General features: G+C 35.7%; 1 protein-coding gene across 1 annotated transcript; it reads left to right on the plus strand.

The window, feature by feature from the left end:
* Nucleotides 1-36165: 36165 nt before the first annotated feature.
* On the plus strand, nucleotides 36166-117889 carry Fgf10 (fibroblast growth factor 10). The gene is made up of 3 exons (XM_005392731.2): nucleotides 36166-37421; nucleotides 109411-109514; nucleotides 114988-117889. Exons 1-3 carry the CDS (start codon nucleotides 37073-37075, stop codon nucleotides 115183-115185), a joined length of 651 nt encoding a protein of 216 aa, XP_005392788.1. The 5' UTR covers nucleotides 36166-37072; the 3' UTR covers nucleotides 115186-117889.
* Nucleotides 117890-136775: the final 18886 nt, after the last annotated feature.

A 136775-nucleotide genomic window follows, 5' to 3' on the forward strand; every position in this document is an offset into this window, starting at 1 on the left:
CACTGAAAGGAATAGTTAGTGCTTATATTATTTGATCAATTTTGCATGCCTGTATCTGGTAATCTGAGCAACTACTTTGAAGATAACAGTATGCAATATAACAACTATTGTTAATTTCATATCATGTTGTTTTTAAATTCTGTATCATTTTTATTGGTTTTTTTCCCCTCTATTGAAAAAAACCTGACTTTTATTCTATAGCACCTTGAAGGAGAAAATGACTTTCTAGCTAGCATGGAAAAGAAAGCTAAACAAGAAATGGAAATGTGAGAGGTTTTGCGAATGAAAAAGGAAGTAAAATCATGTAAAGTGAAACGAAGGGAAGGAAGACTATTCCACAGACAGAAATGGGAAGGAGAAGGAAATTTGATCCTCTGGAGGAATCCTTTGGGCAGTGATACATGCAAGAAAGCAAGATGCCCCATTTCCTTGAAATTACAAGGATTTTCTCTGTAGTTAAGAAATGTGGAGAATTGTTTAGTGAATCTGCAAAAAAAAAAAAAAAAAAAACTAGAACAGAAAGAGCCACTTACAGAATTTACAGAGTCGGTAGTTTTCTCTTCCTAAAATGGCAGCCTTGATTTTGACAGAGAGTTGGCTGGGGGTTATTAATTCACAGGCTGGTACTGTATGTGTAGCAAAGAAGTTATCAACAAATGTAGCCTGATGATGAATAGGTTAATTAATATGTCCTCTGGCTCACCATCACTTACTTATCATGTTGAATGGGGGTCAATGATATAAATAGAAGAAATTTGGAAAACAACTCTAAAAATAAGTGCTACACAGGAAACTGAAGGATTTATTGTAACAAGGTATTATCTCGGTTCTTATTTTAGTTGGAGATTTTGTACATAGAGGATTAGAAAAATAATTGTTTGCTAAATAAACAGAAGTACAGAACAGGATTGAGCTGCTTTACGAGGATTATTCTGCAAGATTGATGAACACCTGGAGTAAATTGCACAAGAACCATCTGGAAGCTTGCCTGATGTATAGTGTACAATCAAAGTCTAGGAGAAAGGAGAACACTGTCAGATAAAATGATTAAACTGAAGATAATGACAGCCATCCCTTGTTATGATAGAAAAAGTTACATAAGCAGCACTGTGGGGGGGGGAGACAGAGAGAGAGAGAGAGAGAGAGAGAGAATTTTAAAAGACTAAAAGGAAGGTCAAGAATTTTGTAATCAAAAGGAACAGAACACCAGCAACATTTGAAATATAATTTAAAATAGTAAAACTAAGAATATAATTCAAGACAGTAAGATACTAAGATTTGTTATTTAAAATGCAAGTAGAAACAATGGAAATTTGATAATTGTTTAAGTCATGTCTTGGAAGACAGGATAAATGGATTCTACATGCCGCAGAGATAAAAGTTTATGTGGAACTCTTCAATTCTGCTTTTGCTAGCATGAAAGACACCAGGGAAAGAAGTGAGAGAATACAGTGGAATGACAGAATGTAAGATAATATGTAGCTTAGTCAACAGAAGAAGGTTTTGTTACAGTAAGCTTGCATCCTGGAATTATAGCCCCAGATGGACCCAACCAAGAGGTCCAGGGAGAGGTCATATTAGGAGAGGTGTTTATCTATGGAATTAAAAGCCACTGGAAGAAGAACCTAGATCTTCTAGGAAAACGTTACCGAATGGCAGATTTAACAGAAGAAGAGGGGCTGGGGATTTAGCTCAGCGACACAGCGCCTGCCTGGCAAGCGCAAGGTCGTGAATTTGATTCCCGGTACCAGAGAAAAACCAAACTAAAACAAAACAAAACAAACACAAAATAAACAAAAGAAGACAGAATGTAGGAGTGATCAGAAGCCTGGAGGATTAAGGGTGAGCTAGTATTTAGTGAAAAAGTCTCTGACGAGCAATTCATGATTAAAGCAGTGGACAGAGAGCAAGAGGATGCTTGGATGACCCTCCTAGCAGAGTTTAATGCACGTGAGGTGGGTGTGGGCAGGAATACTGACCCGTGCCAGTGGCAGCAGTGTACAGGAACGAGAGCGCCTAGGCCTGGAAGGGAAGACACAGATGATGATGTCAGAAGTTTTCAACTTCACTATGGTCCCTCAAAAGTCTCCTCTGTTGGGCTGGGGATTTAGCTCAGCAGCACAGTGCCTGCCTGGCAAGCGCGAGGTCGTGAGTTCGATTCCAGGTACTGGAAAAAAAAAATCTCATCTGTCATGGGATAAGGCAATTTAACATAATTATATAAAGCACAGATTTTAGATTCAAGTAGGTTTAGTATGAAACCTGGTTTTTCTGATCTCTGTGTCTTTGGGCAGAAATTAATCTTACAAATACTTCAAATTTCTCATCTGTAAAATTGGAATTTTAATAGTAGTAAGCACATTGTTGGGATATTTGGAAGACTAAATAAGATGACAAACTTAAAGACTGGAACCCGGCATTTTGTTATCCCTGTATAAATGTTAGCATACACTTATTATTATTCAGCTAAACATAGTTATTATGTTATAAGTTCACATGGGTACAATTACAGCTGGTACTCAAGAAATAGTGTTGCATAAGTGAATAAAATATGAGTAAAATGATGAGTGATAGTGAATGGAATGGGAAGAATATGCCTCAGAAAGCCTTGCTGTTTGTCAGATTTGTAAAATTTTAAAAGTTCATATAATTTGTAGAGTTTAAAAATTATTTATCTAACACTCAAATTTAACTGAGCATCCTGTATTTCATCTGACAACTTAGAAAAGAAAAGCAAAAGCCTAAGGGGAAAAAGTAGGGAAAGTTGTCAACATTTACCTCTGGCAAAGAAGAAACAAATTTTTTCCCAAGGCTATTAAAATAAATGTAAGAAAAATCACAATATGCATATTTAAAAAACAAAATAAAACAAAAACTTAAAAATAATCAAAGAGCAAAAGGCAAATCTTTTAGAAATACAGATTGTTTTTTAAAGATCTTACTAAACTCTGAGGTGTTATGACCTAGCCCACCATTGTGTACATGTCATGTGTTTTGGGATAAACCTTAAAGCAGCTTGTAAGTGTTTTCTATAACTTGTCCTTCTCTACTTGGAGGTCATGAGGGGTGAGTTACTATTGGTTATAGGCACTGCCTTATACCTTGGGTTTCATAGTAGTCTTGGCAGAATTAGCACAGTAAAAGTAAACTAAACCCCCACTGACAATGAAAACTAGATAGTTGAAAATTTTCTAATATGAAGGAAATCCCTCTGGACAAATCTCACTGATCCTTCAATACTCAATTTAGCAATCAGCAAAAGCATTATTCATGACATTGCATATCTCCTTAAAGATACCAGACACTCCAGGAATAGTATGTAAATTGTCTCTTTTTGTGCACCAGAAATTTAATCGGCATTCTTGTACACAAAATGTAATTAAAGATTTATTAAGTGAATCAAATTTACAAAGAAGACTGTCATTCTTTTCTCTTTTTTATTGGACTTTCAGTGGTATTTTTTTCTGTTCTTTCATTCTACCTTAATATGTATTAAATAAATTAATCAGTGAAACATTGGTGCCTCAATTTCTTCAGGTGCAATGACAATAATGATACACCTACTGCATACTGTTGTTATGAAGATTAGGTAACAGATAAAGTAAATGAACTAGTGTCTGACATGGAGTAAACATTTTCATATCATTTATTTATTTATTTATTTATTTATTTACTTTTCTTCTGGTACCGGGAATTGAACTCACGACCTTGTGCTTGCCAGGCAGGTGCTGTGCTGCTGAGCTAAATCCCCAGCCCCCTCCATATCATTATTATTAACAATGGCAGCATTATTTACAGTGGAACCTTTTTCCAGTCAGAGCTTCAGACTGGTTCTCTTTGATCCTTCCAGTCACTCCTATAGGTAGGAACATGGCCTTGGGTTGTATGGACACTGCCTTGGAGTTGTGTTCTGTTTTGTTTTTTGTTTCAGCCTTTTCATTGAGCTACCTTCCCAGCTTGCTTATTTGATTGATTGATTGATTGATTTATAAAATTTTGATAACAGGGCTTCCCTTAGTCCCTACGTGTTTCGAGCCTGGGCTGGAAGTTGCAAACCTCTTGCCTGAGTTCAGGAAATCATCCTTGCATCACCATGCTAGACTCTTTGGAGTTTTACAATAAGCAACCCCCTTCTGAAAGAGCCTTGTGTAATCAGTTTCCTTAAAAAAGTAAATTTCTCTCAAATTGCCCCATTTGTTTGACTGTATATATTTCCTCCTCTTCTTGCTTCATTAAAATCCTCCCCTAAATGTGGATTGCAACAGTTTAAATTGGTTTCACTGTGCTGTTGCCTTGCCAATGTTCCCTTTCATTCTAAAAGACATTTTGTGATATCATTGTCTCAGCTGGTTTTAATCAAGGCCACTCAATTGAAAATTAAGAATGATTCAAACTACCTTTTACAGGCCATATCTGTTCATCACAGAATAAGATGTTTTGTACTACGTTGACTACTTAACACTTATATTAAAACTCTCTATCAGCTATTGCTAAATAGAATTACGTTAACAGATGCAGATTAATGTTTATTATCTGTGATGAGTTGGAGGATCCAGTATACTAAGCTAGTTAATGCTCTTTTTAAAATTGCCATCCTGAATCATCTTGCATAATGGGTGAAGTTAGCAGGCTTTCCATTGGACTTTCTTCCTATGGCACTACTGCTTTCAGACATAATCATGTTCCAGACCTGTCAGAACTAGTGTCTCATTCCCTCATTGCTGCGTTGATGAACCCAGGCATAATAAGTCACCCTCCGTTCACCAATTTTACTTAATTTATTTACCCTTTTATTTATTTCACAAAATATTATCTATTGCAAAGAATATAGAAATATATATCATTAACCTTTTAAATACTTCTTAGAGCTAATAAAATAAATCCTCTTGGAAAAAATATGTAATTGAATGTAAATGAAATGAAAATATTACTTTGTTTTAATTATCTCAAACTAGATAATTTAACCCATTGGCTCTCAATCTTGGTTCTTCAGCATTTTATAAATACAGATGTCCCAACTTATTTCCTAAAAAGTGAGTGGAAATGTTTCTAGGTGGAAATGGGGAATTATATTGCATTTTAGTATAAGCTTTATAAAATATTCTGATGCTCATTTATGAGAATCTTCTCATTTCACCTTATAAAATAACTCACCAACTAGTAATGCAATTTCTCTTTCAATTATAGGCTGAAAACACTTATTGAAATGTGTCTTTATTCCACAATAAAAAAAAAAATACATCAAATGTCCAGAAATGAACAGAAGCATACACTTATCTTTTTCTTTATATACTGGCATATCATTTTACAATTTGGAATACCTCCTGAGAAAATCTTTGTCTCTTGTGAGGAATGATGGTAATAATGTTGGAAAATTGCCTGGGATACTTTTTAAAATATCGTTTACATTAGAGTTCTTTGCTTTTCAAATGCTTTTGTTGTTGTTGCTTTAGTTTTGTTGTTGTTTTTGTTGTGTTGCTTGGTTTTATTGTCTGTGAATTTTGCTTGTTGAAAGGAGTAACCAATGTATGGTCATGTTATGTAAATGAAGCTCTTTGAGTTAATTATTAGTAATAATTTACAATGTGATGAAAAGATGAATTCATTTGAATTTTAATGATCAGTTTTATTTATACACATTAAAAATAACTTGCAGCTTGAAGAAAACAGAATATTTAACTACATTTTAGAAACTTTTTCTTAATCCCAAACATATTGTATACATTTTAAACGTTAGACTGAAGATACCATATCATTATGCTTCAATTATCCATCTTAATCTTAATAAAAATCAGAGAATTTACTAATCAATATGCATCATGATTAAACAGATAAAAATCCCAAGTAGTTTTAGAGCCAAACTTTTAGAAGAATTTAGTCTTAGTAGGGGGGAAATATCTTTTCATGGAAAGGTTGTTCTCCTAAGTTTAAATAATTCTGAATTGGCCTGTGAGTCATATAATGTACATTAATATCTATATACCATGATGATACCCTGAAATGGAATGTAGTTTACTGATCCCTAACATCTATTCAAATGTAAGCTAATAACTCAATTATACGGAGGCCTACTTTCCAGTTTATGAATTATTTATTACTTCATTTTGTTGAGGTTATAATAGCTGTCAGGGCAAGGGAATAGTAAAGCTCCAGAACCTGATGATAGTGTTTATGAGATACTTAAATGTGGAAAGAAGGCACCAGTTGCAAAACGAAGTAACTTGTGTTTTAATGAAAAGCCAAGTCAAATGCTTCAGGAATTCTAAGACTCATTCTATACAAATTATCAAACAACAGAAAATCAATCTTGCTTAACAGCAAAATAGGTTACTGAAATGCAAAATACTGTTAATAACATTGAGAGTTATGACTAAACTTCTAAGCAGCCATCATTATCTCAAAATAAAATTTTATATATATATATATACATCTCATAGAGTTGTTGGTAGATGTTATTAATAAGTATTAGTCTGATTGAGATACAGTATATATGTTTAAGACTTATGTGAACAATATTCAGTTAAAAGCTATAATTAACTTAGATCTTGTGAATGTACAAAGGTTTTAAGGATAGATTTTCCTGCCAAATAATAACAAATGGTCCAGTAAAGAAGCTGTGACATTTTTAAGTACCCAAATTTTTAAATCTTTTTCATTAAGTTATTTTGTTTGTTTTCATTTTTGTTTTTCTTCCAGTACCAGGAATCGAACTCATGACCTTGCACTTGCCAGGCAGGCGCTATGCCACCGAGCTAAATCCCCAGCCCCAGTTATTTTATCAATGTCTCTCTGAGTCCTGTTCATCATTGAGAGGGATTTATAACTACATATGACTAAAAATGTATTGTCTATTAGGCAACAGAACTGGCATATTCTTTACTAAAATACAATTCCATTAGACTTAACTTTCATAACAAATGTAAACTAGTTGCTGACACAATCCTGTTTGGAAACATTCAACTTCATCAGAAACTAGGAGCGTTATTGCATAACTTTAAGTGTGCTAAAAAGTTACTTTAAACTATCTTTTCATTCATTATATTTTAATTAATCTTACCTGAGATATTTGCTGGCACTATAATGCTACTCAAATTCATGGAAAGCATTCCTCTATGGAAATAATAATAGAACAACAACAGACAACTCATGGGATGGAAGGAAGAACTCAAAAATAGGTCATTTACAAACCATCTATAGCAAATTTTATTCCCTGGACCAACTCAATCCTTGAAAATATCTGTGACAATTGTCTACTGCAGCCTGGACTACACATAAAGTGCTTAGTTTTTTAAAATCTTTATTTTGGCACCACTTCTTTTAAAGTCAGTGGACGGAATTTAGAGATGGGTTTTGCCTTTTTTATAGTTCTTTTATCTCAACAAATGTAATACTTAAAAGTCAAAAGTTGGCTATTATTTAAAAACTTTTGTAATAAAATGTCAATGACATCATTGCTCAAATTACCAGTTTCTGGACATTGTTAATAGAGTATTTTAAAAAATTGTGACTATAAAACTGAAAGTGTTCTTTCTTTCAAATTTCAAAAACAATGAACATAGGGGGCTGGGGATTTAGCTCAGCGGCAAAGCGCCTGCCTGGCAAGCGCAAGGTCGTGAGTTCGGTTCCTGGTACCGGAGGAAAAAAAAAAAAACAATGAACATAGACATTTTCAGGAGGAAATTATAAGGTCCTTATAACTGAGAAGCATCAAATAAAAAAACTAAGATAGTTAAGTATTAACAAGAAGAAGCCATATACATTTCAAGACACACAAATCATTCCAATTGCATCTCTCTGTTCCTCTAACCCTTGAAGAGAACAAATGTTTCCATCATTCGTACTCTTCTCAAATGGTTATGAAAAATGTTCTCCTAAGTGTTCTCCTACTTCAGTTGGGATGTTCTACTCATGAACTACCAAACAAATTTCAAAATATTCATGTCCTATTCTCAGTCCCTTTACCTTGAGTCGTGATGCATATTTGATGATAATAATTTATGGTCTAAAATTTAGAGATCATGAATTCAAACACCATCAGAGGCAAAGTAATGTTAATTTGTAAAACAATCAGGTGAAAGGTAGAAAGGAGCAGGACCTATGGTCAAATGCAAGTAGATATGCAAACTACATGTATACCTCAAGGTATTCCAATTCGCATTATTAAAAGTAAACAAAAAATGGCCAAGTTACTCCAACAAGACAGGTTATGCAATTAGTTTCAGTTCAGTGGCTGCCATATTGCAAGTACTAGGCTAGACCAGTGGTTCTCATCACTGCTTGCACATTATAGTCACTGGATGAAAAAAGTGAACCACAATGCTACATGCCTGGCTCCTTCTCGCATGAATGTGGGTTACATTGACTAAAATGAGCTTGGAGCTTTGGTAGCTTTTAACAAGCTCCCTAGGTAATGTTAATACCAAAGCTGAGAACCTCTGGTCTAAGGAAGTAGACTTAGCTATCACACTTGCGAAGTACTTATGTTTTTCTGCTTGGATGTTGATTTCTATGGGTCAGGAACAGGCTGGTAATTTGCATACTCATACTAAAGAAAACTTGGATGTTGTTTTAAAATGCCAATAAGAGATCTCCCTCCACACATTTATCTTTGACCACACATTTATTTGGTAGATATCTGAGATTAGAAATACAGTCATGTCAGAACTTACCCTCTGTCACTATGTGTGTTAGTCAGGATTCTCCAGAGAAACAGAACCAGTAGGGTATGTATATGTATCTGTGTGTGTATCTGTGGGTGAATTATTTTAATGAACTGAGTCATGTCATTATGGAGACTGACAAGTTAAAAATTTGCATGGTAGGTCAATAGGCTGGAAACCAAGAGCAAATCTGATTTTATAGATTTAGTCTGAAGAATGTTTAGGCACAGAATTCTGTCTTCCCCAAGGAATTGACTTCTTTCATCTCTTAAATTCAATTCATTGACTTAACCTACTCACATTTTGAAGGATTATTCACTTTACTTGGTGCCTACTGATTTAAAAGTTAATCTCTCCTAGAAAATATGAAAACATATATACAGGCATTTTGACCAAATATTTGGGTATAATCATCTAGCAAATTTGGCACACAAAATTAACATCATCAGATGTAAATTATTATACACATAATTTATAGAACCACTTGCTTTTTATGAAACAGGATTTCATCTTCTTATTTACCAAAACTCTCAGTTACCTCTATGTTCTAGGGAAGCCAAACTAAAGAGCTGAAAAACTATGATTTTCCCTATCTCCAGCTCCTGTTCTTTCCATTATATTTAACTATTTTTAGAAGCTGTTATCAAGAGAACATTTTTTATTTAAAATGTAAAGGTCTCTGGTACCAGACTTATAATGGGCTCGGAGGTCAAAAACAACTTAAAGAACTGCTGTATTCATAGGAATGAGAGTTTGAACTATGCTTATACTAATCTGCTTACAAAAGGGTTACAGTTTCTGTAAAACTGCTCCAACCCAGTGGTAAAGTTAAGGTTGACTTTGAATCTGGAAACCTTCTAACTGCCTTAGCTAAAAGAGTACAACAGAAGTTTTGTCATGTGACTTGTAAGATGAAGTCGTAAATGATCTTTCAGCTTCTTCCAAGTTTTTTTGAAATGATCACTCAGGAATAAGAGTCTTCAAATAAGAAGTCTGACTATTCTGAGACTGCCATACCAGAGGGGTCTCATGAAGACACTAAGGTAGACAGTCCTGGCTGAGCTTACCCAGCTATTCCTGCCAAGGTGACAAGTGTATGAAGTCATCTTAAACTCTGCAGACCAGCCTATGGGCTGAGTACCATTGAGAGACCTCATTTAACTTGATAGGGGAAAGATCATTTGAATTTTACCTGAGTTCCTCTCCCACAGAATCCGTGCAATATACTAACATGCAATATATCAAATACATTGTTACTTTTTTAAATCCCTCAGGTTTGGCACAGCTATTACATACAAACATGACTGGATCAGCTAGTAACAAGGACAAAGAACTAGATATTAAGAGCTGAAATATCTACCTTTCCTTGAGCAAACTTGAATGGAGCTAATACATATATAATATAGGTTTTCATAAAGCTAAATCTTTTCTGCAAAAAAACACAATGAGGGTGATTATAATATCATTGTTTTCTGATATGTACTTAATGGATCTGTGTTGATATAAGGGAAGTATTCAAAACATACGTATTTAAATTTCTTGGGGTTTTTTGTCCTGTTCCTGGTCCATGCCCACATATTCTATTTTTACCCATCCACTATGAAAGAAATCTATTGTAATCCTAGACTCTCTTCTTTGCTTTAGTCAACATAGTAAATCCTGCTGAGTCTATCTCCAAAATAATCCTCAAATCCATTTAATTCTCTGTGTGTCCATCACTGCTATCCCAGGTCACCATACTGTCTTTACCTGGTTTTTGGTGATCATCTTTTAACTAGTTACCCTCACTTCATAGTGATTATTTAAGTGCTACATTATTTAAGTGCTAGATTATTTAAGTGCTCTGTTTAAAGGCTTCCATTTCTCCCACTGTTTAGAAATAAAACCTCAGTATCTTCATCATGACCAGGGAAGTCTTAGTTTATATCTGCAACCTTATATCAAGCAGCCCCATGGCTTACACACCATGTTCTGGTTACAGGAGCCTCTTCTATGGGCCTTGAATTTCTTAAACTTGTCTCTGATATGGCATTTTTGCCCTCACTATGTTCATTGTTTAGAATATTCCTCACAGGTCTGGGTCCTCATTTTCACATTTCCTGATATTCGCTATTAAAGAATTGTATTTATAACCCCTCACAATACCAATTTCAGTATTTATCATCTCACTTATCAATTTTCACGTTATTTATTTTCCCTACTGGATAGGTGTGGAGAGAAACAGAACCCTTATCTGTCTTAATGCACCACTGCATTTCGATTGCCTAGCACCATGCCGTAGACATAACAGATGCTCAATGGGTATTTCTGAATGTTTGGGTAATCACATGAGTGATTCAAGATCTGACGCTTTGCTACATCTGTAAATAACAGAGTGATATGAATGCCTAGATTTAGCTAAAACATATAGAGTCCATTACAAACTACTGATTTACTTTATTAGAGCATTTTTAACAAATGTTTTCAGTTGTAATCAGCACGTATCTTGCTATTGATTTAGCCATTTGTTGAATGTTCACACTGTAGTCCATTACAGAATAATGTAATAAAGAGCACATGAGCCTCTCTCACCTGTGATATATCTTAGGTCACATTAATGTCATTACTTGGATATCGTTATTTCCAACTCTCTGGGTGCTCATTCAGAAACTCAGACGTCTTGACCTTCCCTACCTCTTCCACAACAAGAAGGGTCGCATGCACACTCCAGTATTAGTTGGAATTGCAGCCTTCCACTTTCTGCTGTTTAAACTTCTACACTCAATGTTATTGTTATCTGCTTACTTCACACAGGTCTCTGAAGTCAGTAGTTACATATTCCTACCTTCATATCTGCAACATTAATATTCTCCATCTTGACAGTGCCACAGTAGGTCAGTAGCCTTTGCTATGTTTAATCTCATCATATTGGAACAGAGTAAGATTCCAAAGCATGATGGCTTGGTCGTCTGAACTAATTAGAATAGATTCATTGTCTTACCAAGTAGACTCAAAAGGACATGAGGTGAAAAACAAGAAAAGGATATTTCTTGATTATGTGACAATACTAGGTAAGAGAATAGGTTGGTAAAGCAGCCATTTTTGATGTAGTTCTAGGACCTGGACTGATGCAGATTTTGCAGAATAAAGAACATGGATAATCATGTGGGAGTTTAAGGAGCCAGGTCTAGAAGAGCACTCTGTCTCCTATCATGTTCCAGTGAATAGAGCCCTCTTAATTGTTAACACCTAAAACACAAGACGTGCTAGGTAGTGCAATATGTACCTGGAAATTCAGTTTCTCTCAAAAAGTCATGAACCTTTGATGGATAATTGACTGTACCTGCCACAGCATATGAGCTTTTTGGGATATGGAGGCTGTCTTCTCTGCTTCACACATAGAGCCATTCATGTCTCCAGGATCTTCACATGTTTCTGGATGATGTATTAGGACTGGTTTGGGGAGTTAGCACCACACCTTATCTGGAACTCCCATCCCTCTCAGCATATCAGCTCATGTTGAAAAATCTGCAGTTTCTGCAAGAGTTCATAATTCTACCTGTAACTGGTTTTCAGAGCCATCTATGGAAAAATGAGTTACATCTGTAGCATTTTAGATAAAGTATAGTTTTCTGCCTCCAAAGAGACTGTTTTTAATTTTTACTTTTCATTAGTACAGTTTTTGCAGTACATAATGATTACATTCCTTCCACGGAAGCTAGACTGATACCTCATCTGCAACCTCCTGGGGATCTTTGTTAGGAATTTGAGATGAGCTTGGATATTGTTTGAAATGTATGTGGCCTTGGGGGCTAGGGAAAGAATGACAGATAACAGGTAAGACTTGGCAAAGTTCATCAGAAATTCATTCATTCATTTGTTAAATACTTAGACACATATAAATATAAATATATTTGTGATTATATATGTGAGATTATATATTAGATTTTTTTTTTTTTTTTTGGTTTTTTTTGGTTTTTCCCCGGTACTGGGAACCAAACTCATGACCTTGCGCTTGCCAGGCAGGCGCTTTTGCCGCTGAGCTAAATCCCCAGCCCCTATATATGAGATTATACATATGAGATTAGGTATATGTTTACATTTATAATTCAGAGAAAGAAAGTGACTTTTGAATTTAAACCAAATACAACATTCTTTACCTTGACTACAAACTGCCTATTTGTTATTTTTTTAGTGATCTTTATAGAATTGATCATAAATTTCATTTTACTAAAAATTTAGTCCCTTGATTTTTTTTTTTGTTTGTTTGTTTTTTTTTGTTTTTCTCCGGTACCGGGAACCGAACTCACGACCTTGCGCTTGCCAGGCAGGCGCTTTTGCCGCTGAGCTAAATCCCCAGCCCCTTTACTAAAAATTTAGGATAAAAATAAACAAAAATATTTAAGAGTGAATCTTAGGTTTTAAAAATGATATTTAGAGGCTTTATAGACTGATTTCATTGATGAAGATCTCCTAAAATCAGATCATAGATAAGGTTAGAACAAATGTAAGTAATTTGACTGTAGGCATTTTCAAGATGAAGTCAGAAAACAACAGAAAAGAAGTCCAAAAATAAGGATCATATTTTTAAGAATTAAAACTATAGGCAAGAATCCAGTGTTCGTGAAGTTTGATTTTCAGAATATGAGTGAAGTAATGACATTTGGGAAAATGAGCAGGCAGCAGCTCTCCAGTCCTCTCTAAAGGAAAGCTGGATGGTCTGTTCCCTCTGGCTCAAGTCTGAAGTCAGACTCAGAAGGTAGAAGAGCCTCTTGCTTGAATCTGTGATGTACGGTGCCAGAGTCTAAATACCAGATTATGTTCCAAGAAGAGATGCCAAAGGTCAACTTGCAGAACTAGGTCCAAATGTGCTGTCAAACCAAAGAAGCTTGAGAATCAAAGCCAACATAGCCAAGAATCGAGAGAAGACTATGCTAAGAAGCAATGGCTCAGAACCTGGAACTAGGTGAATGACCAGAATCTAATGCCTTGGGCTATCATTTGTCTAGGTGGGGTCTAAGGTGAGGCAAATCAGTACATTTGAACCTAGGACAGAGAAAAATAGCAAGCAAGTTGGCTTTTAAAAGTTAGCTAGAATAGAAGTTAATTCTACCACAGAAGATTTATAAGGATGTGAACTGAGTGGTAACTAATGTAGCTGGAGTCATTAAAGCTGACATATTTGGCTCTTCCTAAACATATTCTTTGTTGATTCAATTATCAAATAATATGGATTTTAAAATAAGAAAGTAGTTGAGATGAAATAAGGAAGTATTGCCAGATTTATGCAACATATTAGAATCCTAATCAGACACCGATTCATTAACCCCCCTTTAAACAGTGTAATTAGTTGACACTCAGGGAAAGAAAAGCAGAGAGCCTTAAACAGTGAAGAATTTGGAATTTAATTGTTTATATATACATATATAATATTTTATATATTACATTATTATATTATATTATGTTTGTTTGCTTGAAACAGAGTCTCGCCATGTAGTTCAGGTTGGCCTTGAACTCACTATGTAGCCCAGGCTGATCTCAAAATTGTGGCGATCCTCCTGCTTCAGCCTCCCAAGTTCTGGGATTATAGGTGTGTGCCACCACTTCTGGCAATAGCAGTATATCTTTTCAGTGTAATTTCTTAGACTGAGTTTTCCTGAAATAAATTCAGATATAAGAATCCATTTGCAAATGATTTATGCAGAAAGGACTGCTAAGAAAAATTAAAGGCATGGGAATATGTTTAGGGTTTTGTTGTTGAGTTTTTTATTTCTGTTTTTGTTTTTGTTTGGTACTGGAAATTGAACTCAGGCCTCACGCTTGCCTGGTAGATGTTGTGCCACTGAGCTACATCCCTGGCTCCCAGTATGTTTAATTTTTTAAGAAACTTCTAAAGTATCTTCACAAGTGGCTATACCATATTCTATTCCCATCAGTGTCATTTCTCCCTGTATTCCCTTTGCTCCTCTGGCCAAGTACCATTGACTGTACCTATGTGAGTATATTTCTGAATTCCTGTTTCTGTTCCATTTATATATCCATGTAACCTCTCACCAATACTGCTCTGCCTTCATTACTGCAACTTTATAGCAAATATTAAATAGAAACAGCATCAACCTTCTGATATTATTCTTCTCTTTTGATATTTCATTGACTGTCCTGGGGTTTTTGACTCTCCATATAAATATTAGCATCAAATTTGTGAATGTTTACAGAATGCCCCACTGGAAATTCATTGGAATTGCCATAAAAGTAAGCATCAAGTTGAGAAGAACTACTCTCTTTAAAGTATTGAAATTACCTTTCTATGAACATAAAGGGGGCTGGGGATTTAGCTCAGCGGCAAAGTGCCTGCCTGGCAAGCGCGAGGTCGTGAGTTCAGTTCCTGGTACTGGAGAAAAACCAAAAAAAAAAGGAAAAGAACATAAAGTCTCTTTCAATTTGAGTTATTTACTTCCTTTACTAGAGTTTTGCAATTTTCCTTATACAGATCTTATACATGGTTTGCTAATTTTATACCTGCTATTTCATTTTGACAGGTATTAAAACTGAAATTGTGTTTGCAACTTCTAGTTCTTCTTATTCATGGTTTGTAGGTAGGAAAATACGTGACTAGCATATATTAACCTTGTATCTACAACATTACTATAACCGCTTATTAGTTCCAAGCGTATTTTTATCATTTTACTTAGATTTTCTACATAGATAATAACATCATCTGAGAACAAAGATTTATTTTTTCTTTTTACTTTTCATTTTTATTTTTATTGTCTTATTGCACTAGTGTGAACTTCCAGTACAGAGTTCAAAATTAGTGGTGAGAAGAGACATCCTTGCTTAATTCAGATGGTGAGAAAGCCCCAGATTTTTCATCATAAAGTATGACATTAATTAAAAATTATGAAATTGACTAAGTTCTTCTTTATTACTATTTCCTGAGAAAATTTATCACGGGTCAGTGGTGAATTTCAACTAATGCTTTTTCTGTACTTACTGATTTGGTCATGTGATTTTTCTTTAACTTATTGATATGATGGATTAGATTAATCAGTTTAAAATATTTACTAAACTTGAATATCCAGCATAAAGCCTACTTGTTTGTGGTATATGATTTTACTTATATATCATTGGATTCAATTTGTTAAATATTTTATTGAGGATTTCTGTATCTGTTTTAATAAGAGATAGTGTTCTGTAGTTTTTTTTTTTGGAATTTCCTCAGTTGGTATTAGTACTCAGATTAAATAATGCTGGCCTCAGTATGAGTTAGGAAGGATCTCTATTGCTTCCATCATCTGCAAAGGATTGTAGAATATTAGTATAATTTCTTGCTTAAATGCTTAGTAGAATTTCCTAGTGAATTTATCTGATCTAAGTGCTTTCTGTTTTAGAAAGTTATTAGTTATTGCTTAAAATTACTTAATAGATGCAATCCTACTCAGATGGTCTGTTTTTTATTCCATGTCATGACAGTGTCTTTGAAGGAATTTGCTCATTTCATCTAGATTATTAAATTTGTGACCACAGAATTGTCTATAATTATCCTTTTAATATTCATGAGATATAGAGTGATATTTTTATTTCTGATACAAATGGTTTATATTTTCTATCTTCTCAGACTACCAGATATTTATTGATTTCATTGATCTTTTTAAAGACCTAGCTTTTGGGTTTTTTTCTGTATTGATTTTCTGCACTCAATTTTACTGATTTCTGACCTAAGTCTTTTTATATCTTTTTTTTTAATGCTTGTTTGGATTTAATATACTCTTATTTTTCCTAATATAGAAACTTAGATAGCTGATTTTAGATACTTCTTTTTCTCTAAAATAGGTGGATAGATGGATAGATAGATAGATAGATAGATGATAGATAGATAATAGATAAATAGATGAATTCAATAAATCTCTGGCAGTCTAAGAAGATAGAAAATATGAACCATTTATATCAGAAATGAATGTATATATATATTTATATATTTATATATGCCCAGTGACAAACATCATTATTCTCTGCACTACTTTCAATGTAGCCTACAAGTTTTTGTAAGTTGTGTTTTCATTTCTTAGCTGTAGATTTTTATTTATGTCTTTTATCAGATTAAGAAAAAAACCAAACCCTGTCAGATTAAGGGTATAGATTAATGGTAGCACACATTCTTCATGTAAATAAGGCCTTGGGTTCAATTCCCAGCACCAATAATCAAAACCAGGAGAGAGAGAGAGAGAGAGAGAGAGAGAGAGAGAGAAAGGGAGAGTGCTCTTCCAGTAACTGGGACAAAATACCCAACACCTACAACTTCAAGAAGGAGATGTATGGCTTGTGGTTTTGGCACATAGTCAGCAAGATCAAAAGGAGAAATGGCAGAGTGGAGGAAAACCTTTCACCTCATGGTAAGCAGGAGGCAGAGAAGGAAAGGAGCAGCCTCTGATATGAATATACTTTTCTAGGTCATGCTCCCTCCCAGTGACCTGTCTCCAACCAGGTCCTGCCTCCTAACAGCATGTTCAGCTTCTGAACTAATCAGTAGATGACTCCACTGATGAATACAGCACCCCATGACACAATCGCCTTTCAAACACGTGAAACTTTGGAAGGGCCATTTTAGATGTAAAGTGAAACAGAGAAAAAGAAGTAAGCAAAGGAAGGAAGGAAGGAAGAGAAAGAAAGAAAAAAGAAAGAAAGAAAGAAAGAAAGAAAGAAAGAAAGAAAGAAAGAAAGAAAAGGAAAGAAAAGAAAAGAAAAAAGAAAAGAAAAACGTGGAAAAGGAAAGAGAAAAAATCCCTTTCTGTTCTTAGTTGTGTAAGACTTTTATCATATAAAGATTTTTATCATAAACTGAATTTTCACAATACTTTCCCTGAAATTCTTAAAATTTACTTTTTCTCTTCATTTATTAATATGATGATTTACACAAATTTATTCTAAATGTTAGAAACGAAGGGGGACTGGGGATGTGGCTCAGTGTTAGACGGCTTGCTAAGTACAGAGGGGCAAGGGCTTGAGCTGGATCCTCAGGAACACTTATTACAAGAAAGAGAGAGAGAGGGCAGGCAGGAAAGAAGAAAAAATGGATCCCGTGGAGTGAAAATTTGCTTTGTTCACATTTAATATGATTTTTATATATTACTTGACTCTATGATAACTGTGAAAGTAATTTTGTGTCTATAATCAGAAAAGACGTTTCTGGAATGCCCTCATCAAACTTTCTCTTATTCCAGTAACGTAAGTTGGGAGGGCACAGGGCCCCTTTTTTTTTTTTTTTTTTAGTTTTTCTTCCGGTAGCAGGAATCCAACTCATGACCTTGCGCTTGCCAGGCAGGCGCTTTGCCACTGAGCTAAATCCCCAGGACCCCTTTTTAATGAGATATTTGCACAATATTAGAATTATTTTTTTTGTTAATGTTCCTTCAAATTCATCAGTGATATCATCTGGGCCTGTAGTTTTCTTTGTAGTAAAATTTCCTATAACAAGTTCAACTTCTTTAAGAGGTATGAATTGTTACTCATATAAACTTGGGAGTCACTGTGGTTATGTATATCTATGCATAATTCACTTCTTTGGGGAAATGTTAGTCACAATTTCCTGTTTTTGCCACAGGCTTTCTCTTTTCTTCTTTCAGACTTTATATTAGAATTTGTAATAGCATACTGCAGGTCTCTGGGTTTCTTTTTATTCTTTAAAGATATTTCTCTCTCTGCTTTTTAACATATAACTGCCATTGACCTATGTTCAGTTCACTGACTTTTTCTCTTGAAATCTCTATTTTATTAAGTAAAAATTTTATTGATGATGTTGCATTTTTCAGCTACAGAAATTTTTTGTTTTGAATTTTTATTTCTCTGCTGAGTTTCCTACCTGTGCAATCATCATGAGCATATTTTACTTTATCTTAATATAGTTTACTTCTAACTCCAATATTGGATTCATAACGGTATTGGTACCTGCTGATTGCCTTTGCTCTTGAGCAAAGGACACATTTTCTGATTATTTTTATGTTGAGTGAATTCCAGTTGTGTATTGGACACTATAAATGACATGCTATAACCGAAACCATAAACTGCAATAGCTTGAATCTCAAATCTGTTATTCAGTCATTAGCTGAGATCTGTTCCATCCACACACATGACCCCATGGCTAGTCACACAACCATACAGAATTTATAAAGACACACTAGGGACTCCATTCTCTGATTCTTTTCATTCTAAGACTGTCCCTTCACTCTCTGTTGGTCAAACTTGTTCACTCTATCTTTTCGTGTTTCAGGGCAAAAAAATCTGTTGTTTTCCATTGCTGATTTGTTGTTCTGCATAGTTACTATGGCCTGTTCTTAATCATTTTCTTTTCTATTTACAAAATCTCTACAGATACAGGAATGATGTGTGTCTGTGCCTATAGCTGACATAAAAAAAGATATCTTTTTTTATTTATCACTACATTTGCCAGAGACCTTCTCCTATGCCAGACTGTGTCATGTGTCCATTCTAAAACCAATCACCAGCAAAAGTTGTATGACATTTGGTGCTGTCAATGATTCAACTGAAGAGGAAAGCGGGTTCACCAAATAAATTAGAGACTCTGTCACAAAAGAAAAGGCTGTCATGTGTTTTGGGTAGACATCTAATTCTTCTGCATGAATTTCTGCATTGCAGAATTCCAAGAAGCACTTTTTTACATACATCAACTAACACAGTAACTGTGGCTTCTATGAGTACATAACATGATGCTGTTAAAATTCAGTGTCAGAAAATATAATGAAACTAGAATTGAGAGATTCATAAAATGAAAACATCATTTATGTGTTTTTTTAACTGTGGAGCCATTCAAGTGGGAATAATGTTAGTACTGGTTAAAAAATAAAGTTATGAATCCTCTAAGCATGGTTATATAAATAACAAGGAAACATCATAGGGGAAGAATATACATGGGTAGATAATCATTTTAGGAAAATATGGACAAAGAAAAATTACTAAATTGAGATTTTCTTTAAAAACCTACAGAAAGTTTTCTTTAAAAAAACTTGTATTTGTGTTTGCCAGAGAAATAAAAACAATATGATAAATAGATGAGAGAAACAGAAAGGGATTATCAGAAATTGGCTCACACTGTGTTGGAGGATGGGAAGTCCTAGAGTTATAGTCAGACATCTGGATAATCAAGAAAGCTGGCCATGTAGTGCTAGTTTAAACTCCAACCCACAAGTGTCAGTAGTGTAAGTTTCAATGTGAAAGCCACAGCTTTGACACCCAAGAAGATATGATTTTCCAGTTTGAGTCTGTACATTAAAAATTCTATTGAAAGCATGAGGTACAGAAGTGGTCAGTGTGAGGACAGTGTCAGACAAGTGTTATGTATATAGTTAAAGATACATTAAAAGCAACATGAAAAATGAATTCAACTGCTTCTAGATGATACAAATAAAACAAATCTGACATTAACTAAAAATCTTAGACACCTTAAATGGTTTGAAAAGCCTGTTTACAGAAACAACAACAGAAAACTTTCCAAATGTAGGAAAAGAATTCAACATACAGATAAGAGACACAGGATGATAATAGCCATGGTCAGAAAAGAAGTTCTCCACAACACATCGTAGTCAAAATTTCAGAAGTCCAACACAAGGACAAAATCTTAAAAGCTATTAGAAAAAACAACAAATAACTAACAAAGGTAAACCCATTAAAATTATGGCAGGCTTATCATCACAAACCTTAAAGGCCAGAAGAGCTTAAAGCCCTAAAAGGAAACAACTTCCAATCCAGACTGATATATCCTTCAAAACTATCAGTTCAGTTACTTTTCTCATTGCTGAAACAAAATATTCAACACCCAAAATTAGAGAAGGGAAGGCTTATTTTGGCTCACAATGTGTAGAAGTTTCAGTTGATAGTTAGCTGGATCCAAAGCAGTTTAGCATGGCAAAGGGGGCATCACAGAGGAGAAACAGTTCATGGTGGGCAGAAGGCAAGAAGGCAGCAAAGCAGTGAAATAGCAAGGAAGAAGCAAGCAAAAAGTAAGCCATGGCAGAAGCTTTCCTTTCATCTCTTATATTCTATCTAGGCTACACACTTTAGGACAGGGGCCTTTTCATTATGTACAACCAACACTATCCCAAAAGAATCAATGGACTATTTAGTAATCATGCACCCTTAGTCCCAGCATCATACACTCTAGATCTGAAAAGCCCCACTCTGACCACTTGAGATTTGCAGGGACATTGAGACACAAACCATAGCAGCTATCTTTCAAAATTGATGAATCAATTAGATTTTTCCATTGTGAAGAGGATCTTAAAATAACACCAAAGAATATTTTCAAAGCCAGATGTGGTAGCACACACCTGTAATTCTGGCACTTGGAGGCTGAAGTAGGAGGACTTCCATGAATTCAAGGTCAGCCTGGGCTACATAATCAAGTTTAAGGCCAGCTTGCACTACCTAGTGAGACTTTGTCTCCAAAAAAAAAAAAAAAAGTATTTTCAAAAGAAGCAATGAAGCCAACAATGCCAAAAAGTATAACAGGGTGAATTCACCAAGATGGGTGACCAGTAAAGTAGAGGGATGCAAGAAAAAGGAAGGCAGGAAGGAAGGAAGGATGGAAGGAAGGAAGGAAGGAAGGAAAGGAAGGAAGGAAGAAAGGAAGGAAGAAAGAGAGAGAGAAAGAAAGAAAGGAAGAAAGAAAGGAAGGAAGGAAGAAAGAAAGAAAGAAAGAGAGAGAGAGAGAGAGAGAGAAATCATAACAAGAAAAATAATACAATGACAGGAATAAGTCAATACTTTTCAGTAACAACCGTCAATGTGAGTGGTTTCAACTCTACGATCAAAGGATACAGATCGGCAGACACAATCTAAAAACAAAACCCAATGCTGCATTCAAGAAATATATTTAATCCAACAAGAAATTTATAGACTAGAACTCAAATGATAGAAAATGATATTCCATACAACATGAGCTAAAAAAATAAACAGAAGTACCTATACTATTTTCAGAAGTGGATTTCAAGCTAACGCTGATTAGAAGAGGTAAAGAAGGCCACTATATATTGATTAAAGGAACCATTCAACAGGAGAAGAAAACAATTATAAATATACATGCACCAACCTTGGCACACTCAGCTTTATAAATCAAATGCTACTGGATGTGGAAGAAAGATAAATATTAACATAATTATATTGGAAATAATTAATACCCCACTGTTACAAATAGATAAATCAATGAGACAAAAAGTCAACAAAGAAATATCAAAGTCAAACCATACATACAAAGAAATGGACTTAATAGATATCTACAGAGTTTCACCTAACAGCAACAGAAGACACATTTTCTCAGCAGCACATGGAACTGTGTCCAAAATAGACCACCTACTAGCCCTTCAAGTAGGCTTAAGTAAATCCTAAAGAAATACAATTATCCCATACTTATTATCAGATCACAGTGCAAAGAAGCTAGAAATAAACAACAAAAGAAAGCATAGATAATATGCAAACACATGGAAATTAAATAATGCATTCCTGGATAATCAATAGGTCACAGAAGAAATTGGACAATTCCTATAATCAAATGATAAATACCAGCATCACACACCAAAACCTAAGTAACACAATGAAAGCAGTCATAAAGTAGGTTTATATCAGTGAATGGCCACATCAGAAAAACAGAGTAAGCTCTAATAAACAACCTAATGTTGTACTTCCAGGTCATAGTAAAACAAGAACCAGCTAAAACAAAAGTTAGTACAAGGAAGAAAATTATAAATACCAGAGCAGAAATTAATGAAATTGAGATGAAAAAACCCAAAGAATCAATGAATTGAAGAGTAGGTTCTTTGAAAAAATAAACAAAATAGACATTTACCCAACCTTATGAAAAGAAAGGAAGAAAAGTCCTAACTCAATGCAATTACAAATGAAAAAGGCAAAATTACAATAGAAACTGCAAAAATCCAGAACTTTATTAGTAACTACTTTGTACACCCATACTCCAATAAAATGCTAATCCAGAATAAATGAATAGAATCCTAGATACATAAGAATTACCAAACTATACAAAGAAGATATTAAAACTTTGAATAAACAAATAATTGGGAATGAAATGGAAGCAATAAAAAAAAAAAAAAAAACCTACCAACTATGAAAAGCCCAGGATTCAAAGGATGCACCACTGAATTCCACAAGAACTTCAGGGGAGATCTAAGGCTCCTCAAATCTTTAATGAAATTGAAAGGGAAGGAATATTTCCAAAAGTTATTCCTAGAAGGTAGAAGTAACATGATACCCAAGCCAGACAAGTACCCAACTAGAGAAGAAAACTACAGGCCAATCCCTCTAATGAACATAGATGCAAACATCCTCAACAAGACACTGGAAATCAAATCACCAAAATCTTCAGCTAATGACTGAGGTTTCATCCCAGGGATGTAAGGATAGTTCAACATATGCAAACAAATAAATTTGATACACCATACAGATAGAAGCAAGGAAAAAATTCATATGATCATCTCAATAGATGCAAAAGCCTTTGAGGAAATCCAACATCTGTCCATGATAAAAAAAAAATCCTGAAAACTATATAGAGGAACTTTATCTCTATCTGATATAAGCCTTTATGACAAACTTACTGCCAACATATTATTAAATGTAGAAAACCTGAAAATCTGCTGGAAAGCATTCCCTCTAAAATCAGGAACAATACAAGAATGTCTACTGTCACCACTCCTGTTCAATGTATTTCTTGAAGCATTAGCCTAAGCAATCAAGCAAGAAGAATAAAAGGGAGAATATATATGTATGTGCATGTGTATGTATGAAAAAACTCAAATTGCCATTATTTATAGATGACATAATCATTTACATAGAAAGACCCAAAAATTCCACCAAAAAACTCCTCAAATTAATAGCTAAATTGAGCAATCTAACAGGATATAAAATCAACACACAAAATTCTATAACATTTCTGTATACCAACAGTCAACGCACTGAGAAAAAAATTAGGAAAATAATACTACTCTCAATAGCATCAGGAAAAATTAAGTACTTAAAAATTAACATAACCAAGGAGTTGAAGACCTCTACAACAAAAACTATAGTACTCTGAAAAAGGAAATCAAAGAGGACATCAGAAAATAAAATACCCCTTATTCCTAGACAGGCAGAACTAATATTGTCAAAATGACCATACTTTAAAAACTGACATATAGATTTAATGCACTCCCAATTAATATACCAACAACATTTCTCAAAGAACTAGGTAAAAAATATCCTAAAATGCATATAGAATCAGAATAGACTCAGAATTGCAAAGGCAATCCTGGACAATAAAAGCAAAGCATGAGTTACCCCAATCCTTTATTACAAAAGCAGCATGGTGATGGCACAAAAATAGATATGTATAATGTATAACAGAGGGCACAGAAAAAACCCTGAGCAATTCAGTCACTTGATCTTTGAAAAAGGGGCCAAAAGCATATGCTGGAGGAAAGATATCCTCTTTAGCAAATGGTGCTGTGAAAACTGGGTATACTCATGCAGAAAGGCCAATCTAGATTGATATCTCTCACCATATACTAAATTAAAATCAGAATGGGTCAAAAACTTAACTGTTAAAATGGAAATTCTTAATCTTCTGGAAAATGAAATACATAAAACCCTTGAAGACATAGGGGTAGGAAAGAACTTTCTGAAGAGAACCCTGATCGTATAAGAAATAGCATCAAGAATGAACAAATGAGATCGTATCAAATTTAAAAGCTTCTTCAGAGCAATAGAAACACCCAACACAATGAAGAGAACCTACAGGCTGAGAAAACATTTTTGCCAGCCACGTTTCAGACAGAGGACTAATATCTAGAATATATAAAGAATTCTAAAAATTAGATGTCCCAAAATAAAAGATCCAATCAAAAACTGGGCAACTGTAATGAAGACCTTTCTCAGAAGACTAATTACAAGTGCCCAGTAAATACATAAAAAATTTTCAAACTCTGTGGTCTTTATAGAAACGCAAATTAGTTTTTTTTTTTTTAATATCGGGAATTGAACTTAGGACGTTGCACTTCCCAGGTAGGTGCTTATGCCACTGAGCTATATCCCCAGCCCTAGAAATGCAAATGAAAACATTAAGTTTCCATCTTGCTCCAGAAAGAATGACCATCATCAAGAAATCAAGTATAACAAATGCTGGTGAGGCTGTAGATAAAAAGGAAGTTTTGTACATTTCTGGTGGTAAAGTAAATTAGTAAAACCATTACGGAAATCAGTATAAAGAGTCTTCATAAAACAAAAACTAGAATTTGCACTCAATCCAGCTATGCTCTTTCTAGATATTGCCCCCAAACATTTAAATATATCATGTTACAGTGTTGCCTGCATTCTCATGTTTATAGCAGCAATACTCATAATAGCTAAATCTTTGAAGGTGCCTATATGTCCATCAACAGATGAATAGGTAAGGAAATATAATATTTACACACAATGGTATAGTACTCTGTCATAAAGAAAAATAGATTTAAGTCATTTGTAGGAAAAATCAATGCACCTTGAGACCATAATCTTAAGTGAAATAATTGGGAAAACAAACTTAAATGTTCATGTTTTCTTTTATATGAGAAACTCAAGATATTAAAAGAATTAAGGCAAAAAATATAAAATAGATAATAGGAAATGAGGAGATAAAACTTTTGCAAAGGGGAAGGAGACCAAGAGATGGAGAAAAAAGAAGGGAGGGGTGGGAAGGAGATAAAAAGAATTAAGATGTGATATATACATATACCAACTTCCTACAGTGAATGTAATCATTATGTACTGCAAACATGTACTAATAAAATTAATTAACAAATGTGCTATTAGAAAAGAATATTTTAAAAGTTGGGTCACATGGTTCCTAAAAGTTCTGTCAGTAATTAAGAGGATAATTCTGGTTAAGCAGTCCTCCCTTTATGGTTCAGAGTTAACTCATGCGCTACTGTATGGAAAATGTGAAATACTTTGGAATTCCATCAATTTTTCAGTTCCATCATTCCATTATTTCAATTCCATCGTTCCATTATCATATAAGTGCAAATGATAAGGTCAGGCTTGGTATGTCCAGTACCATATATTTTTACTATTGCCATAGTACCGTGGTAATACAGTACATGATTCATTATTCTCAGCCTTATAGATGAAAGAATTTTACTGTCACAATTATCTAGCCTATCACCTAAACATTACTGCTATGCCACACAACAATTAGGGTCACAGATGGAAATCTAATCTATGTTTCCTAACTTCCAAGTGCTCTTCTTTCCTCCTATTCATCTGAAAAAGTACTAATTACAACAGACCAATAAACAGTGTGCATTATTCTCCCCTCTCCACATGAACACAGGAAATACTATTAGTGAAGTTAGTTAAAGCCATTATAAGCACTAGCCACCCGGGATAAGATTCAACACTTTAGCTTTAGTTTATAGAAGGCTCACAAGTGAGCCCAGAAAATTATATATTTTCCCAGAAACACTCCCAAGAAATTCATTTGTGTCAGAGAACAAATTAGAATAATATTCCACAGCACATAAGCACATGCAACAACTCCTGAGGCAAAAACTCATTTTCAAATGTCCACTTTTTAAAAATTACCTTCACTCTCTACACATTTAAATCATCTTATTAGGAAAAATCATAAAAAGTATTAAAGATTGTGTTCCTCTCAAATAAATTATGTTATTTTCATTAATGTTAATACTATACAATATCCCTGGGAGCAAAAGATTAGCAAAAATTAAATAATTGTTTAAGGAAAGGGTTTAAGATGCTGAGACTTTGGAAATTACACTCTTGAGAGGAGCAACCGCTCCTTTCAGTCATGTTTTTACCTCAGCCCTAACCTCCTCCTTTGGAGCCTGTCACACCCCAAAAATTTCTCCTCACACAAAAGGAAGGTACTGGGCTCAGGCTCTACATCTTGCAGTTCTTGGATGAAAGGGGAGGACCTGGAGACCTCCCACCTCTGTTTGAATGGCAGACTCCTGGCCCTCACCTGGAACACACCACCTTCCCTCAGCCTTGCTTAGGTTAATGTTTTTGTCTCCAGCTTCCGCTGTGTCCTAATGGAACCTGGGGCCACAGATATTTCTCTTTCTGCCAATGTAATACCACCTACAAATTTCCAATTTTCTCACAGTTGTTCATCCCCTGTTTAGTTCTATAGCCTGGAAAAATTCACTTTACAATAAAGATAATGCAACAAGGAGAATAAGAGAAAAAATTCAGTCCAAATGACAGAAGCAAATATTTCTGAGACCAAAACAATAATGTAAATGAAACTGGCTCCCAAAACTTTATACAACAATTAATTACTTTCTAAAACATTTATCTACTGTCATGTATATATAGCCCTGTGTATTTTCAGTAGGCTTAAAAGGGAAGTGTTTATCAATAAAATGTTCCTAAGTACAAAAACTAATTATACTTTCTATTGCTAAATCTGGAAATTGCTTTATTTAAAAAAATCTGAGGTTGCTGTCTTTACCAAATATGTGGCTTCCTCACTGTCTGTATTTCATTTCCCTTGCTTATTTGACAAAAGATAAACTACTCGCTCCTTCCCCAGCCTCCGGCTTTGCTTAGTTATAGTTTTTTCAACCTACGAACAATTTTCTTTGGGGCTTTAATAATTGAGAAATCCAGTTTGTAAGATACTATGTTTGCTTTACTTTAAGATTTTACTTATTTTAAAAATGAATTCACTGATATTTAACTAGCATTGAAAATACTGAAAGTAGCAGTATTTGCACGTAAAATCTAAGTTTCAAGACATGAGTAAATAGAGATTTCTTTCTCCACAAAGTCTCCTTTCCTCTTACAAAAAAAGTGAGCTGATATCACGCCTCTGATCTTTCATGTCAGACTGGGATCTTGTTTTAAGAATCGTCACTGAAGGAGGCTCCAGATGCTCACAGGAAAGGTCCTCACCAGCTTGGAGTTTGTTCTCTTTAGTCTGACTGTAGGATGTCAGTAATAGGAAGAGGTGTATATACACAACAAAAAACCCTGCATTTGGGGAGGGAACAGAGAAACAGGGGAACTGTTTTTATTTGAGTGTACATTCAGAAACCAAAACTTTCTGGAGTTAACAATAAAATCAGGCACATGTATAACAGAGAAGAATACAAAGACATCAATACTAAGTACCGTTGTCCTTAGGTCCTGTCTAGGACAGATACCTCCAAACTTTGCCATCTGGCATTTCTGAGGGTCAAATTACTAAATCCATATATCCACTGCTTTTGTATGCACAGGTTCATGTCAGAACACAGGAAATGTTCTGGTTATGCCAGTTGGGCAAATTACTTTACCTTCTACCCTATCTTTCTCTACCTTCCTTCAAAATATGTATCTAAAGTACGTGCTCCTACGACTCCTATGTAGACTAGAGTGCTATTCTAATAACACTTAAATTTCTTTGATAAATCAAATATTTATAGTTGCCTTCTAATTACAATGGACTTCTTTCTTTGTTTAAGTAATTTTTTGTTAGGGTTATTTCTACTTTTAACAGTCTGGAAGTGGATCTCTAAAACAGACTCAAGCATTAATTCACATAAACAGCATGTATGTGGTATAGGTAAATATTGAACAGTGCTCAAGTTGCTTATGTAAGTATTTGAATTTTCTTATTATTTTTCAATCAATTAGAAATGATCAAATGGGCTTTTCATGGTTCAAAGACTCAAAACAGGACTATATGTGTGTGTGTGTATGGGAGAGAAAGAGAGAGAGAGAGAGGACATCCAAGGTAATATGAATGAGTTGGAGCAATTTCCCACAATTACATTCCAAATTGCAGAAAATGTAAGAATAAAATATGTCTCATACATATTTTCCTGTTTTTACCCACAGCAAATATTGTATAGCTGATATAGAAAAAAAAATACAACTATACAAATAAATAAAGAAATCCAGGAAATCTTTCTTTTTAGTCCAATAAAGTAAGAAGAATATATCTTAGTCCACTTACAAATTAGAATGATTTCAGTAGTTAAGATAAAAAGTATTTCTCAAAAGTTGGCTGGAGAACTATTTCCAAGGTCTTCTTTTCTGCCAATAGAATTAATATATCAAATCAAAGTATCCTAATCTCTACTGATAATTGAAACAAAAATATGAAGGCCAGACTTTATACCTTTATACCTAAAGTATAGGTAAAAAGAAGTTATTATGGATTTCTCAAGCAGAAACGAATTGGAAAATGGCAGACTTTTGAATTGTTCGCCTTACCTAAACTTTATCAAGGATAAATCCCTTAGCAAAGATTATATCAAGATGCTCTTCTCAGTTAGAGATGGCGCAGTTTGTTCTCAGCCACAAGGACGTGATCTTCTAAAGACACTCTTTGGAATAAACCCGGAGACTTTTCCCAAACCACATGTGCTAAATGCCCCGGAGATTCTGAAATGTTCCCTTCCAATTCCACAGCCTCAGAATGGGCCACTGTTGTTCTTGGACATGGATTCCATCCCTGTGGCGTCCAAAGCCTGAAATCTCTGTCATACGCTGTCTAGTGTACACAGAGCAGCTTGTCATCGCCAGCCCTACCAGGTGAGCAGCTCACTTCACCTTCCCAGCCTGTTTTATTTTTTAAGTAAAGCTGTAAGACCAAGGAAATTAAAATTTTTTTCCAGCTACAAAGGTGTAAAATTCTCTCATTTTTCAGGGTAAGAAAGTGCAAAGACTAGTAAGAAAAATCGAGCCCATAGGTTTGTAACCTCTAGGCAACATGGAATTCTGCAAGAAGTCAATTGTCTATACAATTTGTGGAACTGTTGGGACAGTAACCAAGCCAAAATATTCTGTTTGCATATTTTATCTTGAGACTTTAGGTATTATACCCAGGTTTTATGCTTAATTGTACAATTCAGAGCCCCCTATTCTTTCAGTTTTAAAGAGTTGTCTTTAGATGATAAATAAATATGCAAACAGTTTTAAGTGGGCCAGAAAATATTACCATTAGTTTTCTACACCACCATAGAACTAAAGGCTGGTTGAATATACTTATTCATAAAAACAATGACTTTCATGATTAGAAAAATCATTTTTTAAATCATTTTCTAATTTGTAGTAGGGAACATTTAAATTTTTTATGCTAAACTGAAAAGAGGTAAGCTAACTTTAGAATTTACGTATATAATTTCTCCTATACAAATTCCTTTTCTGAAGGAGTTATTATTGATACCTATATTAAATTACTTTTTATTATATAAAAATATTTTATTGAACATGCAGCAATCAAAATTATTTACTCTTTAATTTTGGATCTCAAAATCATTAGCTAAATAAAAAGCTCTTAGAATAAGCAATCAAACTGCAATACTAGATAATATATTCCTTGAGGACAAATGCCATGTGTCATTATCTTTTATATGGTTCAAAGGATCCAGCAAATCACCAAGTGAGCATTAGATGCTTGACAATGTGCTTTGTATTAAGTTGCACTTCTCTGCTACCTTTTACATGCACCAAAACCACGTTATCATGCGCCAGTTCCTTACTGTGGAAGATGCACACTTCAGCCTGCAGTCAGTGTCCTTACTAGGAAAGTGGTCAGCCCGGCCAAGTCAGGCAGAGAGTCTTTAATGAGTTACTAGTTCCAGAGGTGTAAGCACAATGAAAAAAAAGCAAGGGAATGATAACGGCAGTCTAAAGAGGAACTGTTACCACTTCTTCAGTTTAAGAGGCAAAAAGAAGAAATGTAATTTTAGGGACTCCACTAATAGCTGGAGTCCCTGAGGAGGGCTCACCCAGTGAGAAGAGTGGATTCAGAGGGGAACAGCTAGTGTCAAAGAGTGACACTGGAACAAAGAGGAGAAGAAGAAATACCCTCAGTTCCCTTTCCTGTGTGCTGATCTGAAGAGCCCATCCTCCCACTGACAAAGCCAACTACAAGTCATCTGTCAAAGGAACATGAATGAGGCACAGAGCTGAGCAGAGACAGGGAAAGAGTGGATCTGAAGACATCCAAGGAAAACCAATACAGTGAACACTGCATTTACCCCAACACAACAGCGTATCTCTTATTATTAATTCATACCAAATACATCTCCTTTGTCAAAGCTTATTGAATAAGGTAAATTTTATCAAACACAATGGTTTGATAAGTTAAGGTAAAACTTATCAAGCGGTCAAATTATGTCTGATAATATGTGTTTTCATAACAGGTACCAAGGACAGCAGATGGGTTGGGGAAGTTTACTGGGAAGTCATTAAAACAGTCAGGTGGAGAGCATAAATATGCGTCCAGAGGTGCAGGAGCAAAAGGGAAGGAGAGCAGGTCAGCTGGATCTGAAGGAATGAACTTAACCAAACTCTCCAGACAGCAGGAGGAACCTAAAGCAAGAGAAGTGCCACGAGCATATAACAGGGAAAGATAGTGTCTTGATCCTTCATGAAGCCAATGAACAGAAATCACAGTTTTAGCTCCTTTTGAAGAGAAGAGTCAGAAAAAAGTTTAAGAACTCCTCTTTTTTCTTTCTAAACAACTCATCTTCTCTCTGAGTCTAACATAACCCTGTTTTGCTCATCACTAGTGACCAAGTGCCTGCAATCGTTCATTCATTCATTCACTCGTGCACATGTGTTCTTCACATGGTAAGTCATTGTTATGTTTATTGGAGAAACCTGGTACTACTCCCAATGTCCAGCTAGTGCATAGGAGGGACTCAAGAAGAATGGGTTTAACGAAAATCAAAGAAGAAACAAACACATTGCAAATGTCTATTGTGAGAAGATATTAGAACTTTAAGGAAAACGTAATCTGGTAATGAATTCACAAACCAAAAAATAACGAATATCAGGTTTAAAATTTTGCCATGTGTAACAGGACTAAGGACCCTACAAGGGTGGAAATAGGAGGAGGCACAATCTGCAAAAGGACAGCTTGGGAACATGGAGCACAAACCAAACTCTTCAGAGCTTCACAACTTTGTCAGAGGAAGGTTCCATTTACCATCAGCTGGGAGGGGACAAACAGACAGCAGCTTTGTGGAACTGCGCTTGCTGTGTTTGGTACCAAGATGCAAAGTTCAGGTTTCAGAAATTCTGCAGGTTTATTATGAATGTATTTTAAAGATTCTTATATAGCAATTTTCCCCTAAGATCCTTTTTGTCATCTTGGTCATATTTCACTCTCAGTGATAGATCACTAAGTCTGTTTGAAGGCAAGAAAACAGGAAATTTACTGTACGAACTTTAAAAAAAAATTTAAGCAAACACTTATGCTTTGAAATATTACACTGCTTTATGAAATTTAACATAGTTACAGAAAGGTTAATGAAATTATAGATCTACTTTTCCAGAAGATGCCATCAATTTGCTGGAGGAGAATTTCAAATTTATATGAAATTTTAAAAAATCCTTGTGAAAATATGTGGTATGCATTACTTCTTCAAACATGTTTATTTCACATAAAATAACTCTTTTTGATAAATGTATATCAATATGCATTCCATTTTGCCTAATCAATTGGTACTTAATAATTTAACACTAAATTATTTCATTATTTTTTTTCTGGCTGATCTATTACAGCAAAGATATGTTATTTTTCCATAACTAAAGCTTTCCAACCCTTCTTATCACTTCCGGTCTGGCATCTCAGACATAGTAGACTGATGAGTGATCAATAATAAGGAGATGAGCAAAGTAAGGGCCCAGGGGGAGAGGGAAAGTATTACAAAATATTAGAGTCACACCCTAAGGTGTATTCCAGGAGTTCCAAGCCCTAGTCTACCACTTAGTGGCATAGTATTCATTTATTCATCTATAATATGCATGAGTTGGATTCAATTATAGGTTAAACATCTATAAACCAAAAGTCCACAATCCAAAATGATCAAAAATCAAGTTTTTCAGTACCACCATAATGCCATACATGCAAAATTCTACACCTAACTTTATGAATAGGTTGCAGTCAAAAGGTATGTGCACTAAAATATTGAATAAAATTAACTTGAGGGTATGAGTATAAGATATATGTGATCATAAATAAACTCATACATATATTATATATAATGTATATGCAAACATTCCCACCTTCAGAAAATGTGAAATACAAAACACTTCTGGTCCCAAGTAGTTTAAGTATAATATTCAGCCTATATTGCTAAGATTGCTACTGGTTCTGAAATACTGCACTGCTGTCTGTGGTGTCTGAGATTTTCCTTTCACTTGAAACCCTTACTTTAAAAATAAGAATACGAAATGTCACTACTGTATCTTCTCCAAGTGTCATAGATTGTGACCATCATTTCTAGCTGCAGCTTAAGAAAACAAGCACTATGCACCCCTTAGCACTGTCATCTCCTATATCCAAAAGAAAAACAAATGGACCGGGCATATATAACTTTTAAGGGCTGCAGCACAGTCTTCACAAATAAGGCCTGCACATGTCTAAATTGTTGAATAGCCTGACTGACTTTTGACCTGACTTAGCATTATTTGAAGCAGCTTACTGACACTGCCAATAACATCACACATAATAGAACATGCATCTTGTAACTGAACCACAGATAATACTGAGCAGCATAAAGAATCCAGGAAATACATGCTTCAAATGTAAACCACTCAAACAGAATAGCTACTGAAGGATCTGGTGGAACCTACACAGATTGCTTCTTTCATGTTTAAAAGCCACAAATGAGGATTATTCAATGGCTGTTGTCATGGTCTTGTTTTAGAAGGCCTCCATAACTTCTTAAAACATCACATTAAAAAAAAAAAAAAGACCACATCTATTTCTCCCAATAAACATTGAAAGAAATAATAAATAATATCATTGAATATGTTTAAGGCATAGAAAGAAAGCATGCCTTCCAGAAATTGGATAAAAGAGAAAAGCAGCCTTTTAGAATTAGTAGGTACCGCTCTAATCTGAAGCTTGTACTGTCCTTTTCAATCGTAGCAGAGAAACAATTAATAAAGGAACCCATTAAGACCTGATTATTGCTGCTAAAAAAGGAAGGTAGAATTTCAGTCCTTTGAAGTAACTGAGAATGATTCAGGCCTCATTACAGAGATATAATCTACATTCATACATTTATGTTAGTGATTCAAATCTATTGGGAGAGATTGAATTCCGTTAAATAGTGCATCTTTCCTGTGGAACTTTTCTCAGGCTTTCTCGAGCTAACCTAAGAGGTGACCTAACAATACAAAGTAGTGGGGTATTTAGGGACTCGACTGTGCTATAAAAGAAAGGCTGTACAGAAAAGAAAAAAAAAAAAAAAGAATGAGATATAATCTAAAAAGCTATGTCAGCTTTTCCTTTGGGCTGTTTTGTAAATGCCCTTCCTGTCATCAGGCCATGCAGAAGAGCTGAGCGAGGATTCTAGAACTTTCAAACACTGCACCTGCTGTAGCCAGGTTTTAAGGTGGAAGTTTTGAAGGTGTCTTTTCCCCCATTTTAGACAAAAAGGAAATAAAACTTCTAGCTAAAAGATCTGGATAGCTTTTGCTGGAGCACAAAGCTGGTAAATGTGTGTGAGGGGAGGCTCACCAGTTTTGGTTTGGAGGGGTGTCTGGTGTGAGTTAAAAAAATTAAATCCCAAGCTGGCATCAATAGTGTCAGTTCCCAGTGTAGAGAAACCCCAAAATAATAACTTCCTGTGTTTTGTAATTTTTCACAGCAGAATGTTTATTGTATGGTTTCATCTAACATAATTTTTAAAAAACATGTAGTTTTAATTAGTTGTCAATTCAAACATTTAGATTCTCCTAAACTCTTGGGCTGAAACTCAAATCCTTTAGAAACAGCACTCTTTCAGGCATTTGTCCTCTCAGGTATAAAACTGTGAACTAGGAAATTGAAATTAGCACTGCGGTTTCAGTTTTCAATATCCATGCCATAATTAAAGAGCAAGAATAGTTTGACGTTTGTTCTTTATTTACTTAACTTTCCAATTAATAGCTACAGAAATCAGAGCTAATTCTATTAAGCTTAAAAATCTACTGTGATGTTCACCACATTATTGAAATCCTCTGAATAAGCATTGCAACGGGTTATAAATAATGCAATTAAAATCTTGATTCTGGCATTAAGTGGTTCTATTTCAAAGGCTCTGAATGCACAGGAAACTATAAGAGCGTGCATGTAAAGCCATTTTTCAAGTCACCAAGCAATATAGTTGGGCAATCGCTCCTAATGCCCATCTCTAACGCTCCATTTTTAATTTCTTTGTATTTTTTCCAGTTTACCATGAAGACTGAGGACAAACGCACATTACAGGATTCTGGCTTCTGTGTGAAAGCTCTTTTGATTAGTTCCTTCCGAATTACAGTTGCAGTTGTTAAACTCTCAAATCACCTTGAAATATTTCCGCCTTGGGCCGGCAGCCCATTAGACTAAACCATATGAAATTGCCGCTTTTGTAGGTAGAAAGCAGTAAAATATCGACAATTTCATATGCGACAAAAACCCCACACAAATGTCCAACTGCCTTACATAACAATACGTGTTCAAGCATTCTTTCCAGTCAAACATTCCCTCAGTTTAGAGTTTTCTAAAGTGGTCCTCTAGGAACTCTCATACTGGGATTGGACTGGATTCTCACAGTACTTTCCTCCGTCTGCCTTTTACTCGGGAAAGGCTTCCAAGATTTGAACTTCCTCTTCTGTACCTGGATTGTGAACTGGTTTCTGTGAGCAGCGAACGGATGGCGTGTGGAAGAGTGTGACCACCCGAGGACAACTGGTCACGCAATTACATTGTAAAATAGAGTCAGTAAGCACTGAATTTAAAGGTAGGAAAACACGCCCCTTTATGGCAAAGTGCAAAGGAAATTGCATATAGAAGAAAACAGACAGCAGGGTATTGGGCCAAATTGCTTGGTAAAATCTTTGCGATCTCAGTGAAGTATATTCGCTTTGAAGTGCACGCGTGATTCAGTAAAGGACTCATGTTAGCAATTAGAAAGCGCTCTTTGGGGTTCCTGATTTCATTTGCGCCGAGAGAGAGGAGACTTTTAACGATGACGATAAATCTCCCTGAGTTTAAAAGGCAGAGAGGGCCAAAGTGTGAACTTTTTACTTCAGCAACGGAAGCGAGAAATCAGTGATTCATTAAAGCGGAGACCTCCTTGGACGCTGGCAGAAGAGGAAAGGAAGCTAATTATGTCTCCCTCTTCCGCGTGCGCTCCGACTGGTTTATAATCTGCTCTTTCGGGGCTGGGGAGGGTCACCCTCAGCATCTTCTGCCCGCGCCCCAGTCCTTCCCCCTTGGGGGAGGGAGGGAGGCAGTCAGCCCAGCGCCAGGCTCCAGGTGGCTCCAGCGCTTCACTGCTGGGGCTGGGGGCACGCCTACGCTGAAAAACAAGTGAGAAAGGGGCTAGCCCGAGGGGACTGGTTCAGGCTGGAAGCAACAAAATTCGGAGAGCACGGGAGCGCGAGCCCCGGACGCGCTCGCAGCCGTCAGCCCGGCCAGGCGCACGCGCGAGGACCGACCGCAGCCCCCCGCTCGCCGGGCCGCGCTCCCGCTCCGCGCTCCCCCTCCCGGCCCCTTCCCCCTCCCTCTCCCCGGCGTTCCCAGCAGCCGCGGGTTTCAGATGTCCCACCGCCGTTTGACCCCCTCCCCCCGCCTCTCCACCCCTGCAAACGAGGTTTGACCGGCAGAGGCAGAGCCCACCTCTGGCTTACAATCACTGACATTTAGACTCCAGGCTTCAACCTGTTTACCAGCGCGCTTCCCAAAGGAACGGCAGTGGGGGAGAAGGCCAAACAAAACACCAGCCGCCGTCCCCCACCCCACCCCACCCCAAAAGAAAAGTGACTTTCTGGAGGCTTCAAATCAACAGGCACCACCAAAAAGAGAAAGGAAGAGGGGAAAGAAAACAGCAGCGACCGGGCAGCTGCCTCCAGTTCTGACAACTCCAAAGGGACACACTTTTAGAAGTGGCCAGCAGGCTGGGGCTCGGCAGAGAGGGACCAGAAGGTGCCAACCGCAGGGGGGTACAGACATCTCCTCCGACCCCCAACCCCAGCCCACTCCTTTTGGGTTTTGTTCACCGTGCTGTCATCTGTTTTTCAGACCTTTTTTTTTTTTTTTTTTTTTGCATCTAACATGGTGAAGAAAGGAGTGAAGAAGAGAACAAAGTAACTCCCAGGGGAGCCAAGAGTGCTGGTGATCAACACCACCGCCGCCCCAGCTCCTGCTGCTGCGGCCACCCACATCCACCATTCACCGGGAGACTCCAGAGGCGCAGGCAGTGGATCCCAGCGCAGCACGGAGAGGCACCGGCCCTTCCGAGGAGTTATGGATGTTGGCGCATTCACTTCTGGCCAGATCCGCGCCCAGAGGGAGCTAACCAGCAACCACCACCTCCAGCTGTCTCCTTGCGGTGCACCAGGTCTTACCCTTCCAGTATGTTCCTTCTGATGAGACAATTTCCAGTGCCGAGAGTTTCAGTACAATGTGGAAATGGATACTGACACATTGTGCCTCAGCCTTTCCCCACCTGCCCGGCTGCTGTTGCTGCTTCTTGTTGCTGTTTTTGGTGTCTTCCGTCCCTGTCACCTGCCAAGCTCTTGGTCAGGACATGGTGTCACCAGAGGCCACCAACTCTTCCTCCTCCTCTTCCTCCTCCTCTTCCTCTTCCTCCTCCTTCTCCTCTCCTTCCAGTGCGGGGAGGCACGTGCGGAGCTACAATCACCTCCAAGGAGATGTGCGCTGGAGAAAGCTATTCTCTTTCACCAAGTACTTTCTCAAGATTGAGAAGAACGGCAAGGTTAGCGGTACGAAGAAGGAGAACTGCCCGTACAGTAAGTAACAAACGCGCGCTCCCCTCTTTCCAATTATCCACCCCCACCCCACACGGGGGGAAAATCTGTTCCAGATGTGGCCAGCTAAATATTTACGTCCCCAAACCCTGTAAAATGATTAAGTGGAATACTTTCACACTAAATCACCCCCCCTCCCGCGTATACGTTGTGCTGCTGCATCCCCTCCCCTAGGCGCGCTTCCTCCACACCTCCCACCCTTTGCCACCCTATCCACCCCTCTCTCCGGGCGCTTGTCACTCGCCGGACCACGCAGGGCGCCCAGAGAGAGTTGTTGGGGCTCAGAGATGCCCTCCTCTGTCTCCAGCGCCTTCCCCACCCCATCTGAAGGTCCTCTCTCCCTCCCGTCTGCTAATGGCTCCAGTAAACACATTTTGTTTCCTTTCACTGGCAATCAGGGCTTTTGGGACAAGCTTCTCAAGCTGAAAATAATTACCCGCCGTCAATTATAGGGCCTTTATGGGAATTTTATTTAAGAAAGAAAACTCATTTCCACTCCCTTCCTACGCCCATCCCTTTGCCCTGGCACCTCTAGATAGCACAGACAAGCATTTTTCTGGTTTTGATTGTTTTTTTCCCATTGGATCCCCGATGAGGTTGGTTTGAGTGATTGCAGTCCATGAAGTTAGCTTTTCAGGCACCACCGCTGCTATTCGTCTTCTGCCTGCCTCCTCTCAGGGTAACATGATGCTCAAGTCTGCATTGTCAATAGCATATGCGGAGCTTTGTGGTGTGCTGTTGTACTATTTCTTATGAAGCCTCTCATATTGCAGAGCCATACTACTACAGCATTGTAAACATCTGGGACTCGATTCCCACAGACCTCACACAAATTTCATTGTCATTCTTTTATTTTCAAAGTAAAAGTCATAAGTCTGTTTCCATGGCTATAGTTTATCCCATAGGGTGAGGTTTTTCTCTTTCCTGCAAGTTCTTCCTGGGATCCTTGGGTTTCTTTCTTTATTTTTTCCATTCTCTTTCCTTGCAAGGGTGTGGGCTATACAGGGGGAGGGAGAACAGGACAGAAGGGGCGGATACTATGTCTCTTCTTGGAATTAATCCAGTCAAGCCAGATTATGCTGTTGGCTTCCTTTCCTAGTTACTTTCAAGTGGTGAGATTTATTCATCTTCTATTGATTGTTACTTGAAAGGATTTCAAGGCTAGGTAAGGGTATACTGAAGACAGTAGACAATAACATTTAAATATATTTAATGACCATTTAGCTCTATCTCAATGGTAATTTCAAGTCATCTTTCACGGGGACCTTTTATTGTCAGTTGTTTGGAAATTCCAAGGGTATATTTGAAAACTAATTTAAATGAATGGTTCATACATTTCAAGCTTCTTGGGCCCACAAAGTATCAGGTACTAATGAAAATAGCAGTTGACCAGAATTTAGCAATTTATTTTTAAATAAAGATGTGCAAGAATTAATATTTAATTTTCTTCAAGAATTCATGTATGTTCAATGTTAAGGTCTATTCCTCCTCAATTACTGCTCCTATTTAGGAAATTTAGCAATGTGTTTACAAGTAGTAAAACTATAGAAGTAAAGTCTTCCATTTTATACTTGGTGCTAGAGATAGTAAATATACAATTACATGTACATGTATATATACTCATTCAGATTCATAGAGTGTGACTGAAATGATGTCATTACTGATAATTACTTTTATTTGAAAATCATTTGTTATCTATATTGACTAGATACTTTGTACAGCCTTTATAATTGATGAATAAATTTTTATTTAGTTTTGAAACAAAATAGTGTGGCAATATCCAGTTAACAGGATGGGGAAGAAACTGCTCAAATACTGGACTGGAGAGAGTAAACTGGAGCTTTAAAAAAACTTCCTATGCATTGAATTTCTTTGTATTTTTAGTTAATGGGAAAAATCCAAGAGATACAATAAAGTTTCAGAGAGTCAACTTGAGGAAACTTTCATCTTTTTAAAAAATTTTGATAACAGTTTGATTTTGCCATTGGTATATTTTAAACGTCTCTATAATGCGATGCAAGGATCAACCTCCACTGTTTTAGTTTATGCAATTTAAACTACTATTTTGTAAAACAATGATCACTGTGTCATTTAGTAGAATGATTGATTGTCTGGGAACACACTGAACTTCTTTCTTTAACTATATGAACTATCTGAAAATAGAAAGGCTTGCAGTTTTTTATTGTATAAACAATGTGCCAAATTTGCATGCTAACTTGCAAAACATACTGATATCTCTGCTGCGCAATGAACTTGCAGTCTCAATGCACTTAGTTAAGGAATGCAGTGGTAATGTTTAAAAGGGAAGGGGGAGGAGCTTCCAGTGTTAAATGCTGTCAAATTGTAAATTTAGGCTTTCCAAGAACATCTGTGTTAAAAACTAGCAAGTGAAGAATACAGGTTGAAAGCCCTAATTTCACGTGTAGCACGATAATAAGAGTGCTACTACAATGTCCAGCTAGACTAATTCAGCTGAACTACATGGTATCACTAAGATACTGTCTAAATGTTGTATAATCACATCTGAACAAACTTTTGTCATGTCTACCAGGTAGCCAGGCAGTCAGTCCACCAACTGATAATCTGTTAAATATTAGGGTATCTAACCTCCGAAGAGTGTCAGTTCTTATGCAAAAGCCACATTTCAGTAACATTTTTCTAAACAAGTCATTAATTATTCTTAATATACAAAGCTGTTCTTTTGAGGTTTGCTTATTTGAAGATTAATTTTCTCTGTTACTTTTGACCCTGGTAGTATTGCTGCTGCAAAACAGTAACAGCTTATCTAAGAGGTTATGTATTTGTTATTTGCTTGGTAATTAAACAAGTCTTTTATTAGCATTTTGCAAGCAAAATGCTAGCAAGCCAAAGGGCAGTAAGGAAATCAGCCATTAGTGTTATAAAATCATTTTTAACTTTTAAAAATTTGTTCCCAGAAATTGGATAGTTCTGAAAATACGACATGTGCTAAGATAACTCTTCTCAATTTTGATAATTATTACTTCTCTTTTAGAGAAGGGTTTTTTGTTTTGTTTTGCTCTTTGCCATTATATGAGAGTAGAATAAAGAGAGTAGAAATGAATTATGTTTCTCCAGCTAGAAGTCTGAGAAAGCTTGAATAATTTAGAATAGCCTAGTGAGTCTGTCACTAGATATGTGCAGGCTCATTTAGGGTTTGTTTTATCATTCATTACATCTAGAGCTTTGCCCTTGAAACATTACCACTCAGCTCCATTTCTGGCCTCCTGGAAAGGCTGGATACAGCTGTTAGGTACCCTTGCAACTGGAACTGTTTGACTTATTTCTGCTTGTGAGCAAAACAGCTGTGAGCATCTACCATAGTTGTCACTTGAAGAAAAGAAGAATCTATTGAAAAGAAAATATATTTCCAAACTTGACAGCTAGAGTGGATATACCCAAAACAGAGTCCCAGATCTTATGGAGCTTTCTGAGAGAGAAGCATGGAAAACAGTGGAGAAATCGATATGTACCGGGCATATATTTTTTTAAATCCTATTATCCCTAAGATATAGATATAACAACCCAAGCTTTTTAAATATGAAACCAAATCTTGAGAAAGTAAATTGCCCAAGGTCACTTAACTAAAAATTGACTGAACTAAGATATAAGCCTAAGCCTATTTGGTTATCTTTCCTTATACTGTGTTTTACTACTCTCTGGTACTTTGATATTGATATGTTAGAATTACACACCAGAGATATTTTTTAAATTCTCTAAAATTTTACTTCCTTCTTTCTGTACACATCAATAGATGTTAGAATTAATCTGGAACTGAAGTCAAATGACAGTGGAACAGAAACAAAATATGCTAGAGAAAATCATTGCAGGTGACCACATGTTAATAGACAATGGCAGTGTACTGTGTAGGTGAAGTCTGTCTCTTGATATTATGTTTGGAAATATAATTGCTTATGGGCACACACAAAGTGCATATACATCAATCTCATGTTTGTTAACAGAGGTCATTAGGGATACATAACTATTTAAGAAAAACCCATGAATGGCATTGTGTTTAGTAATTGTTTACAGCTGACAGCCAAATGTTTAATTATTCCCATGTGTAATAAAATAATTTGATTGTAAATACCTATGGGGAAGTGGGTTTTGCAAAAGCTTCTACCACATAACTCTTAAAAAGGCAACATTTTAGCGGCTTAAAGCTATCTATATTAAGACTACTTTAAAATGAGCCTCCAAATCAAAAGGGAACTTCACCACATAAATATGACATTGTCTAGGATTAAAGGTTTGCATTATTATTCTTTAATCCTGAGTAGAATTCACTGTAGGATGTTAAGTAAATTGAGGCAAATAATTGTTGAGAAAAATAAAGATTCTGGTGTCATCCCCTAATAAGCAAACAAATTTCCTAAGAAAAAACTTGTAGACAATTTATGGTTCCTACTCATGTCTTATTTAAATTGTGGCTGTTTCTAGAATTTTGTTGCATAATTTATAACCGGCAGCATTTAATCATGAGCACAGAGGATTTATGAAGGTGGAAGGCACTGTAGTTAATGTTTACATGACACTGTCCTATTACCTTTACTGCATTCCTGGCAGATGGACCCTCCACTTTGATGGTTTTATCATAAATCCATTCCAGTGCACAATTTGAGTTTCCTCTTCATAAATCTGATTTATAACTACCTACTAGATGAAACCCAAGCAAACAATTGGCATGAATCACATGCCAGTATTGGCACAGGAAGTTCACACACTCCAATCTCTAAATCTGAGTGTTTCGGTAATCTATTTCCCAAAGGAATGGATCACTTTTAAAAAGCAGCTGTTTTCAAAATGATGATATTTAAGCAAAATTGAAGAAGAGCAAGTAGAATGAGGAGGATGATAATGAGGAGGAGGAGGAGCAGGTATGATAAGGAAGGAGGGGTGTCCTATAAAATCAAAGAAACTCCATTGCATTCATATTTTCTTCTATTTAGTTTAGAGCAAAAAGCCTTAACCCAATAAATTCCCTTAGAATTTAAAGAACTTACAATAGACATGAATGAGCACTTTAAATTCCTTTACAATTACCTTAATGTTCAGAGGCAAACTCCATTTATTATCCAAGTGTCTAACTTTCCACAAGCCAAAATGTTGGAAAAAAGTTGACAGCTCATTTGAACTAGAACTAATGTTCCTCACATTTATGAGCTGGCTATGAATATCTACATGTTTCCTAAGCTTTAAATGCCTGTATGCTTATCCAAAATTGTAGTGCAAATGATATTTTTATTATACTTCAGAAGAAAAAGTAATACATGTATATTAGTTCAAAGTGATTTTAATCTATTTAACATTATTTCTGTGAACTTTGCAATGAAAAGTAACTCAGATGACAGTTTTGTATTACTGCTCGAACATTTGTCAATGTGAATAGCTGATGTTTGCTTAATATAAAATATATTAGTATTTTGCTACTAGAAATTAAAGAGGTCTTTTAATTTTTCAGGAAGATAGTGTTAACATCTATGTTTATATAATTTTAACACAGCTTTATCACCCTGTAGAGATTTAATGAACTTTATTTTTCTCTAGTCATTTATGCCAAAGTATCTTAATCTTTCATGGTATGCTGCAAAAATTTAAGATCTTTCACATTTGCCACTTGACCAACAGTGTTACATGGTTTTAAACATTTTAAATATTTACTTTTGACAGCTGGCACTCTTTTTTTCTCAGTACATATTATTCCTACTTGTGTCAGTAACATAACAAAGAAAAACCTAGAAATAAAGTTAATGAAAAGAAATACACCTGCATCTTCAAATGCCACCAGTAACATTTTAAAAATGAATGAATATAACATTTTGATGATCAGTAGAATCAATTTTAAACTCTGTATTAATTTGTTCAGGTTTTTCACAAATAGAAAGTTTCAAAATATCTAAAAGGGAGCCAGGTCACTCACAAAATAATAACCCAAAGGCACCCTTTGCTTTTAAATCAGATCAATTGTGTTCTTTCTTTGAACACTGTGTTCTAATTGGAACAATAAATCAAAGAAGACACTCAGAGTAGGTTCCCATGTAAGGTGGACAACTGGACAGTGACTTTTTACTGCTGCCAACACGTGCATCCAATTACCATTTGATAGATTCATAGTGCTAGCAGTAAACCATTGCCTCATTTTATAGTTCACCTAATAATTCTTCAGTCCAAACCTGTCTACCTTTACCTATACCTAATCTGTCAGTATATGTGTTATCACTGATGAAGAATTTTCAAAAGTTTGGCATGCTTCTTACAATGAACGATGTCACTGAATCGTTACTGAATTATCTAACTAAACCTCACTGAAGATAAAATATTGATAAAGTTGTTGTACTTCAAACTTCAAATACTTGTCAGCTAAGCAAACCTAATAATTGCAGTATACCTGTACTGAATTTGTGATAGTATAGGAAAACTGTGAAATCAAGAACTTTTTAAAAAGCTATGTTTTGTATTTTTTTCTATAGTTGTTGCTTTCTTTCAGGGAACTTGTTAAGATGCTTTACTGATAAGCAAGCATGTTACTTTATCCTTAACCTTTTTTGAGGCCTTTTTGCTGTGATGAAGTTAATTTGGCATTTCCATAAAGTCTTTACAACTTGAGGCGTAACTAATTCTTACTAATAGTCCTCTTTTGAAGCAGTCTGTGACAAGCCAGCTCTGGAAGCACTGTGATTATCCCATAATTTTATAATTTGTTTACCACTCTATTGCTTTCTTCTCTATTTTTTTGTTTGCTTGTATTTCCTTTTCTTTAGTTCGAACCCCATCGAATACCTGAGGCCAAAGAAAGTAATTTGTTAGCATTACTTAGTACCCTGGTAATGTTCAGGGTCAGGGATCTAGATATTTTGGGGTATCTGCAATCCAAAAGGGATACTTTATATTTTGTGCATAAAAACCTCAATACCTTATATTGAATATGCTCTCCCAGAAGCCTTTTCTCATTTGAGTTTCTAACAAATTCTTCCTTATCCCATCATCAAGGCCAATTTCTTATAATTTCTGTCTATTGTGAAATGGGCAAACTTCAGGAAAGCACTGTGCCGTGAATGAATGCTGATTCTCGTGCTTGGAGATAATCATTCCACATTTTCCTTCTGGGTCAAACCCTCTCACAGTACCTCTTTCTGCATTTTCATTTGATATTTCTTTTAAAAAATTTCAGCATAAGTATCACTTATTACCTACTTAGTCATTTCCTTTACCTTTCTGCCTTATGTTTGGACTCCTATAAGAGAAAGTGAAAATAATTTAGGAAATCAAACAATGATTTTTCTTCTACTTCAGCAGAAGATGAATGATTTGGAGATCTTTGATATTTCTAAAGTTCAGAATGTCAGGAAGATTAGCAAGCTTCTCTATTTACCTCTGCTAAGTGTGCATAGTTTTTTTTTAAAAACAAAACAAAACAAAACAAAACAGAACCTCCGTTTGTATTAATACTGGTTATCAGTGGGGAAGCAATGCAAAATTTGTATGCAAATATACTTCAAGTTCAACAAATACAGTGTTGTACATGTCTTCATTAAGACTATTTTAAACACCAACAAGCATCAGAATTAATGCATTAGCATGTTTCCATGTTCCTTTAAGGAATAACATTTTAGGACTCATTAATGAATTAGAATTACTTTTATTATACATTCAGAATCTGCCTATTTACATATGTCTGTCTGTTAATATAGAAACTAATAAAACATGACTCATATTTACATACTTTGTTATTGAAAGTGAGACTTTTTATAAGTGGTATTAATAGCAGTAATTATTAGGTTTATTGGGCATTTTCTAGAATATCTCTGTAAAATAATATGATTCTATAAATTTGGGAGTAGAAACGCTAAGGGTATCAATCAGATTATAGTATGAAAGCTTGACGAACAAAATTGCAGAAGCATTTGAAAGCTCATCAAAATATTGACATTCAGGGAATAAAGAAAAATGGTTAAAAAAACATGAAATGAAAATGTTACAGCCAGCAGGAAAGTAGAGCAGGCGCAGCCCATTTAGACACGGTGCAAGCAGGAGGAGATGCTTTGCTGGAGTGATGAAGACAAGGGTTGTGAACTTCCAGGAAAGAGATCAGGCTAATGAGTAGCCCTGTGAAAGAGTCTGACACAACAAGGAAGGTGTGACGGGAACATAACCAAACCCTGGCATTTAACTGGATGTTAAATTAACAGAAATGAGAACCTGTTATCTAAGAAGAATGCCACAGAAGTCACTGCAACCAGGGCATCAAAGTAAGGAAGACGCAGGTCCTGCTAAAGAGACTGAGTAATAGAGTGATTAAAAGTGTGGGTTTTTATTCAAAGTGACTAAATGTGTGGGCCTGGAGAAAGGTGAGCTTTGAAGCCACAGACCCGGATGCAAAATGTAAGACAATAGTGTGTAGCTTTGGGGACGTCATCATGAGTAAAGCAAAGATGCTAACAATACCTACCTTTTTCCTGCAGGATAAAGATTAAATGAGGTCATTTATTCATTAACTCATTCAACAGAAGCAGGAGTGCCTGCTTTTTGTCAGCTACTGTGAGGCATTGGGAAGATACTGTGCTGAGAAAAAACAAAAAAGATTACTTTCCTTGCTTTCATAGAGCTTACACTCTACAGGGTTTGTCAAAGGTAAAATAAAATAAAAATTTAAAAAACATAAACAAATAAGTCAACTAAAAGGTACCATGAGATACTGAGGTGGGAGCTATGGCGGAAGCAAGTAGAAAATAGCTGAGCACTATTCCCATCAGAGCAGGTTTTGGAGATGTGGGAAGAAGGGAGAGCAAGGCACTTCTACCGGGCAGCAGAGAGAAGCTTCGCTGAGACAGGGCCTGTGGGAAGTGTGGAGAAATCAAAGTCGATGCATATAAACAGCTGCATGGTGCCTCACACATAATAAGCTTTCATCAAGTGTGCATGATATCAAAACAAGTAAAATTGATGTTTCCCCAGTGTTTTAAGGAAATAAAACTCTCATTTGATAAAGTGCAATTTATCAAAAATGGAATGGAAGAAAGAGGCAAAAATGAGGAATATATCCAGGTTTTCTTTTTACAACAGAAGGAAATACTTAGACTACCTGAAATTTGATTTGGAATTAGTGTATTCATAATGCTCAGATGTTTGGAGGAAAGAGAAGCAGTCTGGTCCTTTGAGAGATTTGTAGCAGGTATTTGAAAATTGAAAAATGCCTGGAGGAAAAAGCAAGAACAGAAATGATGAGTAATGAATAGAAGTTAACAGTGTCTTCAAGGACACAATTTATAAAAGAACAAAAGAAAAGAAACTACAGCAAAACAGGTAACCACAGAGAATCAAAGAAAGATATAGCATAAAGGCAAGCTGGGAAAAGAAATTCTTAATTATTTTATTAAATATTTCAAAGTACTTCTTATTATCAAGTTATGATAGAGTTTTGAACTAGGATTAACACAGATGCTCAGCTCTCAAACTCTACATATTTCTTGTCTTTTGGCCTATGACTATGACCACAGGGTTTATAGTCTGGAGCTGGAGACAGAGTATGACAGGAAGCTGGAAAATCGTATGGCAATTTATACTAAATGGCAAGAAGCAGGACAGAAGTAAACAGCAACCTCTAACTGAGGATAGGTGACACCAGGAGGTCCTCCTGAGAAGATAGACATAGATTGGAAGACAAGTGAGTAAGAATATGTTGATACCGAGCCCCAAACAAGAATATGTTGATACCGAGCCAGACATGAAGTTTTCAAGAAACCGTGGGCCAGCCAAGGAAATATAATGGTTTGCTTGAAGGTGGGCATACACAACAAACTATTTTTGAGTGTGTCAGCCTGTAAGAGGTAAATAGTCCTACCTTTGAAGACTTAAATATTCTAGCAAACGATTACATTAGCATGGTTTTCATTTAAAATGGAATTGCTCTGCTATTATTGTGTTCGTTTACTTTTTGAAGTATAGACACTGCAGAGTGAAAGCAGAACAGTATTTGAAAACAATCTATGTAATATAATCAACATGATACAGATAGATTGAATAGCGAAAATTGTAGCTTCATAAAAATAATGAATTTTATCATAAGCACATGAAGATATGATTTTGATCTTTACTAAATAGCACTACCCTTATCATTCCAAATTTATCAGATGATCATTACTTTAAAATTCTAGCAGATTCTCAAAGGGAACTACTGAAGCATTACTACCATTTGCTCTAGTTGTATATCTGTTCTTGTCATTGCTATTCTAAATTATCTTAGACTTATTTGATTTAGATGATCAGGAAAAGAAGGAAAAAGGTATACTTAAGTATTTTTAAGCAAGTTAGGAGCAGAGTACTGTTTCTACCTATACCTATATCTATCTATAATCTATATCTCTACACACACTTACAAGGTATAATTAGCAAAATAAGTCAGGATTCAAACATGGCCAAGTCCTGGCTAGGGTACTCTCTGTCTTGATTGCTAGTAATAGTCTCAGATTATGCCTGTTCTAGCATATTTATTAATAGGGCTCCATTCAGTCTCAAAGTATACTATTACAAAATCAGCCTAGTCTTTGTTAGTCTGGTCCGTGTAAGGCCCACATCTACGTAAGTCAGTACTCTAGTAGATATTTTAATTTTTTCCCAGTACCCTCAAAGTAATATCTGTACTCCTTTCCATGTCATGTGTAAGCTCCCTGTGATGTGCTCCCCCACTTACCCCTCAGGCACATAGCTTACTGTATGCTCATGGAGATTGAAGTTGATTTTAGCTCTAGAATGTACCTTTTCCCCTCATGTTCAACCTTTGTGGATACTGCAAGATCTCCCAGAATGGTGTCCCTGCCTCACCATCCCCAGCTCTTTTTCTTTTCAGATTTCAGTTGGATGGCACCTCCAAAAACCTCCCTGGCCATGCTGTTGTCCTTGCAAAACTTAGGCTCCACTCAGAAACCTCATGCCTACAGTCTTAACACAATTCTACATTAGATTAGTTGACTACACATCTGATTTTCTTATAAACTAAAAACTCATGGAGAGTAAAGACTTTGCATACAAGCACTTAATTCATATGTAGCACACATAATTACTATAGGTCAAATACTCTTTTTGATTGCATGACTTTGATCAGGACACTTAGACTTTCTTTGGGTTAGTCATTTGTTCTGGAAAATGTTATTAACATACTACCTACTTGAAAAGTAGTGTTTGAAGTAAATGATCACTTAATATAACATTCAGTTCTACATTTTACAGTTCTGAAAACTTGAAAACTAAGTTATCATGGCCATAATTACTTAACTAACTGTTTAACTTCATTCAGACTTCTGAATAAAACATTGCATAATCATGAAGTGAATTCTTTATATATGTCTCAATTTTTTAAGATGACTGTTGGATACATTCAGTAAATATTAATAATGACTTTACTCACCTTTAAAATCCTTGCTGGCTGTGAGATAGTTATTTCTGGTTTCAGACTTGTGTTTGGGTTCTTGAATAATATGATGATAATTCAGAAATGAACAATACTTAGTGATTCCTGCGGAGAGAAAGAATAATGTGCTGCAAAAAGTGGGAGGAAAGGGATATGGCTTGTAGACTTGGCCATGTCAAAACATTTACTGTGAGATCGTAAGCAGGTCATTTACTTTATCTTGGCTTCAGAGACTTAATCTATGAAATGAGTGCACTGTATCGAACTGATTTATTATGAAGATATTTTAGCTCAATATATTTATTTTATGGAGTAAGGACCGCATTCGAGGTGCATCCCTGTATTAGAAAATATAGCTGGACTATACTGAGTAATGATTACCTAACGACACCAGGCCTTAATGCCTATGTCCTGGGGATGTTATCTAAAAGTTCTTACAAAAGTAGTTAAGTTCAGGACCTTGATATGAGATTACCTTGCATTATTCAGGTGACCCTAACTGCCATGACAACTGTCATTATAAAACAGACGAGGGGCTGGGGATTTAGCTCAGCGGCAAAAGCGCCTGCCTGGCAAGCGCAAAGTCGTGAGTTCGGTTCCCAGTACCGCAGAAAAACCAAAAAATAAAAAAAATAAATAAATAAAATAAAATAAAAGAGACGAAAAAGATTAAGCATACTTAGAAAGCAGAATGGGATTTGTTGATAGTAACAGAAAGAAAAAGATTTAAAGGTACAATGCTGTTAGCTTTGCAGATGAGCAGAGGAACCATAGCTGAAGAATGCAGTTGTAGAAGCTGGAATGAAAAAAAGAACAGAATGTCTCTCTAGTACCTACAGAGGAGCTTGGCCCTGCTGACACCTTCATGTCAGCTCAGGAATTGATTTGGACATCTGGCACGCTAGCGTTGTGAAACAATATATTTCTGTAACACATATTTGTGGTAATTTATTACAGAAACATGAGAAGCAGATTTTAATGATGAACAAAGTAGGATGTTGCTGTAACAAATACCTCAAGTTGTGAAAGTGACTTCATAATTAGATAATGGCATGATGGGGAAAACAGCTTACATTTCTTTAAACAGATTTCTATAGGAATTAAAGACATACTGATGAGAACTTAGAAAATGATGAGGGACACGGTACGGAAAACTTACACCATCTAGAGAATATTTTCTTCATTAACAGAATGTTGGTAGAAATATGAATATTAAAAATGTTTTAGTGAGGACTCAGAAAAAAATGAGGGATGTGTTGTTATAAATAGAAGAAGGGCAATCCTTGCATGGAGAGAACTTATAAGTGGTAAATTTGAATATTTAGCTGAAAAAATTTCCAAGCCAAGTATTAAAGGATTAGCCTGGCTTCTTTTTTGCTACTTACAGTGAAAAAGAAGATAAAGTTTAGACTTTAGAAGACAAAGTTTATACTTACAGTGAAAAAGAAGATAAAGTTTAGAGAGAGCTAGCTGTTAAACAAAAAAGAGACAACACTAGATGATCTGGTAAATTCACAGCCTATCAAGACTTCAGAAGGTTCTAAGATTTGCTGTGAGACGAGCATCCTCTGTAGAGACCAAGCAAGTGGCTGGACATCCTTGTGCTAATGCCGAAGAAGGGAGACAGTGACTAATGGGCTTCCTTGGCCACCTCAACAGAAGCTAGCAATGGAAGTAAAATCATCCAGGAGGGATTTGTGATTTCCTTTCATGGCATGAAACCCCATAACATATACAGGAGGCCCACAAAGTTTTGGAGACTGTTACGTCAGTAGAAACACTGCCAGCTTGAACTAAAAAGGGGATAAAAATAGAGCAAAATGAAAGAGGGCTGCCAGATTACTCAAATTCTACAGACTGGAAGTAGATTAATAAAACTAGTAAGCTGCAAACACATGTGTTTAAAAAAAGGAAAATAACTTCTGTGCTTTTAAAAAAAAAGAAAAGAGAACTCCAGAGCCTTGCAGAGAAAGTTGTGTGCACAAAGACATACCTGAGTCCTGAGATGGGATTCTTCAACCAAAGAGGATTATTCCCAGCCCTTGAAGCTTAAGGAATTAACTCTGCTGAATTTTGAAATTGACTGGGACTGGTGGCCTTTTTCTTACGTTTTTCTATCTTTTGAATAGGAATATATATAAAATTTATAGTATGCCTATCCCACCATTGTATTTTGGGTACTGATAACTTATTTTCTAGTTCTACAGATTCAGTGCAAGAGAATAAATTTTCCCCAGGATGGAGTATGATCAGTTTCATCCATATATGACTTGGATAATGAGATTTGAAATTTCTTATCTAATCATATTTAAATGTGTTTTTTATTTTAATTCATGCAATGATGGGTAGGGATTGGGGTTGTTGAGGGGTGGAATGAATGTCTTTTGCATATGGAATGCATATAAATTTGGGGAGACCAGTAGACTGTAAAGGCTTGATTAGTCACTCAAAGATATTAGATTCCAATCCATGGAACCTGCACATATTACCTTATGTAGTCAAGTTTTGTCAGTATGATTAAATTAAAAACCTAGACATGAGATTATGTTGATTATCCAAGTGGTCCCTAAATGCTATTACAGATGTTCTTAAAAGAGAGAGACAGAAGAAAATCAGATATATATGTGGGAAACAGAAAGTGATTTGGTAATGGGAACAGAAGTTAGGATGCTACGTTCTTGACTTTGAACACAGGGCTTGGACCATGAGTCTGAACCAAGGAGGGTGGCACTATAAGCTGAAAGGAGCAAAGAATGGATACTCCACTGGAGTGCCTCAAAGAGGAAGGCAGTTCTGCTAGCACTTTGATTTTGCCCCAGTGCAACTGATACTGGACTTTTAACCTCCATATCTTTGAGATAATGAGTTTCTGTTATTATAAGCCACTAACTTTGTAGTGATACATTAGGGCAGACCCAGGAAATTAATACAGTAAAGTATTTTCAGCTTCTATGGACCCATTTAAGAATCATTAGAGCAAAAATGAAAAAGTGATATTTTATGGTAGAGAGTATACTCTTCCCCCTCTTGATTCTGTGACTGAGATGTCTGTATGTTGCTCTTTCCTCATTCTATCTACGAGGACTAACAAAATAATGTATGTAAAACTATCTGACAAAGTAACAGGCTCATAGTAGAACCTCAAATTTAGTTAGATCTAAATGAATAACAAATTTGAATGCAACATGTTTATAAAACTTTATTTAAAATGTTTTGCTTATTTGCTTATATTGTTTTCACTGTAGTTACTTCAGTAACAAAAAGCTTTGCTTGTTTGATGCAGAGCTTGGCTATATCAATGGTATTTTTTCCCACTGGGTTATAAACTCATTCCTGCTGGATTAAAGGGTTCCTCTTGAACTGATCCAAGAGTACCTCTGTAGTCTAGATATTTTCCCAGAAGACTTAGAAACATCATACCACAGCAATATATGTGCACTCATGTTTATAGCAGTATAATTTGTAATAGCTAAATCTTGGAAACAGCCCAACTGCCCATCAACCAAGGAATGGATAAAAAAGATGTGGTATTTTCATATAATGAAGTACTACTCAGTTATAAAGTAAGATAAACTCAAGGCTTTTATAGGTAAATGGATACAACTAGAGACCATAGTCACAAGTGAAATAAATCAGTCTCGCATGTGTAAACATCATCTTGTCTTTCTAGTGTAAGAAACTAAAAGAGTAAATAAGATACAAAATCTGCAGTAGGGAAAGAAATTGCTCAAAAGGAAAGAACAGCTGGGATGGGAGAAAGGAGAAAAGGAGGGGAAAATATGTACATACACAGGATAGCTAAGGTAATTGTACTACTAATTTCTATTAGTTTATTGAAAGAAACAGTTAATGCTTATATTGTTTGATCAGTTTTTATGACTGTATCTGGTAATCTGAGCAACTACTTTGAAGATAACAATATGCAATATAACAACCATTGTTAATTTCTTATCACCTTTTTTTTGAAAGTTTGTATCATTTTGATTGTTTTCTTAGTCTCTTTAAAATAAAAAAATAAAATAAAAGATACAAAAGAGGAAAAACAAAAGGGTACCTCTCTGGAAGATGCATGCTAATCCCTGGAGGACCTTCCCTATTTAAACAGTTACCTTTATAGTGAAGAGTGGTAGAAAACCAGTTTTTAAAAAATAATTAATGTGGTTAGAATGTCAGGAAGTAGTGCTTTCTGAAGAATGTTGTCTATATTGGGATAGTTTGTTGAAGAAACTATATACATATTTGTTCTTTTTGCAGCTAAGACCTTGTAACATACCATGTAACATCTGTTCTGTCCCACTGTTCACACTGTTTCACTCATTTGATGTACTATGTTTGGGCCACCAATCTCAAGGTGTTTTCACAATAGTATAACTTTTCTAAAACTTATTATTATGTTCATTTATACCACTTGAACCTTTAAGGCCTGAAAACACAGCATGATTCTATAGCTGGCATTTCCTCTCCACAGAAATTTTGTTTCTCTTGTTACAGTAGGGTTTATGAAGCTGTATACAGGCCATAAATGTTTTGTTGTCGAGTCTTAGGGTAATGCAGTTGTTACCAAGCTGAGGCTAATTGGAACAGCTCCTAGCTGAGAATGTATGGCACTTATTTCTTTTTCTCCTTAACATTCACTGTCAACTGACTGTTGAGGCTGTGGTAATTTGAGAAGAAAGATAATGGCGCTGATACTGGAAAAGACGGGCGCAATTAGGAATAGGGCTTTCAAGCAAAGGACCTGGATAAGAGATGTGACACAGGCTTACCGTAAGCACAGAATTTTACTTATGGTCTCTGAGCTTACGCAAATAGCATAGATCAATTCAAATCTTCAAGAAGTTTCTAAAACTTTCTTGGCAATAAAATGGCATTGAAAAGAACTGTGCATTCTCATTTCAGACCCAGCTCCTACCTGTTTCTCTTAATAAAGAGAAGATTCGTTGAATAAACACTTAGTAGAGCAATTTGGAAATGAAAGAATGGGAGCCCAGATTGCAGATAAGTAACAATAATAATGATAAGCAATAATAGGTCTTTCTCAGACTTGAGCTTAGGGACTACACAATAAAAATGCTCAAAATGTAAATTATGAGTCTTTCTCCAGAAATACTGCATGGAGCAGATGAGGGGAGAAAATTGTGTGCATATACAGTAATTTGAACTTTAGTAAACACCCCCAAATGATTCTTACGGCCAACAAGTCTCTAAGAAACAATAAAATTTAGAGTGACATCGAGTTAAGTGTGGAGGTGATGGGAGGAAAGGATACTCTGAAAGACTTTGCAGAGAGAATTTCATGCTCATATTCCCTGTTTGCACACTTTCTGATTTTGCACTTGCTCTGGAAAGGAGGACCTGCCACTATTTTCTATAAAAAAGAAGTACTTTCTAAGGTAAGTTAAAACATATGCTTAAGTTTCAGTGCTTTTTCGTTGATGGAAGAGATTTTCTGTTCTACCTGAGATTAGGTCAGTTTGCAGTTTACAGTTTTAAGGGTCTGTGTGCATGTGCTATAAAGCTGGCAGGAGGGCATAAAAGACTTGATACTCATCTCAAGCCGGCTGTTTTCTCACCATGTCAGAGTGCTCCGCCACTGCTATTTATGAGCAAGAGCTGGGGATGCTACACCAGATGACAATTGTGTAAACAAACTTTTAGAGATTCAGGGATCCTCCCTCCTCCTCCTCCTTTTCTTAAGCCACAGGAATTTGTGCATACGTGCCTCTAAGCCCAGAAGTGTTGGCAGCATCTTCGTCTCCAATGTGAGCATTTTAGTTTCCAGTGCAGCTTCAAATGCTGAAAAGATGCAGAAAGAATATTGATGAGATTCTATAGTTTCCTTGGGAACTATCTTAATAATTTCTTATGATTTCTTGGGAGGGATTCCTCTTTATCATGATGAATATTTCTTCCAGCTGGCTGTGGAAATTAGAGTATCTGAGTTTCAGTACCGTTATATGAGATGAGTGGGATTTGCACAATAGTAAAAGCTCTGACTATGTCCATTTGGGTGTTTTAGAGTATGCAAATTACAACTTACTTCCAATATAAGAACATTTCTTTATGCCTACACAGTACACTTAACATCAGGTTTACATCCCCTGTAACTCACAGAATTTTCTTGTAAAGTTACAGAGAACATGAATCTAAAGATACTAATAAAGAATTGACAACATGTCACAGATTTCTGAGGCATTTTCTTCCAAGTAATTTTTAAAAAAAAATTTCCTTTGTGCTGAAGGCTTCAGAGTCATTTCCTAAGCTTAATAAGACGATGTTCAGCTGAGCTTAACAGTATATAACCAGACAGTGGCCATAATTTATTAGTCTGAAATTGTTATTGTACTGACCCACCTAAAGTAATATTTAGATTTTTCACAGTCCCAAAAGACTTCATGAAGGGTTGAAATTATTTGCTATATCCTGCTGTGTTAAGGCTTATGAGGTACTTCACCTAAAGTATTTTTGCCATAATTTTTTGAGTACCAAAGAAGGCATAAAATTATTTCTCCTATTAAATGATCAGAAATGCACACTCTCAATTTTATTCTCTAGAAAAATATTACCCATCAATTGTTACAGTGTATGCTATTTCTCCTTTTCATGACAGTGATTACAAAATAAAAGCACTGTCTCTCTCCTAGACCATCCTATCCCCAATGTCCCTCTTATTCAGTGACTGACATTCTAATTGAACTAATAACTTTTAACACTTTTTAGCAATCATAACGTTAGGTGATGAAGGAGACCTAAGGATGAGAAAAAAAAAAAACTTGGAATAAGCTATGCTATTAAATTTATTCTTACTTTACATTAAAAATAAATGAAGATAATAGCCCTATAATTTCTTAGATAGACTATATAGAAAATTTTCATTTCCCTATGTTGGTCATAGCAAAATTCTCATTTTAATATGGGTTTTTAATGTACTTTGTTGTATTTTACAGTTCAAAGATTTTATGCATTCTATATGTATAATTTTATTAGATAGCATTGAGTGATTGATACAAACTGAGTGAATGGTCCTGACTACTGATATTAAATACTTGACTATTGATTTTAGATATTGTTGCAGCTTTGTTTTTAAATATGATAAAATAATAGTAATAACATAGTATTGAATACCCAGTCCTGTGTTCTTCACATGTGTCCTCATTTCATCTTTAAAACAACCACAGAGTGTGCATCAAGGTCATCCCATTTTACAGATGGAAAATTTGAGATCCATGAAGTCGTGCATTTAATTACTCACTGGTGACACTAGGACTTCAACTCAGCTAGTGTGGCTCTAATTCACATGCACTTAAATCACCATGCTTTTGTGCTCTTTGATAAGATATAACTAGTAAAATTTGAAATATTTCAGTAATGCAGATTCTTGCTGGCCACTATGGTACATTAGCAAATCAGCCTCTATTGCTGAAAATTATATAGTATTGTATGTTTTCTTGACTAGATTTTCCTACATAAAGACCAAAAATAATCTCTTCTTGACATCTACAGATTCTTACCTGCAGCTGCAAAACTCTGGCTCCTGACCACTTTTGTCTTAACACTCAGGATGGCTAAAAAAGAAACAGATTGGGAAAATACACAAATTCTTCCAGTAGTAACTTTTGAAAGGATAATAAACTGGAAGTGTTTTTAAAATAGTTTTATAGTATGAATTAATTTCTCTGTTCTTTTGGCTTCACATTTCTTGTGTCATTTACTAAATATCAAAGTATTTTTTACCTACTCACATATGAGGAAAATATATTTATTTTGCTATCGTGCAGTTGAGAAATACTTGTCTTGATGCCAAGTTGCCTGAAGACATACTCTTTTCACTAAGGAAGCAAATTTTAAAAGAAGTTGATTTAGGATTTCTGATATTTCCTCTTTTATTTAATTATCCCATAGTTCCCAAGTTCAAGTCTTGAAGTATTCTCTTTATTAAAGAAAAGCCATTCATATTAAATTCTTAAATCTACATGTAGCCATTTCACTGTATAAAATTAAAAATTTATTTCCTTATCTTAGCAAAAGCTTTTCCTAATGACTTGCAGTCAAACTAACCTAGAATCAGCATACTTCATGCTAATGTTAAATTTGCTTTTTGCTTTTGAAGGTGAATTGATATTCACAAATCATACGTCACAAGTCACTAAAAGTGTCAGAATCCCACAGCAGCCCTTGGTGGCTTGTTAATCTCTCCTGTTTAAAGGAAACAGACTAATTCACTTAAATATAATGAAAGCCATGCCTGCTCCAACCCAGTCCCTCAAAGATCATCAGCCCATGAAGTTCTGCCTTCTTTCTTCACCTCCTTCTTTCCTGGCTCTGACAATTAAACATGAAACTAAGGAGCAATGATTTCCTTAACATTGCCATGCCTGAGTTATTTCAGATGGCACATATGTAAAAATGTAGATTTTTTTCTGGCATCAAAAATATATACAAGGTGGTCTCCCTGCCCACCTTTCACCATTGTTTTCAACAAACCATAAAGATAAACCAGGATGTTAAATGCAGTGGCCCAGTGTGTTCAGTATAACCTTTTGCCTTCATTACTCTAATTAGCTTCCATTAGGAATGGGAGGAGACAATAAAATAACATCAAATACAAATTAACGGATACAAAATGAGAGAATAAACTTTCAATACTGGGTTGGCTAAAATCTAAGAATATTATAACGACAGTGATAGAAGAGCAGTTTCAGAAGATTAAATGAATGATTGATAAAGTACTAACAGGAGAGAGAAAAGGACTTTATCTTAATTCTGGATGGCCAGGAATTGTCCAAGTGTGACCTATTATGTGTTATTTTTAACATTTCTCATATTTACATTATTTTTGTAAGAGACAACTGCTCTTTCTTACTGTCCAGACACATGCAGTTATACTTCCAGCTAATGTCTGGAGTTGGTTCTCCCTCTTCTAATACTGCCTATTTTCCCCTTTCAGTACCATCAGCTATTTGTGGTTCTCCAGGCTGAAACCAACTGTAACATGTTGTAAGGTTAGACCTTCTTCTCAAGCGCTGTAGTCACAAAGAAGGAACCTAATACTGGGATGCAAACAGAGTCTTACTTTCAACGTACGTCTTAATCAAAGCTTGGAGCCATAAGAGTAAAAATCTGGAGTTGGGACATTGGTGGGGGACAGTTTTCATTGCAAGCATACTGTACGTGTTAGTCATGGCTCAGAGTGGAGTAGGAATTTTATGGAGCAAGAAGGGGGAGGTGCAAGGAGAAGGTTTTCAGTTTCCTTCCAAATGCATTTTTAAATAGCATTACAGAATCAGGATTTATGAAGAAACAGAAACAAAAATAGAACTTTGTTTTCAAAAAGCAAATTACTTGAGAATGGAATTGACCACCAGGTATGAGGCATGAAAAGACCAAAAGAAGACAGTTGATTAAAGTTCTCAAGAATGTGCCAACATCTGGAATCCTACAAGACAACCTGCTAAAGCCTGTTGACAGCTAATCTGGGGATATAAAGTCGGGGTGGAAGTCTTAGTTATGGAAGGAGCTCCAGAGTTCATTTAGGTCATGCCAATCTCTCCACAAGTCACACTCTTTGTCATTTTAGATGTCTCCCACTCTTCTGAGATTTGACAGTAATCATAATTGGAGGATCTATAGAATGCCAAAATGTCTGGACGGAGATATGTTATATAGATATAAAATTATATATAAATATAGATAGTATAAAATTATATATCTTGGTTTTTTCTCAGTGAGCATAATCATTTGGTCTAAGGAATCCATCTAAAATCTTTACCTGTTTTGTTTGTGTAAAAACTCTCTATACAGACTATTTTATCAAACTTCTACCTTGAACCAAAAGAATTCATACTGTGATTCATTTAACTCACTCAAATACTTTCTCTGATCTACAAGATTCTTTTACTGATGTCATCTCATTTATTTTTTTCATAATAGCTCCATCATTTAAACAGGTAGGTGGTTATATCTTCATTAAATGTGTGAGAAAACTAATAGTGCACTTAAATTAGAATTGTCTATATCTGATTTCTAATTAATAATATTGCAAGTGCACTTTGTATTTCTCCTAGATCATTTTTAGTACTATTGACAGTGCAAATGGACAGCTCTATTGTATGAGGCTGTCCTGCATATTGTAGAATGTTAGTTAGCAGCATCTCCGTTATACTCACTAGATGCCAATAACACAGTCTTCTAGTTGTGACTACCAAAAATTTTCATTGTCTTAGACCATGGGCTGAGAAACTGACAACCTGATAATTTATGGAGAATATCTGTGTTCAAGTACTGTTAAGTATATGAAATCTCCTCTAAATATAAGATGTGTACCTTCCTATTAATATGCATAGGGTTGCTGAGTTAAAAAAATGTTAGCAGTGATTATATCTGTCTGCTCAAAATGGATAAACCTAAGCAGTTTCTCTTAATACTTTTAAGGCCTTGAGTTTACTATCAAAATTAATTTCCTACCCTTCCTTTAAAAAAGGTAACAGCTATTATTTTCATGGTTTTTTTCCTTATAAGTTTAAATTGCAAAAGAAAAAAATACATGAGATTATTTTTGAGTCTTATAGTCACCTAAGCTTTGGTCTACAGCCAGAGTCTGAGCCCTGAAATTTTCTTTCATTTTTATTGTGCACTTTGAAGTTGGGAGGTTCTAAAATACATAGTGAACTATATACAATACCACCGAAATACTTACGTTTAGTATAGTTACAATTAGTTGCTTTATTGCCACATGGCCCGGGGCTATTTTATTTGCATAGCTAAGGCTGTCTGTGAGCTGAAGAGACACAAACTGGAAGGAAAATTTACTTGGGGTTTCTAGGAAAATAACTAATGAAAAAAAGAACAAGGATTTCTATAGACCAAAAGTGTATACAAAGTTATGAGTGATTCAAGTGGTTATACACTGTTAAACTTGTTAAAAATAAATTTTTTAATACATAAAACAAATACTAGGTTACTAAAAATTACTTTCTTTGTATTGTAAATGCTTCAATGAAAAAAGATATTGTCAGTGACTTTATTGAAAAGTTATATCTAAAGTAAATGATTCCTTTATTGTCTATTTTCACCTTTCAACAAATGTACCTTCTCTTGGGATCCTGAATATATAAAACAGTTCATGTGAAATTTGAAGTTCTGTGAAACTTACTTAGTCCAAAGTACTCACAGAAGACTTAGAGCAATTAAGTTTATTTTAAGTCTTTTAATCTAGATTTTAAAAATTACTGTTGATTTAAAGAGTGCCTAATGATTGAGTCTTTCTGGCTCATTTGTAAGTACAACTGTAATTTCTTATGAAGCACTAAAATTCCCATTTCATTAGTTCTATATCTGAATTTCCAGGTGACACTCACAATTAGCCATGAAAGGAAGCTATGTTTGATACTCCCAGTTGCTTTAGCCAGTTTTTCCCTGAAGAGCCATCATCTTTTGTGTGAAGCAAGTTGAAAACGGGTAAAATTTGGTAGATCAGAGCCAAATATAACAAAACTTTTTAAATAATGTAATTTTTAGGTCAATTACATTCATCTGTTGTTCGTCCCAAAAATAAACTCTGGGAAAGTTGAAACTGGTGTGGAATATTGGAAAAGTCTCACTGCACACTTACTTGGAAGTACATTTACTATTCAACAAACACCTATGGAGTACTTCCTACATTGCAGGCCTCTGAAATGCTTTGGTGACAAAATAGTAATTACTATTTCTTACATGCTTCTCACAACCTACAACCAGAGAAAAATATGAGCACATAAATGTATAGTACAATAAGTGCTTAAGTATTAAGACAGTAAAGACACAAATGAGGGAAAACTTTACCCCATGTAGGTCTGAATTTTGGGACAAGAACACCCAGATGAATGATAGCCATTCAGGTTTTTCCCGTCATTTTTTCTGATGAGAAATCTTTGTATGAGAGGATAAAGGACACAAAGAATATCTTAAGGCCTTAGGGATATTGTGTGACTAGAGGAAGAGTGACATGCATAAGGGCTTATAGCGTTACAACAGCTTGCTGCCTAGAAAAGCAGAAGAAACATTCGTCAGTACTTGTACTCTAACATGGATTATTCACTGACACTCTACATAGGATGCAGAATATGACAAAACTCGTAGGATCAGGTGCTGTCATATTAATATTGTCAAGTATGAGAAATATAAAAGGTACACAGTGCTGTGTGCTGAGCTACAAGAGCATTGCATAGTCCTGGTTAATTCTGTAGGAATAATATGGAGCGAGTTATGATATTTCCATATTTTAGAAGAAGGGATAAGTTATCCAAGCACAAGCACAGTAAATAATAGGTCAGTGATGTCAAGCTAGGTCCACTTGAATTCAGTCATTATAGAAAATCATTTCCCTCCGACGCGTTTTATCGGTTTGGGAAGGCTTCTTGCACAGTGCAACCTCTTTAAGGCATGTGCAGGAATGGATTAGAAGGCATAAATGCATGCTACTATTTGGGCAAAATGAATACAGAACACCTTTCTGCTAAAGGAGCAGTGTGACAGGAGGTGTCTTTGTATCTGTGCGTATTTGACGGAGTTTTTGCAAACGCAAACAAAAAAGAAAAAGAGTGGTATCTAGGTGCTTTAAACATGGGGAGTACAAAATCGCTGAGCAGACGAGCCAAAATCAGTGAAAAGTTTCAAGGCTACTTAGAGAAAATATCAAGTGCAGATTTATTAAGTGCAAAATAATAATGAGTTGGTAAGGCACAATGAATCTGTAAAAATGCAATGTTTCTGAATCTTGCCAGACTAGGCAAGTCAGACTTCTCTTGCCTCCCTGGCCCAGTTCCTAAGCAGAGTTATTATCTGGAGAGATAATTCCAGATGCTCTGACCTCTTCCAAATTCTTATTTGATGATCCGTCATCTGGAGTAGAACTCTTACTCCCAATTGAGTTTTCAGAGATGCACCAAGTTTTGCTCTCCTAATTAACACTGCCGGCATCTTCATGCGCCCAGTAGTTCTTTGATAGTAGACTGTCAAATTCCCAAATCTACGGCTTGCCCCTGGAGAGGAGGTGGATGAGTGTACCCCTCAGTGGCCCTCAGATGCCTCAGTATTAAAATAGAAGGCTTTCAAGAGTGTCTGAAATATTTCAGCTGTTATTTCTCCAACTTAAAATTTTTTGAACTCAGAAAGCAATAAACTACAAGCCAGAAAGACCCAAGGAGCTTCTGTGGAGCCACAGAAGCTACTTTTAGCTGAGCTGACAAACCTTCTGATTGTCATCATTCCAGTCAAGATTTCAACACTGAAAAATAATCTTAACACAGAGCTCCTGCTAGAAGGCAGCTCTTTCCATTTAAATATTTTTATTATTACTTGTATGGATACAGAGTTCCATACCCGTTTCTGAGCACTTTGTTTAGTGTTCTGTAGTGAGTGAATGAGATGAGTAGGAGGATATTCATTCAGAAAACTTAAAATTTAAAAGTTGAAGTTAGGAAAATTAGGGAATTTGCCCATGTTCTCAGCAGCAGCAGACCTTGGAAGGTCTAAATCCTGACATATCATTAAGACTATAGCCGCGCACCGTGGTGGCACATGCCTATAATCCCAGCACTCATGAGGCTGAGGCAGGAGGATCATTGTGAGTTCAAGGCCAGCCTGAACTGCATGACGAGACTGTGTCTCAAAAAGACAAAAAACAAAATAAAACAAGATAATATTTCATGCATAAAATGACCACATTAATATTCCTTAACAGCCATTCAACTGGCAATTGGCTTGCTAGAGATTCCTTGCTGTTTTCTCCTGGTGGTAATAATAGTGATTGTCACATGCACTGTAAATATTCATTAAGTACCTGCAGGCATAAGGCAAAGAGGCAGAAGACTCCAGCACTGCCGTTTAAGAGTCTTTCAATCTGATACATGAGTCAAGGTAGGTAGTATAGGGACCTATAAAATGTTTTAATGGGGAAGTACAATAGAATGTCATATGAAAGCAGGTCAGATAAAGCCATGCAGGCAGATACTCAAGAGATACTCTTTAGTTCTTTTTGTTTTTGTTGTTGTTTTTATTTTTTGGTACCAGGAATCAAACTCACAACCTTGCACTTAACCAGGCAAGTGCTGTGCCACTGAGCTATGTCCCCAGCCCTAAGAGATGCTCTTCAAAGGCAGCAAACAATCTAGAGGAGAGTTTGCAAAGAATCCAAAGTAGTGCCATTGGCCTAAGTTAAAAATGTGGCTTTTATGTTTAGGGATCAAGGACCAAGTACATGTGGCTGAATGAATGGTTGCCCCAGGAAGGCAGCGTTGGACAGTAGCAGGAAACATTCAATTGCTGTCTAAAAGCCGTCAGATGATCTTAAATACAAGTTAAATAGGAAATTTTAATTATCACTTTTCTTGATGGACTATAGGTTAAACAATTAAGTGATCATCTGTTATAATTACAGGTGGATGTAATGTTGTTTAAGATGTCGTTTCACAGTGGTACAATCAGTTGTAGCACTTGGACTTCAAAATTCTCCAAGCCAGTCTTGACAAAAAAAAACACAAAAAAACCCTGATATCGGCATGGTGGCACACACCTGTAATCAGCACTCAGGAGGCTGAAGCCTCCAGTTTGAGACCATCCTCAGCTGTATTGTGAGTTCAAGATGGGCTTGAACTACATACCAAAACACTGTCACAAAAACAGACAGACAAAAAAACCATTGTCTGAGGTCATGGTATGTCAGCTGGACTAAATGGTAAATGATTACTGATTAATATAAATTTTGTTTTGTGTTTTCTTGACTATGAAGATTGTCATGATTTCACAGACAACTGTTAAGAGTTCTTAAAATAATAAAGGTAGTCCACAAAGGTAACTCAGTTCTGCACACTGGCATATTCTAAACCATCATAATGTTAAATTTAGGTCAACAGTTTTCAAGAGGAAATTAAACTTCCCAGCCCAGTCAGATGATAAAACTGTTATCAGGTTATATAACTACCACCTGACTGACACAAACTGGCTGAGGGACAAAGTAACCAACCATTAAAGAACTTCTGCTCCATGCAGATGACTTACATGTGCTTTTACAGCCACCTTACAATGAGCCAGAGAAGAAAGAATCATTATCACCATTTCATAACTAAGAAAAACAAGATTTTTTGAGATACTACATCAATTTACTTAAATTATCCAGCTAATAAATTTAAAAGGCCTTATCCCAACCCTAGTCTCTTAAAATGTCCAATGCACAACACTCTTCCTTCAATTCAGTCTGCAGGACTGGACAGAAGAGATCTATCTAATCTACATTTCTCTTCTTGTAGGTAATGTATGAATGTTTTTGTGATGCATGGATTTCCCTAAGAACTGCACAATGACAAAAGCCAGGTGGAATAGCTAAGAATTATGTTCCCCCGTGAGACGTAGAATACATGTCAGTCTGTATCTTTGAATATACATCTGATCTTTGCAGTACTATCCACCCAATGTGTGCCAGTACAGTTTTTCCTTAGAAAAACCTGTATGCAAAAACAGTGTAAATTCAGAGCAAACCTGATAGCAGAAAGAAAACCCTCAAGACCTCATTAGCACATTAAGGGTTCCACAAGGTGCTACGGATGGTTCAAGTAAAGTACAAGATGGCGCCCTGCTCTATGGGATTGAAAGCCTTGTTAGGAGGCTCGCAGTGGGGAGGGTCTGAGGCTGCTCATCATCAACTGTTGAAAGGTTGAACCTTTGTACGCACGGAGGTTTCAGCTTGTGCGCATGTGCATTGCATCACACAGCAACAATGCAGTGCAATAGCAGAATCTTTCTTGGAGACTGTTATGCTACAATATTTTATTTTGAGAGGCTTGCACTATTAATTACTTAATTTTTATTTTTTTCTTGGCTTTAAAAATAGATATCTCAATTTAAGATACAATGTACTGACTTTTAGTGTTGTCGTGCATAGAGCTTGTACCATTAAAACTGATGTGTGGAGATAATATGCACCACATGGTTTCTTACTGTCTATATGTCTGGCTTTAATCACAGATTCTTCATGAAATGTTGCAATCCTGGGGAGTGCTAGCTGTTAGATTCTTCTAGGGTACAGGCTGGGCTGTGTATTATAGGTGAAACTGCATTAAGAGGCTACTGAGGTTAATTATGTCTGAAAGTTTCCAGTACAATCCACATCAGTTGACACTCTGTGCATGCTATATAAACAGTCTGGAGGAAGACCTTTATTAGCAGAGCAAGAAGGCAGCTAGCTGTCTGTGTTCTATAATACGCTTTTGTATTCAGAGCTTCTGATCAGCCTCTCTGCTTAATGTGTGGTTAATCAAACACGAGCTCTTAAAGCCAAATAATTAAGCACTAAGAGAACAAATTTTTGACTATAAATTTGCTTCATCTAGGAGTAGTTCTTAAGATTATGTGTCCCAAGACAGGTGTCCATTGCACCTCAGGCAAAGCATGGCGATGTTTATCCAAATTTTTAAAGTACATGGTACACCATTGGAAGTCATCCTAACCTCCAGAGTTTTATTAAAAAATCTAACAGTTTAAAGATATCGTCCCTTGAGTACATCTTATATATTAGAACTTTGCTGTAATGAACCATAATTTTATCCATAACACTTTTTTTTTCTGTTCTTAAATACAGAAAAGGCCAAAATATATCAGAGGCCAGTAGCCTTGGCTGATCTGGAAATCCCTTTTTCCCCTCTCCAGCCTCTTGATTTGATATTGCTTAGCCTCTAGGGTAGACCAGCTGTGTTCTTCCCCCCAAAAAGTTCCTTTTTATCTTTGTACGAATTGGTCCATTTGATAAAATCTAGAGGAGACATAAGCAGTGATCGATAAATATGATGAATGTCTGAATTGAAAAATTATTACACTAAAAAACACATTATCATTAGCCCCCCTGAAAATACTCTCCCCTCACTTCACATGCATTCATCTCATCATTCTTGCCACTTTCTGAAGTAACACTCTTTCATGAATGTCTTTAGTTGCACTCTCCTGTCTGCCTTGATGCCCTGTGTGGGCGGAAAATGTGTAACTTTCACTGTCATTTTGGCTTTGGAGTTAGAGCCAGAAGTTGGACAGTGCCATACTAGATGAGTAGGGTTAATAGGGACACACTGTGATGTTTTATAAGCCCATCTTTCTGTTCAGTGACACTCAGCACCAGCTTTCACCATATTTTTATCACACTTTGTAAAAGTATTTATGACAGAGGACTTCCAGAACTGCTTCAGAAAATAACACGAGTAATGGGATATATATGTGGTGTGTCGGGGGGAGTATTTTAAGGGGTATATATGGCATTGTTTCTTTTTTGTAATACATTTCTTTGATTTAAATATTCACTATATATTTTAACCACAATTCCTAGGGAAAATGGATAATTTTTACAGGTTGTCTAAGATTTCCATGGCCAAAAGCTTAGGCTTCTTTTGTGATCTTGATAATCTCGTAACTGAACGGGGATCCACCTGCTATACTGAAAACATATAGGTATAAAGAAAAATCTGTATTCACCCAAAGGTTGAGAAAACAGGAGACTGCTGCTCTAAACTGGCACCTGTATTGCTGAACTGCCCAAGCACTCACTAAAGGAGGCAAATAGCATAATGGTTGGAGGTGAAGATACTGGATCAATGCTTAGATCTGGGTCCCAGCTTCACTGCTTTTGAGTTGTGTGAGTTCAAGCAGTCACTGAAGTTTTGTGCCTATCATCTCCCAGTAAAGTGAGAATATTATTAGTAGTAAACTGCTCAGGGCTGTTACGACGGTCAAATGATTTTGTTCAGTGTCACCTGGTAAGTGTTAAACAACATTACAATGTGGAATTCTCAATTCTATCCATTCTTGATCGTAAGTTAATAGTCATTTATGTATAGAAAAACTATCATATCTGTGAATTGATGAGAAAAACCAGCACGTACTGACATATTTTTGCCCTAACCCCACCACTGGCTGAAAGTGCACTATTACCTAACTTTGGTCTCAAGTTTCCGCTGTCATAAAATGAGGAGCTTGAAGATTTACTTGTACGGCTCCTTTCAGGTCTTATACCCACTTACTCCATCTTTATTTTTGTTGTTGCTAAGCCAGAATAACTCATCATATTTCCAAACTGCATTAGAATGTGTTTTTCAAGGAAGCGTAGGAAATTACAGGTAGTGTCAGTGATCTAAATGGCATCTCTTACCTACACATACATATATTTTCTTTGTAGCAATCTTTTTTCCCTAACAGTTTTGGCAATTCATGCAGGGAGAAGGGAAACATTAGAGTTTTTTAAAGCAAAGTATATTGGGAGTAAAAGGGATGTAAGGTCACCCAGTTAGTCTAAAGTGTGTAATGCTTTTCTCTGTCACCTCATTCTTGCTTCTTCAGAATGGCAGTTGGGTAATACTACATCAGTGTGATAAGGCTCCCTTGCCCTTCCTAACAACTAAAACCATCCTAGACACCTTTTCATGGACGCTGCCTCGGCTACAGCATCAGAGAACTTTAGAACTTCTTTTTTAAATAGCAGATAAATTAATGGCTTTTTAAAGTAGTGTTTTTCATTAGGAAAGCCTGACTAGGAAAAACAATTGAGAATGGCCGTGTAAGATCCTGTACTGAATACAGACATGGAGTTTTCTCCCTCCAGAGACATGCTGAGAAAGGAGCCCTAGGACACTGATACTAGAAAAGGAACAGACACAAACTCCAATACATTTGGCTGCCAGTAAAGAGCTCATTTTGTTTATGTTATTACTTTCCAAAGAAGACAAGATGAGATTGTCATTATCCAAATGTTGTCCAGGGTTTTCCAAGTCAGTTCCTGAGCTACAGTAAGAGATTGCCAAAAAGCATGTTTACAACATTGAATGCGTTGTGTAATAAAGTGTTAGGTAGATCAGCTAATAAAATTACTTATTTTAGACTTAAATTAAGTTGAATTTGGGTTTAATTCTCTTCCCCAATGGGGACAAAGAGGGGTGATTTTCTGATAAACTGAAACATACCCAACTTTTTGTTGATAATAGCGGGTGAGATCCTTTATCTAGATTTTACCCATGGGAACCATTCGTTATTTAGTGGGAAAAGTTGGCCAACCTCAACTGAATCGCTATTGGTCATCTAATTGATTTTGATGCCCAAATTTGTTCAAATGTAGTTAGCAAAGAATTTTTTTTCTGTCCCAGTTGGCTGATTGTGAGCCAGAATGGAGTTGGTGAAAATTAGGAGTGGAACTGAAATTAAATCCTCAGATTCCCATCATTGATTTCCTAGGGGAAATTGTAACGACCTCACCTCCCTCCCTTTCCTGACACTGAGAGTTGTAAGATCAGCATTCTCTTGTTAAAATATTAGTGGATCAAGCCTATTGGGAAAAGCAGTGATGTGCTTTGACTCTTTGGCCCAAAGTACCACTTAAGATAATTTATCTCAGTTTATTCCAATTATAACATGCAGAGTAAGGAAACTGAATCATGTTGTTTCAAATATAAAAGTACCCTGCTCTCAAAATAGCCATATATTAAAATCTGCTATGCAGTGTTGTGCTTTATTCAGTTTTGCTAAAGTATTGCAGAAAAATATGGACCATTATATTCCCCTAGTTTCCAAGATATCTTCTGTGTAACACCTAGTCACCTTTTTTTGTGTGTGTGTGCTCAGGAATCTGAGTCTCCTTAGCAAATGGTGCCATTTTTAGCAAAATCGTACACACAGAGGATAGAGTATACTCAGAGTCCTCGACAAGCTTTCTGTTCCTCTGAGGGCTTTTCATACCAGAACCTTATAAGCTGCTTAGTCTCTCTGTTGAATCTTTTCTCATATCATATCCATGCTAGGAAGGGAGTACACCTTGACTTCACATACCCCCACTGCAAGGTCATTTTTAATACTGTGTGGAACCACATACATTAGAGTAGTTTTGTAAGATGAAATGTTACACACTTTGAAGGGTCCAGGAGACAATACTAATCTTGATGACTCAACTGTCTTTTTTCCTACCCCCTTTTTCTAATTCAAAACGTAAGTGATATAAATACTCTCAAAGGTTCGATTTCTCTTTCCTACCATTTAGAATATAGTTCTACACTATAGAGGCACACAATTTGGACACTAGGTACATGTGGAGATGGCAAAAGTCACTGCCTTCGTAGGGTCTGAATTTACACTGGCATTGCCTAGCCAGATAGAAAGCCTAGTGAATGGAAAGGGAGCTGGTCTTACAAAGGTAGTGAATCATGAAAGCTAATAAAACCAACATCTAACCAAAACTGCATCTGGGAGTGCGGTTTTAAGGAGCAGGCAGGAATGTGCACTAATTATCGGACTGTTAATATGGTACATGTGTTTTGAAGAAGAGATAGTGTGACTCAGGGCAAGCAGTAGCTAAACCAGTAGCCCTGTGTTTTATCCATCACAGATTTAGTATTAAAACTCCAGCTGCTTTATAACTTTTCTAACAGACCAAGTTCCCACACATACCCTGCTACCACAGCTAAATTTGACACCACGTTTAGAGATTTCATCATGTATATAAGGCCCGGTGTCTATTTGGACACTTTCTGTGCAGGACGGAAAGTTCAGATAAACCTTCTAGGTGATGTTTGCAGCTGTATTGTAACAGTGAACAAACAAAATTTGGAGGTTCTCAAGATGTTCAGATAAAAAAAGATGTTCAGATGTAATTAAAGAATTAATTATTTGACTTTTAAAAAGCAAACAATTTTTTGTCAGTATGAGGTAAGTGAACTTAGGGAAATGATAATATGAAATAGAATGGAATATGCATTGTTTTATACTTAATGACTTAAAAGCATTTTAATTTAAAAATGCACCTTCTCTTACCCAATATGAGAAATGACCTCAATTACTATATTAAGGAAACATATGTGCAATTACTATATTAAGGAAACATATGTGCTAGACCAAAGTACTTTAAGTAAGGACTAAGAACATGAAATTTAGCGTACCATCCCCTCTCTTAAGTGTTCCCTGAAATGCGGTTTTAACTGAAGAATCCACAGTGTTCTCTGTTAAGTGATCTGCTATTTGTATTCTTTCAAAAAAAGGGAACTATACACAAGAGTGAGGGAGAGCCAATATATTTTAATTCACATCTGAAGTAAGAAAGGCTCTCTGAGTTACAGCTTATTATTATTCATCGTCTTGCTACTGGGGAATCAACCTGGGCTCTTTGCACTGAGCTGCATGTCTAGTCCCCCTTTCTAACTTTAATTTTTTTAATTAGGGTCTTGCTAAGTCCTCAAGTTGTCTAGCCTGGTTTTGAACTTGCAGTCTTCCTGACTCCACCTTCCAGAGGACTGCACCATCAAGCTTGGCTATATGCTTTGCATCATATTCTGCGCATACTTAGTTTTATTGCCACCAATATGAGAAATAAAAATAGGGAGGAAATCCTCAAATTACTGACAGTCAATGCAGTTTTATTTGTTTTTTTTGGGGGGGGGGTTCTCCAGTACTGGGAATCGAACTCACTACCTCATGCTTGCCAGGCAGGCGCTGTGCCGCTGAGCTAAATCCCCAGCCCCCAATGCAGTTTTAATAATTTTATATTACTGAGAAGTGCCGCATATGCATTCACTGGATGGGCCAGGAGTATGTATTCATCCAGTCTAGCGGGAAGAATGAAAGCTTTTTTTATGATAACTTCTTGAATTTTCTGTCCCAATGATTACTTAGTAGACAATTCATTTAATCTTAAACCTAACAGGCAGAGATTGTAGAGTCTGAACCAGTTTCCCCTCTTACCAGCCCCTTTTGCTTAAGGAAAAGCTTCTGCATACATTGCAATTTTATTTAGAGAATCATTCCATTTAGAAGATATCTGAGAGGGTCTCTGTATGATATTTAGAAAGGATATCAGGATTTATTTATTATTTTAACTTATTTGTCAAAGGGTTTGTCACAATATAAAATATAAACACAAATGCAAAACAAAACTACTCCAAGGAGAAAATGAGACTAGATGTTAAATTACTGTTCACTTGAAATAGTTTGGAAACTGTTTTAGGGATTGCTGTTAAGCATAACATTTAGATCTAAGCTTATTGAAATAAGAAATAAAACCAGAATTCATATAGGTCTCAATAGGAAACAAAGAGAAACAGCTAACAATAATAACAACAAATGTAGACGCTAAAAGTGTATCCTGGCATTTAATTCTTATGTGGGTGCTGCAGAGTGAGTATAATCCAGTTGTTCTGCATTATAGTTATGGCGGCTATGATTGACTGAGAGGAAATTATTGACCAGACACCGTTTTTTTACTTTGTCTGAAAAGTCTAATTCATAAACATCACAAGATCATATGAAATGAGTAGCTTCTCCCTAATAATGGAGAACACTCAGATTATGTGATTTCTTTGCACCTATCCATGGACTCTGTCATATTAAGGAAATTTCATAAACTTACAAACCGTTGTTTTCTAAGAAAGAACCTACTAGCCATTTTGAGGCATCCCTAGTATAAAACACTAAGAAGTCTGAAAGTTGATTTTTAATAGTAATCAAAACAACTTGTTAGCAATTGTTGAGCACATGCTATAACTAATGCATTCAAACCTAAGAAGATTTCTTGTGTTAGGTACAATAGGTACCGATGGGGAAAAGAGCCACTCAGGGCAGTGGGGATACTTCCCATACACCATAAAGAAAACTTCTCAGCTGCCTCCTAAATTGGGAAATTCTCTTAGGAAATTAGGAATAATCCTATCTGGAAATTTTTTCTTCAGCAAAATGTCCTGTTCCTATAATTACAGAATCTACACACATCCCACAGTAGGTTACCCCTGCTGATGTGAGTTCATATAGAAACGGGTCTAAGAATACTTTAAAGGAAATGAATGGCATTTAAACTGCTTATCTTTTAGTTTTCTCAAAGTTCTAATAGGAGCTGGGTAGGAATCAAGTAGAGTTCTGGAAATGCACAGTTGCTAATTTATTCCCAAAATATAGGAACCCCAGGAGGGTCACAAGCATGTCCTGGCAAGGGAAGTGCCACTTCTCTACTGAGGCTGCCTTTTGAAAGCACAAAAGCCAGGCATGTGCTGTTCTGTGGTTTTTATGATGTACATACGCGGTTCTTTTTTTTAAAGAGATATGAGAAGGATCTATTAGAGGTAAATATTGGATGCAGTCAAGAGCAGAGTGTGAGTGCTTAGAGAAATGAAGCCCTATCAGCAGTTCTTTGACCGAACCCTTCTTGATTTGACTCTGACAGTAGATTCAGTGATCCCCAGATCTTGTTCTTGAAAAGCATCAGAAAGTCCTTTCAACCTCTCATCCTGCTAGCTGGGTGAATGGCATGATGGTATCTTTGCTGAACTGTACAAGCGTTGTAGATAGTGCTGAATGATACACACCCCCTTTTCAGTGTGCCTCCGAAGTACTCCTTTTTTGTGGACTATGCTTCTAATAAGTTTTTGGTTCTCACTCACTGGTAATGGCAAAAATGATGATTTTTATGGCTCTCCATTAGCTTCTATTTTACCATTAGCTTCTAATTTTTACCACTGGACCCAATTTAAGACACAGCTCCCAGTTGATAGAAAATCCAAAACTGAGAAACTTCAGTCGTAAAGTGGTAAATACTTTATTGTAGATTGCATGTGTGTATTCCTGTGTGTGTGTATGTGTGTCTAATTTGAGGAAAGGAGAATATTTGTTGTGCATTTGGGGGCACAAATTATTACAATGAATCATTACATCTTGCCTGTATTTTTTCAAATTTGTTTACAAAAATGGAAACCGACATAGTCTAATCTGGTATTTCCAAACACCAAGTGAGTAATAGTAACAAAAGAGACATAGAAATGTAAGTATAGGGGCTGGGGATTTAGCTCAGTGGCAAAAGCGCCTGCCTGGCAAGGTCATGAGTTCGGTTCCCAGTACCGGAGAAAAACAAAACAAAACAAAAAAAAAGAAATGTAAGTATAGAAGTTTGCCATAAGTTACCTGGGTATCTTCCTTCTCTAAATAGTTAAAAGTCCAGGAGTGAGGTTGCTTTGCAATGCTTGCACATCTTCTTTGATAAAGATAGTTCCCACTCTAGCACTTTTCTCTATTAAATATTATTTGTGATTCATCATCTAACTAAAGTCTCACTTATAGTTCTGAAATCCTCAGAGATTTTTCTGTTTTCAAATCCTGGGAAAACCACATAACTGTAAAAAAGAAGTTAGTTCACTTCAAATAGATAAATCAGAGAATGCGACCTGCTGCTTATCAAGCATAGGATATTTCAGTACTGCCACTACTTCTTAGGGATATGAAAATGAATCATTGACTACTTTTATGAATCATCTATCTGCATATCTGTCTGTCTGTCCATCTATTGTTGGATGGCAAATTCAGACAATCTTTTCTGTAAGAAATTTAATAGGCACCATCATGTCTTTAAAATCATGTCTTATTATAGCTTATTAATATATTCAAATGACATAAATAAAAAATTCATATGATAGACTGTCATCTTCTCCCCAAAAGAAGAGGGTAAGACTGTTTTAAATCCAAGAGAAATTCCATGTGGGCTAAACTGAGTTAGCTTATTTTATTTATTGATCACTGCAAGAATAAAGAATAACCTGAAAAGGTTAATTTCAAGTACTTTTAAAGTTCATGTGCAAGAGAGATACAGCCTAATATATAATGATTTTTGTTGGGCCTTATTTATTAAGCTACCTAATGATGCAAATAAAAGTAAGTTTTCTCAAGACAGAAAATCTCCACTTAGAAGTTACTAAACCAAGCCTGGTGTTGGCCTAGAGTTCCCCTGCTAGAGAGGCTGAGGTGGTAAAATGACTTTAGCCCATGAGTTCAAGACCAGCCTGAGCAAGGCAGAGAGACCTTGTCTCAAAACTTAATTCATTTTTTAAAACACAAACTGAACCATGGTTTTTTTTTTGTTTGTTTTGAAAAAAATCTGTAATACCATCTAGTGCATGGAACACAACCATGAATAACCATAGTAATTTGATTAGCTTTTGGCTAAAGGGAGATGATTTTTTTTTTCATGAAATAAAGCATGTATGGAATACAAAGCTTTTGTTTCTAAAAATTCTTACAAAACATTATAAACTGGGTATTTTTCTTACACTATACACATAAATAATACATTACATATAACTGACAAAGTACAAGTATTATGTATGTATGAGGGATGATCAAGAGGAGCTATGAATGTGTATATTTAAAAATTTATTAGCTCAGCGGCAAAGCGCTTGCCTGACAAGCGCAAGGTTGTGAGTTCGGTTCCCGGTACCGGAGAAAAACCAAAAAAAAAAAAAAAATTTATTACAGTTGGACACATTATCATCAGTCCCCCTCAAACCATGCCCCATTATTCAAAAACACTTATCCATCATTCTTGACAGTGTCTTTTACTGTAAGAAGCTTAAAACAGATTTTTAATATTCACTATGCTTCTTGATTACCCCTTGTACACCTTTACATGTATGTATGCTATGCATATATATTTACATATGTATGGATACATATAATTTTTATTGATAATACTATTATATACCCATTGTTAAAATGTGTAAGATAAAGAGGTATTTAAATAATAATTGTTTATACCTCTACTACTTAGAGATACCTGTTGTTCTATTTTTATGAATTTTCTTTCTCTTTATGATCATGCAATCATACATGAATTCGATATGGGGAGTTAAGATATATAGCACATTCTCTACTGGTTATACTTGTGTTTTCTCATTGGTACTTTTACATTGCATAAAGAATTCACATGTGCTAGTTTAAAATTTTTACAATATTCTGACATAGCTATATCACAGTTTAATCATGTTGTATATATTTTACATATACTCATTTAAATATTCACAATAATTTATCTTAATATTCTTATCCCAGTTTATTCTAATAAACAAATGATATTTGATTTTCCACAGCAAAAGATTTGTATCCAGTTCTGTATTATTCCAAAAACTGTGATTTTAACCACTCAACTTCACTGACTTCAAATGCTTTTCTAGAATTTAGGTTAAAAAAAGTAATCAAATTTTTAAACTCATAGGTTTTCTAGTTTTTTCCTAAAGATATTTAAGCACAGCAAATAGAATATCAATTTTCAAAATCAAATATGAGCTAAACTGCTATGACATATGTACCCAAATCAAAGTTACTTTGTAAATTTCAAAATAAACTAATTTCCACCAGGGGAAATAAGATGACTTAGATAAAGATAAGTAAATATATACCTTCTTAAAATGTTGATGTATATGTTATATAAATATTTTATATGTAAATATATTAACATTTTTACATTTATATCTCATTTCTGACAACAAAAGAGAAGTGCTTTTCCTTTTTCATGGGGTAAATTTCTGTTGTTAAAACATGGAGATCATAAAGTGATAGGAGGAAATGAAATAGCTAAATTGCTGCTATGTTGAGGAAAATTCTAAGTCAGAAGATTGAAGAAATGAAAGAGAAGGTGAAAGATAATAGTAGATCAAAAATGGAGACAACTGAACAGTGAGAAATTAGCTGGTAGTAGAAAGTGGAAAGGATCAGGGAGTGTGATGCAAGTATTTTGGAAAATAAGCACATTTTTTATTTACTCTTAAATTATTTCCATGGTACAACTTATATACTCCTCCCAGTTTTAAATGTTAAGCTAAGTCAGCTTCATACACAAGGCCTTAATTGAAATTTAAGAGAAAACATGACAGAAAAGAAGCCCTGCTTCACAATACAGCCCTCCCCTACCAGAGAATAAAGGATAGAAGATCTGAGTGTGAGGCACATTTATCTATAAGCCCAGCTACTAGGAGGCTAAGGTGGAAGCATAGTGACTTCCAGCCTAGCCTGAGCAATGTGGCAAGATCTCATAGCTCCTCAGAAAAATAAAAGAGAGTCATGGAAGATGAGATGTTAGTAGACACATAAGACAGAGCATTTAGGATAAGCAAGAATTTAGAACCAGGAGTAATAAAGGAGAACAAAAATGACCACTGCCCAGCACCTTCCTCAAGTAGGGTTGCCAGATTTTCATAGTTGTTTTTTCCTTAAAAAAAAGTGCAAGTCCAATAATGCTTTGTAGGACTTCCAATTAAATATGAATTCCAGACAAAGAAAAATACATTTTAGTATAAAAGTGTCCACAGTATTACATGGAGAATGCATATACCTAAATAAAAGTCATGCATTATTTATCTGCAGTCCAACTTTAATTGCACATTCTGCATTTTTATTCACTAAGTCTGCCAACCCGCTCCTGAGAACCCCCAAAGACAATGTGAAGAAGAGCAGGTTTCACCTTATCGGGGATGGAAGTGATAGAAACTTGCACTGAGCTTTCTTTGTAACTCAGAGGTCTGGTGAGTACAAATATGCACAATTAGTGTCAGAGTGATTATAAAATCCAGATCCCATGTTAAGTGCCCTTTATTCTGTCCCTAGCTCTACTTCCATTTATGGCAAAAGTAAATTTTATTACTGTTAACTTTGTTTAATATGTATAGATTATTTCATTCTACTGTTGCAATGGTTTCATAAAAGAAAATTACAATATTAATAACAGCGCACTTTTAAATGTACAACTCTTTAGAATAGATAGGTATTTCCTTAAAGAAATGTTATTCTTATTCCTAATAACTACCACATTCATAATATAATTAGAAGGCAGGTAGAGGCCTTGGGCTTCTGTTAACCATCCTTATATTTGTCAGATATCTTCTCTCAAGCAGGTTTTATTTATGTTTTATGCCAAATTATGATAGTCCTGGCAAAAATGATATACTGCAGAATGATTATATGGAAGACTCCTATACTTACCTTCTGAATTAAATAAAAATATATCCCACTTCCAACATAATTAAAATTATATCACCCACACAGTAAAAAATGATTATAAAAATGGAAGAATTATTTTTCTGTAGGAACAATAAAAACCTGTTAGAGCCACTGGTTCCTCACCACTAGGACAGGGAACTTCTGCTGCCAGAACATGAGCTGAGTTTACTCAGCAATTATTTCCTGGGCCTGTATTATGTGCTACCGTTAGACCTGTTCTACACTAAAGTTATAAAGGCAAGTCACAGGCCCTGCCATCAGATATGACTTATTCATGGTCAAGGCATAGCAGGTGTACACACATGTACATATATACATACACATACACATATAGACACACCTATGCAAAGTGATTTTCTGCAGGAGAGGAAAGATTTGCCAGGGAAGAATTATCACATAAAACAATCCTTTAGGTTTCTGAGGGATGAATCATCATTTAACAATCAAGAAAGGATTGTCCATGACAATTTAAGCAGACAAGTGTGCCTTGATTTCATATGTGTGTGAATAAGAATGTAACGGTGACAGTGACATAAAAGGAAGGTTTGAGTGAAGCCATAGTCCTAGGAAGTCTATGGTGGTTGTTATTACAATAGCCTGAACAAGATACAGGCCACAGCTTCAGTTGGAAGCAGAAGGACGTGTTTGTTCATCTGTGTGATACTCTTTTTTTCCACAAATATTTATTGAGTATCTGCTATATAGTAGGCCTTTTGCTACATACTGAGGGTACAGAGCCAACAGACAAAGACATCCCCACCCTCATGGAACTTGCACTGCAGATAAGAATAATATATTTTCTTAAAAATTAGGTTAATGGATTTTAAAAGGTAAATACATACGACTGTAAATTCCATTTTCAAATAGAAGTGCTGCCCTGGAACTGTGCTATTCAATACAGTAGCCATCAGCTACGTGTAGCTACTTTAAATTAACTCAATCAAAGAAAGTTAAATTATAAAACATTTCTATCATTATAAAAAGTTCAGGATGGAGTTAGTTTAAAACAGATTTATATCCAACTTTTTGGTTATGAGGAGGTGATATTTGCATTGAGACTCGACAACAGGCTAGAGAAAGCCATATGAACATCAAGGACAAAAAGCTCAGAGTACAGGAGTTATGGAAGCAAAAGAAAGAAAGCTATCTGGGCTGGAGAAAGTTGTGTGAAAAAGAATGTGGACAAAGTTTAAAAAGCAGATTATGGCCCTGTAGCCTATCATCAGGGGTCTGATATCTATTCTAACTTAATAAGAAGTCATTAAAAGTACTAATGTAGATGGAATTACAGAACATAACTTATGTGTTCTTTAAAAAGTCACTTTGACAACTTTGAAGACAAGAGATAGAGGAAAAATGAAAGCATTCTGCAACTGAGAAAAGAATGATGGCCCTGGATAGCACAGAGGAGCTGTAGAGCAATTAAGCTGCAGTTAAGACACCTTTTTGGAAGTTTCAGATTTGACTGTGAATGGGGGTAGTTGGTGCAGAGGCAAGAGGAGGAGGAGTAGATGGAAATACTTTTTCGCTGGAATGATGAGCTCAGGCTTCCAGAGGACAAATCAGTTACTTATGGAGATATTAAGATCACTACTAAACTTTTGCAGGCAGTTGTTAAGTATTTAGAGGTTTGTGGCTTTGGGAAGAGGTCATGGCTGGAGATACATGTTTGGGCAACATCAACATATGTTTAGAATTTAGCCTCACTCATGCAAAAGAGGTCCCTGTAGAAACAGCACAGAACGTTTGGGCCTGAGTTCAAAGTCAGAGCGGCGTTTCTGCGTGAGCAGAGCAGAGGAAGAAGATAGAAGAAAGACTAAGAAGGAGCGCCAGAGGGACAGGAGAGAGATCAGGTGTGACGTATCAGAAGAGTGGTGAGAACACTGTTGCCAGAAGTGTAGCGGGTCAGCTTATGGAATGCCACTGAGAGGACAAGCCAGGTGAGAAAAGACCTTAGCAGCTGAACAGCATGGGGATCATGGGTGCCTGATGAAAGGCAACTGGAAATCCAGTTTCACTGAGCTGATGAAGAGAATGAAAAGGGAGATAATGGAATTTGACATATAAAAAAGGTTTTATGTTTCTTTGAGGAGAAGGAAAAAAAAGAGAAAGTTAGAAAAAAAATTAAAGTCAAAGGAAAGTTATCTTTAGATGAAAGAGACCCCAAAACATCCAAAATATGAACAACAGTCGGTGATAGAAAGAAACATTCCTTTAAGCAAAAATGAATGAAGTTCAATAATAATGGGAAATTTTATTGCCTTGATGTTCTTAAAAACAGAAGAATAGGACCGGGGATATAGCTCAGTGGCATAAGTGCCTTCCTGGCAAGTGCAAGGCCCTGAGTTCGATTCCCAGTACAAAAAAAAAAGAATAAAATATTTTCTGAAATATAATATGCTTGGGGCTGGGGATTTAGCTCAGCGGCACACGGCCTGTCTGGCAAGTGCAAGGTCATGTGTTCAATTCCCAGTACCGGGAAAAAAATTTAAAAATAAAATAAAATAAAAAAATATAATATGCTGGGGAAATCTAGTTTCAATTTATTTTACTTATATTTTCTTCAAATCTTCCCTTTTCTTATTCTATAATTCACTTACTGCAATAAAATAGAAAATATATAGTCAATAATTCTCAACATATTTGAAGGCTTTGTAAGGTTAACCTATTTTCCAGATGGCCACATGGACTCATTTTATTTGCGTCATGATAAAAAGCTAGTAGGGATGCTTTAAAATAAATTTTATTATTTTATTATTAAAAAATGCACATCTTTGAAAAATAGTGTATATGCATAAGATATGCTTATGTAAGTTATAGAAAGTGTGTGAGGTGACTATTAATTCTGGTAATTGAAATCTTTGAAGCATCATACAAAACTATAGATTGATAGCACATATACAATAAGAGGGGAGCTAATGAATAATTGTGTGTATGATACATAGCTGGATTCAGAGAACTTCCTAAGAATATACAGGAGATTGTTATCCAAATTCAGAAAGTTACTTTTTCAAGTGAAATCCTTTGAAAGTCCAAAAACTTCCTTTCCTTTACTGACCCCTAGAAATCACTGACCCAGTACATACCATAAAATCAGAGCAATGCCGAAGCTTACTGTTATTCCTGGCAAATGTTCCACAGAAAAATCATCTTGAAGGAAAATTTGTATTTGCTCCATCCCAACTATTGAAAACACAGAATATTTGTCCTCCAGGCAGAAGTGGTTAGGGAGTTGGTAAAGAGAAAAAAATCCTAATTTTGGTAAAAAGAAAAAATGCTTAACTTTTGCTGTAATTGTTAGTTCAAAGCTGACATTTTTTACTGTTCTTTGAAATGTGGAAAGCAAAAACATTCCTGTAGCCTCATCCACAGTTTTCAAATGATGTATCTTATGGTTTTATAGTAACCTACTGACAATTGTTCCAAATTTCTAAAAGTGTATGTTCAAATTTAAGGCCATGATCTGCCTAAATTTATCCTTGTCCAAGTGTGAAGCCCAGTGGACCATGGCAATCCAGTGCATTACCAGAAAAAACAAACAAACAAACAAAAAATACTTGGATTGGGAAAGCAGCTTGCCTAGCTGCATATGTGAACTAACGAACCATAATATATTATTAGTCTTTTGTCTTACTTTGTAAATCAGATCCATGATCTAATACAGTGCAACTGACTGGTGTAGTCTTATTTTTTTAAATTCTTGCCCATTTCTATAATCCCTTAAAAACTAAATCTAGCCATTTTTTGTTACCTAATTGAACAGTTATTATATGCATCAAATTTCCAAGAAAGGACATGCTCAGTGCATCTGTATAACATAGGAAAGAAAGAAAACCCATTATAGAGCATTGCACTGTAGTAATTATTAGATTAACATACATTCTTGATTTCACCTAGAACTCATGTATAAACTTTTACTCTGGAATGTAGAAATTAGGTGGACGGATGTCAAAAAATAAGGAAAATTTGATTAGAATATCTTTTTATCTTATTATATAGGAATTATATTTCAAGTCATCATGTAAACCAATCCTTGACTCGAGATGCTTCTCTTGTTAATTTCTATGATTTACATAAGGAAGTTGATTTTTTCTCCCTTGGCTAATTCTACCTCTGATTAATACTTTTTTTTTTTTTTTTTTTGGCCTTTCAAGTAAAAAGAATAATAACCAATTCTGTCTTTTTTTTTTTTTTTCCTGTATCGTTCTATGTATTTCCAAAGTGGTAAATACTAGATTCTAGAGTTTCTCTGTGAATCAAAAACAAAGCAAAACTAGTCTATTAGAGCCTAAATCCTCAAAAGTTCTCTTTTTTTTTTTCCTCAGAATTTCATGGCTGGTAACATTCTCCAGTCTTAATGTAGAAGGTATAGGACATCTATAGGTTATCAAACATTTGGATGACTTTTGACAGAATAATAAAAACTAACAGTATCACAATGACAAAAAACAACACCTAAGGCCATCCTGATCAACAAATATTGTGTCCTGGCATTCACACATATTGCTTTAATGTGTTCATATACTATGTTCAGCAACTTTTGAACTTTTATTAGGCTCCACAGTATTTTACTATAACATTAGTACTGCGTGTTTTTTAAAGACTGAAAAGGAAGTACCAATAAGCTAAAAATTGTCACTGTAGGTATATAATAAGAAGAGATATAAGAGGTTTCTGGCTCACTTAGGTTTGCAACTCTTGGGAAATTTTTGAAGACACTAGGAAAGAAAACATATCAAACAATTCTTATCTTTAAGCCATTATCATTTAAATTTCCAAATTGTGCTGATGCAAAATTTCTCCTCCTTCCACTCACTATTTCGGTCATTTTCATGCACTCCTCTCTTCTGTGACATCATTCTCCCTTGTGAAATGGAAAATGCCCTGATGACTTTGTCATTAGCATCAATTGATACTTGAGGCAAAGATAAGACTACATTGTGACGTTCTCCCCTCCTGATCACCGTAGATCCTCCTTTTTGTTTTGTTTTGGTTTGGTTTTGGTTTGGTTTGGTTTTTACCATTTTCTGACTTACAAACCAAATCCAAATACTGGAGAAAGAAATTAAAAGTTAAGGGAAATGAGGAAGGCTGTACTTTATTCTAAAACAGTGAATAAGAACAGAGACCTGAGTCTTCAGCTGTGAGAGATGGGTGCTGATACGAGCCTGAAAAGAATGGGGACAGATGGCCTGAAGGGCTGTCCCTTTGTTTGAGACAATAAGCCTGAAAGAGAGGAAGAATTTAGCCCAAAGTGGCAAGGTGAGGAGCTGAAGAGCAAAGATCAGGAAGCGTGATGTTAAAGATAGGGGTCAAATGGACAGAGGAAACTTTTAAGATAAGAGGACACCATTCAAAGAATCTCAAAGAGCAAAAAGAAGTAAACCACAATTTCTCAGCATGAGCCTACTAGGCTACTCATTCACCACGTGCTGACAAGAGGATATCACTGTGCTTTAGATAATTTGCAAATACACAACAAGGAAAATGGTTTCAAACAAAGTTCACTTATCTGAAGAGAATAGTATTCCTAACAGAATGCCTTATTCTCAACATTTTTAATTTTTGTGTTTTACTTTTCTATTTTTCCTAACCCACAAATCTCTAAGATGAGAACAGTATCATCATTTGTACATTTAAATTTTAAAAACTAATGAAAATACAAAATAGGTAATATATTTTGAGTGATGAGTTAATCTAACTTGTATTAGTAAAATAGTGTAAGTGTTAATATTAAACTAACTTGAATTAAGAATTCTAAAGTAGTCTGATACTTTTGGGTATCTCTTCACAGCACTGAGAACCTAAACTGTACAGACTTGGTTTGAACAACAACAAAAAAAATCAGTTTTAAAATGTTCTTTGTGCTTAGATTTTTAATCTCTAGAGACATGTTAGGTATTTTGGACATTTTTATAAAATACCCTCATGAAATCATATTCATTGTGTGGAATGTTCACTTTTAGAAAGAAAATTCTTAAAAGACGTTTTTAAATTAAATATAATTTGTCCTAAATAAACAGGAAATTAAACTCATTGATTTAACTTTATGTAAACATTTTATTGCCTAATGTCTTGTTAACAGGCTTTAGATCCATTATTTAGTAGCTGGTTAGATAATCTCAGTATAGATACAGCTCCCTTTTCCTCCATCAGTTCTCTATATTATCTTCTTACACTTCTTGCTGAACAACAATTAAATGTCTTTACTGTTTTGTCTTGATAAATGAAACAACTATTAATCACAAACAGCTAAGGAAAATGAATGGAGCTCTCTACCTCAGTGGTGGGAGCATTTCTGGTAAGTTATAGACTTTACATTGAAATTCAAAGCTAGGGAGAGGCTTTTGTTACAATTTAGCCTGTTCTTAGTAAATGTTTCTTTGAACTTGTGCTGCCATGAGGGAAGACAAGGGTAAAGCTTTGCTGATCTTTTAAACACTTCAAAGCCTTAGGAAGCTGAACAGGCTCCACAGATGCTTTTGTCAACCTGAATGATAGCTGTGGCACATCTTTCAATGTAGATATGGCACTGATCCTCTTTAAAGGACAGAGAGCAGCTCCGGCCACTACATGGACTTTAAACCAGGAAGGCTACCCAGGCCTCATGATTTCTGTTTGTTTTGGTATCCCTCAGCTCTGGTTATTGTTATCTTCTTTGAGAATCAATTTTGTGCTCTGAAAAGAGTTCTCAACCTAGCTGTAGAAAATACAGAATAATACAAAAAAAGAAAAAATTAATAACGCAATCATTGATGCTGTAAATTACCTCCTTTCTAATATAAAAGAACTACATGTGCTACTTAAATTATAGGTTGAATTATAACTTTTATAGAATTGTGGCCGCATAACAATATCATACTTACAGCTTACATTACTAGCAATGCTTCAAATCATTAATATTATTTATAACAGTTTTTGAACACATTCTGTGACTTTTAGTAGAAACAGAATAATCATAAATTAGAATAATAAATTATTTCATACATACATTTAGTTAGACATGTAGATTATTTTCAGTCTGTCATTACCATATGTAATGATCCTAATTTACTTTTTCTTGGGACAAGGTCTCACTATGCAGTTCAGACTGGCCTTGAGCCTGTTTTGTTAGCCCAGGATGATCTCGAACTCGCAATGATCCTTCTGCCTCAGCCTTCCCAGTGCTGGAATTACGGGTGTGTGCCACCACACCCGGCCTAATATACTTTTAATACATAAATTATTTTGGTATCTCTGACCATTTCATTTCCTAATAGAAATAGAAAATAAGATTAGTACTAGAAAAACTATTGATTTAAAAAGACATATATTGAACCAACTTAAAGAAATTATTAAAGTTTTCAGTAGATTATGTTTTGTATTCTAGTTTAGATAGGTAATGGTATCCTCCAAAGGTAATAACAGTATGGGCTCCTCTTTTCAATAGGTTCCTGCTATTTTTTGTTAAATGTTACATTGCACATACCTGAACTTTTTTGTTAACATAATTACAAATTGTGTCTGTTTGTGTACTTTATTTAACTGTAAACTATATTTTAATTCTAGGTTTAAATGTCACCTTGTCGTAATGGCATTGTCTCCTACTATACTGTTCAATTAAATTGATTAGTCTTTTTTTTAGGATTCAATAGTGGCATTTTGGGGGATGTTTTCATCATATTTTGGTATCAGAGCAGATCTATGTGATCTCTGCATAATAAATTGGGATCACTAATACATCAAGGATTTAACAGTTTTAGAAATTTTAATATTCAGATGCACAAGCTTAAATAACACATCGTTTATCTTATATAAAAAATTCTCTCTATATAGACAGATAACATATATAAATATATATCTACATAAAGATATATGTAGATATATACTACATATGTATAGTGTATAGATGCATACTATAAATACATATCTACATAAAGATATAGTTATAACAGGAATAAAAGGAAAGGAAAAAAGAGTGTTGCAGGTTTTTTTTGGATACCAGGAATCGAACTCAGGACCTTGCACTTGCCAGGCAGGTGCTTGTGCTGCCTAGCTATATCCCCTGCCCCAAAATGGGTGTTTCAATCCAGTACAGACAATGTATCTGAAAGTGTACTTTGACTTGGTACAATTGTCTTATATATTTTATATATTCTTTGGCCTATTAGTCCAGTATTCAGTCTACGTATATGATAATGAAGTTTACAAGGTCTTATAAGATAAGTCAATAAACCTGGGGGCTGGAAGAAGGGGGAAAAGGAAGGGAATTGAAATGTATTATGTACATGTACCAATTCTCTACAGTAAATGTAATCATTATGTACTGCAAACATATACCAATGTGTTAAATATTTTTTAATAAACAAAAAAACTTTTAATAACATTCACAAGTAAAATCATTAGATTCTAGAGTCCTGCCTTTCCACTGCCTCCCCTCTCCCCTGTTGGGTAATATATATTTGTTTTTTCTATATCACATCTATGTGGGCATCATTTTACATGGAAGATAGCTTAAATGAAAAATTTCTGAATTCTGAAATATGCAAAACAAAGAGATTAATAACTGGCATTTTACTGTACAACTATTATCATTAGTCTACATACTTTAAAGTTATCATCTTATTTAATTCTCACCACAGTGCTAAATTCTTTTATTATCTCATATTATTGATAAGAAAGAAAACTGGACTTATAGTAATATAAGATCACAAAGATAAATTCTAGAGTCAAAATTTGAACTCAAGCACTCTGAAATTTTCAAAATCAGAATTTATAAACATTATCTGGGCAGTCTCCACCTCATTTGTATTACTACAGAAATCTTTGTTGAGGACAATCCCATCTTTTCTCCCTCTAAAAGGGGAGCTTTGGGAAAAGAAGTGCTATGACTGAGACAAAACAAAGAATGTGAAAATCAGTAATTTTGGTCATGTCAAGCATTTCGGACTAATTGTCTTTCAACATTATGAAACTATAGCACAAAAAAACACAGGCTAAGCTTCCTTAATCTGAAAATCTGAAACCCAATATTCTCCAAAATCAGAAATTCTTTGAGTGCCAACATAACACCACCAGTGGAAAATTCCACACATATGTCAGGTTGCTGTAAGAACAGAGTAGCATTAGAAATGTTGTACAAAATTACTTTCCATCTATGTATAAAATGTGTATGTGAAACATAAATGAATTTTATTTTTAAGCTTGGGTTCAATTCACAAGATATCTCCTTGTGCATCTACAGATACTCAAAAAACCAAAATCTGAACACAAAATTTCAGAGAACTTACAGTCTTGTGTTCAATCTGTAACATAAATGTGCACATAAAATATACATATATTATATCTGTATGTTATATACACATGTATATGTTATGTACAGACATATGTATGTAAAAATGTATGTACATATTATATGTATATGTATATATGCATGCTCTCAAATGCCATTAAAGCAATTTTGAGAGGCATCAGTCTTAGACTATTTAAATAACTTTTCAGATAGAAAAATACTTAAGGCATCATTACCAAAAAGATTAAATAAATTAGAAATGAAAATGATAGTATGATACTCAAATTCATATAGAAATGACATAATAATTAGCAACAGCTACAGCTTTGCAAGAATATTAATGAAATGTAGATGAAAGCTTGTTTACAAAATATGTTCACTAATATGAAATGATAAGAATGAAGAAATTCCATATTATTATTCTACAAGTGTGGTCTAATATCTACATAAACTATGTTCCATTTTTATTATGCTTAAATTTTCTTCTATTTTATTTTCTAATCTTTCAAAGATCTGAATCCATAAAATCATCTTTTCTTGGGGAGGATCTCTGATAAAGTCATATTAATTACTAACATTTGTAGCCAGGTGTGGTAGCTCGTATATATAATTCCAGCATTCTTGGAGGCAGAAGCAGAATGATTACAAATTTGAGTCCCACCTGGGCAATTAATTAAATAGTAATTAATTAATCAATCTATTTACTTAGCAGTGCTGAGGACTGAACCTAGGGCCTTTCACATACTAGGCAAGTGCTGTACTACTAAGCTACATTTCCAGACCCCAGCTGGGAAATTTAACAATTTAGTGAGATCTTGTCTCAAAATAAAAAATAAAAAGAGCTGAGGATGTAGATCGGTGTGAAGGCCCTGGTTTTAATCCTTATCACTGAAGTATATATATATAATTTGTGAATTATACTCTGATATTTTAAATGCTCTAGAATGTGAATGCTTATATGAATTATTAAAATCCATGTGAGACTGATATGGTGGCACATGCCTGTAATCCCAACATTCTGAGAAACTGAGGTAGGATTTTAATTTCAAGTCCAACCCCAGGCAGTTTAGCAATTGAATTTATATTTATATATATATATATATATATAAAATGGCTGTGACATGTAAAGTAGCATTTTAGGTAAATTGGTTCATAGAATTCTGGCACTATATAGAAAAGACTAAATTAAGCGAAATACAATATTATGCCTTTTAAAACGTCCTAAAACACTAATAGGAGAATATGTTCATATGTGAATGACTGAGAGAGTGAGAGATTGCGGTAAAGACCATCTATTCTGATTTTCTGTGGGGTGGTCTTTCACAGTCTGACACAAGCCATTATGACAAACCAATAGCCAACATTATACTAAATGGACAAAAACTGAAGGTTCTCCATCTAAAATGAGGAACAAGACAAGGATGTCCACTATCACCACCCCTATTCAATATAGTTCTGCAAACCGTAGTCAGAACAATTAGATAAGAGAGAGAAATGAAAAGACTAGGGATAGGAAAGGAAGAAGTTAAATTCTCATTATTCACACATGACATGATACTCTACATAGAAGATGCTAAAAACTCCACCAAAAGACTCTTAGATTTAATGACCAAATTTAGTAGCATATCTGGATACGAAGACAACACTCAGAAGTCAATAGTATTCCTGTGGACAAACATCAAACTCACTAAGAGAGAAATTAGGGAAACCACACTCTTCACAATAGCATCCCAAAATATGGAATACTTAAGAATCAAACTAACAGAGGAAGTAAAAGACCTATACATTGAAAATCACAGTACTCTGAAAATAGAGATCAAAGAGGATATCAGAAAATGAAAAGCTATTCCTTGCTCATGAATAGGAAGAGCCAACATTAGAAAAATGGCCACATTCCCAAAACTGTTACACAGATTTAATGCAATCCCAATCAAAATACCATTAGCATACCTCACAGATCTAGAGAAAACATTCCTAAAATTCATCTGGAACCAGAGGAGACCTAGAATAGCAAAGACAATCCTGGTCAACAAAGGCAAGGTAGGAGACATTATAATCCCCACTTGAAATTATACTACAAAGCTACTGTGAACAAATCAGTATGGTACTGGAAGGAAAAAATAAGACCTGAGGACCAGTGGAACAGATCAAGAGATTCAGACACAACTACAACACCCTCAGCCACCTTATCTTTCACAAAGGGGATAAAGATGTTCACTGGAAGAAAGATAACCTCTTTAATAAATGGTGCTGGAAAAACTGGATTTACACATGCCAAAGACTAAAACTAGAACCATGTCTATCACCATGCACTAAACTAAAGTCTAAATGGGTCAAAGATCTAAATATTAAAACAGAAACACTAAATCTACTGGAAGAGAAATTAGGTAGAAATCTTGAAGACATAGGAGTAGGCAGAGAGTTCTGAACAAAAACCAAACTGCACAGGAAGTGCTTCAAAGAATCAACAACTGAGGTCTCATCTTATTAAAAAGTTTGTTTTGTTTTTTGGTACAGGAATTGAACTCAGGACTTTGTGCTTGCCAGACAAGCACTTGTGCCACTGATCTATATCCCTCGCCCACTGAAAACTTTTTGCACATCAAAAGAAATCACCAACAGAGTGAAAAGAAAACCTACAGAGTGGGAAAAATTTTAGCAACTGTCCCTCAGACATGGGACTTCTATCTAGAACATACAAAGAACTGAAAAGAATCATCCCCCCCAAATGCAAAGACCCGATCCAAAATGGGCATCTGAGATGAATACACACTTCTCAGATGAAGAAATACAAATAGCAAATAAATATATGAAAAAAATGTTCAACATCATTGGTCATTCAAGAAATGCAAATTAAAACAACACTGAGATTCCATCTCACCCCAGAAAGAATGGCTATCATCAAGAAATCAGATAACAACAAATACTGGTGGGCCTGTGGGGAAAAAGGAATCCTTCTCCACTGTTGGTGGGAGTATAGACTGGTACAACCACTGTGGAAATCAGTGTAGGGATTCCTCAGAAAACTAGGATTAGGATTAGAGGTCCCATTTGACCTAGCTATTCCCCTTCTATGTATTTTTCCAGAAGAATTAAAAACATAGCTATATATGTGCACCTACATTTATAGCAGCACAATGTGTAATAGCTAAATCTTGGAAATAACCCCAATGTCCATCAACCTAGGAGTGGATAAAAAAGGCATGGTCTTTTTATACAATGGAGTACTACTCAGCTATGAAGAAGGATAAATTTAAGCCTTTTATAGGTAAATGGATACAACTAGAGACCATACTCAGAACTGAACTAAATCAGACTCACATGTGTAAGCATCATATTGTATCCCTACTGTAAGAAACTGAAATAGTAAATAAGATCCAAAATCTACAATAGATACTGTGAAAGGGGAAGAAACTGCTCAATAAGAAAGAACAACTAGGTTGGAGGAAAGGAGAAAAGAAAGAAGGGAAAAGGAAAAAGTACATATATATGCAAGATAGTCAAGATAACTATACTACTAATTTCTCTTAGTTCATTGAAAAGAATAGTTTGTGTTTATATTGTTTGATCAATTTTGCATGCCTATATTTTGGAATCTGAGCAACTCCTTAGAAGATAACAATATGTAATATATTAACCATTGTTAATTTCCTATTATCTTGTTTTAAAATTCGGTATCTTTGTTTTTATTTTTTTTCTCCTTAAAATAATAAAAAATGAGAGGAAGAGAAAAGTTCTAACATACAGGTATTTCTCTTATTCTCAGCTATAATTTCCTCCTAGCATTTATGGTCTTTATCTATGGAGCCTGTTCTGGATTTGTTTCTGATTAGTGCCTTTACTCTCTAGCAGGCTCAACAATGCAGGAACTAGCCCTCTTGTTCCCCTGGCATTACCATCTCAGGTGATAGCTAGTTTTCAGTACTATCATTTTTCTAAAGGTAATAGAACATTAGGCTGAGGTTGAAAAAAACCCTGAATTTCAGCTGGGTTAACCCCAAGTTGTATAAATCTAGGTAATGCATTTAATCATTGGGGCATTCATAGTGTCCAGTGTGAATTATGGACATTATTTTATATGACTAAACTATAAAGATTATTCCACTTATGAGTTTCAGAGGCATTTTGGAGTTTACTTTTTCATTCACTTGGAGTTTAACAGTGACCAATTGCCCTATGTGATTGAGATGAGGATGTGATATACATTTATTTACTTGTTTATTTATTTATCTTAATGAAATGGGAGAGAGCTTATATGGGTATTGGATCTCAGGAGATCTCTGTAAAAGAGACCTAAAAAAATTGCAGAAGCAAAACTATAATGTTCTAAGAATAAACAAGAAGAATCAGTGTTTTCAAATGGATTTTCACCCTAGAATTCACAGATAATATGGCAAAGTGGAGATGAAAGGCCTAAAGTTATAGACATATGAATAAGGCATTATGTCCTTACCCAAAAATGAGATAATTGGGATAGCACGAAGTTTCAGGAGGACTAAGTCTTTCATGGAAGCAGAAAAAGCAAAGGTAAATTCAGAGTAACATTTTTCAGTTTAGTAAAGAAATCCTGTCCTGCCTAGTTGTAGCCCAAAAAAGATGACAATTGCTTTTAGTCTCATGTGACCTTTTGTTTCTGAAAAGAGAGAGTGTGAGCCTCAGAAAAGGTCATGGGACAGAAGGGAAGCTCAGTGAAGGGTCAGAATAGACAACCAGTCCTGAAACTCAGACAACTTATACGTTAGTATCAGGCTCCTCCCCACCTCTTCCTGTCCTCTCCGCATTCTTCTGGAGTCACACTCCTCTCATTTGAAGATGGATGACAGTATGCTGAGGTCCAGAACCATATCGTTTATTATTCAAACTGGGAGCTTAGGTATTATCAACTGTCATTACACTAGGGGGAAAGCTGCTGTGAATAGGTAAGTCAGATGACAGGGAAGTAGTGAAGGACCCAAATGTTTGACATCATACATGAGTTTGGACTTAACTCTAAACTCTTTCAGTTTCAACTTCCTTGTGTATATAACATTGTAAACGATGGGCCATCTAAGTAACAGCTACAGTGTGCTTAGCATAGGGTTTAGTACATAGCAACAGCCCATAAGTAAACACTATTATTAATCTCCCTATAAGCATAGTTAAGGTTTTAGCATAAGGACATCCCACTTGTCTAGCATGTGTAACGTTGTGTTAATCAGCAGCCTCTATGACAAATTACCTGGGAAGCTTATTTTGCCTCGTAGTTTTAGAGGTCTTAGTTTATGGTCAGCCAACTACATCGCTTTTAGCAGTACAGCGAGGCAGGAACATCAGTTATTCAGGAAGGCAGGAAGGACATGTCAGAAGAAAACTTTTTACCTCATAGTGGCAGAAAGAAGAGAAAAAGGTAAAGAGGAAGGGGCTAGAAACAAGACATAGTCTCTAAAATCATGTCTTCAAGACCAGCTCCCTTCAACACAGTCCTACTTTCCAACTTTCTATCACCTCTCAATAAGTCCATCAAATTATGATTCCATTAATGAAGTTAAAGCTCTCATATTCCAATCACCTTCTGCCTTGGTTACTTTTCTCTCATAGCTGAGACAAAACACCTCACACCCAATATTAAGGAAGGAAAGGTTTATTTAGCTCACAATTCATGGAGGTTTCAGTCTATACTTGGCTGGCTCCAAGGCAGAGTGGCACATGGCAGAGAACAACATTTCATGGTGGCGGAAAATAGCAAAAACAACAAGAACAAAATGGAGGAGCAGGCAGGAAGAGCAAGCCTCTTTCCCTCCCTTATATTGTATGCAAGCTGCCCGCCCCAGGGCGTGTGTATCACTCACACCCATAATTCCAGCACTGGATCACGGATCCCACACCCATGACTGCATGAGGCTGTGAGGGGACATCCAGACATAAATCATAACACCTTCCAAGAGCCAGACCTTGTCATCATCCATGTGATGCTGGTTTTATGGGCATACAAAATGCAAGAGTTATGAGGTCATGAGAGCTTCCACCCACATTTCAAAAAAATGTGTGGAAGGCAGTCAGTGTGTCCCTGAGAAGGTAGTGCATAAAGTTGTGTGTGAAGCCAAAAAAGAGTCCAGGATGTTGGAGATGCCAAAACATGAAATGTCTGCAAAGAAAAGCTGCAGGCAGTGAGTAGAGCCAGCTCAGAAGGGACCATCTGGCTACAACCAGCAGTGCTGTAAGGGCTGGGGAGGGTTGGACAGCACAAGCTCTTTGGAACTCACAGCCCACTATAACCTGCCATAGGTCCTGAACTCCCTCCTGCATTTGCATTGCTGGGTTACAGTCTTGTCTTGGTCCCATTCTTTCCCATCCCCCTATACATCCCTTTTGGAATTGGAATGTTCACTAAGGTGTTTAACTTTGTTTCCAATTTTGGGAAGAGGGGGCTCACAGCTAAGAGTTTGTCTTGAGTCAAAGACTTTGGACTTAGATTTTTTTTGTCAAAGCTAAAACTGTTAAAACTTTGGAGACTCTTAGAGAGGACTAAATGCTTTTTGCATACTGAGGTGGACATGAGTCTTTTGGAGTCCAATGGGTAAATCTTATGGTTTAGTTCTAAACCGTTCTCCAAATGTGTGGTGTGTTTAAAAAGTGATTGGATTGTGGTATAAATCAGATCCTGGGGCCTGGTTGGAGATAGGTCACTAGGGTCATGACTGGGAAGGGTATATTCTTATCCCCATCTCCTTCTTATTCTCTTTGCTTCCTGGTTGCCATGGGTTAAGCAGCTTTCCTCCAAGCCCTTTCACCATGTCATGTTTGCCTCTGTTAAATTGTGGATGTTTGACATTATGTCACATAATGAAAAAGTAACTAAGATATAGACTTATTTTTATTTACAATTTACTAAAATGTATTAAAGTTAAAAAGGATGCAATCTAAGTCCTAATGCATATCCTGCCATATTAGGCCTAGACTGAGAAACTTTCCACAGATTGGCAATGATCAAACATAATGTGGTTTTGCCACCTGAGTCCTTTAGTCTGGTGAATGTAATTCTACCTCTCCACCTTCTTCTTTTTCTCCTTTTCCTTGCTGCTGCTTTTCTTTCTTTCTTTCTCCTTCCTCTTTCTTGTCCTCCTTGATTTGAGTTCTTCTTTTTTTTTTTCCTTTTTCCTGCTAACTAGAAATTTGTATCACAGGCTGAATATGCTTCCTTCCTTATTTGAGCTAATTATATAGCAAAGAACATTAATCACTTAAAATTACGAAACTCAAAGTGTGTTTCTGGAACCCACAGCACTGAAATCACTTGTGAGTGTGGCACACAGAAATTGAGACCTCACTCCAGGTGATTTGTACAGAGTTTGAGAAGCATGTCTTAACCAATTCTGTGGGTAAGCTATACAAGATACGGTGTCACCCACTAGAGGGCAGTAAGACATGTGTACTACTGGGCATTGCATTAATTTCCCATGTGTGATTAAAAGTTCTTGCAAGAATCACCTGCAGTTCCAATAGGATAGTGTGCTTAGTTCCTTTAAAGGAGAAGGAACAAAGCCAAACCAGGTCACAAAGAAAAATTCAACATGTGAGATTAATGAATTAAGCAGTTCCATCCATGGCACTAACATAGTATAATAATAAGTGCCAATTTTTAAATTGTAATTTTGGCTCTTGTTCATAGATTATAGAATTGTAAAGCTGGAAAAGGTTTTGCTACTCACCTCTGGGGCAACCTTATTTTACAGATGAGGAAGGAGGTTCTAAGAGGTTAACTAGTTTTTCCAAAGCCATACAGTATACAGTTTGCCAAGCCGAAGCTGCAACTACTATCAACCAAGTCCCTACCAAAAGACAAGATTTTTTAACAAGATTTTAAACTCCTTTTAGTATTATTCCATTGATAAAATGGGTTTCATACTTACAATGTGCATATCTCATGGATGTAATGCTTTTAGTAGTTGTTTCTGAAGAGGAGAGAAAATAGAGAAGAATTTGTAGGGCTTTCTTTTCTTTTCCATCCAGTTTTTTATATTCAGCAAAACACTGCTTGGATGTCTCCAACTCAAGCCCAAAAGTGTGCACATGTAAATATCACCCAATCACTAAGTATTGAGTAACCATAACATTCATGGCACTGGTTCACATTCCTTTTAGCATGACGCTAGCATGATTCCTGCTCTTGGTGGTCTTTGATTATGTGTGTTATAACCGCTTGGCTAGTAACTGCTTTCAATACTCAATTCCACATGTTTTTTTGCATGGGTCAACAGCGTGGTGTCAGGCCCCAAAATATAAAAAGGTGTTGAAAATGTAACTGGTGGATCCTCATTCATCTAAAAACCTGGCAAGGGTTTACAGAGAAAAGAACCCTAATTGCATACACAACACCCTCAGTACAATTAACTCACATGCCTTCAAAGCGAATGAGCTTTTCAAAGAATGTTGTAAATGTCAATGCTTTTTAGAAAACATTGAGCCAAACAGAGAAATTGCTTGAGAAAAATTCTGAATGCCCAATCAGAGGTATAAACAGCCTCGTTTTCAATGTCTTCCTCTTCTCATACTTATCAATACAATTATTTAAGAAACACTAAAATTACATCAAGTTTATAGTGCAAACAACTGGAAGTTAATTGTATTTTGCAAGCAGTTTCTAAGTATCAGAACTGGTGACCAAGCCTGTAAAGTAAAACATATAATGGGGAAAGTCATGGTAGAGTGACCCCAGCAATTGAAGCGCTCCTCAGACAAATGCGGAAAGACTTGAAGGACTGTCTAGTCTAGCTTAATTTCTACTTTGACAAAAGGAAGGGGCTTATTAGAAATGTAAGTTTAGCTCCCAGACAACTCTCCAAACCATAGAGAACTCTTCACAGCACAAAGAAACGCTTCTCATTTATCTATCTCTCCTTTTATCCCTAACGCCAGTTTGTTAGTGAAGTCAAAACCAACTGTTATAATTTGACCTTGGACACTTCCCCATAAATTCACTTTTAATGATCAAGAATATGAATGTAAAGCATACACACTATGACTGAGTTATAGCCCAAAAGAAACTTCTACTTAATTTTTCTATATTAAACTAAAAAGTAAAAAAGCTTGCCAAAATTATATATCTCATCTGTTGAGCTAATTATCCCTAATCTATAATTTTAATAGTTTAAATTCTAACTTGATATTTTCTAGGGCATAGACAAAATATCATACTGTTTAGGTGGTATATGTATTTTCTTTATCATAATAGTAATATACAATAATCAGGAATAAAAAAGTAGTGTTTAATACAGTTTATTTTCAGGATTTATAAAAATATATGTACAAGTATTTTAGGAGAATATTACCACTTAGACTTACTTTGCACCTTTCATTCGATACTACCCTCCCCTCATTATAATAAAGGAAGATCTCTCAATCATTGAAAGAAATACTACTGTCACATTCATGGTTATATTTCAAATATGCTTTTAATTTTCTGAAACAGAGACAAATTTCTAGTGATATCTTAATGCTTTAAGGTAGTTAATGCTTGGACTTGATCTTAAACTGAATATTTCCCAGATGTGTGGTAGGGTGAAAGGTGGGACAGCTAACAAAAACCAACTTCCTATACATGTTGGAATTACTTAGGTGAACTTAAAGTAAGGATTAATTAGACATTGAGACCTTATGAGCAGTTAACTTCACAACTTCCAGAGATAAAAGCTGGAGGCTTGTGCAGTTATAACATAAGCCATATGTGAAGAAAAAAAATGTATCAACTGCCACTGTCTCCTTGTACCTTGTTAATAATGCCCCTTTAACCATCCTTTGAAGTTGCAATACTTTTGGATATCTTGCACAATTGCTTATTAAGTAATTACACAACTTACAGCTTTATACAAGTATCATGGTGATATGATGAAATAGCAAAAATATATCCAAAATATTTAACTCACATACAGATGAGTTGATAAATATAAAAGGACAGCTTAAGAATGACAAGAGGAAATTGCTGTTCATGTGGTTTATCCGAGACCAGGTTTATAGTGGTAGATACTCTTAATAAATTCCTATGTCTCCATGAGAAGCCAGCCTGCCTATTACAGAAAGAACATTTGGTGGATGGGCAAGTTGTTTGCCCAGATTCAGAGACTAAAGATGAATTGGAACAAATTCTTCCCATTTATTCATTCCTAAGGGTGCTTTATTTTGGCTTAACAAAATTTTGCCATCTAAAATATCTCCTTTAGGGCTGGGGATGTGGCTCAGTGGTACAGTGCTTGCCTAGCATGCACAAGGCCTTGAGTTCAATCCCCAGTACTACAAACACACAAAAATAGCTGCTTTGTGTTGGCAACTAGATGGTAATATGACTGAACTCCTTAGAAAAATCTAAGCTATAAATTTAAAAGCAAATGTTTCAGATATTGGGTGCATGCTTATTTGTGGTATTTTTTCATTTAAACTATTGTGTGTATATGGGGTCTGGTGCAAGTTGGAGGTATTGAAGAAGTAGAAGACGGTTCTAAATGAAAAGATTATGATCAAAATAAATCTGCCAAATTAGGGGTAAATCTGCTTTGATAAATACGGGGAGAAAACTAGAATTGGTAATTCCAAAACAGATCAGTGAATTGTACCTCTTTGCAAAGAGGTGAATACAGAATACATTCATAATTCTTCAAATATATCAACCATTTATTCTAAGTAAGAATCTACTTGAAATAAATTTCTTTATGTGGTCTTTACCTTCTTAGACTTTTAAAAATAATTTATAAACATAAATGAAACTACCAGTAAGGCTTAATATCTCAAAGGTAAGAATGCAGTAAGGTTTATGGACAATGTACGTAAACCTAAATAATCTGCCTAAATATATCCTGTAAAGAAAATAAGTAATTATCTATTTTTCTGTGGATAATAAATTTACCAGCAAAATTGATGATGAAAAAATTGTGTGAATCAATATTTTGCTTCAGTTTCAAAGTAAAAATGTCTCTGGTTTCCAGTGTGATCTCACACAGTAGCTAGCAAGGGCAATTGAACAAAAATAAAACTATCAGCTTCCATTCAGTAGGACCCTCTTGACATGTATTCTAGTTTTTGGAGAGGTTAATTGAATGTAAAAGATTACCAAAAAGAGAAAACAAATTTCAAATATAGCCATATAACATTATTCTGTGAACATCTCCTAAAGTTTATGAGTGGGAAAATAGCTAAGGAAATGTCTCCGAAACTTTCCTTTTTGGTAATCAAGTTTATGTAACTGGACAAGACATGTGGCACAAGCCTGTGCAATTAGATCACAAGCCCAGGACCGCAAACATAATTATTAGCGGCTGTCTTTGTGAACAAGCACGTCAGAGAAACAAATAAAAAAAAGAACTGATGATGATGAAAGAGGAAGGGTGTGAAACGGTTGTTCTCATCCTAGTGGTCTGTAAGTCTCAACCTAAGGAAAGACTTTGTCATCCCTTCCCGAATTAAGTGTTGAATGACTCAGGGGGCAGAGGGATGAGAAGAAAGCCCTTTGTTGGCTACAGGAAGAAAGATAGGATCTCCTACCATGTCAGAAAGCTGTGAAGCCCTCGAGATGAAAACACTCATCAGGGTTTAGAGCCAATAAGCAACTGTTTATATTTAGAAATTTGCAGCAGACCTCATTACCTTCACATCCTTGACTAAATTCCTGGGGCAAAGAACATCCAGAGTGAGGTCTGAGTTACTGCACTTTGTGCTTAGAGATTTAAATAAACAAAACAAATAAAACAAAAAAAAAACTTTTGAAAAGGTTCACATGACTGCACACTTGTGTAAGGAAAAGGAATAGAGTGGTCCTTGGTTTTTGGCTTTTGTTGTGGTGGAAGTAAGTGGATTTAGTGGGGTAGGATGAGGCTGGAGGGTGGAGGTTACATGCTGCTCTATTCTTCCGCTCCCCTGGAAAAGTTTCTGGTTGTACCCCGTGAGTGGAGTAGCATGAATAGCTGCCAAAAGAGACAGCTTCCCTGTTCCTATAGTTCCCCTTTCAACTTGCGTTTTGAGCTATGGTGAACAGAAAGAGAAAACTATAGCCCTTCTTTGTAGAGGAAAATTAGTTTTACAAGGTTTATGTGGGTACTTTGTGTTGCACAGGAGTTTCTTCAGGTAAATTAATTTGTTTTATGACTATTTAATGGCACCTGCTGTAGGCCAGGTGTTAGCAGTAGAGCTAAAGCAGATGAGCCCGTGGGGAGATGTAGAAAAGCCATGCTTTCAGTACACTTGTGAGTAAGTTGGATTTCTTCCTGCCTCTGGCCAAATTCACTCTCCTGTTTCTGTACTGCAATTCTCATTTTTGCCATGTGATCAAAGATCAGAGTTTTGAAACAACTTGGAATATGCATACCAAACATTCCTCCTTGAAAGGAAAATACGCTTAGTTTTATATTAGTGTACTAAAATGTAACTGGCTGTACAGTAACTGCTTATGTTTATTGTTAGATTTTACTACTAATCATATTTTACTATTTACTAGTCCAATTTGCTTAATAGAGTTCTATTCCTGAGTTCATTTCATGGCCTGTCATAGTTTTTCAAGCTTCTTAAGGCTATCTCTAGTTTTATTTATATTTTGCTTGGGTTGTTTTTAATTTTAATTTTTAAATTGTTTTCTCTAACTTGTTATTTTGTATAATATGGATATGCATATATCCATTCGTCTATTATTCATCCATTTACCTACCTATCTACTGACTAACAGTGACTGTGGAATCTACGCCATGTTATGAGTCCTGACCTTGTATCTGTTTTGGTAGAACATAAATACTTCAAATATATCTTCTTTTAAAAATTAGACTATGACATTGAATCTGACATCCATTTGGACATCTTTTGTAAAAGCCTTATTTAAAAACAAAGTTTTTTTTGGATTTTATCCAAGAATAATCCTCACTGAAATATTTCCATGTTTGTACTAAATTTGATTATGTTGCAGTTTTTTTCTAATCTTTTATTAGCAGGAAAGCAGGAAACATTTATAATAGAAATTGTGAAACTTCCCAGGCATAATGGGTACTCCTGTAATCTCAGCATTGGGGAGGCTGAGGCAGGACAATCACTGCAAGTTTGCAGCCAGCTGGACCACATAGTGACTTCAAGGCTAGCCTGAACTACATAGGCAGAAAATCCCCAAAAAAGTGAAATAAAATAATAAGAAATTGTGATAGTATTGGATGTTCTTTATAGATGTTACCAATAATGTATTAACCTAATGTGATAAAAAATCAATTACTTTACCTAAAACTGTGTTTTTTCATTTTGATGCAATGTTTTGAGTAAAATTTGAACTGAAGAAAATCAAACATTTACAAATACCAGTTTAGATATTTCATAATGCAAGACATAAAATCGTCAACTCAGCAATTTTATTTAAGTGGTTTTTTTCTATCTCAGTGTTCAGTTTCTGACTTTTCATCTCTTTTGTCCTGTACTCTGGATCTCAGAAATATATATATATGAGAACTCAAGCATGTAGCAGTTCTAATCTATCTTTTCTTCTTAAATGCTGAAGTTTCAACACATTTTATTTAGAAGTTTACTAACACTTGCTCCAAGACAAGTATTTATGTCTCACTGGATATACAGATTTTTCTCCATTTACTTAATCTCTACAAATTTTTAAAGCTTCTCAAGTGTCCCTATTGATTCTTTGTAGACAACATCTATGTGACATAGTCCTGTTAGCTAATGGTTTGCACTTTGGAATCTAGAACTAGTAGGTAGTTTTTTTTCTTAAAAGATGGATGAATTTTCTTAAGAACATATTGTTTTAAACTAATGTAAGCATTGGTTTTTACATAAACTGTAACTCTAAATTACTTTCTTTTAGTCTTCCATGGTAAGACAGACCATGTTATGTCAAGTAGCATTCACCCCAACTAGAAATCTCTTTAAAACTTGTTAACTCAAGACTTAATGAAACAACAAAAGTATTTGACAAATACTAAAAGAAACATACCTAAGTTCTATTTCTCATACCTTGTTTTTAAAATATCGTATTTATTAGATTCTGATATCAGTTCTCCATTGTATTTCACCAAAGTAGTGATACCCGCTTCTGTCATCTAGTTAAGATTACAGTGTCTGTTCTTAGCATATCTCCTGGCCCATGTCACTTTTCTCATGTAGGCTATACTAGAATGTCTGACTCATACTTTTGAGACTTTTGTTTTTATACTTTTTCAAAATACATCAACATACAAATCCTTTACATTAATCTCTAGGAAAGTACTCCCTCCAACATGCCCTGCAAGATACTGCGTGCTTTATTTTTTTGTTTGTTTGTTTTTGGTTTTGGTTTTTCTCTGGTACCAGGAACCGAACTCACAACCTTGCGCTTGCCAGGCAGGCGCTTTGCCGCTGAGCTAAATCCCCAGCCCGATACTGCGTGCTTTAACAGTGACCAGAAGTGAGTGTGTCTTCTAACTGCAACCTAAGAGTTCTGTCCTCTTTGATATCTGTGTGTTGCCCAATGAGAGGGCATTTTCATAGACTTTGGGGACACTTCCACTTTAGTGTCCAGCAAAAATTGGCAATCTCTAGTCAAGAGAACCATGACCTTCCTGAATTCTTGACTAAACATCCCCTTTACAGCAAAAACCAGAATATTTTCCTCCCAACAGTGTATATGGCTGGTAGACAGCAAGGAAATGAGTGCTCCAGTTTGCCACATGTGTGTAAATGGACAAATTGTCTCTTTACCACATAATAGTATTTATATTTCTTAACAAATGTTGTAATTACCTACTCTCTAAGTAACGCTGGCAAGAGCTGGAGGCTAATTATGTATTATTTCTTACATTATTCCATACCATGTGGAAAGCTTGTCAAATTTACAAGATGCATGTTCAAAGTGAGCAGTGAGCTTGAACCTCTCAAACTTGTTACACATTAAATATTTTACTGCTTAAACCTATTTGTGCTTAGCTAACTTAGGAACACTGCAGTGCATCAAGTCAGGCTTTTTCCTTGTGAGAAAGCCAACATCAAGATGTGCTACACTGAACCATTTTATTTTTCATTAAATTGAGAAAAAATACACTATATTATAGTAAGTTGCATTAAAGAAATTCATAAAAAACTTAGTCAATGGGGTAGACATTTTATAGTACTATATGTAGGGTAAATATCTATATTGAAATGGTGATTATTCATTGAAATATGGCAGGTAGCAATTTCTGCAACCATTTATGTTAGCTTTCACTTTTCTTTTCATTTTATAAATAACAAGCAGTTATCAGGCTGAAGTACACTAGGAAGAATTATTTTTGCTTAATGAACAAGATACATTAGTCTATAAAACACTTAGTACATATAAAATCTAGGCCTGGCTGCCAGTGATTCATAAATGTTTACAGAAGCCTCATGATGTGGTGAAGTGAACATGGGCTAAGTATTTATTTTGGGCTCCAAGTAACCTTTCTACAGATGCTTGGATAAGCTATCAGTCTCTCTGGATCTCACAATGTGTCATCTATTAGAAAGGATAAAGTCAGAACATAACAAAGAATAAAAATTTCATATAGCTAGGCAATTGAAAAGAAGGCACAAAAAGGGACCAGAAGCTATATGGAAATAGAAAGTTCTAAAAGGAAGTAAATGGAGAATTATTGAAAATGGTATGGCAGGATGAGTTTGGACAATGTGAATCTTACAGTGTGACAGCATTGTATTTTCTTAAGCAAAAACTCATCAGGGCCCTTGGAGAGTCACTTTTAGGGACAGAGACTATTACAGGTGAAAGCCAGGCTAAAGTCGAAACAAACCTCTCAACACAGTATTCAGGAAGGGTATTTGTGACACAAGAGTTGATAGATCTTGTAATCTTTTTAGGCTTCACCATTTCACATATAAGAAGAAGTGAGAATATTGTTAATTTCAATATTTATAGTTTTATGATGGAAATTATTTAGGTATTAAAAATTAAATATTTAAAAATGAATTATCACACAGAGGCTTAGAATCCATTTGACTCCTTGAAGGTAAAGGTGCAATTTATTTTCTAGAATCATAAGCAGAATTATGTTTTGAAAAAATTCAAAGATAAACTACCAGCTGAAATAGCAACTACTGTTATAATTTTTCCAAAACCAGTGCTTGTGAAGTAGATTATATACAATTAGATGTTAAGAAAATTATCCAATTATTGTAATTCTTACAACATAGGAAGAGTTACTACATTTGTTTTATCATAGACATGAAAGCAGATTTTTTATGTTTCCCGTAGAATTACAACATCACATTTGTGTAGATGCTCACTCTTTGGTATGCAACTGTAAACACTTGAGTTTCCAAACAAAAATCCATGTCCCGTGCTCTGAAAGGACTCCATCAGATCTCACTCTTAATTTTTGCTCAATTCTAACAGGCTTTCAGATTAATTTTCAACTTGTTTTAGTCTAGGTACTCAAGTACTCTGAGAGCTTTCTTCTTTCACAGCGACATAGTGAGCAAAGCTAATGCTGATAACCCTGATTCATCAAGAAAAACATTAAAGTTTGCTTAGTAATCTCTCTGGAAATAAGAAATGAGGAACCTTAAAGATTTAGGTGCCAAATTTCTTTTTCAATAGTAAAGTCTGAGTTCTAGAAAACTGTAAACCGATCTCTATGAATGTTATTCTCTTTGTGTTCAAAAACTGATATGCGTGCTAAAATGCCTTTGAGTCTAACAATCAAGTGTTTAATAGAACAGGCAGAAAAGTATGTAAAGCAGCTGTTGCTGTTGTCAGTTTTATTCAGTAAGGCCTCATGATGAGGAAAGAGAGGGTTCTTGGCATCAAATTAACCATGTCCAAACTGGTCATTTACCAGTTCACATATTTCTCCAAGGCTCATTTTCTTTTTTTTTTTTTTTTTTGTTTGTTTGTTTTTTTCCGGTATCAGGAATCAAACTCACGACCCTGCGCTTGCCAGGCAGGCGCTGTGCCGCTGAGCTAAACTTCCAGCCCCCGTTCATTTTCAATATTTATATTATGTAATGGTCACCTCTGATGTACTTTGTGAAGATTAATTGCAACATTAAGGACATTAAAAATATGTGACATGAAAGTCACTCTTTTAGTACTATTGTGCTCTCAACTTCCTTTAAATTCATTCTACACCAAATGATGTTTTTCTTAATGAAGGATGAATATCACTGTGACCGAGGACCTCAAGCCCTATGAGCAGCCTTTCCAGCCCAATGCATGTTGACGGTCCCCCTTCTCACAATCAAGATGAAAAATAGTTATGCAGCATGCAATATTTCGACATCCACTTTTACTTTATTTTCACTTTATTTGGACATGGAATAATTAATTCACTTCAAGTTTTGTGAATGTGACTGTCATCAAAAATCATCTACATTTAATAAATACTCATATTTGCCTTACTAAGTCAGCCACTGAGCTCACTATTCATTGATTCATTTTTTTCTCATTCAGTGAATATATAGAAGTATATGTTAATCACTGTGATTATTATGGTCCTGTGAGAAAAATACACAATGAAGAATGTCAAGCCCACAGTGAATCTTAACAGAAGGCCAAATCTGAAGCCACAGGATCTCACACTGCTGGGTATGGCCACATAATCCCTGGAGCATATAGTGTAAATGTGAAAACAACCTTGAGGGGTGTCCGTAGGTCTTTCTACATTAGGACATAATACATCAGTTTTGGACCCTGACAATAACTCATGAGGAAGAGATTTAGTTTGGGAGAGTTACGATTTATGTATTTCATTACACAAAGCATGATCTATTTCAGCCTATTGACTAAAACTACCAAACTCTATTGCATTACAACCTATTTTGAATTAAAACCTTTAAAGAAAAATAACAGACATAACTAATTCTAAATTCATGATCTGACATTTATTAAGCTGCTTCCAAGTTTAACAATAGTTTTGTTTTTTTGGTTTTCTTTCCTATGGAAACGACTGCCACTACTTAAAGAGAACCTTTCATGTCACCTGGAGTGACCACAGGTAGTGCCCTCAGGGAGAGGGGAAAGCTGGGGCCCAAACATGTATTGAAGTCTTCCTTACCTTCCTCCCCTTCATGGTTCCTCACCTTTCTCTGGCTGGAATGTTTCCCTCAACTTCACAAATCTCTGCCTATTAAAACAACACCTCTGAGAGGATCGCCTCAAACACCAGCTAGCTTCTTCAGGAAGACTCTTTCGTCTTTCAATTTGTATTTTCTCTTAGACCGTGTTTACAGTATGTAATGATCACAGTCCTCATGGGGAGTTGGTACAGGCATGTAACACAACTCGATTCTTTTCTCATCCTCTTCCCCTCTCGTACCTTCCCCCTTAGCTGCATCTCTTGTTCCCTTTCCCCTATGTGGAAGATCTAGATTTATTCACTATTTACAGCCATGACAACACACTTACCTCTTACAGAGCACTCAGCATGTTTTCTTTGTATTGTAATTAATTATTTGTGTCCTCATCTTATTCAGCTTTAAATTACTTGCTGGCAAAGATTATGTCATTTTGTTATTGTTGTTTTTGTTATTGACAAACAAGTATTTTTATTTGTGGTAAGTGATATGGATTTAAACATCATTGTAAAATCAACAGCAATAACCTTTCTTGGGCTTTAAATACAGAACATCTCTTTAGAAACTGTACATACAGACTGTGTCTTGTCTGGATTTCCATTCTTCACAGTGAAAGCTAACAGTTAACTTTGACACACTCACACTCTGAAATCCTAATATATCTTCATATTCTACCTTACAGAAAAGGATAATAGGGTTTTGCATTTATTTTTTGCATACCACTTTTTTCCTGTCTATATTGATTCTATTTTAAAAAGTTGTATTTGCTTTTTATTTTTTCCTTTTCTATCCATGAAAAAATACTGAAGAAGAAAGTGATCTTCAAGGTCAATGGTTGATTTGTCCTAATACCACCAAAAGCAGTAATCTTGGCCCATCGTGATTACTGGGGGCTAAACAGGTCAGAGGCTTCCCTTTTGGAGAAGGATGAATGAACAATCAAAAAGAATCTGGAAAAGATACTTGTAAATGGCCACCTCTTCCGTTTATTCCATAACTCCTCAAAACATAACAAATACTAACAATTATTTATTCATACTCTTCAAGTTTAAAAAAAATTGTGGCTTTCACTTATAGTTGTGTTTTTCACTTGTTGTTCAGAAGCTTGCAAAATTCTCCCCACTACTATGGGGATGATACCTTGTTAGGCAGCATGTGCTAATTCTATTGCTAGGAGCCAATTTTTGTCACTATCACTTTTGTAATGTAATGATTATCAATTTTTTTAAGTTTTAAAACTCAAACTTCATAGATTGCTATTATTTACTTAAATTCTCTGTTGCTTTTTTAAATGTATGCTTTATACATTTTATTATATACCTATGTGTATTTTAAATTATATATTTTTTTAAATACAATACTTCCTGCTTGTTAAAGTCTGTGGAATCTGCACAAGATTACTGACCTGAATCTGACTTAACTTCCAGTTCAATGTTGCACAACTTTCTCCCTTGTACCCTAACCTTGGTTAATAAACAAAATGTCCTGATTTTCTTTAAAATACCTTCCTGTATCACCTTAATGATTTTCTTCATGTCTTCCCTCCCTTTTCCTGGAGACTTTTGACTTGCCCTTCAAAATTCGTCTCGATACTGTCTCAGGAATAAGTTCCTTGGAGCCCCAGCCAGTGGGGAACCACCTTTCCTCTCTCCACGGCACCTCTGACCTCTTCCTGCTATCACACAGAATGCTTTATGGTGCTTCTCTCTGCATTTGTCTCTCTTCCCTGTGGATCACAGACTTTTCGAGAAAAGAATTACAACTTACCTGGCTTTGTATTTCCAGTTCTTAAAAGAATGCCCTCTTCCTACTACATCTCTCAAGTGTTTAAATTACACTGTCCAGATGCCCTTAAATAGATTTACAGTACCACCTGGCATATTCATCTTTTGAGGACTAACAAACCTGAAATGATTATAACTAAATATAAATCATAGAATTTCACTACAAGAATATGTCTTTTAATCTACAAAATATCTGAATTAGATGAATGAGAAATACGCTTTACATTTCCTTTTATTGATGCTATAATTTTCAGGTGTTACTTGCTTTTTAATAGCTTTTATTTCTGAGATAATTGTAGATGGAGTCATATAAATTACATGAAACACATGGCACTGTAGTATTTCCCTCACTCCCTTTGTGCTAGGCTGCTCTTTCAATTAGCATTGAACTTTCCATCACAGTACTCACGTACAGAAAAATAGGCTATTGATCTAACAGCTCCCAAACAAAGTAATGGCACTGTATTCCCAGATAAGTTTATAGACACACTTCATCATCCCCCTCAAAGATGAAGAGCAAGATGTGGAAGTTCCTCATGAAAATCCAAGAAATCTCCTACTATCATCCCCTGAGAAGGTCACTTTCACACTCACAGATTTTATAATGAATTCAGTCATTACCCATTACTTATAAGATTATCTCAATTTATGACTTAACTGACATGTAGAGCACAAAAAAGTTATTTTGGAGATTCAAAAGCATATTAAATTCTGCAGGTATTCCTACTTTCTATTTTGAATCAATATTAAACTTTTTCAAGTTTGAGAGGACATGTTTGCTCTTATTTGAACATAAACTATGTACACATATATCAAAATATCACATAGTACCTCATAAATATGTAAAAGTTTTATGTATCACTCTTACAATAAGGATTTTAGTAAATAAAAAATATTTTTGAGTTAACCTTAATTGCTTATAGAGTAGAAAAATAGCTGATTGATTCTTTGACTACTGAGTTCTTATTTTTGGAAAAATAAAGAAACCCGGTGTATCTAAACTAAACATGGTCTCTCTGCTTTGTACTCTGCGAACTAATCAAAGATTTGGGAATATTTATAGTGTGATGTTCTTTTTGCCAACTCAATATGTTACTATAACTTCATCTCACTGGTTTTCATTCATTTTCAGAAATCTTGGGTTATTCTTTCCCAAGATCATTCTTTATTCCTCTTCTTTTGTACAAATTTACAGTTTCAAAAGCATACCTAGGAGACATCTTGCAATTTACTGACAGTATGGTACTTGCTTCTCAGGAGGAGCTAAACAGCAGCCTATGTATTTTATCCCTTCCCTGCTGTATATCTCCAGCTTGTGACACAAAGGATATTTGATTTGTTTTGTCTCACACTTGGAAATTATCCTCTGTCAAAGTCATGTTATTAGATGGTTTTCCAACAGGATTTTCTTTCGGAATGGGAAAGAAGGGAAAGATGTGATGGAGAGAAAAATTAGTCAGCAGTGGAGAGCAAGATGATCTGAAAGTACAAGTCTGAGGTGTTGGGTCTGTCATCACTGATTTATGCCACTTCATTACCTGTGTGTGGGCTATATAATATCAGAGACTTCCATTTTTAAATTTATACTAAAGAATGATAATGGATCTTTAGAGGGCTATTGTGAGAATCAAATTACAAGAAAATACTTTCAAAATTTTGCAAATAAGTGTGTGTGTGTGTGTGTGTGTGTGTGTGTGTGTACACCTTGAGGGGAACAATACTCCACTTCAACCTTCACAATCTTTCCTTAGTTTGGGTTTGTAAATATAAGGAGATACTCTGAGTGAAGAGCTGTGATATTAGGTCAGAAGACTCCTACAGGACACAATAGTCTGTGGAATGTAGTTTTAGCACAAGGCTCTGGTTATATCAGTTTTGCAGTAGGAGGACTCTAGGATTTTTGTTACCCTCAAGAGTCCACTGTGAAGGAAGATGAAGAAAGAAGACATACATGTCAAGAATAAGCCACTATATCCCTAAACGAAGTATATGGACTACTTTATATGCTTTATAGGCTATATTTAGGGTAGTGTTTCTCATGATAAATATACATCAGAAATGACAGTGTGTTATGGTTTGTGCCTGAATGTCCCCCCCAAAGCCTCATGCAGTTATAGGGTGTGCTTTTCAGAGGCAGCTAACTCTGGAGTTTGTGGTTAATTCATTGTCTAGTGCTGGGATTATGGGTGTGAGTTCAAATTCACCCTAGAATGGGTAGCCTCCCTACAGCATAAGGGACAGGAAGGGTCTTCTCTCGCACACATCCCTTTTTGCTCTTGTTGCTTTTGCTGTCTTCTGCCAGCATGAACACTTGCCCTCTGCCTCCTGTGCCACTCTGCCTTGGAGCCAGCTGAGTATGGGCTGAAACTTCCACAAACTGGGAGCCAAATAAACCCTTTGTCCTTTAACTTTTGGTGTCAGGCATTTTGTCTCAGCAATGAGAAAAAAGTAACTAAGACACAGTCTATGAATGACTTTTAAATCCTCTGGGCTACGCTGGTAGAAATTTGTCTATGCTATTCAGGATTTACACAGCCTGCTGGGGAAGTCCCAAAATCTAGAAATATTAGGGGAAATTTTTCCTCTAACAGTAATTTAGAGGATACTAACTCTAGGCAAGTCAGTTGTGCAGCCTCATTTAGCTTCACAACAAGATGAAGAGGGAGATACAATTATGATGCAGCCCATTTTACAAATGAAATTGAAACATGGAGCAGTTCAGTGACTCTTGTGGTCATTCATCAATAAAGGTAGAGCCAGGAGTCAAAACCAGAGGCCCTAGATCCAGCGATCACATAGTAATTGCAGTGCTACTTTCTCTACCCTGGGCAAGCTTTCCTAAGAGTCATGAGAAAAGAAGTAGTTTTCATTCCTGAGATTTTAGCTAAAATGGGTGGGTTCTTCGAGTACAATAACAAATGCCTTCTTATAGCTACCTAAAAACTTTTTAGAGGAAATTAGCTTTAGATACACCAGTCTAAGCTTCTGTATTAGGAGGGAAAGACCTGCTCTCTCAGTTACTAACTCCCATAGTTTTCTATTCTTTCTAGAAAAAAATAATTATCCAACCCAGAGTATTGATTCCATTATTGCAAAGACATTGTGGAAGTTGGGATTAATCTTTTGGTATATCAGCATGTCAAAATATTTGCCAAAAATAAATTTATAAGCTAACTGTAGCCAAGAGATTTAGTTTATCTAAGTGTCCTACAAATAAAAAATAGTTTGCCATTGTTTTTACAGATTGAGGTAAATCTGACATTATTGACATATGCTATGGATTTAATTTAATACCATAGTACAGATGTGGGCTCTGATAAGTGTTTGTGAAATCTAGACTAAGATGAGTAGAGTTGTTTCAATATTTATGGGCTTGAAAATGCAGAGTTAGCAAAGGAAGCATTTTAATTAGAACAATATTTTTCTGTACATGCTCAAAGTAAAATGGAAAGGAATCCTTTTAAAGCCTTATTACTTGTTTCCATGTATTTACTGGAAATATCTGCTGGGTTTTTAAAAACCGGTCTGGTTAAGGCCCCCCAGTTTTTTAACCATTTGTTTTATAACCATCAACTTATACTTCATATTGTCTTTTGATTTTGCTTTCAACTAAATTTGTAAGCCTCTTTCCAGTTACCCGTTTTTATTCGTGTGTTTTAGGTATCCTGGAGATAACATCAGTGGAGATTGGAGTTGTTGCCGTCAAAGCCATTAACAGCAACTATTACTTAGCCATGAACAAGAAGGGCAAACTCTATGGCTCAGTAAGTATTCTGCTTTTGTTTTCTTTTTTTTTTTTTTTTTTTTTTTTCTGCTTTTGTTTTCAAAACCACTGCAGTCAATCACTGCTGCAACTTTGGGCTGTTTCCTCCTGACATTAAATAGCTTTGTTATCCTCTTACTAGTAAATAGAGCCACAGTGGGCTGCTCACCAGAGTCTCAAAGGCTGGCAAAGCAGCTCTTCCAAAAATGTAATCTCCTCTGTTGTCCGCCCATTAGTCTACCACACAGGCTGTCGCTGGCATTTGTCTGCGAACGTTCTGAACTGCAAACCAGTCTGTCTCTCACGGAAGCATCTGGTCGGATTGGCACAGGGGCTGCAGACAACTTGGAGAAGAATCATCAAAAACAAAGATCTCAAACTGAGTAGAAAAACATATTCTCTCTGTGTGTGTATATGTGTTACAGTTGAAGATAAAACAGGGGTTCTGATTGTTTGTATTTTTATGAAAATCTGAAATGGGAAAACATGAAGAAATTAATCAATTCACAGGTTGTTCAATGAACTTTAGAATTATATTTACCTAGACTGTAGATATTAATCCAAACTATGCCTGAACATCATAGATACACGTGAAAATGTTATTCTTTGAAGTAAGGTCTTTGTGGAGCTGGAATTCAATCAGTGTGCGTGTCTGTGTTCCACTAGTATTTAGTTATTGAATATCACCTCTGCCACCAGGGAGCAAACTCATTCAGATCAATTCTCTTAGACTAAGGTCCATTAAAATAATGAATAGTTATTTCAGAATAAAAATTGTAGTCATTATTATAATTAAATTATAAACAGTATAGCAGTTTATCCTGTCAGGGTTTTAGGAGAAATAGGTCAAGCATATGAACATCTACTATATGCCAGATATTGTTTGTCATAAGAAAGAAGTATACTGAATGAGGCTTGACTTCCAGTAATTGACAGTGCATCTGGAAAAGTTATTAATAAGTATATAATTATAATTACAGAACAATCAACTGTTAAATATAAGGAAGGCCGGGATGGAACCAAGGGCAACACACCTGCCAGGCAGGCATTCTAGTGATGAGTTATATTCCCAGCCCTTTTAATTTTCTTGTGACTCAGAGTCTCACTAACTTGTGCAGACTGCCCTTCACTCTGTGATGTGCCTGGAAGCCTCCTGAGTAGCTGGAATGAGCAGTATGTACTGTTATGCCCCATTTAAGTCCATTTCATCTTCAGTCTCTTAACTGCAATTTGAATGATGATCGCAGAGGAGCTTATGAATGTGGGTTCACTTCACTGTGTCAGACCCAGAACTAGATCAAGGGATGCTAAATGAATCTGAGGGTTCTATTTTCATAGATTCTGCTCTAGGAGAGTACACTGAAGAAGTTATATACATTTTTAATTGCATTTTTTGGAGGATTTGTGACATGGATGGCTGGTAATAAAACCTGAGACAGTACATTTAAATAACCTCATCTTTTCCTAACCACATCTTTCATTATTTTTAGACTTTTTACAGGATCAAAATTAGTTTCACTTTAAATGTATAAATAAACTTACTTTCTTGATTAACATAATGACTCCCTAGAGCTGCTAGCTCTCAAACTTACGTATGTATCAGAATCAATAAGCGAACTTATTAACATAATGGAAGGGCCCACACCCATTGTCTGATTCTGTGATTCTCTTGTAGGATCCAGGACATTGTATTTCCAACATGGCCCCAAGTAGTGCTGATGCCACTGACTTACTTGTCACAACCTGAGAATTAGTGGTCTGGGGATAAAGTAGCCCAACATTTTATTGATATCCACTTTTAATTGAGAGTTGGACATACCAGGATAAATACTCTTGCATAAGGGCCAGGGGAATTATAGGCAAATTCCTCAATTATGCATTGCTCCATTAAAGAATCTAAAAGAATAATAATCAATTTTAAAAACTGCTTCCACTTAAAAGTTCACATCATAATCACTTTTGAGGAACATTTTATTTTTCTTTTCATTAGACATGTCTACAGCCAGGTGCAGTGGTATGCACCTGAACTGAGTTATTCAGGAACTTGAGGCCAGGAGTTCAAGGCCAGCCTGGGGAATATAATGAAACCTCATTTCAAAAAAAAAAAAAAAAAATCCATTAAATATGCCCAACTCTTTCCCTGGCCTATTCTTATCAGAATTACTGGGTAAGAGGACCATGTGTATATTCTTTGAAGAGATATTGATAGTTAGTCAAATGGCATTGCTTATTTAAGATAAGACCAACTAATAGTAATTTACATTAATAAAGAAACTGCAAATAACTTTAATGAAATAAAATATTGAACTAATTTTAGCAATCAAATATACTTATTCAAAATTGTAATATCAAGGAGAAAGAGTTATTCATAACACTCACATGAACTGTGACATAAACATACTTAATGCTTCTCATCCCGTTTCTCCACCTTTTCTTCTACTCCAATACGGCTCACAGATTGTGCTCATCTTCTCCTCTTCTTGGGTGTAAGCTTTGGGAATTAACTTCTTTCTGTGTCTTCTTTCCGTATTTAAATTGGGTGCCAGGATTTTGTTTTGAGACAGGGTCTTTCTATGTAACCCAGGTTTTGTATTACACTTACAGTCCTCCTACCTCAGCTTCTGAGACTTGTATGACAGGGATGCATCGTGGTGCCTGGCTGCCAGGATGCTTTCTAGCATCTCATGTTATTTCTCTGCAGTGACCTTACCTGACATTTCTGTCATTAATGTGTTTGTTTTTTACTTTCTCTTCCCGATGATGAACGTCCTGCTGAGAAAGAAACAGCACTAATAGTTTTGTATCTAAACGTTCCTGTCAAAATTGATTATTACATACCTAGTATGATTCTGTACATCAGATGACAACTCTGTGTTTGTTATTCCTGTCTTCATTTCTTTCCTGTAATTTCCATTGATTTCATAGGCCTGTCTGGAAAATCTCAATTAGACAAAAACCCAGAGTGATTGATTGAATCAATTCTCTATCTATTCTCTTTTGAATATTTTCCTCTATTCTTTTCTTGAAAATGTATAACTTTCTTATATTTCCCTTAGTCATTCTCTGAACAATGCACCTGTTTTATTCTAATTTTTTCTAGATTGATGTATTTAAACAAATCATAAAACTGAATTAAGTAGAATGGCCTCTCATAGAGCATTTTGGGTACCAGAGAAATTTCAGATAAATCAGAAAGCATGAAAATTCTTTCTAATTTCCAAAATCCTGCTTTGGGACATTGCTGTAGCCTATTTTATTTTATTTTATTTTATTTTATTTTAAAAAACACCACTAACTATGCTTTGTCTACATTGTATGATCACCCCTCCTTCAGAGATTAAAGTTTTAACACATTTGAATTATGCCCTAAGTGTTAAAAACACTCATACTGGTACAGGAAAATAAAAACTCCCAACCTGAACAATATCTGGCACGAGTTTGTGTTCTCTAAAATCGAAGAATGAATTTTAGGAACAGTGGAGGTTAAGAGCAGAATATATTTATTGAGGAAAAGAAAGCTCCTGTCCAAGAGAGGGACAGAAGGGAGCCCGAGTGGGTTGCCCAAGACTGTCTTTTCTAGGGACTTTTATAGAGCAAAAACCACGAGGTGAGGCAGGTCTAAGATAGGGGGAAAATGGGAAATTACTAGGTTGGCATGAGGTGGGACAAAGCTATGGTCAGCCAATAAGATTACAAGCATAATTGTTCAGGTAAAATTGAGTAAACTGGGATCAAATGGGGAATCGAGTCATGTAGCAAGCGGGTATGAATACAGAACAGGGGCTTTTCCTGTACGAAGTTGGGCTAGTGGCTCTTTCTGGCTTCTTGAAGGTGGTTGCTACCTTTTTAGAATTATCAATTCCTGACGTTTATACCTAGGGAGGTATTTGGGTACATTTATTTATTCCTTTTTCTTGAGGTCTGGCCCATAGCAAATAGGTCTCCATTCACAAAGTATCTTGTCTTTTATGTTGGCTCCTTTGAGGGCCTGGCCCTGTCTGACCACCTATAATATTTCTGTCTAACTCAGCTGCCTATAGCAATACTGTTTTATACAAAGTTTCATCTCCAATGTAAAATTACTTAAAATATTCCCAAACTTTTTATAGTCTCTAAACTGTGACCCTTTCAAAATTTTTATATCTGTCAATGTAAAAAAATCATCTCTGCTTTGAAAACCATATGGCATTTAGACAGCAAGAAGAATTTTTAAAATCCATATTAATCATTTAAATTTATTTTTAATGAATAATTTTTTATTTATTAAACTTATGACCTTAAATAATTTATCTTTTTTTCTAACTTTCAATCAGTTAAGTTGAATGTTACATTTAATTATCGCTTTTTAGCAGAGAAGCACATAGGACTAAAAACTCTAGGAATGGAAGCTTAAACTGGGATTAGCCCATAGAAACTTGAATAAAAGCCATCAGGAATTTTTAAATGTTCTGAGGTGAAATAAACTACCCATACAATCCTAAACCAAAATAAAACCAAGGACCTTTGACTTGGATGGAAAAGGTGAGACCAGGAGGGCAAGAGCCCCAATTCCTTACCTTCCTACTTTAGTTTGAGTACTAGAGAAGAGGTAGACTTCTGAAGCCAGGGTTTTGAGATGATTGAGCTCCTCTCCTGTTATTGACTCCAGAGTAAGAGTCTGGATCTGTGGAGTGAATGAGAATGAAACTATGAACTAGACTTCCAAAAACCATTCAGTCAGCTGAGACAAAGCCAAAGAGCTCTGGATACAGAATACGTTTTCCCATAGTCAGAGTCTCCACGCTTACACACTGGAGTCATTGCTACTTGCCATGTTTGTAATTTCTTTGACAAAACCTTTCACAGAACAAGGCATTTTTCATGTCCTAGTTTTCAAGCATTATTTGAGCACAGAACAAAATCTATCAAAATTCCAGGTCATAGCAAACTATAAATAATTTTTTAAAATTGCGAAATTGGTTATTTGGAAAAGAGGGGGGACTATCCCTATTTTGGTTTTCCCTGTAAGATTTTCCTTTTTTCAGTATGTATTTGCTTATAGAAGTATAGATAGAAAAATACCAAATTTCATAAGCCCATATTACCTACAGTTCTGTATTTCCTGTGTGACCCCTCATCATTATGGAAGAAGGATTATGACATTGTTCTTTATTAGCAGGATTGGTAGTAGGATATATGCTTCTTGACAATCATGCCAGGTGCCTAAACCATGCCATATTCAAAGCCTACCAGCTTTTTTAAAGGTCCAAATAAGTGGATATGATGGCTAATTGAAATGTTTCATATGCTTTCAAGCAGAGAATCTGTTTTGCAGTTGTAAGTTTCCTTTTCTGTTCTTGGCATTTGCATTAAGTGCACAACTTTTGTGAAAATGGCAATTGCCATCAAATTCATTGGCTGAAGTTCTTTAGATGTTTTGTGTCCAATGGAATCAAATAATATCGTAGAATAAAAGGTTATCTTTTTCTTTGCAGAAAGAATTTAACAATGACTGTAAGCTGAAGGAAAGGATCGAGGAAAATGGCTACAACACCTATGCATCCTTTAACTGGCAGCACAACGGCAGGCAAATGTATGTCGCGTTGAATGGAAAAGGAGCTCCCAGAAGAGGACAAAAAACGCGACGGAAAAACACCTCCGCTCACTTTCTTCCAATGGTGGTGCACTCATAGAAGACAGCATGTCCGTGGATGCAATAGAACCAAAGGCTCTTTGACCGGGAATAATGGTATTCTTCATGAAAATGGAAGATCAAAAGGCAAAGACACATTGAAGATGTCTGCTTGCTTAAAAGAAGGGAAGCCTTTGGAAATTTTTGTACTCGTTGCTGACATATGATGTTCCTTTCTCTAGCACTGTGTCATGCATTATAACCAAGATATAGGAAGATCAAGTGGGATGGAAGTTCTTCCCAAGAGAACAACATTGTGGCTGGGCTTTTTGGTTAGATTTTTGTTTTTGAACCTCTGAGACAGAACTGAAAGGACGTGGAACAATCTGTTGAATGATCTTCGGGAAAGTTATTTATGGAACACGAACTCATATCAAAGACTTTCATTGCTCATTCAAGCCTAATGATTCAATGAGCAGTAAGACACGCAAGCATTTACTGGAAAGCACTTGGGTCAGATCATATGTGCAACCAAAGGAGCCTTGAGTGTGGCACATGGAAGAATTGGCTAGGATTTAAAAATATAAACATGTTAGTGTGAAACTGTTCTAACAATACAAATAGTATGATATGCTTGTGCATTCTGCCTTCATACTTTTCTATTTCTTCCTAAGTTATTTATTTAATAGGATGTTAAATATCTTTTGGGGTTTTAAAGAGTATCGTCAGCAGCTGCCCTCTGATTTACATTCTCTTTTTCTTGAGCACACCACATGCATGTTCATGACAAAGTGTTTTTGAAACTTGGCAAACACTTCAAAACTAGGAGATGAGATTGGGGAAGCAGTATGAGTGCCCCATGTGCTATCAGCTGATTTATTTGCACTTCTGCAGTGAGAACCATCGGTAATAAATAAGGCAGCAGTGGTCTGCCATGGCTTGCGTGAGAGATGTCTGCCAACGTTTAAAAACATGTATTACTCCTGAGGCTTCCTTTCCTATGAAATAGACCAGAAAGCCAAATTCTTCTCTTTGAATATTAATTCATTTCCAAGAATATACTAAAAGAAGGACAATTAATTGTTAAGTACAGTTTAGTAGCCTAGCCTCATTACTTACTAATCATTTCTTGCCCCATGTCACAGTGGTTAAATGATGAAACGCTGTCTGCATACAGTTTAACAACCCTTTGTGAGTCCCACATAAAGTATCACCCCTAAAGAAACCACCACTGAATTAGATAGGAAGTGTAACTCTCCCAGGGGCTTAGAGCAAATATATCCTGGTATATGTGCAGCCGTATACTGAGACAAATTCAAGCTATATGGTCTAGTCTTTTCAAAACCAAATAAACCTTATTTTCTGTAAATTTAAAGAGCTTTAGAATGTTCCACGATGTAACCATTTCAAAATTCATTTTGTTAGAGCAGGTATAGAAAAAAGTACATAAAAACAGAAGTTTACCAGTCATCCACACATTGTAATCCACTAAATACACACGTAAGTCTTATTTGCAGTGTCTGTAGTGATTATAAAAATGTAGAAAAATATTATTTGTTCTAAATACTTTAAGTAATAAGACTATATTGATGCTGCAGTTTTATCTTCATATTTCTTGTTTAGAAAAAGTCTGTTTATTTTTCTTGTTTGGACACAGTATTTTGGTATAAGGAAAAGACTCACCAAATGTGTCTTTTTACAGAAGTTTAAACTCTAGGAAGGCTGGTGTTTTTTAAAATTCTCTTATAACTTATTTGTGTTGATGCTTAAACAGCACTTCCAGGTGATCCATTATTTAAAAATTATTTTTATTAATACATTGTCCCATAAAAGAATTCATAAAAGCTCACATTTCATGATTCCTTTAAAAAGTTGGCATTTCAAAAGAAATACATGTGAGACACAGTTGTTTGGCTTATGGCTAAATTTGTATTTCATAATACTTTGCTTTCAACTTGCTTTGTGACAAATAGGTTTCTAAAAATGTTTAATTTTCTGTGGTTGGAATCTGTACCTTAAATTTTAATTGGTAACTGAATCTGAGAGCTATAATGTAATTCATTCCTTTGAAAACTAGGTATCTTTTTTCTTTTATTTTAATATAATAATTGTACCTGACACATGAACATGGACCACCCACAACCAAAATTAAATGTTTGGTGAGACAAATATAGTATTAGATGACCACAATAACGGCACATAGGGCACAAACTGGGTTCTTATTTCACATAGCCACTTAGATTACCAAAGAGACTATGTGTAAACAGTCATCGTTACAGTACTCAAGACACTAAAACAGCTTCTAGCAAAATGTATCAGAGCTTGCAGAATCCAAAAATAGAAAGCATCTCGTTCCCTCCTCCCTCGCCCTCCTCCGTACGTATCCCGGTAGAGATAAAGACAGAAACAGGCTGGTAAGGAGTAGTAAGATGCTTCTGTACTTTAAAAAAGGCATTTTGGCTGGCTATTGATATAGAATTCTGGTCCCCTTTGCAACTACTGAAGGAAAAGAAGTTCAACTTCTGAATGTTGTAGATTTTTTAAAAATTAGAGATTTCGGAGGTTCTGCCTCTGTGGGAAGTGTAAGCTCTGGCCCACAAAGTTAAGATGCATCAGCCACAAACCCATGTCCCCGAGAGCTGGTTCTGAGGAGACTCCTTAAGATGCACAGACACTCCCTCCTCCTACCTCCCGAGAGGCCGAGCGGTGTATAGTATGTTACATTTAAACAAAAACAATAAAAGTGCTGGGTAAAGAAAATAAAACTATTGTCCTTGTTTGTTTTATTAGCCTAAAACTCTACCTGGTAATAAAGAGAGAGGCTGGAGGGCTGTGTGCATGGCAGGATGTGGTTAAATGCCCCACAGCCCCAAACAACAACAGAAAAAAAATTACTCAAACATTTATAAGGTTTCTTTAATGTTTTACATGTGTGAGTCGGCTATCCTGACTTTAATAACAACCAAATGCTTTCTATTTTCCTAAGTATTCAGGTCCACCTAGTTTACACAGTGGATAAAAAAGAATGAATTGAAAACAAGGATGGCTTGTGAAACAATGAAAGACTTCTGGATGAAAGCCAGAAGGCTGCAAAATTTGATTTCAAGGAGATGGAATAGGCCAATGAATTTGATTTGAAAAGGAGAGCGAGAGAAAAAAATACATAATAATGCAAGTTGGTTCCACAGCTTCAAGCGAGCTTATGGCCACAATTTAAATGGATCAGTTTAAATGCTGCACAGTTCTAGTGTTTCGAATGCTCTTAATTCAGGATTTATGATTATCCAGTAAAGTAACACTAACCATTTTCCTATCAGTAAGTCTCCAGCCAGTCCGAACTTGTCTTAATAAAGAAATAGGCAACAAGTTTGAACTATTTAAAAGAAGATATCTGGTACGTTAATACAGCACAAATACATGCAAACAAACACCATATTAAATAAAAGTTTTGTTGGCTATCTCACTAGACTGGACTTTTGCAGTTTCAACTGTGCTGTAAGAAGGAAAAGAGACATTATTGTGGAAGAACAACTCTGAGTTCTACCAGAACTGAAAAGTGAAGAAACCAAAACCCGCGTCCTCTCAGATTCTCATACCCTCTACCTCAGCCTGACTTTATGCCGGCCACTTGCTTCCCATGTACTACTGTCCACAAATACCATTTCTTTCTCAAGATTTGAAAATGAAAAAATACTAGGTATGGCTCTTACTGATCTGGCTTGGATAACATATTAACTGCTAGATCCACCAATATAACAAGGGGCTTTGGCTGTGATGGGCCAATTTTCACTCACATGGCCAAAAAGAGTCAAGGTGTAGATGTTTACAATGGCAGAATTGGAACTAGTTAAGAACTCTGCATCAGCAAAAGCCAATACTGTAGACAGCTACCAAGATGGAATGATTATTAGCTATGTCTATTTCGGAGAAAGTACTGACAAATAATTTACTCCTTTTTCTGTTTGTTTTATCAATTCCAGTTATTCTTTATCTCTTTGTCCAAATCACCTCTTTCATGTATCTAAAATAAAATATCATATTTGTTTTATTTTGTTTAAAGCTAAAGTAAGACCATAAATATAGCCAGGCTTACTGTTGTACTCCAAAACATGTAGAATGATAGTTGGGATTCAGGCCAAGTTCTCGTGAAAGAACAGCTGACTGTCTTCACCAAACAGTAACCTGCACTGCAGCATGATGTTCTAAGTAGTTCTTCAACTTTATCCCAGAGATATTTACCAACATTTTCAAGTATATCAGCATATAGAAAAAAACTAAAACCTTAATGTCATTCATTTTTAATTGTAAATATAAAAAAAGAAAAATTAGTTTTATGTCTTTATGACAGGAGACGAAAGCAAACTTCAAAACCTGCATTACTCTTTCCCTTTGCAGATTAAGAAAAAAATAATACATAAAAATGCCCTTGGAAGTAAATAATCTACTGAAAACACATTTATAAATACCAACGTGTAAAATGGAATAATCATGATCAAACTAATGAGATCAAAGTTCTCACTCCTATGTGGATAATAATGAGTATTTCCATGAGCTTTCAGCATGATAGCAGCTAAGGGTGATATTTTCATACCCAGAGAAAAGCCATATGCCAACCATACATGCGTGTGGCATGTGTTATTTTACACATTTTTATTATCCTCCACAAAAAAAGCCTATGTTAATTTTTTAATGTAGGCAATTGCATCCTCTAAAAATGAGCACAGAAAATGAAGAATCAAAATATTCTGTGTTCCTCATTACAACTGTAAATTGAACATATGCCTTGTACAACTCAGGCAGTGACCCCAGCTGTATCATAACAAACTACAGCATGGCCTTGGCCCTCCAAAAGTTTGGTTTTAATTACTTTATACACATCTTAAATGCCTAAATCATCTTACAATTTTCTAAATTATTTAGTTATCATTTCTGTGGTCAATTTAAGCTGCTGACAATGCAAGTATTCTCAGAGAGGTCTTTCAAGGAAAAGTAAATTAAATCCAGGGTTTCATGAGGTATTATACATTTTGAAAAATCTGCTTTGTATGGCTGTGGTAAGCATTAGGGTTAAGGGTCACATAAATTTGATTCAATATTAAAAATATTTTAATATCTGGTATGCAAATACTAGACTTCTTATAGTCTTTTTTCAGTGAAATAAATCAACATGTCAAGACACCAGAGCTATTTAAACCAACATCTATGAAAACTGTACAAGAAAAATGTCTGCTCATAGGAAATTTTCCAACTGAGAGGCACTATAAGACGGCATCACATGTAAATAACTATAAAACAACATTTTTCCTTTATATGGAGTACTATATATGAAATGCATCTTAACACTTGATTTTACTTTCACACAAGAAACAAATGAAGCCAAGTAGGATTTTTAAACCCATTTCAGATATAACTCATGCTCATCTGACCTTAGAAAAATTCTACCTTTCAGTCTTCAAGATCTCTTATGAAATAATCCAGTCAGCAGGTTTTAACTACAATAATTAATCTTTCTATACCTCAGCATTTTAATTTAAGGTGATATTAATTAGTTACATGGTATATTTCTTTATTAGACTCGCAAGAAGATAAAATTTCTAAAACCAGTCATCCACTTCAGCTGTTGAGATGTGTAGAAACTCCACAGTAATTTTTTAGACTCTTGGAGGCAATTCATCACGGAGAACCTCAATTCTGTTACATCATCCTTCCCAGTTTTTTAATTCTATTTCTCTCCACTCATACAGCTATTCACTAAGTTTTTAATCATTTGAATTATTCAATACTACTTAAAAAACAAACACAAAATTTAAGCATGGGCACTGTTAGGAGCTGAAGTGCCAACTCCCAGTGTCTTCACCTGTGGCTTTCGAAACAGGATCACTGCAGATGCAATGAGCTAAGATGAGATCAGACTACAGCACGGTGGACCTCTAGTCCAAATAGCTGGTGTCCTTATCAAAAAGAAAGTCAAATAGAGACGTGCATAGAAGAAAAGCTGTCTTAGTGCACTGAGGCTGCTGTAGCAAAATACCATAAATTGGGTGGCTTTTATAAATGGCATAAATTAATGTTCATAGTCCTAGAGGCTGGAAATCTGAGACCAGGATGCTGATAGTTGAGTTCCATTGAGGGCTTGCTTCCTGCCTCACCTTCTCACCTGACTACCTCTCACAGGTCCCCCATCCAGAGATCACTGCATTAGGAAGAACATTTGAACCTACCAATTTCTGGAAGACACGAACGTTGTCCATAGGAAGAACACCATATGAATAGAAAGGCGGAGATACAAACAACAAATCCCCATACTGAGAGACCACAATGATATTCTTCCTCTCAGCCACTGAAATGCCACTATCTCAGTTTCAGACTTCTAGCCTCCAGTACTATGAAATAGGTTTCTCATAATTAATCCTGCCAATGTGTGGTACTTTGTTATAGAAACAAACAGAGCTGATAACTCAAAACTCTGGACCTCTAGGTGGGAAACTGATAGCTGGAATCACAAAGCGTACAGTTAGTACAACAGATCTGTTTGACAGCAGCCTTTGAGGCAACCAACTAAATTTTACAAGCTTCTGAAGTGCATCACTGCAAAACTGTGTATAAAATTTTGCTCAGCGGTTTGATTTTTTTTTAAATATTGAACTTTACTCTTTTAGAAAAACAAAAATGATCCATAGTCAAACCATGCATGATAAATGTATTTGTGGTAGCCTCCACTAATTCCTAATGGTTTATAATAATTTGTTAGATTAATGTATTGCTCAATAACTGTTTTATACAAAAATGTTTGAACTTATGTGATCATGAAGACATGATCATGAAATGATTCAATTAATATATCAAAATTTAAATATTTAAATGGATATTTTACCCTTCAGAAAAGAACCTTAGATGACTATATATTAAGAGACTTCATCTTAGAACTTAGATGCTCTTTTAAGCAATTTTTTGTCTCCTCCTGAGGCATGTTTTGATCCAAGTGACTTGACATCTTAGCATGGTGATTTACGCCAGCGATAGCTACCTGGACTCATAGTAATTTACCACCCTAACTTCCGTCCTCTTCAGTACTACTTTTCCAAGTACAATGGCAGAAACACTTTTTAAATCCAAATATATTGTTGAATTTGTTTCTTTCTTATGATACTATTAAGTGCAACCACAGATGAGTAATAAAGGCTCCTTTCTCTAACCTTTAAAAAGTCTATCCAGACCTAACAATATATAAAACAAAGAAATGCTGTTATGTTCCCCAAAACCATAAGGGTCATTTTTAAATGTAGTCATATTTGTCAAACCTCTTTCCTAATTTTTAAATTTCTTTAAAATGTTACTGAACCTTTAGCATTGACATAGCTTTGAGCACCATGGGTAGTTAATCACCATCCAACGTTTTAGACTTTTTAATCCATCATCCCTTTGATAAACATCAAAATTGCAAAGCTTCTTCAAATGCTATAGGAAAGTTAGACCACACGTTACTTTCTTTTCATTCTATGCTGTAGATGATCAATAATTTTTTCTGCTAAGGACATCATTTGAAGCTCAGCACTATTGGCACTGTATGCTGGTTATCCTAACTAGTCCCTCAACTAGTTTACTGTATTTGATATAGCACCCAATGTTTGGCTGCCAGTAAAGTCCCAACAGTTGTGACAGCCAAAAATGTCATTAACTTTTGGTAAAGAGGCATTTTTATAACAATGAGTTTTCTCCAAGTATACATCTTTTCATTGATTCGATTCTTTTTATGTGGTCTGTGCATGTGCCATAGTTTGTTGTTAAGTATTTCCTAAACTTCATGTTTAATTTCTGTTTTGGTTGTGACCTTCTTTCTTATTAGGCTAACTATGAGTTTATGTAATTTTACATTTACTCAATAAGGTATCCAATGGGGTAATAGAGAAAGAATTCATCTTTCTCTGATCATTTACTGATAAAACTAATTATACCCAGGATTTATGTGGTGGTTTTTATGTCATCTTTCTTCTGTTACTATCAGAATGTCCATCTTCTTTTGTATTTAAACAAGAAAGGAGCTAAAACACTTTCAACAAAATAGACACACTTTCATACAAAGTAAAGCCACAGTGGGACCAATGAACTATAAACCAGTCCTTTGCTTATAGAAGCTGTCAATATTACAAATAGAGTCGGGTGTAGAACATAATCCTTTCTTTAGAAAACCTATTTTAGTTTTTTTTTTAAATACAATTGCAGAGATGAACATCTCAGCTAGTTTACTGTATTTAATATAGCATCTAAAATTAATTTTAATTGACACAGTAATTGTTTGTATTTATGGGGTACAGTGTGGGATTTCACTGCATTTATACAATGAATAATGATCAGATCAGGATGATTGGTACGTCTATCAATTCAAACATTAAAAATTCAGAACCCTCTCTACTAGCTACTTTGAAATATTCAACTAATTGTTATTGATCAAGTATATACTATGGTACCATGGGACATTAGAAGTTATTCTTTCTATCTACCTGTGTTCATGAACCATCCTTTCTCCATGCCCCCTTCAACCTATCCCTGGTTCTAGTAACCAGTCTACTCTCTACTTCTATGAGATCAATTTCATAGCTTCCTTATGCGTGTTAAAACATGCATATTGTTTTTCTGCATCATCACTTATTTAAATTAACATTTATAAATGAGAAAATGGTTCTTTTTCTTTCCAGACCCCATGGCTAGGTAATACAGCCAGTCTCCTGATGATAATCACTCTCCTGTCCATTATATAAGCATTCTACAAAAACAGAACAAATGAGAACTCCTCTACAGCAGAATGTTTACTTTTTCAGAAATGCAAAAATGGAATTTTTCCCTCTTAAAAACACCTCTTTCCTTGTTGATACTTTTGGGGGTTATGATAAGATATGCAAAGGAATAGATTTAATGTAGGACACATAATTTATAGGATTATTTTATAGTATTCACCCAAAACGCCAAATGCAGAAGAGTGCCAGAGGTCTGTCCAAGCACTAGACACCCAAAGAATCCAGCTGAGGGCCTGGATCCTGTGGCGTGTCCTACATGTGCTCAGCTGGATGCCCAGATCCCACGACAATGTCTCATGCACATCTGGATCAAGGATCTGCGTTGGGAAGGCCCAAAGGTCAGTGGTGGAAGTTAAGAAAGTCTGTACCAGCAGAATGAAGGACCTGTGCCAGCAGCATGAGGGACCTGCACTGGAGCCAGGAAGCAATGCTCAAGGTAAGCACCAGAGCTCCCCAGAAGAAACCACAGGTATTTTCAGTGACATCAAGGACCTGAGCACCTCTGATGATAACAGCTGAGTTCATGTCAGGAAAACCAGCATGACAAGCTTCTCCAGGAGAACCGACAGCACACCATCTTCTCCTCCAGTTCTCTTTTTATGCTATTGGCAACAATCCTCAGAGGGCCGTCTACACCCAGAACCATGCTGATTCAGTTCAGCTGAGTGCTACAAGTTGACCATTAGTCCACTACAGAAGTGGTAATTGCCTATACTTTTAAATCAGAGCAACACACTTTTAAATTCTGGCTCTGCCAACATGCAGCAGTAAATTTAGAATAGTTACTTCATTTAGGTAAACAGTGAATGACCAAGTAACTCTGGTAACAGTTTCTAATGCTTGGAGTGATCATGAGAACATAGAGATGTCGCAACATTGTTTAAACTTTTGTGTAATGTCTAGTGAGTAATAAATTTAGCATGCTGGTTTTCTCCACCTTTTTCTCTTGGTCAATTGTGAAAATTTACAAAAATGTCCTTATGGTAAATTAATAACCAGCTCACCCACAATAGCTCCAAGATTTCATTTCAATACACAGTGTTATGGTTGATACATTGTGTCAACTTGGCTAAGTGACTCAGCAGGGAGCCAGGGTGCTTACTTTGTATACATCCTGAGCCTGTGCAAGAGGAGGGCACCGAGATTATGTGAGGGCTACACATCCCTTAGGTGGGGGTAGCCTGCTTACAATATAAGGAAGGAAAAGAGGCTTGCTCTGGCCCCCTTTTTTTTGGCTCTTGTTGCTTTGCTGTTCTGACACCATGCACTGTTGCCCTCTGCCATGTGCCACTCTGCCTGGAGCCAGCCAAGTATGGACTGAAATCTCCACAAACTGTAAGCTAAATAAACCTTTCCTTCCTTCATTTTGGGCATCAGATATTTTGTCTCAGCATCAAGAAAAAGTAACCAAGACACACACAGATTTCAAGTTTAAATTGTGTAGTAGTTAGGATTTCTTTCTCCAGGAAATATTTTTCTGATTATTGACTATATTATCATTTTATTTTAAAATCATATTCTGATCAGAATTATTGACTGCCTAATGGGCACTGGTCCAGATCATGAGGAGGTATGTGTCCTGAACCAGTATTTTTCTTTGTGGTAAGATACGCTATCTGCAGCACCAGGGCATAAGAGGCAAAACTTTATTATTTCAGATAAGGAAGTGACATGGTTAGTAAGAAGTTTGATTTAAGAAGCAAGAGGAACTGTTGTTTTAAATTTTTCCTTTTAACGAAAGGGTGGAAAAAAAAAAAAAGGAAGAGTGCACCCTGCTAGTGTGAGGACTTCTAGAAAAGTTATATGTGATGTGATAAAAAAATACAATAAATGCCTAAATTTTTAAAATTTATAACAGTAAAAGATATATTTTCATTCATCAAACTCAACATACTCCCCTGTCACTTCAAGCACATTTATTCTGTCATCCGTGATACTTTCTGAAGCAGTTCTAGGAGCTCTCTTTTGTGAACATTTTTAGTTGTGCTGTCATGGTTGCCTTCATGACCTCAATCTATTGAAAATGTTTATCTTTTGTAATCATTTTTACTTTAACGAAAAACCAGAAGTCACATGGTGCCAGATCTGGTGAATAAGATGGATACTGTAATATTTTTACAAGCCCACCTTTCTATTGGATGGCACACAGCAGCAAATTTCACCACATTTTTTATAACATCTTGTAAAGACCCTCACAAAAGAAGACTACTAGAACTGCTTCAGAAAGTAGCAGGAAAGACAGGGTAAGTGAGTTAAAAGTGAAAGGAGTATGATGAGTGGGGATTAATAACAATGTATCTTTTACTGTAATAACTTTTTTAAAAATATAAATATTCACCTTATGTGCTGATCATACCTCATATCTATCCCTCAAGAGCCCTGCTGCCGCAGCCAAGCTGCTCGCCCTCACCATGGCAGCCACATCCAGATGAAGGTCCCACGTTAGATATGCAGTCTTTGTCTTCTTGTCCAACTAGAAATAATTCAATAGGGTCATCACCCTTGGGATCACAGTACCCCTCCCATCCATCCTTGCTCCTTCCAACTTTTGGACCCCTCCCCATTTGCAAAAGCTCTACTTCCCTATTTTCTTCTATTTTTTATTTCTTTCCCTTTTCTCCCTCTATCTCTTGTTCCATTTCCCATTTGAAAAAGATGTCCTTACTTCCTATTACCTATTTTTTATTTTGTTCTTTATTTATATTTTTGCTTTCTCATATAAGAGAAACTATGCAATATTTAAACTCTGTGTCTGTTTTATTTCACTTAATATTATGATCTCAGGTGGCATCTATTTACCTATAAATGCCTCAAGTTTATTATTCTTTATGGCACAGTAGTACTCCATTGTTAAAGTTTTATAGTGATACATACATAGCCATGTTTATAAAAGCACATCGTATAATAGCTAAATCTTAGAAATGAATTCATCAACTAATGAATGGATGAAGAAATCAATTTTTTACAATTGTGGAACCTAGGAAATTCAAGGTCAAGGGATGCACACTGGGTGAGAGGCTTCTCCCAGTATCATTCCATGCTGGAATACAGAAGAAAACACAAAAGGGAGCAAAAGACTTAATTCACAGCATCAAGACCATTTATAATCAGCATTAATCCATTAAACACCTGCCATTAGGCCCCACCCCCAGCCTCAATGCACTGAGAATTAAATTTACAGCACGTAAACTCTAAGGAACATATTCAAACTATAGCAAAGACTAAATGAAAACCTTTGTTCTGAACAATGACCTCAGTTTTAACTTATGTAGCATGTAAGTTTAGTAAGTTCATTGGAGAAACGTAACACTTTCTTGGAGCAAATCAATGAGAGAAGCAACGATTTTTAGGATGAGGCTGGACAGAGACAAGAACACAGCACAGTAAGAATGGGCTTTCAAATCAAGTTCCAGGATATGAGGTAGAGAAATGTAGGAACTAGGCTATATGCCAAGAACAAGCAGAGGCAACGAGATGATCCTCTAAGTTCTTTCCCTTTCTATTTTATTGATGATCTAGCAGAAAGAACCTATGATAAACCCAGTTTTATTGCAGAAAACCAGAAATTTAGAAAGGCACACTCAGACATTCCAACAGGAACATTTTTATTGTAACCTTACAAAAAATAAAAAGTGCTACAAAGGCAAAACGAATGGTGTGTAAATATATGAACTTCATGATAATAAGGTTTTATTTGAATTTAGCTTGAGTCCAAAAAGCAAAGACTAATATTACCAAAACTAAGAAAAGTTCTATGATAGCCTGTTCAGTTTCTGAGACTTGCTTTTTCATTTACATTTCATATTTGTAAAGAATCAATGATAATAATTTGCTATTTCTTTTCCAAAGTGCTGTGTTGAAATTCCACTACTGGGAATCTCGAAAAAATCATTATCTAGGACAACTCCCCATGATTATGTTGGAAATGGAACTTAATATTAGGTTTCCAATTCCAAGTCCCAAGTGGAAACTAAATGTCACAGAACAAAATGTCATACAGTGAGATTAAATACTACAGTATGTGACAGTAACCAGATGATTCCATAACAATTACCACAGAGCTAAAGCCAAAGAAATGAGGTGCAGAACTTCTCACGACTCAAATGGCACCTTACATTGTTACTTAGCATGCTAGTGTTTGCCAGGGTATGTTCTAGTGAATACGCCCTGGATGCCTCTGAAAATTTCCAGAATAAAACACATATGTTTAGTTCTAGGAAAGACTTTGTTTTTTCAGTGTCAAGGATGAAACCCAAGGCCTAGGGTATGCTAGGAAAACACTGAGCTATATCCCCAGCCTCCACTAGACATTTTTAAAAAGATTGCATTCTAACAGGTCCCAAATAGGTAACCTATATATTATCATAGTATAATTCAACTTCAAATTGAAATAGGTAGAAGAGGGAAGTAAGTCCTTGACTAGTCTAAGACTTCAGTACCATCATCTTTCTCTCCAACCCTTTCACATTACATATTTTGCCATCTGTAGAGCATGCAGACAGTCAAGGAGAAATGAGAGCTATGGAAGATGTTCAGCTCAGAGGCTATGAAGTAAAATTTAAATTGTTCACAGAACTTTTCTTGGGAACAGCCATTCCTCATCACTTTGGATACTTTTCACGGCACAGAACTCTTAGTCTTAGTCCCCAAGTGGTTTATTTAACATCAGTTCCACACTACCAATCTGGGGGAATGAATCCTTTATCTTTGCATAAATAACGCTTTTCACCTCTCTATTCAGTTTTTACACTGTGGTAAAATGGTAATCAGCAGTAAAATGGAAGATGAAGCACAGAAGCACTCTTTAGGTTCTAAGCATGAAAGAAAATATTTCAATAATCAAAAATCAGAAACAAGGATTAAAACAACTTTGGAATTAGAAGTAAACTCATCTTAATATGTGTGTTAGAGGTAGTCCTTTGGGTCTAAATAATAGCTTGAGCCAGGAAAACTAAAAAGAATATATTTAGTTTACCTTATATGCATTATGCTTTCTTTCTGGGGATTCTAAAAGCTGCCATGGAGCAGAACATCTTTATACTAAGATGTCTGAATTGAATGAGATAAAATATTTTTTGAAAGTGTTTAAGTTCTAAAATTTGTCTTTGGGTTGTTTTCTAAGACCACACTCTTCAAGATATCACTTTATAGCTGAAGTACAATATACTATATAGAGATAGAAATTTTTTTAGATTCTGACACTCCTAGCCAATCTTAAAGTATCTAGTATCCCTTTTTTCCACTTTCACAAACGTACTCTTTGATGAAATGTGCACTTGCCATCAGCATTCTTGGTATGCAGAACACAAGAAACAGGTGACCCAGTCAATTTGGAGAGAAAAGAGCCAAGATCCGCCTGTGATTTTGTCAAATTTTTATTTGGTCCATTTGTTTTAACTGATGCATTGCATTCCATTTTATGAAAATACCACAGTTTGTTTCTCCTCCCTCAAACCAATACATATAGAGGTTGTTCCTAAATTTTTATAAACACCAGGGCAATAAGTATCTTATGAAGTTCCTTTTCTGTGCTAAGTCAAAGATCTCTTCAATGTGTAACAAAAGATAGATTCTAAGGTTTGAACATCTTTTAGGTTTTCCAAATATTATCAAGTTTCTTTCCAAAGTACCTCCAAAAGAGAAAGTCTAAATATTAACATTATTTGTATTTTGATGCTGTTTTAAAGAACTTCTTCCCAGTTTTAATGTTAACATGTAGTAAGGCTTTTTTTTCTCTTGCAATTATTTCTAAAGACTTTGAATATTTCTTTTCACATTTAAATTTTTAATTCATGTGGAACGTATTTTTGTTATGGTATAAGATCTGGATAAACTTATGATTTTCAATTTGGAAACCCAATGATATCCTTCTTTTCAGAATTTCTAAGTTAGAGTTTGTCATGTATAAAATGACTGCATATATTTTTCATCCAACCCTAAAAAGATTTTTTTATTAGTACAAGTTTACACTCATTTTGGGCGAGGTTACATGTACATGTTATGGCTTGCTTCATTTTTTTAAAACTCTCTTCCCTTCCTCCCCCACCTCCTCCTCTGGTTCCCCATCACCTTTTTCATACTTGTTATTATTCATCTTAGCTTATGTTATGGCATACCGTGTTTACATTATTTTGCTCTGCTGCATGGAATAGCTTTATTCTTCTCATTGCCTCTTTCCTCCCTTCTCAACCCTCTCCCTTGTTCCCTTGGACCACTTCCCTATTGCCAGAGCTCTGTCTGCTCACTCCTTTCTACCCAGCCTGTCTCATTTTTTTCTTTGCACTTTGCCTCACTTCAAGGAAAGACACCATACTGTATTTAAGTGTATGTCTGCTTTATTTCACTCCACACTGTTTTCCAGGTGCATCCACTTCCCTACAAATGTCTCAAATGTGTCATTCTTTGTAGCTGAGTAGTATTCCATTATGTAAAGATACCATATTTTCTTATTTTGAAGAGAGAAAGATGAAAAAGAAATTAGAACCATGAAACAGAGTTTCAAAACAGGATAATAGGAAATTAACAATGGTTAATGTATTGCATATTGTTCTCTTCAAAGTCAATGCGATTACAAGATGCAGGCAGGCAAAATTAATTAATTAATCAACCAATATAATCACAAACCAATCTTCTTAATGGACTAAAAGAAATTAGTAGTATAATTATTTTAGCTACCTTGTATGTTTGTGTGTGTGTGTGTGTGTGTGTGTGTATATATATATATATACATATATATAATTTTTTCTTTTCCCTTCCTGCTCTCTTTTACCCCATCCCAGTTGTTCTTTCCTTCTGAGCAGTTTCTTTCCCTTTCTCAATATCTATTGCAGATATTGTATCTTATTTATTCTTTTAGTTTCTTACAGTAGGAAGACAAGTTGATGATTACACATGCAAGTGTGATTTCACTTATGAGTATGGTCTCTAGTTGCATTCATACACCTATTACACTCTCAAGTTTATCCTTCTTTATGAGTGAGTAGTACTCCATTGTATAACAATACCACATTTTTTTGCCCATTCCTTCGTTGATGCATTTGGGTTGTTTCAAAGATTTAGCTATTAAAAACTGTGCTGCTATAAACATGGGTGTACATATATCTCTATGATACGATGTTTTCAATTCTTCTGGAAAAATGTCTAAAAGGGGAATAGCTGGTCAAATGGGACCTCTAGTCCTAATTTTTTGAGGAAACTCTACACTGATTTCCACTGTGGTTGTACCAGTCTACACTCCAACCAATAGTGGAGAAGTGTTCCTTTTTCCACACAGCCCTGCCAACGTTTCTTATTGGTTGATTTCTTGATAATAGCCATTTTTTTTCTGGGGTGAGATGGAATTTCAGTGTTGTTTGAATATGCATTTCTCAAATGACCAATGATATTTTGGGGGTTTTTTTGGTTCTTTTTTTTCCGGTACCAGGAATCGAACTCATGACCTTGTGCTTGCCAGGGCAGGCTCTGTGCCGCTGAGCTAAATCCCCAGCCCCAATGACCAATGACGTTGAACATTTTTTCATATATTTATTTGCAATTTGTATTTCTTCATCTGAGAAGTGTGTTTTCATATCAGATGCCCATTTTGGATTGGGTCTTTGAATTGGGGAGCCTGATTTTTAAAAATTCTTCATAGGTTCTAGATGGAAGTCCTCCATCTAAGGAAATAGTGACTAAACTTTTTCCCTTTTGGTGGATTTTCTTTTCACTTTTTGGGTGATTTCTTTTGATGTGCAGAAGCTTTTTAATAAGATGAGATCCCAGTTGTTGATTCTTTGAAGCACTTTCTGTGCAATTTGGTCTTTGTTCATGAATAGTCTCCTTACCCTTACGACTTCAAGGTTTCTACCTACTTTTTCTTCCAGTAGATTCAGTGGTTCTGATTCAGTATTTAGACATTTGATCCATTGTGACTTTAGTTTAGCACATGGTGATATACATGGGTCTAGTTTTACTCTTTGGCATGTGGAAAGTCAATTTTCTCAGCACCGCTGATTAAAGAGGCTATCTTTCTTCCATGGCCTCTTGTCATAGATTAGGTGGTTGAGTGTGCTTTTAGTTATATCTACATCTTCTAATCTGTTGCATTGTTCATCAGGTTTTTTTGTTTTTCTGTTTTGCCAGTACCACACTGATTTTTCTCACGGTAGTTTTTTAGTATTATTTCAAGTTTGGGACTGTGATGCCTCCTGCCTTGCCTTTGTTACCCAAGATTGCCTTTGCTATTCTAGGTCTCTTCTGTTTCCACGTGAATTTTAGGAATGTTTTCTCTAGCTCTGTGAGTTATGCTAATGGTATTTTGATTGTGATTGCATTAAATGTTTATAATAGTTTTGAGAGTATGGCCATTCTTACAATGTTGGTTCTTTCTATTTATGAGCAAGGGAGGGGGCTGGAGATTTAGCTCAGCGGCACAGCCCCTGCCTGGAAAGCACAAGGCCATGAGTTTGATTCCTAGTACCAGAAAAAAACAGCAAAAACAAACCAAAAAAAATGAGCCACGGATATCTTCATTTTCTGAAATCCTCTTGGATGACTTTTTTCAGAATGCTATGAACATTCAATATATAGATCTCTTCCTTCTTTTGTTAGATTGATTCCTAAGTATTTCACTTTTCTTGAATTCTCTTGTGAAGGGTGTGGTTTCCCTCATTTCTTGCTCAGTGAGTTTGTTGTTTGTGTACAGGAATGCTATTGATTTTTGAGTGTTGACTTTGTATCCAGCTATGCTACTGAATTTGGTTATTAATTCTAGAAGTCTTTCCATGGAGTTTTTGGGGTCTTCTATGTACAGTGTCATGTCATCTGTGAATAATGATGATTTAACTTCTCCCTTTCATATCCTTATTATTTTTATTTCTTTCTCTTGTCTAATTATTCTACCTGATATTTCCAGAACTATGTTGAATAAGAGTGGTGACAGTGGACATCCCTTGTCCTTTTGCTGATTTTAGAGTGAAATTTTTCAGTTTTGGTCCATTTAGTATAATGTTGCTTGTTGGTTTGTCTTAGATGTCTTTTATCAGATTGAGGTAAACACCATCTACTCCAGTTTTCTGTAGGGTTTTTATCATGAATGAGTGTTGGACTTTATCGAACACTTTTTCTACATTTATTAAGATGATCATGTGATTTTTGTCCTTGGCTTTATTGGTATGGTGTATCAAGTATATAGATTTGTGTATGTTGAACCATCCCTGCATTCCTGGAATGAATCCCACTTGGACATGATGTATATTCTTCTTGATGGTTTGCTGCATTCTCTTTGTTAGTATTTTATTGAGGATTTGTGCATCTATGTTCATTAAGAAGATTGGCCTGTAGTTCTCTTTTTTGGTTGGGTCTTTCTCTGGTTTTGTTATCAGAGTAATACTCGCCTCCCAGAATGAGTTAGGAAGTATTGCTTCCTTTTCGATTTCATTAAAGAATTTGAAGAATATTGGCATGAAATCTCTAAATTTCTTGTAGAATTCAACCATGTATCCATTGGGACCAGGGATTTTCTTGTTGGTAAGTTTTGAATAAGTTTTTTATTTCATTAATTGAAATTGGGTTATTTAGAATTTTTATATCTTCTTCATTCAGCTTTGGTAGTTCATACATTTCTAGGAATCTGTCCATGCCTTCCTTGTTTTCTGTCCTATGAGAGTAAAGATTTTCAAGGTAGATGTTGATGATCTTTTGAATTTCCACAAGGTCTATAGTGACATCTCTCTTTTCATTCCTTATTGCACAGATTTAAGTTCTTTCTTTCCTTTTTTTCATGATTGCTAGCCCTGATCCTGTCTTCAAGGTCTAAAAGTCTGTCTTCAGTTTCATTCAAGTGTTTTACCACCTTTCAGTGGAATTTTTAATTTCTTAGATATCTATTTGAATCCATTTCATGCATTCTATTTCTTTCCTATATTTATCATTCATGGTTTCCATCCTCTTCTTGTCATCATCTCATGTTTTTCTATCTCTTCTCAAGATTTGCTGAGCATATCCTTTGTAAACATCGGTATTTCTTTCTTTACCTGAGGCATCATTTCTGATCTATGGCCTCATGGATTGTTTCTTTCCTTTGGTTGCTATCATTTTAAAGGTTCAGGTGTGTGTCTTCCAGTTTCTTCTGTGTCGATGTCTCCTGGACTTGTTCTGGTTGGGTTAGAGGTCTGAGATTGCATTTTGCTTTTTTGTCTTGTCATTTTCTAGTTCACAAAAATTTTTATTTTGTTTCCTGTGATGATCCTTGTGAGTTTTGTAGTAGGTAGCTGTGTCAATAGTATCAAGCCTTCTCTGGGAAAAGTCTGCTCTTCAGGGATGTCTTCTGTGTGTAGGAGATTCTTGCTTTGTGTCTGTCACAAGAGACTACCTTCCCAATTAATTAAGGGTAGGATGTTGGTATTTGTTTGGCTCAGTCCCCATCCTTTCTTATAGGGCTTTGATGAGGTGATTACCCCCAGAGCTTCCAATATTGTTACAGAAGGGAAAACCACTAATTACAACAGATGTGCTATCCTAGCTAAACTAGTAAAATTAGCAGTAGCAATAACATCAATATTTCAAAACTGAAAAACTAGTAACTACTGATTTTGAACTTTAGTTCATAAGAGCAGAGTGTATAGTATATAATAGAACCAATTGTAAATTAAGAGTTTGTATGCAAAGTGTTTCCCCTTGGTAGAGTGGTTTTACCCTGTGTCTTGGTTACTTTTCTCTCGTTGCTGAGACAAAATACCCAATGTCCAAAAGTAAGGAAGGAAAGGTTTATTTAGCTTACAGTTTGTGGAGGTTTCAGTCCATGCTTGGCTGGCTCCGAGGCAGAAGATAACAAAGCAATAAGAGCAAGGGGGGAATGGCAGCCAAACAGCAAACAGCCAGAGCAAAAGGGAGGAATGGTGGCAAGCAGCTTTTTTCTTGCCTTACATTGTAAACAGGCTACCCCCACCTAAGGGGCTTGTAGCTCTCACATAATCTCCATGCCCTCCTCTTCCACAGGCTCAGGATGAATACAAAGTAAGCACCCTGGCTTCCTGCTAAGTTACTTAGCCAAACCTCTAGACTCCCCAAGTTGACACAATGTTTCAACCATAACACCCTGAGGTGAAGAAATTTAGGGAGACTAGTATATAAAACAAAGAAAGTGCAAAGGAAGTAAAAGCAAAGCTGGAGAACAAAGGTTGATCACACAAGGTGTGGAAAACTAGAGAAGGTGGTAGAAAAAGAAGAATGAAGGAGTATTTAAGGGATTATGTGAACTTGGTCTCAGTTTGGGGCATGGCATTAGTTTTCTGTTTCCTGAGTTATCCTCAGCCACTTAAAAAACAGGAAAAAAAGAATAAGAAAAAAGAAAAAAAGGAAGAAAAAGAAAAGAGAAAGAAAAAAATTTAAAAATTAAAAAGTATAAAATAAATTGAGAAAAAAGTACTAGTTACCACATCCTGGGGTCTTCCCTAGTTGGTTACAGGTCCCACGGAGACCTCAGTCACCTATTGGCTTGAATTGTTGTTGTTGCTTCAAACTTTTCATGCTGCTAGTCTTGCATGTCCATCCTGTGCATCCTGGATGAGGCCCTTCTGTGTCACTGGCACTCCCTTTGGTCTCTAGTTCCTCCTAAGCAGTTCACCTAGGTCTTGGCAGTAGTGAAGGGGGAGCCCGTTCATTGGGCCTTCCAATGTGATTCACCTGGGTTCCCACATGGTGGCAGAAAGCCGATGCATTTTCTTAGTACAATCATCTGTTGATGGCTTTCCTGGCTACTTCCAGCATCTAGCTATTATGCGTTGTGCTGCTATAAACATTGTATGTATGCATTGCTGTAGTGTAATGACTTAAGCTCTTTGGGGATGATGCCTAACAGAGGAATAGCTGGATCACATAAAATTTCTAATTTCAGTTCTTTGAGGAATGTCCATACTGATTTCCATAGTGGTTGTACCAGTTTATATTCTCACCAATGGTACAGGATGGTTCCTTTTTCACCACAGCCACACCAGCATTGGTTATTGCTCGATTTCCTAATTGATTGTCATTCTTTCCAGAATAAGATAGAATCTTACCATGGTTTTAAATACATTTCTCTAAAGGCCAGAGATGTTGAACACTTTTTCATACATTGTTGACCATTTGTACTTTTTCCCCTGTGAAGTGTCTGTTCATCTTTCTTGTCTATTTCTTAACTGAGAGTGGTTTAATTTTAGGTGGTTTAAATTTTTTGAGGGTTTTGTACATTCTAGATATTAGTCTTCTGAGAAATAATTGCAAATTTTTTTTTCCCATTCTGTAGATTGTCTTTTCACTCTACTGATTGATTCTTTTGCTGTACATAAGCTTTTAATCTGATTAAAAAGAATTATTTGTTAATTCTTGCTGCTATTTTTTATGTGATTGAGGTTCTGTTTAGAAAATCCTTTCTTACACCTCTATCTTCATGTGTGTTACATGTTTTATCTTCCAGAGGTTTAATATGTTTGTTTCAGTGTTCAGATCTTTAATCCATTTTGATTTTAATTTAGTATATGGTGAGAAGTAAGGGTCTGGTTTCATTCTTCTGCAAACTGATAACCAGTATTTCCAACACCACTTATTGAGCAGACTATCTTTCTTCCAATGTGTGCTTTGGTCCTCTTTGTCAAAGAGCAAATAGTTGACTAGGCCTGGAGAGGTCTGCATTCACCCGCATATCTGTTTTTGCCCTAGTACCATGCCATTTTTATCACTATTGTTTCGTAGTGTAGCTTGAAGTCAGGTATTGCTATGCTGCCTGATTAAGAAGCTTTCTATATTGAATAAGGACATTGTTAATGAGTATGCTTGGACAGTAGGCATAAGCCAGAACTATCCCAGGCAAGCAAAGACATAACAGTCATTTTACTCA

The sequence above is a fragment of the Chinchilla lanigera genome, unplaced genomic scaffold (genome assembly GCF_000276665.1).
Source record: "Chinchilla lanigera isolate Chin_1 unplaced genomic scaffold, ChiLan1.0 scaffold00045, whole genome shotgun sequence".
NCBI lineage: Eukaryota > Metazoa > Chordata > Mammalia > Rodentia > Chinchillidae > Chinchilla > Chinchilla lanigera.

Coding starts and splice junctions, on each gene's coding strand:
- Fgf10 (XM_005392731.2), top strand. CDS start 37,073: ATGTGGAAATGGATACTGACACATTGTGCCTCAGCCTTTCCCCACCTG. Junction 37,422..109,410: donor GAAGGAGAACTGCCCGTACA/GTAAGTAACAAA, acceptor CGTGTGTTTTAG/GTATCCTGGAGATAACATCA. Junction 109,515..114,987: donor AGGGCAAACTCTATGGCTCA/GTAAGTATTCTG, acceptor TTTTCTTTGCAG/AAAGAATTTAACAATGACTG.